The sequence below is a fragment of the Triticum urartu genome, chromosome 4A (genome assembly GCF_056163025.1).
Source record: "Triticum urartu cultivar PI428250 chromosome 4A, HENAU_Tu73, whole genome shotgun sequence".
NCBI lineage: Eukaryota > Viridiplantae > Streptophyta > Magnoliopsida > Poales > Poaceae > Triticum > Triticum urartu.
In genome coordinates, this window is record NC_141876.1 from 487,728,599 (window position 1) to 487,872,777 (window position 144,179).

Consider the following 144,179-nt stretch of genomic DNA (forward strand, 5'->3'; position numbering starts at 1 on the left):
AGCTCTTAGTGCATCCGTTGCATGGCAATCCCTACTCACTCACATTGATACCTATTGATGGGCATCTCCATAGCCCGTTGATACGCCTAGTTGATGTGAGACTTTCTTCTCCTTTTTGTCTTCTCCACAACCACCATTCTATCCCACCTATAGTGCTATGTCCATGCTCACGCTCATGTATTGCGTGAAAGTTGATAAGGTTTGAGAACGTCAAAAGTATGAAACAATTGCTTGGCTTGTCATCAGGGTTGTGCATGATTTGAATATTTTGTGTGGTGAAGATGGACCACAGCCAGACTATATAATTTTGTAGTGATAACTTTCTTTGGCCATGTTAATTTGAAAAGACATGATTGCTTTATTAGTAGGCTTGAAGTATTATTGCTTTTATGTCAAATGATAGACTATTGCTTTGAATCAGTCGTGTCTTAATATTCATGCCATGATTAGATATGTGATCAAGATTATGCTAGGTAGCATTCCACATCAAAAATTATCTTTTTTATCATTTACCTACTCGAGGACGAGTAGGAATTAAGCTTGGGGATGCTGATACGTATCCGTTGTATCTACAATTTTTGATTGTTCCATGCCAATATTCTACAACTTTCATATATTTTGGCAACTTTTTATACTATTTTTGGGACTAACATATTGATCCAGTGCCCAGTGCGAGTTCCTGTTTGTTGCATGTCTTTCGTTTCGCAGAATATCCATATCAAACGGAGTCCAAACGGGATAAAAACTGGCGGAGATTTTTTTTGGAATATATATGATTTTTGGGAAGAAAAATCCACGCGAGACGATGCCCGAGGGGGCCACGAGGCAAGGGGCGCGCCCTAGGGGGGCAGGCGTGCCCCTGACCCTCATGGCCACCCCGTAAGGCGGTTGATGCCCTTCTTTTGCCGCAAGAAAGCTAATATCCGGATAGAGATCGTGTCAAAATTTCAGCCAAATTGGAGTTATGGATCTCTGGGAATATAAGAAATGGTAAAAGGGTAGAATCTGAGAACGTAGAAACAGAGAGAGACAGAGAGACAAATCCAATCTCAGAGGGGCTTTCGCCCCTCCCACGTCATGGAGGCCAAGTACCAGAGGGGAAACCCTTCTCCCATCTAGGGAGGAGGTCAAGGAAGAAGAAGGAGGAGGGGGGCCCTCTCCCCCTCGCTTCCGGTGGCGCCGGAGTGCCACCGGGGGCCATCATCATCACCGCAATCTTCACCAACAGCTTCACCGCCATCATCACTAACTCTTCCCCCCTCTATGCAGCGGTGTAACCCCTCTCTTACCCATTGTAATCTCTACTTAAACATGGTGATCAACGCTATATATTATTTCCCAATGATGTATGGCTATCCTATGATGTTTGAGTAGATCCGTTTTGTCCTATGGGTTATTTGATGATCGTGATTGGTTTGAGTTGCATGTTTTATTATTGGTGCTGTCCTATGGTGCTCTCCGTGCCGCGCAAGAGTGAGGGATTCCCACTGTAGGGTGTTGCAATACGTTCATGATTCGCTTATAGTGGGTTGCGTGAGTGACTGAAACACAAACCCGAGTAAGGGAGTTGTTGCGTATGGGATAAAGAGGACTTGATGCTTTAATGCTATGGTTGGGTTTTACCTTAATGATCTTTAGTAGTTGCGCATGCTTGCTAGAGTTGCAATTATAAGTGCATATGATCCAAGTAGAGAAAGTATGTTAGCTTATGCCTCTCCCTCATATAAAATTGCAATAATGATTACCGGTCTAGTTATCGATTGCCTAGGGACAAATAACTTTCTCGTAACAAAAAGCTCTTTACGAAAACTAACTTAGTTGTGTATTTATCTAAACATCCCTTACTTTTTATTTACTTGCTCTTTATTATCTTGCAAACCTATCCAACAACACCTACAAAGTACTTCTAGTTTCATACTTGTTCTAGGTAAAGCGAACATCAAGCGTGCATAGAGTTGTATCGGTGGTCGATAGAACTTGAGGGAATATTTGTTCTGCCTTTAGCTCCTCGTTGGGTTCGACACTCTTAGTTATCGAAAACTGTTGCGATCCCCTATACTTGTGGGTTATCAATACCCTACGTCCTGCTTGATTGATCGTGATGCTATGAGTATTACAAGAGTTGATATACCACAAGATCGTAGAGGCTAAACCCTAGAAGCTAGCCTATGGTATGATTGTCTATTGTCCTACGGACTAAATGCTCCGGTTTATATAGACACCGGAGGGGGCTAGGGTTACACAAAGTCGGTTACAAGGGAGGAGATCTACATATCCGTATTCCTAGCTTGCCTTCCACGCCAAGGAGAGTCCCATCCGGACACGGGAGGAAGTCTTTAATCTTGTATCTTCATAGTCCAACAGTCCGGCCAAAGGATATAGTCCGGCTGTCCAGAGACCCCCTAATCCAGGACTCCCACAGTAGCCCCTGAACCAGGCTTCAATGACGATGAGTCCGGCGCGCAGATTCGTCTTCGGCATTGCAACGCGGGTTCCTCCTCCGAATACTCCATAGAAGATTTTGTACACAAGGATAGTGTCCGGCTCTGCAAAACAAGTTCCACATACAACCGTAGAGAGAATAATATTTCCAAAAATCTAATCTGCTGACACGTTTGACAGCACGACATCATGCCACGGCCCAGTCTTTATTCGAACCGTTTTTCTCAACTAGCATTGCACATATCGCGAGGCGGTTTTCCTGACATGTCTTGTTGAAGCAGGGATCGTGTCCCCCTTAATACGGGATTCTCATCAATACGGACGTGGGTAACTGAATCGTGCCTGTTGGTATGACTCCTCAATCTTAGGCAAGTCCCAAACGGCCACGAGGAGGACGCTTGATATTCACCCTCTTTATAAAGAGGCCAAGGCCTGTCCTTTTTTCCCTCTCGTGCTCAATCAAATCCTTCCCCTGCCTCGAGTTCCAACACCCAAGGCTCAGGTCAAGTGCTTCGGACCTTCAACCATGTCCGGATCCAACCTCCAAGGTTGGTGGATGCCTTCCTCTGTCACAGAGGAGGACATCAAGAAGCTGAGAGAGGCCAGATATCTGACCACTGAAATCTCGCACAGGCTGCCTGCCCGAGGGCAGGTCATCCCCACTCCCAAACCCAACGAGAGTGTTGTGTTCATCTCTCACTTCCTCCGAGGGCTAGGCCTCGCTCTGGATCCCTTTGTTAGGGGGCTCATGTTCTATTATGGGTTGGATTTCCATGATCTGGCCATGGATTCCCTCCTTCACATCTCGTCGTTCATCGTCGTGTGTGAGGCCTTCCTCCGCATTACCCCACACTTCGGCCTGTGGCTCAAGACTTTCAATGTGAAGCCGAAGATGATCGAGGGGCGTCACGCAGAGTGCGGAGGTGCCGTAATAAGCAAAAGCGCTGATGCTCCATGTCCAGAGGGTTCCTTCCCAGAGGTGTCTAGTTTATGGCAAGGGGAGTGGTTTTACATCACAGCTCCCCGGAGTACCAAGTGGGTAGCCGCCCCAGCCTTTCGCTCGGGCCCTCCACCACAACTGACGTCATGGATCTACAAGGGGCTGAAGTGGGGGCCAGTAAATGACGTGCCGATATTGCAGAGTTGCATCCAAGATCTCCTTGAGAGAGATGTCAGCCTGGTCATGGTAATGCAAGTCATGCTAGTTCGTCGAGTCCAGCCTTGCAAACGTCGACCCCTCCGTATGTGGGAATTCAACCCAGAAGGACCGCGAACTATTCAGCACTTCCTCGGCATGACGCTCGAAGAGATGTACAAATTGTTCTTCGGACCTGAAATAAAGTGTCCGGACACCACCGAGGATGCGGGTCTGAGCTATAATCATCCCGATACCCAAGTAAGTAATCCCATGGCCGAACACGATGTCTTTTTATTTATCATAACATCATTATGAAAAGTCGCTCTTTGACCAGGACTGGATAGCAAAGGCGAAGATGATCAGGTGTTCGTCCCCCCTTCTCGAAGGTTCAGCAAATCCAGTACTAGCCAGGATGCTCGAGCTGGCACCTTATTAGGCGCCCTCAGGGGAAGATAAAGGGGGGAATAAAGAGGCTGAAAGCGGGCCTCACTCACTATTCATCCAAATCAGGGGAATTAGCGCCTCCACGAAGGAGGATAACCAGGGAAAAGAATCTGACATTCCCTCTCCCCAAGGAAGGAAGAGGACCACCTCTGAAGACCCGGAAACAAAGGTTTCCAAACGGGGGAAGAAATCTTCGCCAGAGGGTCCTGCCACGGAGGGTACTCTTGCCGCACAGTGCCCGCAAAGGGATCATCCCTCGACCGAGCTGTAAGTAAACAAAAAGTACTTAATAGTGAAAATATCCTACCTTAATTCTGAAGACAATAACCGAAGCTTATATCTGGTAGTTCGGATCGTAGCCCTTCTCGACAGAGTTCGTCTTCGGGGGATCTTCTTCCGGAGATGATGGAGAGCGAAACACCTCCCCCCGCCACCCCGCCTCATGAGGCGGGTGACCCTGAAGTGTCATCGCGGAGGGTTTCTCCTGATCCTCCAAGGCCAGAGTGTAATCCTTTGGCCACCCGAAGTCCTCAGTATTCGGCTCCTAAATAGAGCAACAGAAAGAGTCTGGAACCGTACAGTGTGCGGTCGGACGCACTGAAGGATCTTCTGGAACAAGCGGCCATCTCAGAAGCGCATCGTACGCTAATGGGTACGGTGATTGAAAGGATTTCATCCGCCGAGAGCGGGTTGCATGAAGCTTTTGTGAGTCTGCTGAAAGGCTTTGAGGTACGTGAAATAGTGTATGTTTTTAACAGTACCACACATGTTAGGTGTGCCCTATGCAGATAGTAGCCCCTGAGACTCTGGTTGCCGTCAATAACGGTGGCAAACGAAAGATCATAGTCCTAGTCAATAATCAGGCCACCGTCATGTGCAGGTGGCTGAAGGTCCGGTGGCTAGCCGGACTGATGAGTTTGCCGAGCTAAAGCGGCAACTTGATGTGGCAGATGCCGACATCGTGCTTGTCAACAAGCGGCTTGACGAGGCACAGGGTATGTGATTTCTCCGGTGATCAACACATAGTAAGAGGAGCATGATGCCAGTATCTTTTAATATGTTGTGACTGCAGATGGAGCTGCCACCGTGGAGACCCTTCGGGCGAAACTTGCCCGAGCCAAGGAACAAGCCAGGAATAGTGATGCGACCGCTCTAAAGGCGGTCGAAGAGCTGAGGGCCGAACAGGCCGCGCATTGCCAAAGCAAGGAAAGAATAGCCAAGATGGTCGTTGAGTTAAAAGATGCCGCTGACCCTTACCATCTTCTTGAAAAAGAAAGCCGAGCGAAGGCGACGAACCTGGAGAAGGCCATGGTAGCAGCCAAGGAAGCCCGCTCCAAAGTCAGAGCGACGAAGGAGGAGCTGCGTCAAGCTGGAGATATCGCGGCTGGGAAGCCCTTTTTGTTGCGGACTAAGTTCGGAGATCCGAAGTATGCCCCTCTTGATCAACTATGGAGTTCTGCAGATGCATACATGGATTTGGCAGCAAGTGCTGCTGATGCAGCCGAGTACTTTAAGGATCAAAAAGATCGTGAAGTGGAAAAGCTGTTCTGGTCACAGTTCCATGCTCTAGTGCGTCCGCTGCTATTGAATGAGCGAATGGCCGAGTGGGCCAAGCTCCATAGGTTGTCTGGACTTGCCATGAGGTCTGTTGTGGATCATCTGTGGCCGGAAGGGCCAAGGCCGAATAGTTACTTTAGTTTAGTGCAAAAATTCCTTGGTGCTGTGCCACACATCGACGCTATGAAGAGGTCGGCGTGCATAGAGGGTGCGCGGATGGCACTTGCCCGTGTCAAGACATACTGGGGAGAGATGGAAGCCACCACTATTGCAACACAGGGTTCGGTCGTGGGCCGAGTAGCTGCCAAGCACTACTTTGAAGAAGTCCTTGAAGGCGCTCGTTCGATAGAGGCTCAGTGCTCGAAGAATATTATGTTCTAGTGACATGTATTCCCATTGTAAAAACAATGTTTTATTGAAATATAAAGGCTATGTTTATACTTTTTCCTGAAAGTATTATGACGCCTCTTGTGCGGCCGTTTATGTATATATGTATCTAACCTGAAAGTTTGCAGTCGTCGGCTTCAGCCCCCATGCATATAATGCGAGGGTGTTCGCAAAAAACGCGTATTCACACTTGATCCAACGTCTTGGTCCATGAAGGAGGTGGTAGCGCAGCGAACGAGGCAATCGGACTATATTGCTTTAACACTTTCACTTAGCCACAGGAGTTTGACGGTGGGACTACTATATAGCCCCTGGTACTTCCGCGCTCGTACAAATACGGGGCGCGTACGTACATGACCGGGAAATGGCCCTTCGTTAATGCGGAGGAATCCCGAAGATTCCGCTAAGTCATCGAGTGGTTGACCAGTCTCGCGCTTTATCATGACAGTCAGTTTTCAGCTTTCTCTACTGAGGTGCTCATCCGCATGAACCAGGGCACAATCGTAGTAGTTCTCCCAGTGCTACCTTAGCCGATATAGTGGAACGTAAGGTACCAAAACATGGGAGCCGGGCAAACCCAACATTTGACCAAAGACATGATTCGGAGCTGATGCATATAAGGCCAAACCCACGACGCCGAACACTCCCTAAGGTATTCGGTCTTTATAACATATGCCGGGCTGAACAATGCCCTTAATAATAAATCCCGAGTGTCTAGGTACGTGCAATATCCTGACGTGGTCACATGCCAATAACGTTAGCATCCTTCTCGGTTGTATTTAGTATCCGGTGGATGTGAACAACAAGAGACAGTAAAAAAGGTTTATGCAGGGTCTTAATCTGAAAAGAAACCTTTGAGCGGGTCCCTGCTGCACGTCTGCGCCTGTGTCTCCTTTGTGTCGTGTCCTGGACGGGTGTAGCACGATTGTCATCTGTAAAAGAGAAGAACTTAGGTGAAAGTTGTCGTGCCAGAAAATTGGTTATTATCAATAAACCATTAAAATTCAAGATAAGTCAAGTTGAGCCGAACTAGCCCTGATTACACGTGGGAAGCCCCTACTACCGTCTATGGGGGTTTAACCATCAAACCAATCTCATGTATATGTGGTGATGCGCCGAACTCGTCTAACCGTGTTCGTGGTCTTGATGACCTGTCATTTATTCTGGTTGGTGAGGCCGTCTAGTGTTTGGCTGTTAAAGCTGCCGCACATTCTTCCGCGCGTAGAGAACGCTCAATATTTCCACTAACTGTGATGGTGCCACGTGGACCGGGCATCTTAAGCTTGAGAGAAGCGTAATGCGGTACTGCATTAAAACGAGCGAAAGTCGCTCTTCCGAGTAGTGCTTGATAGCCACTTCGGAATGGAGCGATGTAGAAAGTTAACTTTTCGCTTCGGAAGTTGTCGGGAGAACCGAATACAACCTCTAGTACTAGAGAGCCCGTACAGCGGGCCTTTGGGCCTGGTATTACTCCCTTGAAGGTAGTATTACTGTGGCTTATTTTTGTCGGGTCTATCCCCATTTTGCGGACTGTGTCCTGATATATCAGATTTAGACCACTGCCGTCGTCCATAAGGACTCGTGTGAGATGGTATCCGTTTATTATTGGGTCTAACACCAAGGCAGCCAATTCTTCATGCCGGATGCTTGTTGCGTGATCCCCGCGATCAATAGTGATCGGGCAGGCCAACCAGGGGTTGAACTTAGGGGTGACGGGCTCTATGGCGCGTATATCTTGGAGTGCATGTTTGCTTCTCCTCTTCATCACATGGATCATGTTTACTGTTTTAACCTCTGGTGGGAATTTTTTCTGTCCTCCAGTGCTTTGCTGGCGAGGTTTGTCCTCGTCTTTGCTTGGTGTCTCCCCCCCTTGTGTTCGGCGTTTAGCTTACCGGCTTGCTTGAAGACCCAGCATTCTCTGTGGGTGTGATTTGCAGGTTTATCGGGGGTGCCATGAATCTAACATAGTTTGTCAAGAATCTTGTTTAGGCCAGACGGTCCATCTTTGCTGCCTTTGAAAGGCTTTTTCCGCTGACCTGGTCGAGAGCCCCTAAATCCGGCGTTTACCGTTGTATTATCTGGGCTATCTTCTTTATTTCGACGCTTGTTTTTATTGCGTCGTGGTTTTCCATTGCCGTCCCTGACTTCGGATGTGCTTGGGTCACTGGTGCTACTGCGGGCTAACCAGCTATCTTCGCCCGCGCAAAAGCGGGTCATGAGGCTTGTCAGGGCTGCCATTGTTCTCGGTTTTTATTGGCCGAGGTGTCTGGTGAGCCATTCGTCTCAGACATTGTGCTTGAAAGCTGCTAAGGCCTCGGTGTCCGGGCAGTCAACGATTTGGTTCTTCTTAGTGAGAAATCTGTTCCAAAGCTTTCGGGCTGACTCTCCGGGCTGCTGAATTATATGACTTAAATCGTCTGCATCCGGAGGTAGGACATAGGTCCCTTGAAAATTAGCCCGAAAAGCATCCTCGAGCTCCTCCCAACTTCCAATTGAGTTTTTGGGGAGGCTTTCCAACGAGTGCCGAACTGGTCCTTTAAGCTTGAGGGGCAAGTACTTGATGGCATGGAGATCGTCTCCGCGAGCCATATGGATATGGAGGATAAAGTCCTCAATCCAGACCCCAGGGTCTGTGGTCCCGTCGTACGCCTCTATGTTCACTGGTTTGAATCCTTCTGGAAATTCGTGGTCCAGCACCTCATCGGTGAAACATAGGGGGTGTGCGGCATCCCTGTATTTGGATGTACCATGGTGTTCGAACGGTTGTCGTATTCGGTTTTGATTTTGTGTCAGAGCGCGCTTCCTAGATCCATAGATGGATCTGGTCGTACCAGATTTTTGGCGCAAGTCCTCACGTATATCATGTGTTGACTTATGTGTGGCCTTGTTAGCCTCTCTATCACGGTCACAAGGTGGTTGATCCGGCCGGTTGGCCGTTTCATTTTTCCGATCTAAGGCTTCATCATCGAATTCAGGTAATAGCTTGCGCTTTGGATAGCTCTTTGTGTGGTAACTTCCACCATACTTTTCTTCATTGTCGAGCACTTCGTTCCACCTGCTGTTGAGCATATTTTGTGCGGCCTTAAGCCTTTGCTTCTGCTTCTTCAGACTCCTCGTTGTGGCAATAAGCCTTCTGCGGAGGTTCTCTCGCTCCAAGTGCGTTTCTGGGATGATGTGTCCATCTTCGTCCGGACTGTTTTCCTCCCCAGAGGGGGTTTGATGAGGTTTATCCTCGGCAACGCCGTGTTCGGACGTCGGATCCATACTATGTTCGCCATTTGCAGCTTCATCATGCTCTACCGCTGGGTCGATGTGGTCGTCGTTTCCTCTGGAGTTGACTGGAGTGTTATTTTCGTTTGCGTTGTTATCGCTGTTTTTGCTATGGTGGGACTTAGAGCGGCGCCGCTGACGTCGGCGCTTGGGTTGCTTCTTGGAGGGGCCATCCTCCGCTGTCTCTTCGCCATTGCCTTCTTTGGGTGTATCCACCATGTATATGTCATGTGATGAAGTGGCTGTCCGGCGCCCTGTGGGCACTGGTTCCTGTTCGTCTACTGCATCGTCATCCATGCCATCGATGTCTTCGGAGTCGAAATCGAGCATGTCGGTTAAATCGTCGACAGAGGCTACTAAGTGGGTGGTGGGTGGGCAGCGAATTTCTTTGTCGTCCGCATCCCATTCTAGCCGGACATACTTCGGCCAAGGTTCTCCTGACAAGGAGAGATACCTTAATGAATTTAGCACATCGCCGAAAGGCGAGTGCTGAAAGACATCCGCGGAGGTGAACTCTATGATCGGTGCCCAATCGGATTCGATAGGCACGGATGCAGGCGGCTCGAAGTCCGTGGCCTGGGACGAATCCAGTGGTTCAGCAACACGGCTCTTGTAAGGGGTGAAGTCAGTATCTGGCTCCATCGCCACTGAGAGTGTGGCCTCCATGGTGGGGTCTATCTCTCTGTCCTCGGATGGCGCGGTTTGCTCCGGATTGAAGGTCGGAGTAGTTGCAGATGCGATCTCCCGAACACTGTCCGACAACAGAGTTATGTCGTGCTCGTCGTGATTGTGTGGCACACCTGACATGGGCTCGAATCCGTCGAAGATCAAGTCTCCGTGGATGTCGGTAGTGTAGTTTAAGTTCCCGAACCTGACCTGATGGCCAGGGGCGTAGCTCTCGATCTGCTCCAGATGGCCAAGCGAGTTGGCCCGCAGTGTGAAGCCACCGAATATGGAGATCTATCCAGGGAGGAAAACCTCACCCTGGACCGCATCGTTACCGATGATCGAAGGAGCCATCAAGCCTTACGGTGACGGCACAGTGGAACTTTCAATGAAAGCACCAATGTCGGTATCAAAACCGGCGGATCTCGGGTAGGGGGTCCCGAACTGTGCGTCTAAGGCGGATGGTAACAGGAGACAGGGGACATGATGTTTACCCAGGTTCGGGCCCTCTCGATGGAGGTAATACCCTACGTCCTGCTTGATTGATCTTGATGATATGAGTATTACAAGAGTTGATCTACCACGAGATCGTAGAGGCTAAACCCTAGAAGCTAGCCTATGGTATGATTGTCTGTTGTCCTACGGACTAAACCCTCTGGTTTATATAGACACCGGAGGGGGCTAGGGTTACACAAAGTCGGTTACAAGGGAGGATATCTACATATCCGTATTGCCTAGCTTGCCTTCCACGCCAAGGAGAGTCCCATCCGGACACGGGACGAAGTCTTCAATCTTGTATCTTCATAGTCCAACAGTCTGGCCAAAGGATATAGTCCGGCTGTCCAGAGACCCCCTAATCCAGGACTCCCACACCGGACTAGGGGCTGTAAACACCTGATCGGGTGGAAGCGGATCCGTCACGTAATGCAGAAAAAATCGCAAGAGATTTTAGCCATCGAATAGCTGACCAGCTCTCGCCGCATCATGACAGTCAGTTTTCGGCTTTCTCTACTGAGGTGTTTATCTGAATGAACCAGAAACACAATCGCAGTAGTTCTCCCTTTACTACCCTAGCTGATAAAACGGAATGTAAGGTAGCAAGCACAGGAGCCGGGCAACCCAACTATTGACCAAAGACATGATTCGGAGCCGATGCATATAATGCAATATTCGGGGCGCTGAATTGTACTGTAAAAAGTGTTCGGACTTGTTCCCAACATATGGAGCACAAAGGAGCCCCTGGCGGGTTAAGTCGTACCAAAGTGTACGCGTGCAATTAAAAAAGGTTTAAATATAATGAAGGAGTAAGCTGGTGCCACATATGTTGGGCCGCAAATTGTTTCCATTATAATCTGATTGATACATCAAAACGTATTTGTACAAATAATGTGATAAGCAACAAGGCTATTTAACATGCCGAGAACAAGGGGAAGCTGCGTGCGGGTCCTTCAAACAGGCAAAGTGATCGTCAAAAAGATCATCTAAATGTTTCTGCCACACGTCTATACTGCTTGCCTCCTTGGTATGTTTATCCTTGAAAGGACCGATGATGAGGCCTTCGTGAGGGGCCTGTGGAAAAGAAACCTGAAAAAAAGAAAAAAAGGGAAGTATGAGTGCCCGGATACGGTCTAGCCGTATTGTGGACCATGATCGAGTTATGCCTCTGTCTTTGCCCATGGTATTTTTAGTGCATAGTTATTTATGCGCGGTACATACGCCGAAGTTCGGTCGGGACTGAGAGGGAGGCCGAATTGCTAGTCCAACTCCTGACGAGCTGGACTGTCATGCTGCGGAGTAATCCAGACTCGTTTAATAGTGTTCGGGGGCTTGGCCGTCGACTTGATGTTCTGCTTGATAAGGCCGCCCTGTACTTCCGCTGCCAGGGCCGTGGTGTGTTCCTCGGTATGGAGGGAGCGTTCCATGTTTCCGTTGACTGTTATGACACCGTGTGGCCCGGGCATCTTATGTTGGGGATCGTTGCAGAAATTTAAAATTTTCTACGCATCACCAAGATCAATATATGGAGAAACTAGCAACGAGAGAGAGAGAGGGGGTGCATCTTCATACCCTTGAAGATCGCGACACGGAAGCGTTACAAGAACGCGGATGAGGGAGTCGTACTCGTGGCGATTCAGATCGCGGTTGATTCCGATCCAAGTGCCGAACAACGGCGCCTCCGTGTTCAACACATGTGTAGCCTGATGACGTTTCCCACTCCTTGATCCAGCAAGGAGATAGGGAGAGGTTGGGCAAGACTCCGTCCAGCAGCAGCACGACGACGTGGTGGTGTTGGAGCAGCGTGGTACTCCGACAGGGCTTCGCCAAGCGTCGCGAGAGGAGGAGGAGGTGTTGGGGAGGGGGAGGGCTGCGCCTTGGATGTGGTGCGGCGGCCCTCTCACCTCCCATCTATTTATAGGGGCAAGGGAGAGGGGGGCCGCCCCCCTCCAGATGGATCTAGAGGGGGGCAGCAGCCAAGGGGGAGGCTTGCCCCCCAAGCCAAGGGGGCGCTCCTTTTAGGGTTTCCCCAAACCCTAGGCGCATGGGCCCTAGTGGGTTTGGCGCCCAGCCCACCTAGGGGCTGGTTCCCCTCCATATTCAGCCCATAGGGCCTTTCGGGGCAGGTGGACCCTCCCGGTGGACCCCCGGAACCCTTTCGGTGGTCCCGGTACAATACCGATAAGCCCCCGAACACTTCCGGCGACCGAATAAGGACTTCCCATATATAAATCTTTGTCTCCGGACCATTCCGGAACTCCTCGTTATGTCCGGGATCTCATTCGGGACTCCGAAAAACATTCGGTAACCACGTACAAACTTTCCCTATAACCCTAGCGTCATCGATCCTTAAGTGTGTAGACCCTACGGGTTCGGGAATCATGCAGACATGACCGAGACATCTCTCCAGCCAATAACCAACATCGGGATCTGGATACCCATGTTGTCTCCCACATGTTCCACGTTGATCTCATCGGATGAACCACGATGTCGAGGATTCAATCAATCTCGTCCACAATTCCCTTTGTCTACCGGTATAGCACTTGCCCGAGATTCGATCGTCGGTATACCGATACCTTGTTCAATCTCATTACGGAAAGTCTCTTTACTCTTTCTGTAACACATCATCCCGTGACCAACCCCTTAGTCACATTGAGCTCATTACGATGATTTCTTACCGAGTGGGCCCAGGGATACCTCTCCGTCATACAGAATGACAAATCCCAGTCTCGATTCGTGCCAACCCAACAGATACTTTCGGAGATACCCGTAGTGCACCTTTATAGCCACCCAGTTACGTTGTGACATTTGGCACACCCAAAGCATTCCTACGGTATCCGAGAGTTGCACAATCTCATGGTCTAAGGAAAAGATACTTGACATTAGAAAAGCTTTAGCAGACGAACTACACGATCTTGTGCTATGCTTAAGATTGGGTCTTGTCCATCACATCATTCTCCTAATGATGTGATCCCTTTATCAATGACATCCAATGTCCATGGTCAGGAAATCGTAACCATACATTGATCAACGAGCTAGTCAACTAGAGGCTCACTAGGGACATGTTGTGGTCTATGTATTCACACATGTATTACGATTTCCGGATAACACAATTATAGCATGAACAATAGACAATTATCATGAACAAGGAAATATAATAATAACCATTTATTATTGCCTCTAGGGCATATTTCCAACATCTTAAGTTTGAGATAGGCATAGTGTGGCACCGCCTTGAAGCGAGCAAATGCGGTTCATCCGAGCAGTGTGTGATAGCCACTGCGGAACGGGACGATGTCGAAGATCAAGCCTTCGCTTCAGTAGTTGTCCGATGATCCGAAGACGACTTCCAATGTGATTGAGCCCATGCAGCGGGCCTCTACACCTGGTATTACTCCTTTAAAGGTTGTTTTGGTGGGCTTGATCCTTGATGGATCGATGCCGATCTTGTGGACTGTGTTCTGATAAAGCAGGTTAAGGCTGTTGCCACCGTCCATGAGGACCCGCGTGAGGTGGAATCCATCAATGATTGGGTCGAGGACCAGTGCGGCTGAGCCACCGTGACGAATACTGGTCGGATGGTCCCTGCGATCGAAAGTGATCGGGCAAGATGACCATGGATTGGATTTTGGGGTGAGTGGCTCTATCGCATAAACGTCCCTGAGTGCGCGTTTGTGCTCCCTCTTGGGGATATGAGTGTCGTATATCATGTTCACTGTTTTGACTTGGGGGGGGGGGGGTTCTTCTGTCCCCCTATGTTCGGTTGACGGGGCTCCTCGTCATTGTCTTCACTTGGCGACCCCTTCTCCTTGTCCTCGGTATTTAGCTTATTGGCCTGTTTAAACACCCAACAACTTCTGTTGGTATGATTGGCAGGTTTATCGGGGGTGCCGTGGATCTGACATGGTCGATCGAGTATTCGGTCCAAGCTGGATGAGCCCGGATTGTTTCTTTGGAATGGCTTCTTCCACTGACCAGACTTGGAGCCACTGAATCCGGCGTTGACTGCCGTGTCATCGGTATTGTCACCATTGTTTCGACGCTTGTGCGTGTTGCATCGGGGCTTGCTGTTTCTATTTCTGGATTCGGAGGGGCCAGGTTCACTTGCAGTGTTGCTGCTACGGGCTAGCCAACTATCTTCACCCGCGCAAAAGTGGGTCATAAGTGACGTGAGGGCCGTCATGGACTTCGGCTTTTCTTGGCCAAGGTGTCGGGCGAGCCATTCATCGTGAATGCTATGCTTAAAGGCCGCTAGGGCTTCGGCATCCGGACAATCGATGACCTGGTTCTTTTTAGTTAGGAACCTAGTCCGGAATTTCCTGGCCGACTCTCCGGGTTGTTGAACTATGTGACTTAAGTCATCGGCGTCCGGAGGTCGGACGTATGTACCCCGGAAGTTGTCGTGGAAGGCGTCTGATGACCCACAAGTATAGGGGATCTATCATAGTCCTTTCGATAAGTAATAGTGTCGAACCCAACGACGAGCAGAAGGAAATGACAAGCGGTTTTCAGTAAGCTATTCTCTGCAAGCACTTAAATTATCGGTAACAGATAGTTTTGTGATAACGTAATTTGTAACGGCTAACAAGTAACAAAAGTAAATAAGGTGCAGCAAGATGGCACAATCCTTTTTGTAGCAAAGTAAAAGCCTGGAAAAACTCTTATATAAAGGAAAATGCTCCCGAGGACACATGGGAATTATCGTCAAGCTAGTTTTCATCACGCTCATATGATTCGCGTTCGTTACTTTGATAATTTGATATGTGGGTGGACCGCTGCTTGGGTACCGTCCTTCCTTGGACAAGCATCCCACTTATGATTAACCCCTATTGCAATCATCCGCAACTACAAAAGAAGTATTAAGGTAAACCTAACCATATCATGAAATGTATGGATCCAAATCAGCCCCTTACGAAGCAACGCATAAACTAGGGTTTAAGCTTCTATCACTCTAGCAACCCATCATCTACTTATTACTTCCCAATGCCTTCCTCTAGGCCCAAATAATGGTGAAGTGTCATGTATTCGACATTCAAATAACACCACTAGAGGAAAGACAACATACATCTCATCAAAATATCGAACGAATACCAAATTCACATGACTACTTATAGCAAGACTTCTCCCATGTCCTCAGGAACAAACGTAACTACTCACAAATCATATTTATGTTCATAATCAGAGGGGTATTAATATGCATAAAGGATTTGAACATATGATCTTCCACCAAATAAACCAACTAGCATCAACTACAAGGAGTAATCAACACTACTAGCAAGCCACAGGTACCAGTCTGAGGTTTTGGGACAAAGATTGGATACAAGAGATGAGCTAGGGTTTTAGAGGATATGGTGCTGGTGAAGATGTTGATGGAGATTGATCCCCTCCCGCTGAGAGGATCGATGGTGATGACGATGGTGATGATTTCCCCCTCCCGGAGGGATGTTTCCCCGGCAGAACAGCTCCGCCGGAGCCCTAGATTGGTTCCGCCAAGGTTCCGCCTCGTGGCGGCGGTGTTTCGTCCTGAAAGCTTGCTTATGATTTTTTCTCGAACGAAAGACTTCATATAGTAGAAGATGGGCACGGAGGCCTGCCAGGGGGCCCACGAGATAGGGGGCGCGCCCCCACCCTCGAGTTAATTCTTTCGCCAGTATTTTTTATATATTCCAAAACGTGCTCCCGTGAAGTTTCAGGACTTTTGGAGTTGTGCAGAATAGGTCTCTAATATTTGCTCCTTTTCCAGCCCAGAATTCCAGCTGCCGGCATTCTCCCTCTTCATTTAAACCTTGTAAAATAACAGAAAAAGGCATAAGTATCATGACATAATGTGTAGTAACAGCCCATAATGCAATAAATATCGATATAAAATCATGATGCAAAATGGACGTGTCAACTCCCCCAAGCTTAGACCTTGCTTGTCCTCAAGCGGAAGCCGATAACAAAAAATATGTCCACATGTTTAGAGATAGAGGTGCCGATAAAATAAAATACAGACATGAGGGCATCATGATCATTCTTATAACAGCAACATATATATACATTGTCATATGATTTCTCATGCCAAAGTAACAATTCATTCACAATTTCAAGTATGAATCAGAAACTTCATTGAAAGCTAACAAACTATAATCTCAGTCATTGAAGCAATTTCAATTTATCATAACATCGGAAAGAGTCAATATAAGAGCTTTTCAGCAAGTCCACATACTCAACTATCATTTAGTCTTTCACAATTGCTAACACTCAGGCAATACTTGTGGGTATGGAGTTTTAATCGGACACAGAGAAAGATAGGGGCTTATAGTGTTGCCTCCCAACCTTTTACCTCAAGGGTGATGTCAACAATAATAGTTCATGCTAACTTACATCCAATTGGATATATGTATCAGGATCTTTCCAACACAATGTGCTTTCCAAAGGCTAAAATGTAAAAAGGAAAGGTGAAGATCACCATGACTCGTGTATAAGGTGTAAGACAAAAGTAAAAAAAATGGCCCTTCACAGAGGGAAGCAGAGGTTGTCATGTGTTTTTGTGGTTAGATGCACAAGATCTTGATGCGAAAGAACGTCACTTTATATTGCCACTTGTGATATGGACCTTTATTATGTAGTCCGTCGCTTTTATTTCTTCCACATCACAAGATCGTATAAAGTTTATTTTCTCCACACTAATAAATCATACATATTTAGAGAGAAATTTTTATTGCATGCAACAATGACAACTTACTTGAAGGATCTTACTCAATCCATAGGTAGATATGGTGGACTCTCACGGCAAAGTTGGGTTTAAGGATGTTTGGAAGCACAAGTAGTATCTCTACTTGGTGCAAAGAATTTGGCTAGCATGAAGGGGAAAGGCAAGCTCAACATGTTGGATGATCCATGACAATATACTTTATTTCAGATATAAGAAAACATAACCCATTACGCTGTCTTCCTTGTCCCACATCAACTCTTTAGCGTGTCATATTTTAATGAGTGCTCACAATCATAAAAGATGTCCAAGATAGTATATTTATATGTGAAAACCTCTCTTTCTTTATTACTTCCTATTAATTGCAACGAAGACCAAAACTATGTTTGTCAACTCTCAACAACTTTTATTCATCATACTCTTTATATGTGAAGTCATTACTCTCCATAAGATCCATATGATCTCTCTATTTCCTTTTTTTATTCTTTCTCTTCTCTTTCTTTCTCTTCTCTTTTATTTTTATTCCCTCAAGATCATAGCAAGATAATCAAAGCCCTTGACTCGAAACTAATCTTTATTATATATAGCTCACGGACTCGATTACATAGAAGGATCATAAGGCAAAACTCAAAACTAGATCATATTAAAACTTTATTATACTAGATCAAAATATTACTAAAAGGATCGAACTAAGAAAAATGGTAAAGATAATAGTGTGATGGTGATACGATACCAGGGCACTCCCCCAAGCTTGGCAGTTGCCAAGGGGAGTGCTCATACCCATGTGTTTATATATCTTTCCTCGGGGGTGGTGATGGTGGAGTTGTTGATGATGTAGGCTTGTCGTCCGTCTTCCAAGGCATAGGCTCACCATCGTAAAAGGATGATCGAGTCTCCGGGATCCTCAAATCTGTAGCCAAACTCATCCTCTTGAATCTATATTCATACTCATAATTTTGGTTTTGCAGGTCATAGATCTGGGCTTGGAGGCACTCAATTTCTCGTGAAGCTTGAAGATGGCCTCCCCAATGTTCTTGGCATCCAGCTTGTGGTTGTTGGTGAACTCCGTGATCATTATATGATTGGCGTCGAGTCCATGTTCCACCATCTCCTGGCACTTGAAAACTAAATGCTCCATTGCCTCAAGACTTGTCTCCATGCTTCCGGTCCTCCTTGGTCCCTCAACATCACGGATGTGCAGCAACCCCTCACGCATCTCAATGGTTTGAGGATGTCACGGCACTTCCGCGAGGTAGGGGTTGATGACCTTCTCGAAGAACTTGTCCTTGGGGGCACTTGGAGACGTCATGGTGATCTAGATCTGTCAGAAAAACATCTCGAAACAAAAACAGAGGATATTTGTGTGGTACGGTAATCAAAACCTTCGGGAGATTATATAATGAATTTTTACCGACCAAAAGAAGTATCGTGCAAGAAAACGGAGTCCAGAGGGCACACGAGGTGCCCACAAGGCAGGGGGCACACCCTCCACCCTCGTGAACACCTCGTGTCCTTCCTGGACTACTTATTCTTTTCCTATTTTCTTAAATATTCCAAAACGGAGAAAAATTGCCATCAGAACTGTTTTGGAGTCAGTTTACTTTCCGTACCACATACCTCTTCCTTTTCGAAGTCTGAAATGTTTTGGAAAGTGTCATTTATGTATTCCTCCGGGGTTACGATTTCAATAACATTAGTTTCAACATTTATAGGATTACCTGAGATATAATGTTTGATTCTTTGACCGTTCACCACCCTCAGATTTGTGCCTTCGAAGTTGTTGATTTTTATGGCACCGGAACGATAGACCTCCTCGATAATGTAAGGACCTTCCCATTTAGAGAGGAGTTTGCCTACAAAAAATCTTAAATGAGAGTTGTATAGCAAAACATAATCACCTACATTAAACTCACGCTTTTGTATCCTTTTATCATGCCATCTTTTAACTTTTTCTTTAAACAGTTTGGCATTTTCATAAGCCTGGGTTCTCCATTCATCAAGTGAGCTAATGTCAAAAAGCCTCTTCTCATCGGCAAGTTTGAAATCATAATTGAGCTCTTTAATGGCCCAATATGCCTTATGTTCTAGTTCGGGAGGTAAGTGACATGCTTTTCCATAAACCATTTTATACAGAGACATACCCATAGGATTTTTATATGCAGTTCTATAAGCCCACAATGCATCATCAAGTTTCTTAGACCAATTCTTTCTAGATCTATTAATAGTCTTTTGCAAAATTAACTTAAGCTCTCTATTACTTAGTTCTACTTGACCACTACACTGTGGATGATATGGAGATGCAATTATATGATTAACATCATACTTAGCAAGCATTTTACGAAAAGCACCATGAATAAAATGTGAACCACCATCAGTCATTAAGTATCTAGGGACTCCAAAACTCGGAAAAATAACTTCTTTAAGCATCTTAATAGAGGTGTTATGATCAGCACTACTAGTTGGAATAGCTTCTACCTACTTAGTAACGTAATCAACAACAACTAAAATATGTGTATACCCATTAGAGGAAGGAAACGGTCCCATATAATCAAAGCCCCAAACATCAAATGGTTCAATAACAAGTGAATAATTCATAGGCATTTCTTGATGTCTACTAATATTAGCAATTCTTTGACATTCATCACAAGACAAGACAAACTTACGGGCATCCTTGAAGAGAGTAGGCCAATAAAAACCGGATTGAATACCTTATGTGCAGTTCTATCTCCAGCATGGTGTCCTCCATAAGCCTCGGAGTGACACTTGCGTAGGATCTGTTCCTGTTCATGCTCGGATACACAACGTCTAATAATACCATCTACTCCTTCTTTATAAAGGTGTGGGTCATCCTGGAAGTAATGTCTTAAATCATAGAAAAACTTTTTCCTTTGTTGGTATGTGAAACCAGGTGGTATAAATTTAGCAACAATGTAATTAGCATAATCATCATACCATGGAGCAGTACGAGAAGCATTTATGACAGCTAATTGTTCATCAGGAAAGCTATCATCAATAGGTAGTGGGTCATCAAGAACATTCTCTAACCTAGACAAGTTGTCTGCAACGGGGTTCTCAGCTCCCTTTTTATCAATAATACGCAAATCAAATTATTGTAGTAGGAGAACCCATCTAATAAGTCTAGGTCTATCATCTTTCTTTTCCATAAGATATTTAATAGTAGCATGATCAGTGTGAACAGTTACTTTAGAATCAACATTATAAGGTATGAACTTATCACAAGCAAATACAACCGCTAAAAATTCTTTTTCAGTAGTAGCATGATTTCTCTGGGCACTGTCTAGAGTTTTACTAGCATATTGGATAACATTTAATTCTTATCAACTCTTTTTCCTAGAACAGCCCCTACAGCATAATCACTAGCATCACACATAATTTCAAAGGGTATATTCCAATTAGGTGGCTGAACAATAGGTGCAGAAATCAAGGATTTCTTAAGTATTTCAAATGCTTCTACACAATCATCATCAAAGACAAATGGACCGTCTTTTTGTAAGAGATTAGTCAGAGGCCTAGAAATTTTAGAGAAGTCCTTAATGAACCTCCTATAAAAACTGGCATGACCAAGGAAACTTCTTATACCTTTAATGTCCTTAGGACACGACATCTTTTCAATAGCATCAACCTTAACTTTATAAGTTGGTGCTCTATTGGCAAGCTTAATTGTAACATCAATTTCCTCTATCTTAGCACGCGCAATATCATGCATAATTTCTTTGTATAAGGAATGATGTATTGCACTTGCACTAGCACCCATATCACATAAGCCATGATAGCAATGATCTCCTATTTTAACAGAAATAACAGGCATGCCTACAACAGGTCTATGCTTATTTTTAGTGTCAGGTCTAGCAATTCTAGCAGCTTCATCACAGAAGTAAATAACATGCCCATCGATATTATCGGCCAAGAGATCTTTAACCATAGCAATACTAGGTTCAACTTTAATTTGATAAGGGGGTGTAGGTGTTCTAGTATTACTCTTACGAACCACAGTTGAAGCTTTAGCATGATCCTTTATTCTAACAGGGAAAGGTGGTTTCTCAATATAAGCAGCAGGAACAACAGGATCAACATTATAAGTGATAGTCTTTTCTTCAACTTTAATAGGTGCAAGTACTTTTACTTCAATGGGAGGATTATATTTAAACCACTTCTACTTAGGGAAATCAACATGAGTAGCAAAGGATTCACAGAAAGAAGCTACTATCTCACAGTCAAGTCCATATTTAGTGCTACATTCACGGAAAACATCCATAAAAGATTTAACACAATCAAACTTAGGTGTTATACCTGACTCCTTACCTTCGTCGAGATCCCAATCTTCAGAGTTGCGTTTAATTCTTTCCAATAAATCCCATTTGAATTCAATAGTCTTCATCATAAAAGAACCAATACAAGAAGTATCGAGCATGGAGCGATTATTGAGAGAAAGCCGAGCATAAAAGTTTTGAATAATAATTTCTCTTGAGAGCTCATGATTGGGGCATGAATATAACATTGACTTAAGCCTCCCCCAAGCTTGAGCGATGCTTTCTCCTTCGCGAGGCTAAAAATTATATATAAAATTACGATCATGATGAACCAGATGCATAGGATAAAACTTCTGATGAAATTCCAATTTCAATCGGTTGTAGTTCCATGATCCCATATCATCACATAGCCTAAACCATGTCAATGCCTTTCCCTTCAAAGATAAAGGGAAGACCTTCTTCTTGATAACATCCTCGGGCATACCTGCAAGCTTAAATAATCCACAAACTTCATCCACATAGATTAGGTGCAAATCGGGATGTAATGTTCCATCACCTGTGAAAGGATTAGCTAGCAGTTTCTCTATCATACCCGAAGGAATTTCAAAGTAAACATTTTCAGTAGGTTCATTAGGTTGAGGAGCAACTCTTTGCTCTACTGTTCGGGGTGAAGATATCGTGAACAAGCCCCTCAAAGGATTATGTTCCATAGTAACAGGTGACAGTAAATTTCAGCATAGTATATAAATTTTTCCTTACCAAATTCCACCTACCAAAGGCGCTTCACTCACCGGCAACGGCACCAGAAAAGAGTCTTAATGACCGACAAGTATAGGGGTTCTATCGCCGTCCTTTCGATAAGTAAGAGTGTCGAACCCAACAAGGAGCAGAAGGAAATGACAAGCAGTTTTCAGTAAGGTATTCTCTGCAAGCACTAAAATTATCGGTAACAGATAGTTTTGTGATAAGGTAATTTGTAACGGGTAACAAGTAACAAAAGTAAATAAGGTGCAGCAAGATGGACCAATCCTTTTTGTAGCAAAGGACAAGCCTAGACAAACTCTTATATACAGGAAAACGCTCCCGAGGACACATGGGAATTATCGTCAAGCTAGTTTTCATCACGCTCATATGATTCGCGTTCGTTACTTTGATAATTTGATACATGGGTGGACCGGTGCTTGGGTACTGCCCTTCCTTGGACAAGCATTCCACTTATGATTAACCCCTATTGCAAACATCCGCAACTACAAAATAAGTATTAAGGTAAACCTAACCATATCATGAAACATATGGATCCAAATCAGCCCCTTACGAAGCAACGCATAAACTAGGGTTTAAGCTTATGTCACTCTAGCAACCCATCATCTACTTATTACTTCCCAATGCCTTCCTCTAGGCCCAAGCAATGGTGAAGTGTCATGTAGTCGACGTTCACATAACACCACTAGAGGAAAGACAACATACATCTCATCAAAATATCGAATGAATACCAAATTCACATGACTACTTATAGCAAGACTTCTCCCATGTCCTTAGGAACAAACGTAACTACTCACAAATCATATTCATGTTCATAATCAGAGGGGTATTAATATGCATAAAGGATCTGAACATATGATCTTCCACCAAATAAACCAACTAGCATCAACTACAAGTAGTAATCAACACTACTAGCAACCCACAGGTACCAATCTAAGGCCTTGGGACAAAGATTGGATACAAGAGATGAACTAGGGTTTGAGATGAGATGGTGCTAGTGAAGATGTTGATGGAGATTGACCCCCTCCCGATGAGAGGATCGATGGTGATGATTTCCCCCTCCCAGAGGGAAGTTTCTTGGCAGAACAGCTCCGCCGGAGCCCTAGATTGGTTCCGCCTCGTGGCGACGGTGTTTCGTCCCGAAAGCTTGCTTATGATTTTTTCTCGGACGAAAGACTTCATATAGCAGAATATGGGCACCGGAGGCATGCCAGGGGGCCCATGAGACAGGGGGCACGCCCCCACCCTCGTGGCCAGGGTGTGGGTCCCCTCTGGTTAATTCTTTCGCCAGTATTTTTTATATATTCCAAAACGTGCTCCCGTGAAGTTTCAGGACTTTTGGAGTTGTGCAGAATATGTCTCTAATATTTGCTCCTTTTCCAGCCCAGAATTCTAGCTGCCGGCATTCTCCCTCTTCATGTAAACCTTGTAAAATAAGAGAGAAAAGGTATAAGTATTGTGACATAATGTGTAGTAACAGCCCATGATGCAATAAATATCGATATAAAAGCATGATGCAAAATGGACATATCAATGTCTTCCAGGTCCTCCCAGCTGCCAATGGAGTTTTCTGGCAGGCTGTTTAACCAGTGCCGAGCTGGTCCCTTGAGTTTTAGCAGGGGGTATTTGATGGCGTGAAGATCATCGCCGCAGGCCATATGAATATGGAGGAGAAAGTCCTTAATCCATACTGCGGGATCCGTTGGTCCATCATATGATTCGATATTCACGGGTTTAAACCCTTCTGGGAATTCATGTTCCATTACTTCGTCAGTGAAGCAGAGGGGGTGTGCGGCGCCTCTATGGCGGGCCACGTCGCGACGTAGCTCGGATGGAGTCCGTCTGCGGTTTTTGGCCCATGCATGATTATGGCTGTCGTGCCTAGCTAGATAGCCGTCCTTGTGCGTCGGAGCACGCCCCCGTGATCCGTAGATCGATCTGGTCTGGCCTGCTTTGTTTTCCAAATCACGCCGCAGGTCGTAAGTATATTTCTGAGCTGTTGTGTCTCTACCTTTACGGCGAGGTAGTACGAGCTGGTATTCGGCTTGAGTTCTCATTTTGTCATGGCCACATGGTGGTCGGTCGGCTGCGTTATGCGCCGATGGTACGGGCACCAGCGCTTCGTCGTCGAATTGTGGTAGCAGCTTATGCTTCGGGTAACTCTTGGTTGGGCGCTCGAGGACGTATTCCTCGGCTGCCAGGACATTAGTCCACCTGTCGTTGAGCAGATCTTGGTCAGCTTGGAGCTGCTGCTGCTTCTTTTTCAGGCTCCTTGTAGTGGCTATTAGCCTGCGCCTAAAGCGTTCCTGCTCAAGGGGTTCCTCAGGTACGATAAAGTCTTCGTTGCCGCCTCCTCCGAGTCTTCATTTATAGCCTGGTCATCGGGGCTAATTTGCCCATATTCTCGATCGTCCTGTTTGGAGGTTGGCTCGACGGGGTCTTCTTGGTCTTCGGCATCGTCCGGAGTGTTGTTATCTCCGGTGCCAGTATTGTTGTCTTTTCCAAAGCGTGATTTAGAGCGGCGCCGCTGATGTCGTCGCTTTGCTTGAGTCTCAGGAGGTATATCCTCAACTGGATTTTTCTCGTTGTCGCTGTTACCCTCTTTGGGTGTGTCCACCATATACACGTCATACGAAGAGGTGGCCGTCCATCGTCTGGTAAACGATGTGTTTTGGGCCTGCTCTTCTCCGGCATCGTCGTCCATACCGTTAAAGTCTTCGGAGCCATAATCGAGCATGTCGGTTAAGTCCTCGACAGTGGCTATGAAGTGGGTGGTGGGTGGGACGTAAAATCCCCCGCTCTCAGCCCCTAGTCCGGGCTGGGTGTAGTTCGGAAGTTGCTCCTCTGTAATGATGGGGGATCGCATTAAGTCTAGAGCCTCGCTTAAAGGTGAGGTTCGGTCAGGGAGAAGAGAGTTCATGGAGTGCGACGAGAAGAGACACTACAAGAAATATGTCAACTAGTGACCTTCTGTCAGTGACCCTGGAAGAATTGGTCATAGATCTATGACCATTTCAGACCAATTGGTCAAAAGCTGTCCGGGGGCTCCAAACCCTAAACTATAACGACCATTTTGGTCAGAAAGGTCGCAATTTCCTTACATGAAATGGTCATAAAGCAGAATGCACTGGTCTGCTGCCTTATTTCTAGCTGATCATGACCAATATAGATGGTCATAACCTTGTAAATTGTGGTGGGTTGCTATGACTAGGCGCCACCTCATCAGTTTTGCCTATGTGTCATGTCCATGTGGCAGTTTTTGCCCTAGGCTGTGAAGCAACCTATATTTCTGTCATTCCCAAAATTCCCAAAATTCCCAAAAAATTCTCATAAATTCTTTGGGTCATATATTCGTCAAATATGTAAAAAAAAACCTTCCTTGCCTAGTTCAAAAATATTCATTTTCCTATTTTGTTCAGAACAACAGTTTGTGAAGGAAGTACCACTTTGGCATGTCCAAATAGTATCCATTTTCTACAGTTCTTTCCTATGCCCAAATAACCATCCTCCACCAAACGCCAGCTCAATCCATTCATTATTTTGAGCCTAGCTTCAACATTCGTATTTATGTCCAGTGTGGTACTTTGCAAAGCAAGTACCACCTAGGCTCCTCCTTTTGAGCTGAAAATTTGTGAAGACGGTCTTCTTAGTAACTGATCATCCTCAGCCAAAACTCACGCCCATTAGCCATGTACATTTCCCGTACCGTTAATCAAACACTTGGCTGCTAATTCATGTTTGAGCATCGATCGGTCTCCACGTGAGAATCTTATGTTGTAATTTTCTTCCTAGCACCTACCTAGGGAGTGCCCAACCCACTAGACATGCCTAGGCCGCCCAGAACACATGGCAACACCATGGCCACGCGGTGACCTCGCGGCGGGCATGCGAGTTTACGCGCTCTAGAGTTGGGGCCCTCGGCCACCGCCCAAACCTCAACGTATCGCCACCAAACCATGTATTTATGGTTAAATAGGTACTTATGTAACTAGAAATTATTTTTGGAAAAAATAAATAGCAAATTATGAGGCAGCCGCAGTTCAAATTTGACCCGCTTCCAACTGAATCGGCGGGAATTTGTCTTTTTCACCAGAGGTGGACCAAAACTTTTTACACCCAACCATTTTGTCAATTGTGCATTAAATATGTCCTAGTATTTTAGAAAATTGATTTGGTCCAATTTTGCAACAATTATTTAGGAGGTCCTTCACAAAAAACCTCCTTTTGGGCACTCGAAAAATGGAAAATGGTTTTTTCGTCCAAAGAAAATGAAAACTTCCTTAGGCAACATTGTTTGCCTTTCCAATATGCACCCTTGTGCACAATATGAGATTATTTGAACAAACTATGCCATGAATGTGGCCATAAGATTGATCATTTGGCTTGAAAGCCATTGATCTCCACACGTGATAGCTCGTTTCTGAGAACACTTTTTTAAAATAATTGCCGTAGTACAAGTTTATTATTTTTCCTGGGAACTTGGCCACATATAATGACACAATGCGAAGGTTTCCCAATTTTTTGATTTTTTTTTGAATTTTTTATGACTGTTTCAAAATGCGGTCAAAACGGCGGGAATGACCGTTCCTAGCTAGTGGTTGAATCTTGGATTTTTTTTGGTGTTTCTATGATTGAATAGATACTTATGTAGGTAGAAATGATTTTTGGAAAAAATAAATAGCAAACTACAAGGCAGCTACAGTTCAAATTTGACCCGCTTCCAGCTGAATCGACAGAAATTAGTCTTTTTCACGAGAGGTGGATCAAAACTTTTTACACCCAATCATTTTGTCAATTGTGCATTAAATATGTCCTAGTATTTTATAAAATTGATTTGGCCCAATTTTGCAATAATTATTTGGGAGGTCCTTCACAAAAAACCCTCCATTTGGGCACTCGAAAAATGGAAAATGGTTTTTTCGTCCAAAGAAAATGAAAACTTCCTTAGGCAATATTGTTTGGAATTCCAAGATGCACCCTTGTAAACAATATGAGATCATTTGAACAAACTATGCGATGAATGTGGCCATAAGATTGATCATTTGGCTTGAAAACCCTGAATCTTCACGCGTGATAGCTCATTTCCAAGAACACTTTTTAAAATAATTGTCGTATTACAAGTTTATTATTTTTCCTGAAAACTCGGTCACATATAATTACACAATGCGAAGGTTTCCCAATTTTTTGAATTTTGTTTTGAATTTTTTATGCCCGTTTCAAAATGCGGTCAAAACGGCGGACATGACCGTTCCTAGCTAGTGCTTGAATCTTGGAATTTTTTGGTGTTTCTCTTATTAAATAGATACTTATGTACCTAGAAATGATTTTTGGAAAAAATAAAGAGCAAACTATGAGGTAGCTGCAGTTCAAATTTAACCCGCTTCCTACTGAATTGGCGGGAATTTGTCTTTTTCACCAGAGGTGGATCAAAACTTTTGACACCCAACCATTTGGTCAATTGTGAATTAAATATGGCCTAGTATTTTAGAAAATGATTTGGTGCAATTTTGCAACAAATATATGGTAGATCCTTCACAAAAAGAACTCATTTCGAGCACTCGAAAAATGGAAAATGGATTTTCTGTGCAAAGAAAATGAAAAGTCCCTTCAGCAACATTGTTTGGAATTCCAATATGCACCCTTTGTGCACAATATGAGATCATTTGAACAAACTATGCCATGAATGTGAACATAAGATTGATCATTTGGCTTGAAAGCCATGAATCTTCACGCATGATAGCTCATTTCTAAGAACACTTTTTTAAAATAATTGTTGTATTACAAGTTTTTTATTTTTCCTATCAACTTGGTCACATATAATGACACAATGCGAAGGTTTTCCAATTTTTTGATTTTTTTTGAATTTTTTGTGCCCGTTTCAAAATGCGGTCAAAACGGCGGGAATGACCGTTACTAGCTAGTGGTTGAATCTTGGAATTTTTTGGTGTTTCTCTTGTTAAATAGATACTTTTATACCTAGAAATGATTTTTTGAAAAAATATAGAGCAAATTATGAGGCAGCTGTAGTTCAAATTAGACCCACTTCCAGCTGAATCGGCGGAAACTTGTCTTTTTCACCGGAGGTGGATCAAGACTTTTGACACCCAACCATTTGGTCAATTATGCATTAAATATGTCCTAGTATTTTAGAAAATTGATTTGGTACAATTTTGCAACAATTATTTGGTAGGTCCTTCACAAAAAAAACTCATTTTGGGCACTCGGAAAATGAAAAATGATTTTTTCGTCCAAAGAAAATGAAAACTTTCTTAGGAAACATTGTTTGCCATTCCAATATGCACCCTTGTGCACAATATGAGATCATTTTAACATATTCTCGTTCAAATTTTCCCCGCTTCCCACTGAATGGGTGAAATTTGTTTTTTTATAAGAGGTGGATCAAAAGCTTTTGACATGTAACTATTTGGTCAATTTTACATAAAATGTGGTCTAATATTTTTGAAAAATGGAGTTGTGCTATTTTGGAACAAATATTTGGTAGCTTCTTCACAGAAAAAACCATTTTATGCACTCGAAAAATGGAAAATCATCTTTTTGTGCAAAGAAAATGAAAGCCGTCGAGCTATGGCATCGTTTGCCATTCTAAGATGCACACTTATGGAAAAACGAGATCATTTTGACAAACTATGACATTGTTATGTTTACAAATTCAAATTTTTAAGATTCAAGTGCGAGATAGCCGGCCAATGAGACGCGAGGAACTGCTTTCACGCGGATCACCAAATTGGACGCAATCTGAGCCATCCATCACACATCCATCCAACAGTGGAGCTACTCCCAAGAATCAAAAACCCTAATCCACCCACCCACCCTTCCCTCGATCCCCAGATCCTCACCCGCCGCCACCCCCACTCACCCACTCCCTCGCTCCCCTCGGTCCCCCAGATCCATCCTCTCCTCTCCCGCAACCCCAAACCCGGCCACGCCGCCGATCGCCACTCCCCCAAACCGAGCCCCAGCCCCGCCGGCGACCTCCTCCCCCACTCCTCGACTGCCCGACAACATCCTCTACTTCATACCTGCCGGCCGACTAACCAACCTTCTCCTCCTCCTCGTCTCCCCACGATTCAATTTGGATCCCCCTCCGGTGAACCAGCCGCCGGCGACCGCCTCCACTCCGCTGCCGGCGCCACCTCCCCTCCCTTCACTGGCTGGAGATCCACTCGAGCTCCCCTCCTCCAATCCCGCCGCCGTCGCCGTCGCCGACCCCCAACCCCACCCCCACCGGCTACCGTCTCCACCAACTCCATCACCACCGGCGACCTCCCTCCCTCCCCAGATGGATGGATGGATGGACGAGGACGACGGCAGCGGCGCCGGGTCCGCATCCACCATCTCTCGGTGGGGGCCGGAGCCTCCTGATGCGGTGGCCTTGTCTCCGACCAAGGCCGGTTCTTCCTCGATCTTCCATGACGTGCATCTCCTCTCCGGCCATGGTGGGTGAGCGTGAATCCCTCCTCCCTTGTCTTGTCTGTTTCCTCCCTCCCTCTGATTCCTTTTGTCTGTCTGTGTGTGATTTGTTTTGTGTCCGATCTGATCTGTAGAAGCTGCTGTTGCTGCTGCAGGTGGAACCAGAAGAAGCAATCCCCCCTGACGGACGTGGCTGCAGCACATCTCAAGTGGTGAGCGCCTCCCCATCTCAAGTGGTGTTCTACCCGCCCCCCTGCACATCTGATTATATTTGATTTGATTGATGTGCACATAAACACACGCGATTCTTCCGGACACAACTTGGTGATGTTGATTGCTTTGGTTTGGTTCAGTTTGACACAATCCGAATGTATCTGATTGCTATCGTGTTGTTCGTTGCTTGCTTGAGCAGAGCAAAATCATCCTGTTGAGAGCTCGTTGATTGCTATCCTACTGATCCGCCGCCTCTTCGGTAACAAAACCGTAAGTCCTCGACCATCTTCCTTTCTTCGGGGTGCCTGCTAGCTGCCTAGATCGTGTCTGAATTCCAGCGTGTGTGCAGGTGGAGATGGTGGTTCTGGAGGGGCACAGCGTCGCGGAGGCGCTGGCCAGGTACGCAGCAGAGTCCGGTGTCCACAACCTGGTGCTCGGATCCGCAACCTTGAGCTACTTCCGGAGGTATATACTGTATTTTCGTCTTCAGAAAAGGCCAGGATTTCACTTTTGAGAACCCAACGAATCTGGATAGTTGTTGTTACTTGCTGCGCTTTTCCCCAAAAGAGGAACCAGAAATGTAAGTTAGTGTAGGAAGCAGAAAGGGGTGAGTCCCTTTTGTGGATCGTGACTTGCCTCACTCTCATGTTACACATTTGGCATCAGAAAGGTTGATAGATGCATCCACTGATCCACGTACATACACACTTAGTTTCTGTTTATAGAGACTGAACTATGTTCGGAAGAAAATACTATAGGATAGTTTGTAAAGTGTGTGTTCTTAAGATTTGTAGGAGCAACTACAGTCCTGTTCATGCTGATTGGTCCCTGTTATGCACCTGCTTGATTGTCAGCATATGCATCTGGTTTTGTTTTATATTTGAATTTTGTGCCCTATTTAGTTAGTCCTAATGGTCTCATCTCTTAGGAAGATTCTAGCTAACTGAAAGGGCCTTCCTTAATTATTCTCTTTTACAAGGTTGAGAAAAGCTCAAAATGATACTAACACATACGTACATTCTCATTCTTACCTCTGCTCTCATTAAATATTTGCCATGTATTTAATGTGTGTGTGTGTGTGGAGTAAAGTTGTGGTTTGTGCTTCTCCTTTGTAACATGATGAAACAAGCACCTGTAGCGTCTGAGTTAGTGGGTGTTTTTCTACATGGTAAAGCTTCTTTGCCATGTATTTCATTAGGATGTGAACAATCTACTACATGCTCACAAAACTATTGACTTCAATTTTTTGTTTCTTTGCTGTCAATGTTTGCCAAGCTATTTAAATGACAATGACAAACTGAAATCATGAATACTCATATAGAAACTATATGGTAATAACTATACACGTTATCGTCGAGTTTGCTGTGTGATTATAGAATGACATGGTTGGCTAATTAAGCCCTATCCGTGTATCTTTTAGAATTTGCTTCATTGGTAGCACATTCAGATATATTAATTAATTTTTTGCATGTTGGAGAATTTAGACGACGATAACAAATTGTAATCACGAATACTTGTATAGAAACTTGCACGACCATCTTGTTTAATTTTGTGATATTCCTCCATACTAGGAGCTAATCAGCTGCACTGATATTCAGCTTTCATTGGCAGTTTTAATTTCACTGAAATCATCTTTTCTTTTCTATGCTCATGTTCAAGCCTGGTAGTATTTTTTTCCAAATGGTCTGTTTACTTGATTTATTTGTTGTTAGATTTTGCTCCATCAGCTTTCCTGATGTCCTTCTACATATATATGTTGGTTGTAATCTTCTTGAAGAATGCAAGTACTTGATATTCCATTATGTTCTTGTAGGTGAATGGAACTCCGTTGAGGACTTCTACCCATGTTGAAGAGCAGCTAGATTTTGTACTGGCAGAGCGGTCTATTTGTAGATCCCAATATTTATGATTGTGTGGATCTGGGTGAAGTTTGAAGTTCCTGGGTATGCAAGATTCGATGGTTAAACTGGCTGATGTGATGTGAATGAGTGTATGGAAACTGGTTGTTGTGATGTGAATGAGTGTATGTAGTTTCACGTGTTCTGTTTTGTATAGCATATTGTAATAAACTTCTTTTAGCTGTTATTTGAAGATTTTCATATGCTTTCTCTCTTTTGTCTGTTTGATATATACATATATATTGCTTATTAATAAGCTGTGAAAAATCTGACATTTGGGACCCATCTGTAAACTGGAGCTGGGAAAAAAGCTGGAAATAAAAAATAAATTTACTGCAAAATGTTGTGCGCTAGAAAATAAAAAGGCCAAATATAGGCCAGGTCCATGTAGCTAACTGAAATTAACATAATATACATATATTAAAAGGGCTTGCCTAAAAAATAATACATGGGCTGAATTACTGTGTCAGACCCATGTAGCTAATAAAAGCACAGGAAAAAAACATTAAAAAGGCTGAATTGTTGGGCTAGGCCCAGGTAGAAAATCGAATTGGGCCGGGCTGATTCTTGTGCCACATTAGATTGCCACGTCAGATGCCTACGTGGCCTGGGGAGGCTGCTAGTGACCAAAACAAAACAATAGGCATATTTTGGTCGTAAACGTCTACGACCTTCTCACAGAAAAGGTCGCTAATTTCAGTTTATGACCGCCACCTTTTGAACTTCTGTTTTTGGTCACAAAAAGGTCACAAATGAAAAACAATGACCTTTCAGTGACCAATAGTCAAGGTCACAAGTTGACATATTTCTTGTAGTGAGAACTCTTTGGCCGATCTCACACGATGATGACTTCGAGGGTTTGGGGCCAGTGTTCGGAGAGGAGTCTGGCTTCATGATGATTGTCGGTGATGCTGCTTCCTCCGGCTCTCCCATACTAGGCTTAATAGCCGCAGAGAGTCCAGCGGGCTTGGGAATCCCGTCTTCGGACCTGGAGACGCGCTCCAGATATAAGGCCAGAGCGGAGGTAGGGGTCGTGAACCCGTAGAAGATCAAGTCTCCTCGGATATCAGCGACATAATCCAGATTTCCAAAACTAATCTGGTGACCTGGGGCATAGCTGTCGATCTACTCTAGATGGCCAAGCGAAGCCGCCGAACACAAAGATCTGGCCGGGGGGAAAGACCTCCCTCAGGGAAGCTTTGTTGTAGATGACTGATGGAGCCATCGAACCTTCTGGCGATGACACGGCGGAACTCTCAATGAAAGCACCAATGTCAGTATCAAAACCGGCAGATCTCGAGTAGGGGGTCCCGAACTGTGCGTCTAAGGATTGATGGTAACAGGAGACAAGGGACACAATGTTTTACCTAGGTTCGGGCCCTCTCGATGGAGGTAATACCCTACGTCCTGCTTGATTGACTTTAATGAGTATAGGGGTTACAAGAGTTGATCTACCACGAGATCGTAATGGCTAAACCGTAATTGTCTAGCCTATATGATTATGATTGCCTCTATGGACTAAACCCTCCGGTTTATATAGATAGCGGAGGGGGCTAGGGTTGTACAGAGTCGGTTTACAGAGAAATTAATATCCACATCCGCTCGCTAAGCTTGCCTTCCACGCCAAGGATAGTCCCATCCGGACACGGGAGGAAGTCTTCTATCTTGTATCTCCATGGCCCATTAGTCCGGCCCACGTCACATAGCCCGGACGCCCGAGGACCCCTTAATTTAGGACTCCCTCACCAGCGGCCACCACGACGAGGAGGGAGTAGTCCACCCTCGGGGATGAGGGTTTGTACCAGTAGCTATGTGTTTAATATCTCTCTCTCTCTCTCTCTCTCTCGTGTTCTTGAGATGTCAAGATCTTGATGTATCGCGGGCTTCTTTAATATAGTTGGATCATATGGTGTTTTCCCCTCTCTATCTTGTTGTGATGAATTGAGTTTTTCCCTTTGAGATTTTGTTGTTATCGGATTGAATAGTTTTATGGATTTGAGAACACTTGATATATGTCTTGCAATTGAATACTCGTGGTGTCAATGGGGTATCGTATTGATTCACTTGATATATGTTTTGGCACAATACTCGTGGATTCCCGAGGTGACATTGGGGTAATCTATGCATAAGGGTTGATGCACGTTCTTGTCTTTGTTTCTCCAGTAGAAATCTTGGGGCACTCTTTGAAATTCTTTGTGTTGTATTGAATATTATGAATCTATATTTGCTTTGGTGTTATTTTAGTACGAACTCTTGGTTAGATCGATCGGAAAGAATAGCTTCGTGTTATTTTAGTACGAACTCTAGGATAGATTGATCCGAAAGAATACCTTTGACGTGGTTTCATACCCTACAAATAATTTTGTCTTATGTTCTCCGCTAGATAGGAACTTTGGAGTGATTCTTCGTTGCACATTGAGGGACGGTTATATGATCCAATTATATTAGCACTGTTGAGATATTGCACTAGTGAAAGTACGGACCCTAGGCCTTGTTTTTAAGCATTGCAAAACCGTTTTTGTGCCCGTTTACTATTTGCTACCTTGCTGTTTTTATTTATTCAGATTATAAAAATATATTTCTACCATCCGCATTACACTTTTATCACCATCTCTTTGCCGAACTAGTGCACCTATACAATTTTCCATTGTATTAGGTGTGTTGGGAACACAAGAGATTTCTTGTATTTGGTTGCAGGGTTATTTTAGAGAGACCATTTTCATCCTATGCCTCCCACGGATTGATAAACCTTAGGTCATACACTTGAGGGAAAATTGCTACTGTCCTACAGAACTCTGCGCCTGGAGGCCCAACACAAGTCTACAAGAATAAAGTTGCGTAGTGGACATCAAGCTCTTTTCTGGCGCCGTTTCCGGGGAGGTGTGTGCATGAAGGTATATCTTTAGATCTTGCAATTGAATCTTTTAGTTTCTTGTTTTACCACTAGTTTGGTTTGTAAAAGAAAACTACAAAAAATGGGATTGAAGTTGCATCATATTGTTCATCTTTATAATGTCTTCCATGAGAATGATAGAAAGGAAAATTGTGCTCAATTGATAGAAGAAGAATTCTATAAAATGTTTGACAAAAAATCTTTGAATGATGAGCATGATTGCAATGTTGTTGGTATGAATTCTTTGAATATCCATGATGCTACTGAAAATTATTATAAGGGAGGAACTTATGCTTGTGGGAATTGCAATAATATCAAGTTTCCTCTCTATGTGTTGAAAGTTTTGAAGTTATGCTTGTTTTTTCTTCCTATGCTAGTTGATTCTTGTTCCCATAAGTTGTTTGCTCACAAAATCCCTATGCATAGGAAGTGGGTTAGACTTAAATGTGCTAGTCATATGCTTCATGATGCTCTCTTTGTGTTTCAATTCTTATCTTTTATGTGAGCATCATTGAAATCATCATGCCTAGCTAAAAGGCATTAAAGAAAAGCGCTTGTTGGGAGACAACCCAACACTTTTACCTACTGTTTTTGTGTGTTCGAATGATTAGGCTACTGTATTAATCATGTTTTATATTTTTTGTTTCAATAAAGTGCCAAGTAAAGCCTTTGGGATGGTCTATGGTTATAAACAGAAGCTTTTGCACTCAGGAAAACAATTCTTGTTTTTAGTAGAAGCGTGATAAAATATAGATTATTTCTGCAGAAGATTAATAGAGAAATTTTCCAGCTTTTCCTATTTTTTCAGAATTTTTGGAGTAGTAGAAGTATGGTTGGAGTACAGATTACTACAGACTGTTCTGTTTTTGACAGATTCTGTTTTCAATGCATAGTTTGCTTGTTTTCTAGTTTCCATGGCTTATATTGCTCAATATAAATTTTGTGATACGGTAAAGTAGGAATTGTGTGGAAACAATTATTAATCTTGTCTTTTACAGTACCAAAGTGAAATGGTTTGCTCTTTATCATACTAACCTATCTCGCGGAGTTCCGTTAAGTTTTGTGTGATTGAAGTTTTCAAGTTTTGGGTGAGATGTCGATATGAGGAGAATAAGGAGTGACAAGAACCTAAGCTTGGGGATTCCCAGGGCACCCCAAAGTAATATTTAAGTAAGATCCAAGAAACTAAGCTTGGGGATGCCCCGAAAGGCATCCCCTCTTTCGTCTCCAATATTATCGGTATCCTCACTTGGAGCTATGTTTTCATTCGTCACATGATATGTGTTTTGCTTGGAGTGTCATTTTATTTGGTTAGAATTTTCTTTCTGTTATTTAGAATAATGTTTTTCATCTTTTATTTCAATAAAAATGTCAAGTATAGCCTTTGCCATGCTTATCTTGCAAGTATATGAGTTGCTGTTTCAAAACAGCAAGTTTATCGATGTTGTAAAAATTCCCTAGAGAATTCAGAATATGATAAAATGTTGAAACTTTCTGCAAAATAAGATTTGATAATTTTTCTACAATGTGGTAAATTTTCATAACTTTTGGATTTAGGGAAGTATTGATACTCTTGCATTCTTTACAGGCTGTACTAGTTTGGCAGATTGTTGTTATGTTTGCATATGTTTGCTTGTTTAATGATTCTATATGAGGATAGGAGTATTAAATATGCTGAGGCATTTCGTATGCGATGTTGAATAATAATTTTAGTGATTTTCTACAGTAAATAATGATAAGGTTTTTGCATTGGTTTATACTAACTTATCTCACGAGTTCTTGTTGAGTTTTGTGTGGATGAAGCTTTTGAGATTTAAGAAAACCGTGAAATGAGAAGAATTAAGGAGAGACAAAAGCTCAAGCTTGGGGATGCCCAAGGAATCCCAAGATAATATTTCAAGAATTATCAAGCATCTAAGCTTGGGGATGCCCCAGTAGGCATCCCACCTTTCTTCATCAACAATTATCGGTTAGTATCGGTTGAGCCTAAGTTTTTGCTTCTTCACATGAGTTGTGCTATTCTTAGAATGTCATTTTATTTTCATTTTTCTTGATGTTTTAATAAAATACTTAGATCTGAAAGTTTTTAAATAAAATAGATTCCTCAAATAGTTGCCAGGGAGGCTAGGTAAGCGGCATTCACATCCCGTCAACGAAGCTCTTTTCTATGGAATTGCTCTAGTGCTTCACTTATATATTTTTTAGCACAGTGTGCTTTAGTATTTTTGAAGAAATTCTCTCTTGCTTCACTTAAATTAATTTGAGAGAAAAAATATTATGCTCATGATCTTCATTTATATATTTTTGGAGTAGCTTATCATTTACTCTTGTGTTTCACTTATATCCTATGAGTAAATTGTTGAATAAATTGAATGTCATGAAGTTGAAGTCATATCATGCCAAGTGGTTGGGGTGGGCATAAAAACCGATGAACGGAACACCGAACCGAAGCCGAAATCAAGAAAACCAAATTTTCGGTTTTTGTCACTTGTATAAATAATTTTGGTTTTTACTTCTAATAACCGAATTACGTTCAGTCAGTTCGGTTGTTAGTCCAGTTAGTCGAAATACTACCGAACAACCTAGCGCAGAACTACATGGAACTCGCTCCCAAGTAAAACAAACGTCTCTCTCCAGTTTTCTGGATGCACCGGGTGGAACTCCTCCCACCATGTTAAGTGTTCAAGCCTGCCAAGGCAGACAGCCCACTAGACTGTGTGTAAGACATCACTTCTGTGGACCATGGGCCTTTGTGCATGGAGGTTAGCTCTCGTGTATGAGCGTGCGAGCAGCCAACCAGCGAAATTTTAGTCCCACCTCGCCTGGCTAAGGAGAGAAGGCAGTTTTTCCTAGCTATATAAGAAGGTGCAGCCGCTATACTATGACTAGTTGGTGATGCATGGTCCATTCGGTAAAACCAAAAACCGTACCGAATTAATTGGTTAACCAAATTTTCATTTAGCTCTTTTGAGTTGTCAATTTCGGTTGTTAGTTTAGCAAACCGAATTTAAAAATAAACCGATTGGTAGAAACCGAAATTTTGGTCTATACCAAATGCCCACCCCTACCTAGTGGTAGCTTCACATTGGGTTTAGAAAGTGAAATATTTTGAGGCTTAACAATCACAATATTGGTCATACAAGCAGTCCACGAATAATTAGTATAAGGAAGAGAACTTTTACATATAAATACACTATCATGGAAATCTTTTGTGATTGTGAGCCCCCATCAAAATATTATATGCCAAAATTGTTGACGTTGGACAAGGAAGACAATGTAATGGTTTATGTTTGTTCATATTCACATAGAAGTTATATTGTCATAGATCCTTCAACATGTGGTGCTTGCCCCCCATCTTTGCTAGCCAAAAATTCTGCACCAAGTAGAGATACTACTTGTGCATCCAAAAACCCTTGAACCCAAATCTTATTTTTCAAGAGTCCACCATACCTACCTATGGATCGAACAAGATCCTTCAAGTAAGTTGTCATCGGTAAAATAAGGCAATAAAAATTTCTTCTAAAAGTGTGAGATCATTTAGTGTAAGAGAAAATTGAGCATTGTACGAACTTGTGATGGTGAAGAATAAAAGCGTCAGACTGCATAATAAAGGTTGCCATCACAAGGGGCAATATAACATGACGTTCTTTTGCACTAAGGGGTTGAGCATACAAACAAATAAGCGCATGGCAACCTCTGCTTCCCTCTGCGAAGAGCCTCTCTTTTACTTCTATGTATTTACTTTTATGCAAAGAGTCAAAGTTCTTCTCTCTATTCCTCTTTATTTTTCTCTTTTGGCAATCATCATGTGATGAGGAAAGATCTAGGTGCATATATCCAGTTGGATATGGGTAGCATGAGTTATTATTGTTGACATCACCCTTGAGGTGAATACGTTGGGAGGCAAAACAATAAGCCCCTATCTTTCTATGTGCCCGGTTGAAATGTTTTGCTCATGTGTACGCGGTGAGTGTTAGCAATCATGGAGGACTATATGATGGTTGAGTATGTGGAGCTCTTAGAGCAACTCTAGTAGACCCTGCAAAAACTTGACCCGCAAAACACGTTTGCGGTTTCACGAAGATCGCGTTTGCAGGTCGAAAACTAGCGCGGCTAAACAAAAACCGTATCTAAAATTGCATAATTTCAAAAAACACTGCGCAGGAGAAATTTCACCTTGTTGACGCGAGTAGTTCATCACATACTACATAGATTTTACAGGACCAACACACTACAAACATAGTTCATACTACATACTACGTTAATACTAGTACTAGAGGGGGTCGGATCTGACGGCGGCGAGGTCGCGGCAATGGATGACGCCGTGGAAGAGAAGGACGCTCAGTCCTCCTCGCCGGAGCTGCACAGGTCAACGTACTTCACCCTCTGCTCATCGCGGATGCGGCGCCACTCCTCGTCCTTCTCCTTGGTGGTGAGGTTGGCGGCGACCACGTGCCGCCACTGGAGGTCTTCGAGCTCCTCGGCGTGGCGCCGGCGCTCCGCCTCCTTGCGCACGCTTCGCTCGGCGATGGCGGCCACAACGGCGTCGACGTCGGCGACATAGTCTTCCGGCCCGACGACTCCGCGGCGGCTGAGCGGAGCGGGCTCCTCCTTGACGGGGATGAAGTCGAACTCATCCGGCTCCTCCTCGTCCTCCAACCACTCCCTCTTCATGGGGAGAAGGCCCGCGCCGGAGGAGGATGAGCTCCCGGCGTATGAAGGTATCACGGAGGAGAAGGACGCGCGCCAGCGGTTGTACTCCTCCGTCTCACTCCGCCGGAAGCTCGCCGGCGGCGACAGGTCGCGGTTGGTCCACTTCTGGGCCATGCGCTTCCTCACGTCGTACGACCGGACACGCCGCTCGCACTCCGGGTCGCTTCCGCCACTGGATCTGCTGTCGGAGCCGCGTCTGGAGCTCCACATGCGGCCCCACATGGCGGCTGGAGGCGCGGAGGTGGTCGCCGGCGGCGAGAAATGTGGAGAAGGGGATGGGGAATCGCGTGGCTCGGCGGCGGCGGGGGATAGGGTTTCGACCCGCAAACAAGCCACGGAACCGTAGATATAGCGGTCAGGGCATGCGGTTTGCGGGCCGCAGCAAATTTTTTTGCGGGTCGGGTGAGTATGCGGGTTTTGTTCTGGCCAGAAAATTTGGCCGAGCCCACATACTCGCCGGAATTTTGCGGGTATGCGTGTTTTGCGGGGTCCGCTAGAGTTGCTCTTACTTAGACTCTGTTGAATAAGTTGAATTATAATTGCTTGGTGACTCAGAACAAAGGTTTTTGAGTTTCAAGAGAATTCATTTTTGAACCTTAACATGTGAATTGGTTGCTACTTTAACATGAGAAGTTTTATAAGAAAGAATTGTTGTTATGATGCTAGGAAAAGTGACTGAAACTGTCATTGATCAAACTTGTGCACTTTGCTAGCATTCACACTTCATAAATTATTTCTTTTATCATTTACCTACTCAAGGATGAGTAGGAATTAAGCTTGGGGATGCTGATACGTCTCCAACGTATCTATAATTTATGAAGTATTCATGCTGTTATATTATCATTCTTTGATGTTCTACAATCATTTTATAGCAACTTTATATCATTTTTTGGGACTAACCTATTGACCCAGTGCCCAGTGCCACTTGTTGTTTTTTGCTTGTTTTTTACATAGCAGGAAATCAATATCAAATGGATTCCAAACACTGCGAAACTTTTTGGAGATTTTTTATGGACCAGAACACCCAGGATGGCCACAGCAGCACCTAGGGGGTGCCCCGAGGGGGCACAACCCACCAGGGCGCGCTTGGGGGCCCAAGAGCGCCCAGGTGGGCTATGCCCACCTCGGTGGCCTCCCGCACCCCCTCTTTACCCTATAAATTCCCAAAAATTCCAGAAACCCTCAGGGTTAACCTAGATCAGAAGTTCCGCCACCGCAAGGTTCTGTAGCCACCGAAAGCCAATCTAGACCCCATTCCGGCACCCTGTCGGAGGGGGAAATCATCTCCGGTGGCCATCTTCATCATCCTGGCGGCCACCACGATGAGGAGGGAGTAGTACACCCTCGGTGCTGAGGGTTTGTACCAGTAGTTATGTGTTTAATCTCTCTCTCATGTTCTTGAGATGTCACAATCTTGATGTATCACGGGCTTTGTTAATATAGTCGGATCATATGGTGTTTTCCCCTCTCTATCTTGTTGTGATGAATTGAGTTTTTCCCTTTGAGATTTCGTTGTTATTGGATTGAATACTTTTATGTATTTGAGAACACTTGATGTATGTCTTGCAATTGAATACTCGTGGTGACAATGGGGTATCATATTGATTCACTTGATATATGTTTTTGCACTCAACTCACAGATTCATGAGGTGACATTGGGGTAATCTATGCATAGGGGTTGATGCACGTTCTTGTCTTTGTTTCTCCGGTAGAAATCTTGGGGCACTCTTTGAAGTTCTTTGTGTTGGATTGAATATTATGATTCTGAATTTGCTTTGGTGTTATTTTAGTACGAACTCTTGGTTAGATCGATCAGAAAGAATAGCTTTGTGTTATTTTAGTATGAACTCTAGGATAGATTTTTTAAGAATCAAACTCTAGGATAGATTGATCGGAAAGAATAGCTTTGAAGTGGTTTCATACCCTACAAACAATTTTGTCTTATGTTCTCCGCTAGATAGGAACTTCGGAGTGATTCTTCGTTGCACGTTGAGGGACGGTTATATGATCCAATTATATTAGCACTGTTGGGAGATTGCACTAGTGAAAGTACGGACCCTAGCCCTTGTTTTTAAGCATTGCAATACCATTTTTGTGCCTGTTTAGTATTTGCTACCTTGCTGTTTGTATCTATTTAGATTATAAAAATATATTTCTACCATTCGTATTACACTTTTATCACCATATCTTCGCCGAACTAGTGCACCTATACAATTTGCCATTGTATTAGGTGTGTTGGGGACACAAGAGATTTATTGTATTTGGTTGCAAGGTTGTTTGAGAGAGACCATCTTCATCCTACGCCTCCCACGGATTGATAAACCTTAGGTCATCCACTTGAGAGAAAATTGCTACTGTCCTACAAAACTCTGCGCTTGGAGGCCCAACACGAGTCTACAAGAATAAAGTTGCGTAGTAGACATCAACTATATGTAAACCCTAATACTCCTGGTGTCTACAAAAACCAGGGGACTTAGTCCGTAGAGGCTAGAGAACAATCACCATCGTACTAGTTAGGGTTTAGTCATCCGATCTCGTGGTAGATCAACTTTGTAATCCCCATATACATAAGAAATATAATCAAGAAAGACGTAGGGTATTACCTCTTAGAGAGGGATCTAACCTGGGTAAATATCGTGTCCCACATCCCTCGTTCCCTATCGACCCAACATCCACAATTCGGGACCCCCTACCCGAGATCCACTGGTTTTGACACCGACAATCGGGGTTGTTTATGATAAATACTTTGTGTTAAGAAGATGGAGCATGATAATGCTATATGATTTTGTAGGGATATCGTTCATACTTTGAAAGACATGATTGTTTATTGGTATATCTTAGTATTATTGTTTTTATGTCAAACTATAACTATTGCTTTGAGTCATTTGGATCTTAATATTCATGCCACAAAAGAGAGATGATGAACATGTTAGGTAGCATTCCACATTAAAAATTATGTTTTTATCATTTAACTACTCGAGGACGAGTGGGAATTAATCTTGGGGATGCTTGATACGTCTCCAGCATATCTATATTTTTTAATTGTTACATGATATTATAGTATCAATCTTGGATGCTTTATATGCATGTATATGCCATTGTATATCATTTTCTGGGACTAGCCTATTAACTTAGTGCCAAGTGCCAGTTGTTGTTTTTTCTGCCTATTTTTGGTTTTCCAAAATATCAGTACCAAATGAAGTCCAAATGCCACGAAACATTTTGAAGATATTTTTCTAGACATAAGAGACCATGGAAGCTTCCGGAGAGGGCAGAAGATAAAGGAGGGGCCCACGAGGCACCTGGGCGTGCCCAGGGGGTAGGCACGCCCAGGTGGCTTGTGGGGCCCATGAGCATCTGTTTGACCTAATTCCACCTCAATAAATTCACTAAAATTGGGAAACCAACAGAGAGCCATACAAAATACTTTTTCCGCCGCCGCAAGCTTGTGTTCTTGAGAGATCCCATCTGAAGGCCTTTTCCGGTACTTCGTCGGAGGGGGAATCCACCACGAAGGAGCTCTACATCAACCAAGTATAGGGGATCTTAATGTGTGAGTAGTTTACCATAGACCTACGGGTCTAGAGTTAGTAGCTAGATGGCTTATTCTCTCTCTTTGATCTTCAATGCAATGTTCTGCTCGATGTTCTTGGAGTTCTATTCGATGTAATCACTTTTTGCAGTGGGTTTGTTGCGATCCGATGATTTGTGAGTTTATGATCAGATTACCCATGAATATTATTTGAGTCTTCTCTGAACTCTTTTATGCATGATTATTATAGCTTTGTATTTCTCTCTGATCTATTGATTTGGTTTGGCCAATTAGATTTATATTTCTTGCAATGGGAGAGGTGCTTTGTGATGGGTTCAATTCTACGGTGAGCTATATCCCAATGACAAAAGGGAGAAGACGCTTATTTGTATTGTTACCATTAAGGATAAAAAGATGGGCTTTATTCATGGGTGAGTTTACTTTGTGTACATAAATTCATCTTGCTTAAGGCGTTATTCCGTCCATTGTGAACTTAATACTCTAGATGCATGTTGGATAGCGGTCCATGTGAGGAGTAATAGTAGTAGATGCAGGCAGGAGCAGGTCTACTTGTCTCGAACGTGATGCATGATAACCCACAAGTATAGGGGATCATTTGTAGCCTTCTTCGATAAATAAGAGTGTCAAACACAACGAGGAGCTAAAGGTATAACAAATATTCCCTCAAGTTCTATCGACCACCGATACAACTCTACGCATGCTTGACGTTTGCTTTACCTAGAACAAGTATGAAACTAGAAGTACTTTGTAGGTGTGATAGGATAGGTTTGCAAGATAATAAAGAGCATGTAAATAAAATCTAGGGGCTGTTTAGATAAAGAAACAACTAAGTTAGTTTTAGTAGAGAGCTTTTGTCAACAAGAAAGTTATTTGTCCCTAGGCAATCAATAACAAGTACCGGTAATCATTCTTGCAATTTTATATGAGGGAGAGGCATGAGCTAACATACTTTCTCTACTTGGATCATATGCACTTATGATTGGAACTCTAGCAAGCATCCGCAACTACTAAAGATCATTAAGTTCGTGAAACCCAACCATAGCATTAAGTATCAAGTCCTCTTTATTCTCATACGTCATACCGCACCTACTCGGGTTTAAGTTTTTGTCACTCTCGCAACCCACCATAAGCAAACCATCAACATATTGCAACAACCTACAGCAGGGCCCCCTCATGTTTGCACGAGACGGAGGGCACCGTAGGACGACACCATAAATAAAATATACAATCATACCCACCAAGATCACGATTAACCCACAGGACAAAACGGATCTACTCAAACATCATAGGATAACCATAGATCATTGGGAGATAATATATGGAGTTGAGCACCATGTTTAAGTAGAGATTACAATGGGGGGAAGAGGTGTTACTATTGGGGAACGTAGTAATTTCAAAAAAAAAATCCTACGCACATATAGGATCATGGTGATGCATAGCAACGAGAGGGGAGAGTGTGTCTACCTACCCTCGTAGACCGAATGCGGAAGAGTTAGTTCAACGCGGTTGATGTAGTCGTACGTCTTCACGATCCGACCGATCCAAGTACCGAATGTACGACACCTCCGAGTTCTGCACACATTCAACTCGATGATGTCCCGCAAGCTCCGATCCAGCAATGCTTCATAGGAGAGTTTCGTCAGCACGACGGCGTGGTGACGGTGATGATGATGCTACTGACGCAGGGCTTCGCCTAAGCACCGCTACGATATGATCGAGGTGGATTATGATGGAGGGGGGCACCGCACACGGCTAAGAGATCAATGATCAATTGTTGTGTCTATGGGGTGCCCCCTGCCCCCGTATATAAAGGAGCAAGGGGGAGGAGGCGGCCGGCCAGGGAGAGGCACGCCAAGGGGAGTCCTACTCCCACCGGGAGTAGGATTCCCCCTTTTCCAACTTGGAGTAGGAGAGGGAAGGAAGAGGAAGGAGGGAGGAAGGAAAAGAGGGGGTCGGCCCCCCTCCTGTCGGCGTTCTGGGAACGGGGGTCCCCAGACTTGCCTGCCTGCAGCCTGCGGCGTGGCTTAAAAGGGGGCCCGGCATGGCCCATCTTCATCAACACAGACCCAAGACCCTCGCGAGGGGCCAAGCCTCGCGGGGCAGACGACACGGAGCTTCCTCAGGCACGGCCTCATCAGGCTGGCTCGCGAGGAGGCGGAGAGATCAAGGCGGGGTACCTCACAAGGTGCCCGTGACGCAGGCCATGACGACCAAGGGCGCCAGGCGGGTGCAAGCCCGCGTAGTGTCCTCCTTTCCTCTTTGGTGCAAAGGGGGGCAAGCGCAGCCGTGGAGTACCGAGGCATCAGGCAAAGGTTGCCATTTTGGTGCAACGAGACCAGGACCAGGAAGACTGCAAGATGGAGGTCATCGTGGAGCCCAAGACGGCGTCACCACCAGAGCTTTGTGCAGGCGAAGACTACTTTTGTCAGGGTAGCTAGTACTAGCTGTCCCCCTTCAAATTAGCCCGCCATTGTTGGCTCCCTTCCCGCTCGATATTTGGTAAGAGGACCAGGGCCTCTATAAATAGGACCAGCCACCCACAGAAGAGAGGGGTTCGGAGGGGTTCGGAGGGGTTAAGAGGAGAGGTTCGATAGGAGGTTGAATCGGAGAAAGACAATCAGAGAGAGAGAGAGAAGGGTGGCTGAACTCCTCCCAGCAGTTAATTGCCCCAGCCAAGAACAGACCCTCGCGAGGCTGTTCTTCCTTGTATCATTCATCATCATCAGCCCAAGGGGCAATCCACCACACCACACACTGGAGTAGGGTATTACACCACAACGGTGGCCCGAACCAGTATAAACCCTGTGTCTCTTGTGTTGTTCTTTCCATAGCTTAGATCTTAGCGAGGCGGAGGGGTGAAGGTAGGTAGGAAGCGAGATCTCCATGCGCACCCCAGTGTTCGAACCTCAAGGGTCTGCCGGAACCCGAAATCCGACATTTGGCGCGCCAGGTAGGGGTGCACCGGAGTTTTCTCTTCCGCCACCGCCACGGCCTGCCTCGCGATGAGTAGCGCGTCGCCCGCTCCGGCCGGTGGCGCCAGGGGGCTCCGAGCCCTGGCCCCAGCCCTGCAACGGGTATGGTGGCTGGACGAGTTCAAGCCAACGACGCCGCCGCGCTACGGCGGCGCGACAGATCCGCTGGGCTTCTTGCTGGCGAGCGAGGAGGCCCTCCTCGAAGCTGGAGGTGACGATAGGGTCATGGCCAACTGGCTCCCCATGGCCCCCACCGGCGCTCCGCGCACATGGCTGCTCCACCTGTCGGCAGCCTCCGTGGCCTCTTGGGAAGAGCCCCGCGGCCTCTTCCCCGCCCATCGCGCTACACCAACACCCCCGGTCGTCTCGGCCCTCCTGGGCGGCTCGCAGGCGCTGCCTACAAGTCACCACGTCAAGCCGTTCATCCGCCCGGTCAGTGTCGCTTCCACGCGGCAGGGGGCTCTCCCGGACCGGGCGGCGCCAAAGGCCCGCCTGACCTTCAGCTCGGAGGACCACCCTCCCAACTCTGCCTGCTCGGGTGCGCTTCCCATGCTGTGCACCCCCACCATCTGCCAGGTGGCCGTCACCAGAACACTCATCGATGGCGGTGCGGGCCTCAGCATGCTCTCAGTCGAGGCCTTCGACCTCCTCCGCATACCCCTGGAACGGCTGCAACCCAGCCAACCCTTCTCAGGCGTTGGGGGCGGATCATCCAGCTCCTTGGGACAGATCCGGCTCCCATTAACCTTCGGCACCTACAACAACTTCCGTACGGAGCTGGTCGACTTCGACATCGCCCCCATCGGCCTCCCCTACAACGCCATCCTCGGCTACCCAGCGCTGGCCCAATTCATGGCCGCGACGCACCCGGCGTACAACCTCATGAAGATGCCCGGGAGCAGCGGTGCCCTCACCGTGCACGGGGACACCGGAGACGCGCTGCGGGTGCTCAAGCCCGCCTTCAAGACGGCGGCGTCGGCATGGCCCGCCGACTTGGAGACCCCCGAGCCCAAGGGGGCTGCACCCGCCAAGAAGAAACAGTTGTTCACCCAGGACAAGGCAGAAACCAAGCAGATACCCATCAATGAGGACGGGTCCACCAACGCCACTTTCACCATAGGCGCCAACCTCGAACCCGAGCAGGAGGAGGCCTGGTCGGGTTCTTGCGCGCAAACAAGAAGGTATTTGCTTGGGAGCCTGACCAGTTGGCAGGGATCCCTAGGAGAGTAATCGAGCATCACCTCAATGTGTGCCCCAATGTGCGCCCTATGAAGCAGAAGGCCAGGCGGCAGTCCACAGAAAAGCAGGCCTTCATCGTCCAAGAGACCCGCAAAATAGAAGCCGCTGGGGTCATTCGCGAGGTCCGATACCCGGATTGGTTGGCCAACCCTGTCGTTGTGCCAAAGAAGGGAGGGAAGGAGCGCATGTGTGTCGACTTCACCAACCTCAACAAAGCATACCCGCAAGATCCGTTCCCGCTTCCCCGCATCGACCAGATCGTCGATTCCACCGCGGAATGCGACCTGCTATGCTTCTTGGATGCCTTTTCTGGGTATCACCAGATCAAGATGGCGGTGGAAGACATCGAAAAGATAGCCTTCCTAACCCCGTGTGGGGTGTACTGCTACACGTGCATGCCATTCGGGCTGCGTAACGCAGGGGCGACCTTTCAGCGGCTGATGCACATCACCTTGGGCCCGCAACTCGGGAAGAATGTTGAAGCTTACGTCGATGACATCGTGGTAAAGTCTCGGGAGGCCAGGACCCTGATACAAGACATGGAGGAAACCTTCGCGAGCCTCAACGCAGTGAACCTACGGCTCAACCCAGAGAAGTGTGTGTTCGGAGTCCCCTCGGGCAAGCTCTTGGGTTTCCTCGTGTCCCACCGAGGCATCGAGGCTAACCCGGAAAAGGTCAAGGCGGTGGAAGACATGAGCCCGACAAAGACCCTCAGAGAAATGCAGAAGCTCACCGGGCGCGTGACCGCGCTAGGGCGCTTCATCTCCAAGTTGGGGGAACGAGCGCTGCCCTTCTTCCAGCTAATGAAGAAAAAGGGGCCCTTTGAGTGGACTGAAGAGGCCGACAAGGCGTTCCAGGATCTCAAGAGATACCTGACCAGCCCACCGGTCATGGTGGCTCCGCGCCCTCAAGAGCCCCTGGTGCTTTACCTCACCGCCACTCCGTACTCCGCCAGCGCAGCCCTGGTGGCGGTTAGAGAGGAACGTCGAATCAAAACCGCAGCAGCAGCCCGGGACAAGGCAAAGCATGAACAAGGAAGACCCGCAGAAACCGCCACCGCGGCTGAGGAGGATCAGCTGCCGCAGAGGAGTGCACCGGAGGCGGAAGAGGCTCCTCCCCCAGATGGCCAGCCTCAGGAGGCCTCGTCGCCTCAAGAGGCGCCATGATCTCCGAAGGGAGCCGCCAGCACTGATGCGCCCAACCTCGTAGAGCACCCGGTGTACTTCGTCAGCACGGTGTTCCGGCATGCGAGGGCACGGTACCCCATGCCTCAGAAACTCCTCCTCGCGCTACTGGTGGCCTCGCGCAAGCTGCGGCACTATTTTCAGGGTCACCCCATCAAGGTTGTCTCATCATACCCCCTACAGAGAGTGCTCAGGAGCCCTAACTCAGCTGGAAGGGTCGCTGAGTGGAACATAGAACTGCTAGCGTTTCAGCTCGAATTCAGCACGACCAGAGTCATCAAGGGAGCAGCGTTGGCGGATTTTGTGGCAGAATGGATGGAGGCGCCAGGCCTCAAGGCCGACGAGGATCGGTCCCTATCCCCAGGAAGCGAGGCGCCAGAAGGCTGGGTCATGTACTTCGATGGGGCGTTCTCCAGGCATGGCGCTGGGGCTGGGGTGATGCTTATATCGCCCACTCAGGACAAGCTCTATTACGCTGTGCAGCTCTGTTTCCAGCAAGGTGAAAAGATCTCCAACAACATAGCGGAGTATGAAGGTTTAATAGCAGGCTTGAAGGCTGCAGCTGCCCTGGGGGTGAAACGCCTCACCATCAAGGGCGATTCGTAGCTCCTTGTCAATTTCTCCAACAAGGTGTACGAGCCGAATGATGAGCACATGGAAGCCTACCTTGCGGAGGTCCACAGGATGGAGAAGCAGTTCTGGGGGTTGGACTTGCAGCATGTGCCCCGTGGCACCAATCAGGAGGCCGACGACATCGCCAAACGGGCGTCTAGACGGTTACCTCAAGAGCCTGGCGTTTTCGAGGAGCGGCTCTTCAAGCCCTCAGCCCTGCTGTCATTATCAAACACGGCTCAGCCCCGGGAGGAACTCCCCCAGCCACCTGCCTCAGGAGCTCCGGCCTATGGCCCGGCCTTAGGAGCACGCCTGCTCCCGACGATGGAACCTCAGGAGGGATGTTGGATCACGGAGCTCCGGAGTTACTTAACACAAGGGACCCTGCCGGAGAAGGAGGAGGAAGCGGAGCGAGTGGCACGCCTGGCCACGGCATACTGCATCAAGGATGGAGAGCTCTACCGGAAGCGACCAAACGATGTATCCCTGCGCTGCATCTCCAGGGAGCAAGGGAAGGAACTGCTGGAAGATATACACGGCGGAGACTGTGGACATCATTCATCATCACGGATCCTCATCGGCAAGGCGTTCCGCAGTGGGTTTTATTGGCCCACCACGCTCAATGACGCCATCGAACTAGTGAAAGCTTGTGAGGCCTGCCAGTTCCACGCCAAACAGATCCATCAGCCAGCAGGAGGCCTGCAGACTATACCCCTTTCGTGGCCATTCGCAGTCTGGGGGCTGGACATCTTGGGCCCATTTCCTCGGGCGCCAGGGGGCTACCGCTACCTCTACGTTGCCGTGGACAAGTTCACCAAGTGAGCTGAAGTAGAGGCTGTCCGCACCATTCCTGCGGGTTCCGCGGTCAAGTTCATCAAGGGCATCATGAGCCGGTTCGGGGTGCCGAACCGTATCATCACGGACAATGGTTCGCAGTTCACCAGTAACCTCTTCAAAACATACCGTGCTAACCTTGGAACGCAGATATGCTACGCTTCGGTGGCGCACCCCCGAAGCAACGGCCAGGCCGAGCGAGCCAACGCGAAGGTCCTGAGGGGCCTCAAGACCAGGACGTTCAAGAAGAAGCTGGAGGCCTGCGGCAGAGGCCTGCGTTCGACGAGGCGCAGCAGGACGCCATGCGGAGGATGGACCTCGTGCTGGGGGAGGAACGTCGCCGAGAAGCCGCGCTATGAGCGGCGAGGTACCAACAAGCACTGCGGCGATATCACTGCCGCAACATCCGCCCCAGAACTCTCGAGGTAGGAGACCTCGTGCTCAGGCGGGTTCTCTCCAGGGAGGGGCTGCACAAGCTCTCTCCCATGTGGGAGGGCCCGTTCAAAGTTGTTCATGTTTCCAGGCCCGGCTCCGCGCGCTTGGAGACTCAGGAGGGGGTGCCAGTCTAGAACGCATGGAACATCCAGCACCTCTGGAGGTTCTACCCCTAAAAAGGCCCGGAGCCTGTGAAGAAGGCGAATGCCTGTGAAGCCATCGCGTTTTGGAAAAGGCCCGGAGCCTGTGAAGAAGGCGAATGCCTGTGAAGCCATCGCGTTTTGGAAAAGGCCTGGAGCCTGTGAAGAAGGCGAATGCCTGTGAAGCCATCGCGTTTTGGAAAAGGCCCGGAGCCTGTGAAGAAGGCGAATGCCTGTGAAGCCATCACGTTTTGGAAAAGGCCCGGAGCCTGTGAAGAAGGCGAATGCCTGTGAAGCTGTCGCATTTTGGAAAAGGCCCAGAGCCTGTGAAGAAGGCGAACGCCTGTGAAGTTGTCGCATTTTGGAAAAGGCCCGGAGCCTGTGAAGAAGGCCAATGCCTGTGAAGCTCGCCACCCGTGACACTCTCACGTAATAATGAGTTGGGGCTGTACACGCCCCGGAGTCTCAGGAGCGCCGGCCTCAGGCCCTGGGGCTCCCTCCCACGCCAAGTGGAAGCACTTAGCTCCGCGCTAGTGAGAAGACGTCGAAGACTAGATTAGGTGCCGGACGCGGCTTTTCATTTGCTTTCCGCAGTTGGCTTGCTCCTTCTCATTCGAAGTTTTATTGAAGTTGTTGCCGTCTTTGGCTTGCGGTTCTTCGACTTTTCGCTCTCCCACCTTGATTTCTCTTTTGCAAGGCCTCGCGAGGGAGGGGGACAGCTGAGCACCCTCGCGAGTGTTCCTATCCTAGTCATTCAAAGGTTTCGCGACTTGGGTCCATTACAGGAGAACCCCTCCAGTCCGTGCCCCACGGGCACCGCGACACGAACACAGGGCCTGGGTCGGTCGCCCCCCACGGCTGGGGCCGGGAACTACCCACGCGCGGGCATGTAGCCGGAAGGCACGATAGCGGAAGCAAATGATGATTAACGGCAATAACCCAAACACGCCCCCACGGGGCTCCACACTACTATCTTTTTGCATAGGAAAAAGGAAAAGAAAGAACAAATCAGGCGCAACTCGCCTCACACCGGCCTGCAGGGAGGACTCGAGCCGCCCATAGGGCTCAGGCACACTCCCTCTCGCGCTTCACCGGGGCGCGACGGCGGGCAGGCATGCCACCACCTCCCAAGCAGATACGACGGCGTGGAGGTTGACCGCGGCCACCGCTGGAGGAGCCGCCGCTTGAAGAAGAACCGGAGAAGCTTGAGGAACCCTGAGCGCCGCCAGTCACCCGAGCGCTGTCCTCTCCATCGTCGTCGGAGCTGGGTTCCCGGCCGCGGTCGTCGTCCTCAGGGCAGCACCCCCGCGCGGCGACCATCCTCCCCAAACACCCTCACATAGAGGGTGGCATCACCGTCAAACTTGAAGTGCAGGTTGCATCGACGCCTCAGGCCGCGCGCACGGGCAAACGTCTGCCAACCGCGGGCCAAGGCCAGGCTCCCAGCTGCGGAGAACTCGAGTGAAGCCCATGAGGCCTGGCTGTAGCAGCCGTCAGCCTGGAGCCAGAGGCCGCCCGGGGCGCCGGCCGGGAGCTCGCCGAGGAGGAAGCGAGGAAGTGGAAGCCGGGTGCTAGTCGGCTCCGCCGACCACACAACAAACTCCGGCAGCACCTCTGCAGCGCGAAAGCGTGGCCTAGGGGGACACGCGACCGAAGCACACCCCCTAGCCGCAGCAGTCTGACTGTCACCATGCTGGGAATCGTTTCCGCGGCCGCGGGGAGCTGCCGTGGAGACCACAGGATGCTTGCGAGGGCGCCCTCGGCCGCGCTTGGGCGGGGAAGAGGCAGGCTCTACCCGGTGAGACTTCCCCTTCTCTGCGGCCGAGAACCTCCTCGATGGGGCCATGAAGAAGAAGGAGAAGCAAGGGAGAATGAACTGGAAGGGCGCGCGCCAATCCGTACTTATAGCCGGCGAAGGCCAACCGTCGGCCCCCACTATCACAGGTAATCATGACCCGCTTTGCATGCATGGACTTGTCCAATCCGTGCAGTTGCCGAGGCGCCATGGGGAAGTGGAGACGCCCACGTCCAATCAACCGCCACGCGGCGCCCAAGACCGCAGGCTGTTAGGGCCCCCGGCGCTTCGCTCTTGCCCTTCCGCCTCCCTGCACGGCCAAGTCCGGGTGCGCCTTGGGCCCGGGGGCTACTGTCGGCGTTCTGGGAACGGGGGTCCCCAGACTTGCCCGCCTGCGGCCTACGGCATGGCTTAAAAGGGGGCCCGGCATGGCCCATCTTCATCAACACAGACCCAAGACCGTCGCGAGGGGCCAAGCCTCGCAGGGCGGACGACACGGAGCTTCCTCAGGCACGACCTCATCAGGCTGGCTCGCGAGGAGGCGGAGAGATCAAGGCGGGGTACCTCACGAGGTGCCCGTGACGCAGGCCATGACGACCAAGGGCGCCAGGCGGGTTCCAGCCCGCGCAGTGTCCTCCTTTCCTCTTTGGTGCAAAGGGGGGCAACCGCAGCCGCGGAGTACCGAGGCATCAGGCAAAGGTTGCCATTTCGGTGCAACGAGACCAGGACCAGGAAGACTGCAAGACGGAGGTCATCGTGGAGCCCAAGACGGCGTCACCACCAGAGCTTTGTGCAGGCGAAGACTACTTTTGTCAGGGTAGCTAGTACTAGCTGTCCCCCTTCAAATTAGCCCGACATTGTTGGCTCCCTTCCCGCTCGATATTTGGGAAGAGGACCAGGGCCTCTATAAATAGGACCAGCCACCCACAGAAGAGAGGGGTTCAGAGGGGTTAAGAGGAGAGGTTCGATAGGAGGTTGAATCGGAGAAAGACAATCAGAGAGAGAGAGAAGGGTGGCTGAACTCCTCCCAGCAGTTCATCGCCCCAGCCAAGAACAGACCCTCACGAGGCTGTTCTTCCTTGTATCATTCATCATCATCAGCCCAAGAGGCAATCCACACCACACACTGGAGTAGGGTATTACACCACAACGGTGGCCTGAAGTAGTATAAACCCTGTGTCTCTTGTGTTGTTCTTTCCATAGCTTAGATCTTAGCGAGGTGGAGGGGTGCAGGTAGGTAGGAAGCGAGATCTCCGCGCACCCCAGTGTTCGAACCTCAAGGGTCTGCCGGAACCCGAAATCCGACACCTCCCAATTCAGATTGGACTTGGGGGGGCGCGCCACCTCCCTTGCTCCTTTCCTATCCTTTCCACTAAAGCCCAATAAGGCCCATATACCTCCCGGGAGGTTCCGATAACCTGCCGGTGCTTCGGTATATTCCCGATCTCACGCGGAACCATTCTGGTATCCAAATATAGTCGTCCAATATATCAATCTTTACGTCTCGACCATTTCAAGACTCCTCGTCATGTTCGTGATCATATCCGGGACTCTGAACTACCTTCGGTACATCAAAACACAACAAATCATAATACCGATCGTCACCGGACTTTAAGCGTGCAGACCCTACGGGTTCAAGAACTATGTAGACATGACCGAGATACGTCTCCGGTCAATAACCAATAGCGGAACCTGGATGCTCATATTGGTTCCTACATATTCTGCGAAGATCTTTATTGGTCAAACCGCATAACAACATACGTTGTTCCCTTTGTCATCGGTATGTTAGTTGCCCGAGATTCGATCATCGGTATCTCAATACCTAGTTCAATCTTGTTACCGGCAAGTCTCTTTACTCGTTCTGTAATACATCATCCCGCAACTAACTCATTAGTTACAATGCTTGCAAGGCTTATAATGATGTGCATTACCGAGTGGGCCCAGAGATACCTCTCCGACAATCGGAGTGACAATTCCTAATCTCGAAATACGCCAACTCAACAAGTACCTTCGGAGACACCTGTAGAGCACCTTTATAATCACCCAGTTACATTGTGACGTTTGGTAACACACAAAGTGTTCCTCCGGTAAACGGGAGTTGCATAATCTCATAGTCATAGGAACATGTATAAGTCATGAGGAAAGCAATACCAACATACTAAACGATCAAGTGCTAAGCTAACGGAATGGGTCAAGTCAATCACATCATTCTCCTAAAGATGTGATCCCGTTAATCAAATGACAACTCATGTCTATGGTTAGGAAAGACAACCATCTTTGATAAATGATCTAGTCAAGTAGAGGCATACTAGTGACACTCTGTTTGTCTATGTATTCACACATGTATCATGTTTTCGGTTAATACAATTCTAGCATGAATAATAAACATTTATCATGATATAAGGAAATAAATAATAACTTTATTATTGCCTCTAGGGCATATTTCCTTCAGTCTCCCACTTGCACTAGAGTCAATAATCCAGATTACACAGTAATGATTCTAACCCCCATGGAGCCTTGGTGCTGATCATGTTTTGCTCGTGGAAGGGGCTTAGTCAACGGGTCTGCAACATTCAAATATGTATGTATCTTGCAAATCTCTATGTTTCCCACCTGGACTTGATCCCGGATGGAGTTGAAGCGTCTCTTGATCTGCTTGGTTCTCTTGTGAAATCTGGATTCCTTTGCCAAGGCAATTGCACCAGTATTGTCACAAAAGATTTTCATTGGACCCGATGCACTAGGTACGACACCTAGATCGAATATGAACTCCTTCATCCAGACTCCTTCATTCGCTGCTTCTGAAGCAACAATGTACTTCGCTTCACATGTAGATCCTGCCATGTCGCTCTGTTTAGAATTGCTCCAACTGACAGCTCCACCGTTCAATATAAACACGTATCCGGTTTGCGATTTAGAATCGTCCGGATCAGTGTCAAAGCTTGCATCAACGTAACCATTTACGATGAGCTCTTTGTCACCTCTATAAACGAGAAACATATCCTTAGTCCTTTTCAGGTATTTTAGGAACATATCAACGTAACTATCAAAACGTTTATTCCAACTCCGAGAGGCTTGCACCAGTCCATAAATGGATCGCTGGAGCTTGCACACTTTGTTAGCATCTTTTGGATCGATAAAACCTTCAGGTTGCATCATATACAACTCTTCTTCCAGAAATCCATTCAGGAATGCAGTCTTTACATCCATTTGCCAAATTTCATAATCATAAAATGCGACAATAGCTAACATGATTCGGACAGACTTAAGCATCGCTACTAGTGAGAAGGTCTCATTGTAGTCAACTCCTTGAACTTGTCGAAAACCTTTCGCAACAAGTTGAGCTTTGTAGACATTAATATTACCATCAACGTTTGTCTTCTTCTTGAAGATCCATTTATTTTCGATGGCTTGCCGATCATCGGGCAAGTCAACCAAAGTCCACACTTTGTTCTCATACATGGATCCCATCTCAGATTTCATGGCCTCAAGCCATTTTGTGGAATCTGGGGTCATCATCGCTTCGTCATAGTTCGTAGGTTCATCATGGTCTAGTAACATGACCTCCAAAACAGGATTACCGTACAACTCTGGTGCGGATCTTACTCTGGTTGACCTACGAGGTTCGATAGTCACTTGATCTGAAGTTTCAAGATCATCATCATTAGCTTCCTCACTAATTGGTGTAGGTTTCACAGGAACCAGTTTCTGTGATGAACTACTTTCCAATAAGGGAGCAGGTACAGTTAGCTCATCAAGTTCTACTTTCCTCCCACTCACTTCTTTCGAGAGAAACTCTTTCTCTAGAAAGAATCCATTCTTAGCAATGAATGTCTTCCCTTCGGATCTGTGATAGAAGGTGTACCCAACAGTTTCCTTTGGGTATCCTATGAAGATACATTTCTCCGATTAGGGTTTGAGTTTATCAGGTTGAAGCTTTTTCACATAAGCATCGCAGCCCCAAACTTTAAGAAACGACAACTTTGGTTTCTTGCCAAACCATAGTTCATAAGGCGTTGTCTCAACGGATTTTGATGGTGCCCTATTTAACGTGAATGCAACCGTCTCTAAAGCATAACCCCAAAACGATAGCGGTAAATCAGTAAGAGACATCATAGATCGCACCATATCTAGTAAAGTACGATTACGACTTTCGGACACACCATTACGCTGTGGTGTTCCGGGTGGCGTGAGTTGTGAAACTATTCCGCATTGTTTCAAATGTAGACCAAACTCGTAACTCAAATATTCTCCTCCATGATCAGATCATAGAAACTTTATTTTCTTGTTACGGTGATTTTCCACTTCACTCCGAAATTCTTTGAACTTTTCAAATGTTTCAGACTTATGTTTCATTAAGTAGATATACCCACACCTGCTCAAATCATCTGTGAAGGTGAGAGAATAATGATACCCGCTGCGAGCCTCAATATTCATCGGACCACATACATCAGTCAGTATGTATGATTTCCAACAAATATGTTGTAACACCCCGGATGTAATTTACCCAATATGTACTCCAACTCTTGCCGTTTCCGGCCTTAAGTTATTTTATTTTCTCGGGTTCGGGTATTTGCCTCCGTGTGTGGTTGTCGTTGTCATGCATCTCATATCATGTCATCATGTGCATTGCATTTGCATACGTGTTCATCTCATGCATTCGAGCATTTTCCCCGTTGTCCGTTTTACATTCCGGCGCTTCGTTCTCCTCCGGTGGTCAATTCTACCTTTCTTTCGTGTGTGGGGATTAAACATTTCCGGATTGTATCGAGACTAGCCAAGCGGCCTTGGTTTACTACCGGTAGACCGCCTGTCAAGTTTTGTACCATTTGGACTTCGTTTGATGCTCCAACGTTTAACTGAGGGACCGAAAAGTCCTCATGTGTGTTGCAGCCCAACACCACTCCATTTTGGCCCAAAACCCACCAAAACCTTCTCCATCATCTAGAGCGTTCGATCACGATCGCGTGGCCGAAAACCACACCTCATTTGGACTTTCCTAGCTCCTCCTATGCCTATCTAAAGATCCCCCCCGAAAATCTCCTTCTCCTCCCCCCTAACCCTAAAAATATCTCCTCCGCCGCCGCCGGACACGTCCGACGGAGCCGGACGTTGTCCGCCGCCCGCATCCAACCGCGACTTGCCACGTGGCGGCCACGTGCCCACATCGCCGCCGGCCCGGGCAGGCCCTCCAAGGCCATCGGGGGGCGCCGCCCTTCGCCCGCCGATCCGCTCCGCCCGCTGCCCGGCTCCCTCGCCGCGCCGCCATGAGACCGCGCCAGCCGCAGCCCTAGTCGCCGGCCGGAGCGAGCCCGCCGCGCTTCCTCGTTGGTCCGGCTCCGGCGCCCCGCCGCCCGACGCGGCCGGGCCTCGCCGCCGCCCGACTGCCGCCTCCTCGCCTCCCCTCGTCGGCCCCGGCAACTCCGGCGAGTCCCTCCTCCTCCGGCCGCCACGTTCTTTGTCCCCGGCCAACCTCGTGCACCGCGCGTGAACAGTGCCGCGGGATCTCAGATCCGGATTCAAAAAACCCTAGGGTTGACTTCGTTATTTTTCCAAGTCTGCCGTTTATTTTGCATATTTCATCATGTTGTATCTCCGCATTCGTAGCTCCGTTTTGGGCATATAGCATATCAAAATGTTCGTCTCAGAGAGCACATCATTTCATCTCATTGCATCATTTTCATTTGAATTCATCTTGATGCCCGAAATGCTGTTAGAAGAGTGCTATTTGAGATAATTGTCAGATCTGCTGCTCCAATTAGATATTTGTCATTTTTGCCATGATTAATGTGTGCATGATATGCCCATGAGCTCTTCATGTGTTTTGTTATATGTTTTGCCATCTTTCCAGAGGTGCAACCCATGTATTTTTGTGATGTGTGTGGTGACTAGCACAAGCTTGCAAAGTGGAGCATTCGTTAATGCTGATTTCAGGGACTTAGCATTTCCACTAAGTCCTTGACCTGTTTATCTCATATGGCCATATGTTCATGTTGTTTCCTAGTGATCCGTGCCTCTTTTGAGGATGATCAGTAAGGATGTTTTGTTAATCTTGTAGTGCTCTATCCATCCATGTCTTTGTTTGCAATTATGGAGCACCCTAGCTTTAATCAATCGAGCTCTACTTTTGTCATTTCGTGAATCTGGGCAGATTGTCTACTTGTTAGCGATTTTGCCGAGGATGTTGTAGTTGATCCGTGCATGCTATGTTATTGTTCTTGCCATGTATAGCTTGTATTTTGTGTATTATTGATGGATGTATGCTTAGCTTGTCATGACTTGCTCTGTAGTGAGTGCATCGAGCTCGTAAACATGCCTACTTGATATCTGTTTTCAGCGTGCTCCAGTTTTCACTAAGTCCGAGAACTGATTATGTTTTTGCCATGTTCACATGCTTGCATATGTATTTTCTGATCCCTTTTGGCTCAAGGTCACTAAGGGACTTTTGTTAAGCTCTATGAGTAGCTCCATGCCATGCTTTACTTTGCCAAGTTCAGGTCCTGTAGCATATAGTTTTCTTGATCCAAAGTGTGCTACCTGATCTGAAATTCCAGACAAGTGTTAATTTCACTAAGTCTGAAATCTGTTTACCAAATGCATTTTTGCCATGCTTGTTTGAACCTGTTACTGGATGATTTGGACATAGCTCAGTGCTAGTCTTTTGTTAAGCATCATGAATGGATTCCTGCCACGTATTTTGATGCCATGTTTTAGTCTCCTAGCATGTTCATCTTGTTGCATTTAGATGGCTACTTGCTGTAAAATCGCAGAACGTGGCCATATTTGAATTGCTTGCCATTTCCAAACCGTAGCTCCGATTCCGGTGTTCTTTATATCATTTTCAAGCGATTTCATCTCATCTTTCCAGTGGCACACTTGGATTTCCAAGTTGGGGCCAGGTTCATGCATTCCTTGCCAAATCTTGCATATGCATCACATATTGCATCCCGCATAGCATACCATCTTTGCATCATGTTGTTTGAGTTTGCATATGGTTGATTGTGTCCTTGTTGCTTGTTTGTCTTGTTTGGGTAGAGCCAGGAGACGAGTTCGCTAACAAGGAGCCCGTTGAGTTTGCTTTCGAGGATCCAGTCAACTCTGACAACTTTGCAGGCAAGATGATCATACCCTCGAAATCACTACTATCTTTGCTTTGCTAGATGCTCGCTCTTTTGCTATGCCTATGCTACGATACCTACCACTTGCTTATCATGCCTCCCAAATTGCCATGTCAAACCTCTAACCCACCATGCCCTAGCAAACCGTTGATTGGCTATGTTACCGCTTTGCTCAGCCCCTCTTATAGCGTTGCTAGTTGCAGGTGAAGATTGGAGACCGTTCCTTGTTGGAACATTATTTACTTGTTGGGATATCATTATATTGCCTTGTTATCTTAATGCATCTATATACTTGGTAAAGGGTGGAAGGCTCGGCCTCTCGCCTAGTGTTTTGTTCCACTCTTGCCGCCCTAGTTTCCGTCATATCGGTGTTATGTTCCCGGATTTTGCGTTCCTTACGCGGTTGGCTTATAATGGGAACCCCTTGATAGTTCACCTTGATTAAAGCTTTTCCAGCAATGCCCAACCTTGGTTTTACCAATTGCCACCTAGCCTCTTTTTCCCTTGGGTTTCCGGAGCCCGAGGGTCATCTTATTTAAACCCCCCCGGGCCAGTGTTCCTCTGAGTGTTGGTCCAACCGAGCGATGTCCGGGGCTACCAGGGGCAACTCTGGGCTGGCCTACCCAACGTCTGGCTCATCTGAGTGTGCCCTGAGAACGAGATATGTGCAGCTCCTATCGGGATTTGTCGGCACATTCGGGCGGTGTTGCTGGTTTTGTTTTAACTTGTCGAAGTGTCTTGAAGAACCGGGATACCGAGTCTCATCGGAACGTCTTGGGAGGAGGTCTATTCCTTCGTTGACCGTGAGAGCTTGTCATGGGCTAAGTTGGGACTCCCCTGCAGGGATTTGAACTTAATGTCCGGTTGTAGATAACTTGAACTTTAACTTAATTTAAAATGAATCAACGGTGTGAGTTACCGTGATGGTCTCTTCTCGGCGGGGTCCGGGAAGTGAACACGGTGTTGGAGTAATGCTTGCGCTGGTTGTCCTCTAGTTTCTCCCTCGCGCTTTGCCTCCTCTTCTCGCTCTCTTTTGCAAACAGGATAGCCACCATATATGCTAGTCGCTTGCTGCAGCTCCACATATTTTCCTTACCTTACCTATTAAGCTTAAATAGTCTTGATCGCGAGGGTGCGAGATTGCTGAGTCCCTGTGGCTCACAGATTACTTCCAAACCAGATGCAGGGCCTGATGATTCCGCTCCAGATGGTGCCCTCAAGCTCAAGTGGGAGTTCGACGAGGACTCTCAACGATACTACGTGTCTTTCCCTGATGATCAGTAGTGGTGCCTTGTTGGGGTGATTGGGACCGTGTCGCATGTTGGGTTATCTTTTATTTTGGCGCCGTAGTCGGGCCATGAGTGTTTGAATGTTGTAATGCTATTTATGTACTTGATTGACGTGGCGAGTGTAAGCCAACTATGTTATCTCCCCTTTATTATTTATATTACATGGGATGTTGTGAAGATTGCCTAACTTGCGACATTGCTTTCAATGCGGTTATGTCTCTAAGTCGTGCTTCGACACGTGGGAGCTATAGCCGCATTGAGGGCGTTACAAGTTGGTATCAGAGCCTTTCCCGACCTTAGGAGCCCCATTGCTTGATCGTTTTTAGCAGCCGATTTGTGTCTAGAAAAATGTTTTGAGTCATTTAGGAATTATATATCGGAGAGTTTAGGAATTCTTTTTACTTCCCAGTCTCCTCATCGCTCTGGTAAGGCATCCTGACGTAGAGTTTTGACTCTTCTCTTCTCAAATTTCACTAAATTTTTTTTTAGGATAACGCGGGTATCTTGGAATCGTTCTGATGGTTTTGTGACGAGAACATTGTCTTGGTGCCTCCTGTCAGGGGTTTTGTGGCAGTGTCCCGGGGAGTTGAGCTCCGAGGTGTTGTCGTCATAATTTTATCGTTGCAGTTCTGGAATACCTGAGTTTAGTTCGCCGACATCGAAAATCTCTTTTATGCAGTTCGTTGGTGAGATAACCTCGACGCCACCCAGTACTGGGGCAGGAGTTTGGGAGTATCACCATAACTGGTATAACGGATGCTTTTCAAAGGTTGAGGTAGATGGTTTCTGAAGTTTTTCTCGGTTATGTGTTGAAGGATGGATACAGCTGGATGTAGGATTTGCTAGATTTGGTTGAGATATTATGCTTCCCCTGTATCCCCAACACCTGATTGCATAACCGGAAAGGTTCGGGAGTTTCATAGGTGGGAATTCTTGTAGCTCTAGTTCTTCTTCCACAGATATTTGGTTTGAGATTGGGATTTCTTACCGAGTATTCGTTCTTGATCCGTACCTTGTTGATTTATCCCTCTACCTAAATTCGAAGTGGCTTCTCAATTTATGGATATGTGACCATTTCAAGAGGAATGCATTCGTTCATTTTGTTCGGATGTGAAGACTATATGTTGCAATTTTCATTCCGTTGGATTTAGCTTCAATAATTATCTGTCAATGTGCTAACGGTGGTCAACCTCTTCAGGATGGCTCCTGCTAAGAGCACCAATCAGAATCAGAATTAGGATCCGCCACCACCTCCACCTCCTCCGGAGGCATGGCAAGCTGTGATGGCCGCAACCAATGCAAACACACAGTTGATCATGCAAATTCTTCAAGAGCGCAATCAAGCGAACCAAGGCAACCAAGGCAACAATCAGAATCACTTTGCTACAGTCAACCAGTTCCTTGCTAACGGGCCAAAGACTTTCAGTAATTGTGTTGAGGCAACTGATGCTGACGATTGGCTCATGGATTTGTGCAAGCATTTCGAGTGCAGTAACGTCAGGCCTGAGGACTTCGTCAAGTTCGCTTCCTTCCAACTCAAAGATCAAGCTGTAGAATGGTTCCAGCAGTACAAGGATTCCAGAGGTGGACGTGCGATTACCTGGGATGAATTCCGTCAAGACTTCAAAGCTCATCATATCCCTCAGAGCGTGGTTGAAAGCAAGCGTGAGGAATTCCGCAACCTGAAGCAAGGCTCTTTGTCTGTCTATGACTACAACAAGTTGTTCCAGAAGCTCGCCCGCTTTGCCAAGCAGGACATCCCTGATGAGAAGAGCATGATATACCAGTTCAGGGGTGGTCTCAGAGAAGAAATTCAGCTAGCTCTTGTTCTCTTTGAGCCCTTGAGGTACGATGAGTTCTACAACATGGCATTGAAGCAAGAGGCCGCTCAACTGAGGTGTGATGCTTCCAAGAAGCGAGTCAGAGATGATACTCCTTCTTCCTCTACTCAAGTGGCCAAGCAGCGGAAGTATTGGCTTCCTCCTCCTCCGTTCCGTCAGCCGTATCAGCAGAAGAGCAAAGGTGGCAGTGGATCTTCCCACCCACCCAACCCTGGCTTTCAGAACAAGACTTCATCTCAAGCTCCAAGATCGAGTGCTCCGTACCACCGTCCGCTTTCAGAGGTCACGTGCAACAAGTGCCAACAGAAGGGTCACTATGCCAACAAATGCTTCAATCAGAGGTGTCTTCCTCCTCCTCCTCCTGTGAGATCGGCAAGTACAGCTATGGTCAAGCATAACGCCAAGTCCGCCAAGTTCAACTTGATGAATGCAGCTCAGGTAGAGGACTCGTCATATGTCATCATGGGTAACCTTCCTGTTAACGATATTCCTGCCAAAGTTCTTTTTGACACTGGTGCATCGCATTGTTTCATCTCGAGACCATTTGTTTCTAAGCATGAATTGCCTTTACAAGATTTGCCTAGACAATTATTTGTTGTTTCTCCGGGTAAATTCATGAATGCAAGCGCTATGGCCCCGGATGTTACTATCACATTGGGCGATTACAAGTTTCTCTCTTCTCCGATGGTTCTTGGTAACTCGGATATTGATCTTATTCTCGGAATGGATTGGCTTTCTAAGCACAAGGCGCATCTTGATTGTGCAGCCAGGAAGATTCAATTGACTCATTCGTCTAAGGATGTAATTGTCTTTGCCACTCGTGATGATACCATCCGTCTGCTTTCTCTCAATGAGAAGGGTGAACTGGATACTATCTCGCAAATTCCAGACGTTTGCGAATATCAAGACGTCTTTCCAGAAGAGCTTCCAAGAATGCCTCCGGACCGGCCAGTTGAATTCATCATCGATCTTGAGCCTGGCACGGAACCAGTGTGCAAGCGTCCTTACAAGCTCGGACCTGAAGAGTTGAAGGAGCTGAAGAAGCAACTCGATATTCAAGAGAGAATGGGTCTCATCCGGCCTAGTTCTTCTCCGTGGGGTTGTGGTGTTCTTTTTGTGAAGAAGAAGGATGGAACGGACCGACTTTGTGTTGATTACCGTCCATTGAACAAGAAGACCATCAAGAACAAATACCCACTTCCCAACATCAATGAGCTGTTCGAACAACTCAAAGGTGCCCAAGCTTTCTCCAAGCTTGATCTCCGTATCGGTTATCATCAGATTCGAATCCGTGAGCAAGATATTCCCAAGACGGCTTTCAGGACAAGCTATGGTTCTTATGAATACACTGTCATGTCTTTTGGCCTCGTCAACGCTCCTCCGACGTTCTCTCGCATGATGAATTTCATCTTCAACGCCTACACCAATGACTTCGTTTTGGTCTATCTCGACAACATTCTGGTTTTCTCGAAGAACAAGGTAGATCATGCCAAGCCCTTGCGTTTGGTACTCGATAAGCTGAGGGAACACAAGTTCTACGCCAAGTTCTCCAAGTGCGAATTTTGGCTCGATGAGGTTCTTTATCTTGGTCATATCATCTCTTCCAAGGGCATTGCGGTGAATCCTGAGAAGGTCTCTGCAATTGTGAATTGGGAACCTCCTCAGAACGTGAAGCAACTCCGTAGCTTCCTCGGTCTCGCAAGCTACTGTCGAAGATTCTTTGAAAACTTTTCTAAGATCGCGAAGCCTCTCTCAAATCTTCTCCAGAAGCACGTCAAGTACGTTTGGTCTCCGGAGTGTGACATTGCTTTCAACACTTTGAAAGAGAAATTGATCACTGCTCCAGTTCTGACTCCGCCTGATGAATCCAAGCCGTACGAGGTCTTTTGTGATGCCTCTCTCTAAGGTCTCGGTGCAGTATTGATGCAAGAGAAGAAAGTTGTTGCTTATACCTCTCGCCAGTTGAAGCCCAATGAGAAGAACTCCCCCACTCATGATCTTGAGTTGGCGGCAGTTGTGCATGCTCTTTTGACTTGGAGACATCTCTTATTGGGAAGAAAAGTGGACATTTTCACTGATCACAAGAGTCTCAAGTACATCTTCACTCAGCCTAATCTCAACCTCAGGCAAACTCGATGGGTCGAAATGATTCAAGAGTATAATGCGAGTATCGAGTATATTCCAGGCAAGGCTAATGTGATTGCTGACGCTTTGAGCAGAAAGGCTTATTGCAACAGTCTGATTCTCAAGCCTTATCAGCCCGAGCTTTGTGAAGCTTTCCGCAAACTTAATCTGCAAGTTGTTCCTCAAGGTTTCCTCGCCAACCTTCAAGTCTCTCCTACCTTGGAAGACCAGATTCGCCAAGCCCAACTTCTTGATGCTATGGTGAAAAAGGTGAAGATTGGGATTGCCAAGAGTCAACCCAAGTACAAGTGCTACCGCCTTGATGACAAGGATACTCTATTCTTCGAGGATCGTATTATTGTGCCCAAAGGTGACCTTCGTAAAGTGATCATGAACGAGGCTCACAATTCTCTCCTCTCCATCCACCCTGGGAGCATGAAGATGTATCAGGAGCTCAAGCAGGCTTATTGGTGGACTCGAATGAAGCGCGAGATTGCTCAGTTCGTGAATGAGTGTGATGTCTGCAGAAGAGTGAAGGCAGAACACCAAAGGCCAGCGGGTCTCCTCCAACCTCTTGCCAGTCCAAAATGGAAGTTTGACCACATTGAGATGGACTTCGTGATTGGGTTTCCAAAGTCCAAACGTGGAAATGATGCTATATTCGTTGTCATCGACAAACTCACTAAAGTGGCTCACTTTCTGCCTATCAAAGAGTCAATCATTGCAGCTCAATTGGCGGAACTCTATACCTCTCGGATTGTCTCTCTGCACGGTATTCCACAAGTGATCTCTTCAGTCCGTGGCAGCATCTTTACCTCCAAGTTTTGGGATTCTTTTCAGAAGGCCATGGGCACCAACATCCGCTTCAGTACAACTTTCCATCCTCAAACTAGCGGTCAAGTCGAGCGTGTCAATCAGATTCTTGAAGATATGCTCAGGGCTTGTGTGATCTCCTTCGGCATGAAGTGGGAGGATTGTCTTCCTTATGCTGAATTCTCCTACAACAACAGTTTTCAAGCAAGTTCGGGCAAGGCCCCATTTGAAATTCTGTATGGCAGGAAGTGCCATACCCCTCTCAACTGGTCTGAAACCAGTGAACGTCATCTTCTCGGAAATGAATTAATCATAGAGGCAGAGGAAATATGCAAAGTCATTCGAGATAACCTTAAAGCAGCCCAATCCCGCCAGAAGAGCTACTATGATAGTAAGCACCGTGATTTGGCTTTCGAGATCGGAGATCATGTTTACCTCCGCGTCTCTCCTATGAAAGGTACTCGCCGCTTCGTATCAAAGGGAAGCTTGCCCCCAGATACGTGGGACCTTTCAAGATTGTCAGCAAGAGAGGCGACCTCGCCTATCAACTCGAGCTTCCTTCAAACTTTGCAAATGTTCATGACGTGTTCCATGTCTCTCAGCTTCGAAAGTGCTTCAAGACTCCTGACCGCACCGTCAACTTCGAGGATATTGAGCTCCAAGAAGATCTCTCTTATCGTGAGCACCCAGTTGCTATTCTTGAAGAGACTGAACGCAAGACTCGCAACAAGTCAATCAAATTCCTCAAAGTCAAGTGGTCACACCATTCCGACCGTGAAGCTACCTGGGAACGCGAGGATCACCTCCGTTCTCAATACCCGGCGTTCTTTCAGTCCTAGATCTCGGGACGAGATCCTTTCGTAGTGGTGGAGTGTTGTAACACCCCGGATGTAATTTACCCAATATCTACTCCAACTCTTGCCGTCTCTGGCCTTAAGTTATTTTATTTTCTCGGGTTCGGGTCTTTGCCTCCGTGTGTTGTTGTCGTTGTCATCATGTGCATTGCATTTGCATACGTGTTCATCTCATGCATTCGAACATTTTCCCCGTTTTCCGTTTTGCATTCCGGCGCTTCGTTCTCCTCCGGTGGTCAATTCTACCTTTCTTTCGTGTGTGGGGATTAAACATTTCCGGATTGGACCGAGACTTGCCAAGCAGCCTTGGTTTACTACTGGTAGACCGCCTGTCAAGTTTCGTACCATTTGGACTTCGTTTGATGCTCCAACGGTTAACCGAGGGACCGAAAAGGCCTCATTTGTGTTGAAGCCCAACACCCCTCCATTTTGGCCCAAAAACCCACCAAAACCTTCTCCATCATCTAGAGCGTTCGATCACGATCACGTGGCCGAAAACCGCACCTCATTTGGACTCTCCTAGCTCCTCCTATGCATATTTAAAGATCCCCCTCGAAAATCTCCTTCTTCTCCCCCTAACCCTAAAAATATCTCCTCCGCCGCCTGGCTCCCTCGCCGCGCCGCCGTGAGACCGCGCCGGCCGCAGCCCTCGTTGCCGGCCGGAGCGAGCCCGCCGCGCCTCCTCGTCGGTCCGGCTCCGGCGCCCCGCCGCCCGACGCGGCCGGGCCTCGCCGCCACCCGACTGCCGCCTCCTCGCCTCCCCGCGTCGGCCCCGGCAACTCCGGCGAGTCCCTCCTCCTCCGGCCGCCGCGTTCTTCATCCCTGGCTAACCTCGTGCACCGCGCGTGAACAGTGCCGCAGGATCTCAGATCCGGATTCGAAAAATCCTAGGGTTGACTTCGTTATTTTTCCAAGTCTGTCGTTTATTTTGCATATTTCATCATGTTGTATCTCCGCATCCATAGCTCCGTTTTGCGCATATAGCATATCAAAATGTTCGTCTCAGAGAGCACATCATTTAATCTCATTGCATTATTTTCATTTGAGTTCATCTTGATGCCCGAAATTCTGTTAGAAGAGTGCTATTTGAGATAATTGTCAGATCTGCTACTCCAATAAGATATTTGTCATTTTTGCCATGATTAATGTGTGCATGATATGCCCATGAGCTCTTCATGTGTTTTGTTATATGTTTTGCCATCTTTCCAGAGGTGCAACCCATGTATTTTTGTGATGTGTGTGGTTACTAGCACAAGCTTGCAAAATGGAGCATTCGTTAATGCTGATTTCAGGGACTTAGCATTTCCACTAAGTCCTTAACCTGTTTATCTCATATGGCCATATGTTCATGTTGTTTCCTAGTGATCCGTGCCTCTTTTGAGGATGATCATTAAGGATGTTTTGTTAATCTTGTAGTGCTCTATCCATCCATGTCTTTGTTTGCAATTATGGAGCACCCTAGATTGAGTCAATCGAGCTCTACTTTTGTCATTTCGTGAATTTGTGCAGATTGTCTACTTGTTAGTAATTTTGCCGAGGATGTTGTAGTTGATCCGTGCATGCTATGTTATTGTTCTTGCCATGTATAGCTTGTATTTTGTGTATTCTTGATGGATGTATGCTTAGCTTGTCATGACTTGCTCTGTAGTGAGTGCATCGAGCTCGTAAACATGCCTACTTGATATCTGTTTTCAGCATGCTCCAGTTTTCACAAAGTCTGAGAACTGATTATGTTTTTGCCATGTTCACATGCGTGCATATGTATTTTCTGACCCCTTTTGGCTCAAGGTCACTAAGGGAATTTTGTTAAGCTCTTTGAGTAACTCCATGCCATGCTTTACTTTGCCATGTTCAGGTCCTGTAGCATATAGTTTTCCTGCTCCAAAGTGTGCTACCTGATCTGAAATTCCAGACAAGTGTTAATTTCACTAAGTCTGAAATCTGTTTACCAAATGCATTTTTGCCATGCTTGTTTGAACCTGTTACTGGATGATTTGGACGTAGCTCAGTGCTAGTCTTTTGTTAAGCATCATGAATGGATTCCTGCCACGTATTTTGATGCCATGTTTGAGTGCTGTAGAATGTTCATCTTGTTGCATTTAGATGGCTACTTGCTGTAAAATCGCAGAACGTGGCCATATTTGAATTGCTTGCCATTTCCAAACCGTAGCTCCGATTCCGGTGTTCTTTATATCGTTTTCAAGCGATTTCATCTCATCTTTCCAGTGGCACACTTGGATTTCCATGTTGGGGCCAGGTTCATGCATTCCTTGCCAAATCTTGCATATGCATCACATATTGCATCCCGCATAGCATACCATCTTTGCATCATTTTGTTTGAGTTTGCACGTGGTTGATTGTGTCCTTGTTGCTTGTTTGTCTTGTTTGGGTAGAGCCGGGAGACGAGTTCGCTAACGAGGAGCCCGTTGAGTTTGCTTTCGAGGATCCAGTCAACTCTGACAACTTTGCAGGCAAGATGATCATACCCTCGAAATCACTACTATCTTTGCTTTGCTAGATGCTCGCTCTTTTGCTATGCCTATGCTACGATACCTACCACTTGCTTATCATGCCTCCCAAATTGCCATGTCAAACCTCTAACCCACCATGTCCTAGCAAACCGTTGATTGGCTATGTTACCGCTTTGCTCAGCCCCTCTTATAGCGTTGCTAGTTGCAGGTGAAGATTGGAGACCGCTCCTTGTTGGAACAATATTTAATTGTTGGGATATCATTATATTGCCTTGTTATCTTAATGCATCTATATACTTGGTAAAGGGTGGAAGGCTCGGCCTCTCGCCTAGTGTTTTGTTTGACTCTTGCCGCCCTAGTTTCCGTCATATCGGTGTTATGTTCCCGGATTTTGCGTTCCTTACGCGGTTGGGTTATAATGGGAACCCCTTGATAGTTCGCCTTGATTAAAGCTTTTCCATCAATGTCCAACCTTGGTGTTACCATTTGCCACCTAGCCTCTTTTTCCCTTGGGTTTCCGGAGCCCAAGGGTCATCTTATTTAAACCCCCCCGGGCCAGTGCTCCTCTGAGTGTTGGTCCAAATGAGCGATGTCCGGGGCTACCAGGGGCAACTCTGGGCTGGCCTACCTGACGTCTGGCTCATCTGAGTGTGCCCTGAGAACGAGATATGTGCAGCTCCTATCGGGATTTGTCGGCACATTCGGGCGGTGTTGCTGGTTTTGTTTTAACTTGTCGAAGTGTCTTGAAGAACCGGGATACCGAGTCTGATCGGAACGTCTCGGGAGGAGGTCTATTCCTTCGTTGACCGTGAGAGCTTGTCATGGGCTAAGTTGGGACTCCCCTGCAGGGATTTCAACTTTCGAAAGCCGTGCCCGCGGTTATGGGCAGATGGGAATTTGTTAATGTCCGGTTGTAGATAACTTGAACTTTAACTTAATTTAAAATGAATCAACAGTGTGAGTTACCGTGATGGTCTCTTCTCGGCGGGGTCCGGGAAGTGAACACGGTGTTGGAGTAATGCTTGTGCGGGTTGTCCTCTAGTTTCTCGCTCGCGCTTTGCCTCCTCTTCTCGCTCTCTTTTGCGAACAGGATAGCCACCATATATGCTAGTCGCTTGCTGCAGCTCCACATATTTTCCTTGCCTTACCTATTAAGCTTAAATAGTCTTGATCGCGAGGGTGCGAGATTGCTGAGTCCCTGTGGCTCAGAGATTACTTCCAAACCAGATGCAGGGCCTGATGATTCCACTCCAGATGGCACGCTCGAGCTCAAGTGGGAGTTCGACGAGGACTCTCAATGATACTACGTGTCTTTCCCTGATGATCAGTAGTGGTGCCCAGTTGGGGTGATCGGGACCGTGTCTCATGTTGGGTTATCTTTTATTTTGGCCCCGTAGTCGGGCCATGAGTGTTTGAATGTTGTAATGCTATTTATGTACTTGATTGACGTGGCGAGTGTAAGGCAACTATGTTATCTCCCCTTTATTATTTATATTACATGGGATGTTGTGAAGATTGCCTAACTTGCGACATTGCTTTCAATGCGGTTATGTCTCTAAGTCGTGCCTCGACACGTGGGAGCTATAGCCGCATCGAGGGCGTTACATATGTTGCTCGCTCCATAGTTCCGGAGAACGGCGTTTTAGTCATCTTGCCCATTAGGCATGGTTCGCAAGTACCAAGTGATTCATAATCAAGTGATTCCAAAAGTCCATTAGCATGGAGTTTCTTCATGCGCTTTATACCAATATGACCCAAACGGCAATGCCACAAATAAGTTGCACTATCATTATCAACTCTGCATCTTTTGGCTTCAACATTATGAATATGTGTATCACTACTATCGAGATCCAACAAAAATAGACCACTCTTCAAGGGTGCATGACCATAAAAGATATTACTCATATAAATAGAACAACCATTATTCTCAGATTTAAATGAATAACCGTCTCGCATCAAACAAGATCCAAATATAACGTTCATGCTTAACGCTGGCACCAAATAACAATTATTCAGGTCTAAAACTAATCCCGAAGGTAGATGTAGAGGTAGCGTGCCGACGGCGATCACATCGACTTTGGAACCATTTCCCACGCGCATCGTCACCTCGTCCTTAGCCAGTCTTCGCTTAATCCGTAGTCCCTGTTTTGAGTTGCAAATATTAGCAACAGAACCAGTATCAAATACCCAGGTGCTACTGCGAGCTCTGGTAAGGTACACATCAATAACATGTATATCACATATACCTTTGTTCACCTTGCCATCCTTCTTATCCGCCAAATACTTGGGGCAGTTCCGCTTCCAGTGACCAGTCTGTTTGCAGTAGAAGCACTCATTCTCAGGCTTAGGTCCATACTTGGGTTTCTTCTCCTGAGAAGCAACTTGTTTCTTGTTCTTCTTGAAGTTCCACTTCTTCCCTTTACCCTTTTTCTTGAAACTGGTGGTCTTGTTGACCATCAACACTTGATGCCCCTTCTTGATTTCTACCTCCGCTGCCTTTAGCATTGCGAAGAGCTCGGGAATTGTCTTGTTCATCCCTTGCATATTATAGTTCATCACGAAGCTCTTGTAGCCTGGTGGCCGTGATTGAAGAACTCTGTCAATGACACTATCAACAGGAAGATTAACTCCCAGTTGAGTCAAGTGATTATGATACCCAGACATTTTGAGTATATGTTCACTAACAGAACTATTCTCCTCCATCTTGCAGCTATAGAACTTATTGGAGACTTCATATCTCTCAATCCGGGCATTCGCTTGAAATATTAACTTCAACTCCTGGAACATCTCATATGCTCCATGACGTTCAAAACGTCGTTGAAGTCTCGGTTCTAAGCCGTAAAGCATGGCACACTGAACTATCGAGTAGTCATCACCTTTACTCTGCCAGACGTTCTTAAAGTCATCAGCAGCATCTGCAGCAGGCCTGGCACCCAGCGGTGCTTCCAGGACGAAATTCTTCTGCGCATCAATGAGGATAATCCTCAAGTTACGGACTCAGTCCGTGTAATTGCTACCATCATCTTTCAACTTTGCTTTCTCAAGGAACGCATTAAAATTCAACGAAACAACAGCACAAGCCATCTATCTACAATCAACATAGACAAGCAAAAATACTATCAGGTACTAAGTTCATGATAAATTTAAGTTCAATTAATCATATTACTTAAGAACTCCCACTTAGATAGACATCCCTCTAATCATCTAAGTGATCACGTGATCCATATCAACTAAACCATAACCGATCATCACGTGAAATGGAGTAGTTTCCAATGTTGAACATCACTATGTTGATCTACTATATGATTCACGCTCGACCTTTTGGTCTCAGTGTTCCGAGGCCATATCTGCATATGCTAGGCTCGTCAAGTTTAACCTGAGTATTCTGCGTGTGCAAAACTGGCTTGCACTCGTTGTAGATGAACATAGAGCTTATCACACCCGATCATCACGTGGTGTCTCGGCACGACGAACTTTGGCAACGGTGCATACTCAGGGAGAACACTTTTACCTTGAAATTTAGTGAGAGATCATCTTATAATGCTATAGTCAAACAAAGCAGAATAAGATGCATAAAGGATAAACATCACATGCAATCAATATAAGTGATATGATATGGCCATCATCATCCTGTGCTTGTGATCTCCATCTTCGAAGCACCGTCATGATCACCATCGTCACCGGCGCGACACCTTGATCTCCATCGTAGCATCGTTGTCGTCTCGCCAATATTGCTTCTACGACTATCGCTACCACTTAGTGATAAAGTAAAGCAATTACAGGGTGATTGCATTGCATACAATAAAGCGACAACCATATGGCTCCTGTCAGTTGTCGATAACTCGGTTACAAAACATGATCACCTCATACAACAAAATATAGCATCATGTCTTGACCATATCATGTCACAACATGCCCTGCAAAAACAAGTTAGACGTCCTCTACTTTGTTGTTGCAAATTTTATGTGGCTGCTACCGTTCTTACCTACCGTTCTTACCTACGCATCAAAAGCACAACGATAGTTCGTCAAGTTAGTGTTGTTTTAACCTTCTCGAGGACCGGGCGTAGCCACACTCGGTTCAACTAAAGTTGGAGAAACTGACACCCGCCAGCCACCTATGTGCAAAGCACGTCGGTAGAACCAGTCTCGCGTAAGCGTACGCGTAATGTCGGTCCGGGTCGCTTCATCCAACAATACCGCCAAACCAAAGTATGACATGCTGGTAAGCAGTATGACTTGTATCGCCCACAACTCACTTGTGTTCTACTCGTGCACATAACATCTGCGCATAAAACATGGCTCTGATGCCATTGTTGGGGAACGTAGTAATTTCAAAAAAATTCCTACGCACATACAGGATCATGGTGATGCATAGAAACGAGAGGGGAGAGTGTGTCTACGTACCCTCGTAGACCGAATGTAGAAGCGTTAGCACAACGCGGTTGATGTAGTCGTACGTCTTCATGATCCGACCGATCCAAGTACCGAACGTACGGCACCTCCGAGTTATGCACACGTTCAACTCGATGACGTCCCGCGAGCTCCAATCCAGCAAAGCTTCACAGGAGAGTTTCGTCAGCACGACGGCGTGGTGACGGTGATGATGATGCTACCGACGCAGGGCTTCGCCTAAGCACCGCTATGATATGATCGAGGTGGATTATGGTGCAGGGGGGCACAACACACGGCTAAGAGATCAATGATCAATTTTTGTGTCTATGGGGTGCCCCCTGCCCCCGTATATAAAGGAGCAAGGGGAGGAGGCGGCCGGCCAAGGAGAGGCGCGCCAAGGGGAGTCCTACTCCCGCCGGGAGTAGGATTCCCCCTTTTCCAACTTGGAGTAGGAGAGGGAAGGAAGAGGAATGATGGAGGAAGGAAAAGGGGGGCCGGCCCCCCTCCCAATTCGGATTGGGCTTGGGGGGCGTGCCACCTCCCTTGCTCCTTTCCTCTCCTTTCCACTGCTACCTCTTGAGCACTGCGTTGGATTTCCCCGAAGAGGAAGGGATGATGCAGCAAAGTAGCGTAAGTATTTCCCTCAGTTTTTAAGAACCAAGGTATCAATCCAGTAGGAGGCTACGCTCGGGTCCCTCGTACCTACACAAAAACAATCACTCAACGCAACCAACGCGCTTAGGGGTTGTCAATCCCTTCACGGTCACTTATGAAAGTGAGATCTGATAGAGATGATAAATAATATTTTTTTGGTATTTTTGGTATAGAGATGCAAAGTAAATAAAGTAAAAGCAAAGTAAAAGCAAAGCAATAGTAAAGTGATGGAGATTGATATGATGAGAAAGAGATCCGGGGGCCATAGGTTTCACTAGTGGCTTCTCTCAAGAGCATAAGTATTCTACGGTAGGTGAACAAATTACTGTTGAGCAATTGACAGAATTGAGCATAGTTATGAGAATATCTAGGTATGATCATGTATATAGGCATCACGTCTGAGACAAGTAGACCGAAACGATTCTGCATCTACTAGTATTACCCCACTCATCGACCGCTATCCAGCATGCATCTAGAGTATTAAGTTAAAAACAGAGTAACGCCTTAAGCAAGATGACATGATGTAGAGGGATAGTTTGATGCAATATGATAAAAAAACATCTTGTTATCCTCGATGGCAACAATACAATACGTGCCTTGCTGCCCCTTCTATCACTGGGAAAGGACACCGCAAGATTGAACTCAAAGCTAAGCACTTCTCCCATGGCAAGAACAACCAATCTAGTAGGCCAAACCAAACTGATAATTCGAAGAGACTTGCAAAGATAACCAATCATACATAAAAGAATTCAGAGAAGATTCAAATATTATTCATAGATAGACTTGATCATAAACCCACAATTCATCGGTCTCAACAAACACACCGCAAAAAGAAGATTACATCGAATAGATCTCCACGAGAGAGGGGGAGAACATTGTATTGAGATCCAAAAAGAGAGAAGAAGCCATCTAGCTACTAGCTATGGACCCGTAGGTCTGAAGTAAACTACTCACACTTTATCGGAGGGGCTTGGATGATGATGTAGAAGCCCTCCGTGATCGATGCCCCCTTCGACGGAGTTCCGGAACAGGCCCCAAGATGGGATCTCGTGGATACAGAAAGTTGCGGCGGTGGAATTAGGTTTTTGGCTCTGTCCCCGATCGTTTGAGGGTACGTGGATATATATAGGAGGAAGAAGTACGTCGGTGGAGCTTCGAGGGGCTCACGAGGTAGGGGGCGCGCCCCCTACCCTCGTGAGCACCTCGTGGCTTTCTTGACGGAGGGTCCAAGTCTCCTGGATCTTATCTGATGAGAAAATCACGTTTCCGAAGGTTTCATTCCGATTGGACCGCGTTTGATATTCCTTTTCTTAGAAACCCTGAAACAGGCAAAAAAACAGGGCTCCGATTAATAGGTTAGTCCCAAAAATAATATAAAAGTGCAAATAAAGCCCAACAATGTCTAAAACAGTAGATAATATAGCATGGAGCAATCAAAAATTATAGATACGTTGGAGACGTATCAAGCATCCCCAAGCTTAATTCCTGCTCGTCCTCGAGTAGGTAAATGATAAACACAGAATTTTTGATGCGGAGTGCTACTTGGCATAATTTTAATGTAATTCTTCTTAATTGTGGTATGAATATTCAGATCCGAAAGATTCAAGAAAAAAGTTCATATTGACATAAAAATGATAATACTTCAAGCATACTAACTAAGCAATTATGTCTTCTCAAAATAACATGGCCAAAGAAAGTTCATCCCTACAAAATCATATAGTTTATTCATGTTTCATTTTCGTCACACAAGAATGCTATCATCATGCACAACCCCGATGACAAGCCAAGCAATTGTTTCATACTTTAGTAATCTCAAACCTATAAACTTTCACGCAATATATGAGCGCGAGCCATGGACATAGCACTATGGGTGGAATAGAATATAATGAAGGGGGGTTATGTGGAGAAGACAAAAAAGGAGAAAGTCTCACATCAACGAGGCTAATCAATGGGCTATGGAGATGCCCACCGATTGATGTTAATGCAAGGAGTAGGGATTGCCATGCAACGGATGCACTAGAGCTGTAAATGTATGAAAGCTCAACAAAAGAAACTAGTGGGTGTGCATCCAACTTGCTTGCTCATGAAGACCTAGGGCACTTGAGGAGGCCCATTGTTGGAATATACAAGCCAAGTTCTATAATGAAAAATTCCCACTAGTATATGAAAGAATAACATGAGAGACTCTCTACTATGAAGATCATGGTGCTACTTTGAAGCACAAGTGTGGTAAAAGGATAGTAACATTGTCCCTTCTCTCTTTTTCTCTCATTCTTTTTTTGGGCCTTCTCTTTTTTATGGCCTTTCTCTTTCTTTTTTTTGGGCCTTCTCCTTTTTTATGGCCTTTCTTTTTTATACCTCACTTGGGACAATGCTCTAATAATGATGATCATCACACTTCTATTTATTTACAACTCAATGATTACAACTCGATACTAGAACAAAGATGACTCTATGTGAATGCCTCCGGCGGTGTACCGGGATATGCAATGAACCAAGAGTGACATGTATGAAAGAATTATGAACGGTGGCTTTGCCATAAATACTATGTCAACTACATGATCATGCTAAGCAATATGACAATGATGAATGTGTCATGATGAACGGAATGATGGAAAGTTGCATGGCAATATATCTCGGAATGGCTATGGAAATGCCATAATAGGTAGGTATGGTTGTTGTTTTGAGGAAGATATAAGGAGGTTTATGTGTGAAAGAGCGTATCATATCACGGGGTTTGGATGCACCGGCGAAGTTTGCGCCAACTCTCAATGTGAGAAAGGGCAATGCACGGTACCGAAGAGGCTAGCAAGGGTGGAAGGGTGAGAATGTGTATAATCCATGGACTCAACATTAGTCATAAATAACTCACATACTTATTGCAAAAATCTACAAGTGATCAAAAACCTTGGCACTACACGCATGCTCCTAGGGGGATAGATTGGAAGGAAAAGACCATCGCTCGTCCCCGACCGCCACTCATAAGGAAGACAATCAAATAACACCTCATGTTTCAAATTTGTTGCATAACGTTTACCATACGTGCATGCTACGGGACTTGCAAACCTCAACACAAGTATTTCTCAATTTCACAACTACTCAACTAGCATGACTTTGATATTATTACCTCCATATCTCAAAACAATCATCAAGCATCAAACTTTTCTTAGTATTCAACACACTCATAAGAAAGTTTTATTATTAATCTTGCAGACCAAGCATATTAGGATTTTAAGAAAATTACCATGCTATTAAGACTCTCAAAATAATCTAAGTGAAGCATGAGAGAACAATAGTTTCTATAAAACAAATCCACCACCATGCTCTAAAATATATAAGTGAAGCACTAGAGCAAAATTATAAAGCTCAAAAGATATAAGTGAAGCACATAGAGTATTCTATCAAATTACAAATCATGTATGGCTCTCTCAAAAGGTGTGTACAGCAAGGATGATTGTGGTAAACTAATAATCAAATACTCAAATCATAAAAGACGCTCCAAGAAAAACACATATCATGTGGTGAATAAAAATATAGCTCCAAGTAAAGTTACCGATAGAAGTAGACGAAAGAGGGGATGCCTTCCGGGGCATCCCCAAGCTTTGGCTTTTATGTGTCCTTAGATTATCTTGGGAGTTCCATGGGCATCCCCAAGCTTAGGCTCTTTCCACTCCTTGTTCCATAATCCATCAAATCTTTACACAAAACTTGAAAACTTCACAACACGAAACTTAAAGTAGAAAACTCGTGAGCTCCGTTAGCGAAAGAAACAAAAGACCACTTCAAGGTACTGTAATGAACTCATTATTTATTTATATTGGTGTTATAACTACTTTATTCCAACTTCTCTATGGATTATAAACTATTTTACTAGCCATAGATTCATCAAAATAAGCAAACAACACACGAAAAACAGAATCTGTCAAAAACAGAACAGTCTGTAGTAATATGTAGGTAGCACAAGATCTGGAACCCCATAAATTCTAAAATAAATTTCTGGACGTGAGGAATTTATCTATTAATCATATGCAACAAGAATTAACTAAATATCACTTTCCAATTAAAAATGATAGCAGTTCTCGTGAGCGCTAAAGTTTCTGTTTTTTATAGCAAGTTCAACAAGACTTTCCCCAAGTCTTCCCAACGGTTCTACTTGGCACAAACACTAATTAAACACAAAAAACACAACCAAAACAGAGGCTAGATAATTTATTTATTACTAAACAGGAGCAAAAATCAAGGAATAAAAATAAAATTGGGTTGCCTCCCAACAAGCGCTATCGTTTAACGCCCCTAGCTAGGCATAACAAGCAAGAATAGATCTAGGTATTGCTATCTTTGGTAGGCAATCCGTAAGTGGCTCTCATAATATATTCATATGGTAATTTTATTTTCTTTCTAGGAAAGTGTTCCATGCCCTTTTTTAATGGAAATTGAAATCTAATATTCCCTTCCTTCATATCAATAATTGCACCAACCGTTCTAAGGAAAGGTCTACCAAGAATAATAGGGCAAGAAGGATTTCAATCTATATCAAGAACGATAAAATCTATGGGCACATAATTCCTATTTGAAACAATAAGAACATCATTAATTCTTCCCATAGGTTTCTTAATAGTGGAATCCGCAAGATGCAAGTTTAGAGAGCAATCATCAAAATCACACAAAGTTTTGGGAATAGTAGACACACTAGCACACAAAGCATAAAACTCATAATTTTTAATTTTAATTTTAATTTTAATAGTTGGTTCCTACTCATCATAAATTTTTCTAGGGATGGAAACTTCCAATTCATGTTTTTCTTCATAAGATTGCATCAAGGCATCAACGATATGTTTAGTATATGCTTTATTTTGACTATAAGCGTGAGGAGATTTTAGCACGGATTGCAACAAGGAAATACAATCAATCAAAGAGCAATTTTCATAGTTAAATTCCTTTAAATCCATAATAGTGGGTTTAGCAACATCTAGGGTTTTAATTTCTTCAATCCCACTTTTATCAAATTTAGCATCAAGATCAACAAATTCCGAATTCTTAGAACGCCTTCTAGGTAAAGGTGGATCATATTCAGTCCCATCATTATCAAGATTCATATTGCAAAACAAAGATTTAATAGGGGACACATCAATAACTTTTAGATCTTCATCATTATTTTCATAGGAATCTGGTTTAGCGGCCATCTTATTGACTAAGCTAGCTTGCTATCCGAAATTTCAGCAGTTAATTTTTCAAGATGGGCAATTTGGGATCTTATACCATCAAATTCTTTAGACATATCATCGAGCTCTTTATTCATATAATTCATGAAACTTTTTTGTTCCTTAAGCTCATGTCTAAAGAAATTATTATGCTCAAATTGCACAACCATAAACTTCTTGACGTTGTTTTCGATCTCCTCTAACCTTTTAAGGTGAAGATCACCAAATCTAGGTAGAGCCATCGCGACAAACAAGCAATCCAACACACGAGCAAACAAGAGCAAACGGGCAAAAAAGGCAAATAGAGAGGGAGGATAGAGAGAGAGAGGGCGAATAAAACGGCAAGGGTGAATTGGGGGGAGATGAAAACGAGAGGCAAATGGCAAATAATGTAATGCGGGAGATAGGGATTGTGATGGGTACTTGGTATGTTGACTTTTCCGCAGACTCCCCGGCAACGGCGCCAGAAATTCTTCTGGCTACCTCTTGAGCATTGCGTTGGATTTCCCCGAAGAGGAAGGGATGATGCAGCAAAGTAGCGTAAGTATTTCCCTCAGTTTTTGAGAACCAAGGTATCAATCCAGTAGGAGGCTACGCTCGGGTCCCTCGTACCTACACAAAAACAATAGCTCAACGCAACCAACGCGCTTAGGGGTTGTCAATCCCTTCACGGTCACTTACAAAAGTGAGATCTGATAGAGATGATAAATAATATTTTTTGGGTATTTTTGGTATAGAGATGCAAAGTAAATAAAGTAAAAGCAAAGTAAAAGCAAAGCAATAGCAAAGTGATGGAGATTGATATGATGAGAAAGAGACCCGGGGGCCATAGGTTTCACTAGTGGCTTCTCTCAAGAGCATAAGTATTCTACGGTGGGTGAACAAATTACTGTTGAGCAATTGACAGAATTGAGCATAGTTATGAGAATATCTAGGTATGATCATGTATATAGGCATCACGTCCGAGACAAGTAGACCGAAACGATTCTGCATCTACTACTATTACTCCACTCATCGACCGCTATCCAGCATGCATCTAGAGTATTAAGTTAAAAATAGAGTAACGCCTTAAGCAAGATGACATGATGAAGAGGGATAGTTTCATGCAATATGATAAGAACCCCATCTTGTTATCCTCGATGGCAACAATACAATACGTGCCTTGCTGCCCCTTCTCTCACTGGGAAAGGACACCGCAAGATTGAACCCAAAGCTAAGCACTTCTCCCATGGCAAGAACAACCAATCTAGTAGGCCAAACCAAACTGATAATTCAAAGAGACTTGCAAAGATAACCAATCGTACATAAAAGAATTCAGAGAAGATTCAAATATTATTCATAGATAGACTTGATCATAAACCCACAATTCATCGGTCTCAACAAACACACCGCAAAAAGAAGATTACATCGAATAGATCTCCACGAGAGAGGGGGAGAACATTGTATTGAGATCCAAAAAGAGAGAAGAAGCCATCTAGCTACTAGCTATGGACCCGTAGGTCTGAAGTAAACTACTCACACTTCATCGGAGGGACTTGGATGATGATGTAGAAGCCCTTCGTGATCGATGCCCCCTCTGGCGGAGCTCCGGAACAGGCCCCAAGATGGGATCTCGTGGATACAGAAAGTTGCGGCGGTGGAATTAGGTTTTTGGCTCCGTCCCTGATCGTTTGGGGGTACGTGGATATATATATAGGAAGAAGAAGTACGTCGGTGGAGCTTCAAGGGGCCCACAAGGCAGGGGGCGCGCCCTAGGGGAGCGCGCCCCCTACCCTCGTGAGCACCTCGTGGCTTTCTTGACGGAGGGTCCAAGTCTCCTGCATCTTATCTGATGAGAAAATCACATTTCCGAAGGTTTCATTCCGTTTGGACTCCATTCGATATTCCTTTTCTTCGAAACCCTGAAACAGGCAAAAAAAATAGCAATTCTGGGCTGGGCCTCCGGTTAATAGGTTAGTCCCAAAAATAATATAAAAGTGGAAAATAAAGCCCAATAATGTCTAAAACAATAGATAATATAGCATGGAGCAATCAAAAATTATAGATATGTTGGATACGTATCATCCACTAAAGCCCAATAAGGCACATATACCTCCCGGGGGGTTTCGATAACCTCCCGGTGCTCCGTTATATTCCTGATCTCACCCGGAACCATTCCGGTATCCAAATATAGTCGTCCAATATATCGATCTTTACATCTCGACCATTTCAAGACTCCTTGTCATGTCCGTGATCATATCCGGGACTCCGAACTACCTTTGGTACATCAAAACACAAAAACTCAGAATACCTATCGTTACCGAACTTTAAGCGTGCGGACCCTACGGGTTCAAGAACTATGTAGACATGACCGAGACACGTCTCCGGTCAATAACCAATAGCGGAACCTGGATGCTCATATTGGTTCCTACATATTCTACGAAGATCTTTATCGGTCAAACCGCATAACAACATACGTTGTTCCCTTTGTCATCGGTATGTTACTTGCCCGAGATTCGATCATTGGTATCTCAATACCTAGTTCAATCTTGTTACAGGCAAGACTATTTACTCGTTCCGTAATACATCAACCCGCAACTAACTCATTAGTTACAATGCTTGCAAGTCTTATAGTGATGTGCATTACCGAGTGGGCCTAGAGATACCTCTCCGACAATCGGAGTGACAAATCCTAATCTCGAAATACGCCAACTCAACAAGTACCTTCGGAGACACCTGTAGAGCACCTTTATAATCACCCAGTTACGTTGTGACGTTTGGTAGCACACAAAGTGTTCCTCCGGTAAACAGGAGTTGCATAATCTCATAGTCATAGGAACATGTATAAGTAATGAAGAAAGCAATAGCAACATACTAAACGATCAAGTGCTAAGCTAACGGAATGGGTCAAGTCAATCACATCATTCTCCTAATGATGTGATCCCGTTAATCAAATGACAACTCATGTCTATGGTTAGGAAACATAACCATCTTTGATAAATGAGCTAGTCAAGTAGAGGCATACTAGTGACACTCTGTTTGTCTATGTATTCACACACGTATCATGTTTCCGGTTAATACAATTCTAGCATGAATAATAAACATTTATCATGATATAAGGAAATAAATAATAACTTTATTATTGCCTCTTGGGCATATTTCCTTCAGTTACACCGCTGCATAGAGGGGGAGAAAGTTGGTGTTGACGGTAGCAAGATTGTTGATGTAGATCGCCGGCACGATCCTTGCCCCGGCGGCACTCCGGCGCCACCGGAAGCAAGGGGGAGAGCCCCCCTCCTTCTTCTTCTTACTTGGCCTCCCCCCTAGATGGGAGGAGAGTTCCCCCTCTGGTCATGGCCAACATGGCCGCGGAGGGGCGGGAGCCCCTCCGAGATTGGATCTCCCTCTCTGTTCTCTTCTGTTTCGCGTTCCCGAGATCTGGCCCTTCATGATTTCTTAAATTCCCGGAGATCCGTAACTCTGATTGCGCTGAAATTTTTACACGATTTTTTCCCATAAATTATCTTTCTCGCGCTAGAAGAAGGGCCCCAACCGACCTTCGAGAAGGGCACAAGACACCTGTGCACGTCAGGGGGTGCCTGGCGCGCCCTGGTGGGTTGTGGGCACTGTGGGCCCCCGTTTGCATTGATTCCACCTCCTAAAAATAAAATATATTCCAAAATAATTCTCCGTAAATATTTATCGCGGTTGGACTTCGTTTGATATGGATTTTCTACAAAACAAAAGCACGCAACAAACAGGAACTGGCACTGGGCACTGGGTAAGTAAGTTAGTCCAAATAAGTCATATAAAAAGTTGCCAAAAGTATGTAAAAGTTGAATAATATTGGCATGAAACAATCAAAAATTATAGATACAACGGAGACGTATCAATGCCTATATACATGATCACTGCCTTGGATATCGTCATAATTATTTGTTTTTCTATCAACCGCCCAACAGTAATTTGTTTACCCACCGTATACTATTTTCAAGAGAGAAGACTCTAGTGAAAACTATGAACCCCAGGTCTACTTTTTTATCATATATAAAAACAAAAATACCTTGTTGTAATTTTTATTTACTTTATTTTATTTTGTGTTTTATTTATCTATCTACCACACTACTAGGAAAAGGCCTACTAATGGCGCACCTAATTTGGCCATTAATGGCGCATTAGGGGTGCGCCATTAGTGCCACGCCATTAGTATATTTTACTAATGGCTCACCACTGGTGCGCCATTAGTATCTGGTATACTAATGGCGGACCTCAGATGCGCCATTAGTATATACAACAGTGCGCCATTAGTAGGCCTCCCAGGGGGCCATGTATACCCAGGTGCTTTAGAATACTAATGGCGCACAACAACAAGATGCGCCATTAGTAACTTCGGCATACTAATGGCGCACTGTTTAATGATGCGCCATTAGTATCCTTTGGCATACTAATGGCGCACTGTGATGTGATGCGCCATTAGTATGAATATTAGGGTTTTTTTTAATTTTCTGTTTTTGCACAGGTTACAAAATGTATAATTGGACAAAATATAGACAGCACACATCAACAACAGATTCATCGAATACAATAGAAGATTAGTCTCTGAATACAATTCATCATATTAGTCTCCGAATACAATTCATCATATTAGTCTCCGAATTGAAAAGACCGAACAAAGATAGAACATTATATTACAAGTCTCGAGACCACGAGTAGCGAGTTTGTCTTCACATTACAAGTCGATATCGATCATCTAAACTACCATCACATAGAAGAGAGCTGCGGTCATCACGATGAGCATCATCACGATGAAACTCATCTTCATCCGGTTCCTCCAACGCTCCCTCCCCTCTCCCGCTAGATAGTGGGCGTATCTAGATTCGGCCTCGGCCCTAGTGGTGTACCCTTTGTAACTGTTACCGCTGAATCGGTGAACCTGTCTCCGACACTCCTCCCAGTCGTTGTAGACTCCGGGAACCTTACCCTTGTACACGACATACGACGGCATCGCTATGCACTAGCCAAACGAAACGTTAGTACCAATTCACAGACAATACATACGCAATATATAAGTATGCAACAGAACGGATCGGAAGAAAAAAGCAAGACATTAATAGCATCGATTACATCTAAGTTGAACGACTCTCGAAACCAAAGAGACATACTACAAGTTCATTAAAGTTTAATTACAACATGAGCCAATCGATGTGTCAGAACTAGACACAGCATCACTGCTTTCGACTCAACTCAAGGGACCGGAGCGTGGATGAAGCCGCCGTCTATCGTGGGAGTCATGAAATAAAGGTCGTTGTCAGCCTGCATTTGTAGCATTGTGTCGATGTCACTGTTGGACGGTTGATTTCTGAGGTAGAACTGCCCCGAGGTACGAAGGACATCTTGATGGATGATTTCCGCAAACTTCGACTGGATGCGAAAGAATTCTTGTCTGATGTCCGCGTCCTGGATTGCCGACACGCTCGCGGCCCAATCTTTGAGTTTACTCGGTAGCAGAAGTTGATGATGGTCCCGTACGATCGCCCGCATGTGATGGATGGCGTAGTAGGCACCCTTCTGACCGCCAGGCGGCTGCTTGACGCAGCAGAACATTGTATTGTGGGAGAACACGTGCTTGCCGTACTTACGAATAGGCCTGGTGAAGGTGCCTCCAGATTTGGCGTAGCCGGGGAGAACATCATCAAGAACCTTCTTGACATTTGTGTAGTCTACGTTCGAATGACGGTCCGGGTCGAAATACGTGGCCATGGAATATTTGGGGCTTAGGAGGATGAGCGTGCAATGTGTGTCACTGCAGAAAACACGGAATGTTAAAAGAAAAACGATCGAAATCTAAGAATTCATATGTTACGGGGCGGTTGAGGGGAGGACTTACTCGGGAAAGTAAGGCACGAGGAAGTTATCCTTATCTTGGTTTGCCAGAATGACGCCTTCGAGGTAAGAACTCGCGACTTGCCGGTCCCCAGCGCTGCACAAGATCTTGGCACGCATGTAGAATGGGTCGACTATCACGATGTCCGGGGTCTTGTCGCGAATGATCCGCATCTCCATACTTAGCGAAAATAGCTGAACGAAGGTGTAGTGCAGCGGATGAAGGTTCAACATAGCGTGGATGTCATCAAACCGCAGGACGATCATACCCCCGATGGAGTTATCCACAAAGCCCTTGCCCTCTGGCACCTTGGCCGTGAAAACCGGGTATGCCACATCCTTCTCCAAAGAAAGAACACTGTCATGCAGACTCCGCATAGCACCGATTGCAGTATCGAGCATATTTCTCGGTAGCATCGGCCTACCCGCCACATGTAGCCTCCTCATTAAATCCTCAGGTGAAGGTGGCCTGTCCGGAGCACGGATTGTCGTCGGTGCCGGCTGGCCCGCACCCTTGTTAGTCTTTCTTTTGCATGCCTTCTTCTTCTCCTGTAGTGGGACCGAGTTCTGCTCACAGACCGCCTTCTTGAGTGTGTTGGGGCTGATAATATTTCGCACCTCGCCTATCTGAGGCTCGGTGAAGTCGGCAGCTGGAGGCGTCTCCTGAGAGCTGAACTGCAGACGACGCCTGTTGCAACTTGGCTTCTCCGCGGTACCAGCTAGATCGCGCACGTCTTTTGTTGGGTTGGGTTCTTCAGAAGGAGGCCCCATGAAGTCGCCACCGTACCCATGATCGGCAAAGTACTGATCGACGTTGCCAAATGTATCATCGTCGTCGTTGTTCTGATCCTGTGCCATATGCATGTTTGGATCCAGTGGCATAGGGATGTCCAGCACCGTTGCGGCGGTCTTGCCATGGGGCCGACTTGGCGCCTACACGTCTGGCGGTGTTGTCTTTGGGGTGGTGTCCCCCGCCCCCAAACGAATCTGGCTCTTCGGCCAAAGCAGGGGCCAGCTCAGGCAGGCGCTGAGGGTCATCACGTCATCATCGTCGGCCCCGACGGGTCGAATCGGAGGTAACAACTCGTCGTAGCCTGGCAGCACCCGAACCAGTTGAACCCTAAACAAGTTGGGTGGCATCTGGGTACCGTGGAACAAGGGGTTGCCCGGTTGAACGATTTTGCCCTTGGCGACATCGACCAACTCGTTGTTCATGAAGTGCAGGAGAGTGCACGGAACGTCGGCGGCGCCCTGCGAAAACATGTAGGGCATCAGGGATGCCCAGTCAAAGGCAAGGAGATGAAGTCCTCGGCCGAGAGAGGCTTAATTAGTTACCGTGATGATGGCGTCGAGCTCGGCTAATGTCGAGGCACCGCCAACGGCGGGCGTGCAGTTGATGGAGGGGCCGCTTGCTGCAGAGGTGCTGGCCGGCGTACACCCGGGTGCATTAAGCTCCCGTGCCGGCGTCGGAGACACCAATGCCGCCTCCGCCGGAGACACCAATGGCCCCGCCATCGCGTTCTGTGAGTTGCTGGCCGTGAAGCTAGGAATCGGGGGCGGCCCCTATTGGCCGCCCGCAATCCACGCACTCAACCCCTGGATCAAGGTAGGCACAATGGCGGTGATCGTCGCTCCGAGTTGTTGTTGCACTTGCTCTTGGACAATCTCCGGAATCCGCGCCACCTGTGCCTTGAGTTCTTGAACCTCGCGCGCCTGGCTTTCCGAGCTGGTCTTTTTCTCCTTTCGCCCACCAGTGTTATAGTATGACGACCATTTTGTCGACAAACCTTTGCCGGCCACACGACCAGCTGACGTCGGCTTACTGAGCTTATCCTTGTTCTTCATTACATTCAACGCCCTATTTAGAGTGGTGTCCCAAGGGTTGCTCTTAGTCGACCCCGCGCTACTGCTTTCAGTCGCCTGCGGAAGGAATGTGAACCATTTAGAAATTTGGCTTCATTAATTAGAATGCAACCATATGAAGCTAATTACGCGGGGGTGTATTCCTTACCAGAACAAGCTCAAGCGCCCTGGTCTTCGGATCCGTGGTAAGCTCCTTTGTTTTCGGGTCCTTCTTGTACCGGGCCCTGACAAAGTTCCTGGTCTGCTTGTCACCGTATTTATCGAAGAGGGGCGGTAGGCCTTGCTCGGCACGGTCCGTCTCCTCCTTGTCCCATATAGGCTCCGCCACTCTGTAACCGCCGGGACCGAGTATGTGTTCCCCTAAGTTCAGCTACCGCATTTCTTTCCCCCACTGACTTGATTCGGAGTTTGCGGTGCTCGAGCAATTGATCTTGAAGTCGTTGTAGTCATCTTCGGTGATCGAAGGATTTTTCTCCTTGATCTTCTCATAACTCTCACCTTTCTCGATCATTCTCTTCACATTGCTTTTCCAAGTAGACAGGGCCTTGCTCATCTTCGTGAGGGCAGCATTGTTCACTTTATTCCCTTTGAGGCTTGTGTTTTTAAATTCAGCGGGGAACTTGTATCGTTCGGGTAGCTTCATGAAGAGGAGGTTGCGCAAATTCCCTCGGTCAGGATGCCTCAGGTTCTCAGTGTTGATCAAGACGGTGCTCCGGAGAATGCACCCGAGCTGAAGCGAGTACCCCTTGACTATTCGTTCGGGCGCCGTTGGATTCCCGTCGGAGTCCACTTCAGTAACTTCCTCCTTGAGGCTGCGGAGCACGGTCGGGCGCCGGTCCTTCCGTTGCCTCTTCGGTTAGCTGCCATCTGTGCGTGCGCCGCCATCATCAGTGGTGGAATCCTCGGCGGCACCATCAGTGGTGGCATCAGTGGGGTCATCCTCGATGGCACCATCAGTGGTCTCAGGATCGGTGGGGAAGGCGGCGTCCTCATACAAGTGAGGTTGTTCCTCCATCTCCTGGGACAGCTCCCAGAATGCCTTGCCGCCCGAACCCCCGGCCTCATCGTTGTTGGCCATGTTTCTCTCTAAATAGGAACAAAGTTTGGTCAAAAAGTTGGTTATTGTCAAGGAACAAGATCATGGTCTCATCATTTAGGGTTTGTCGACACTGAGGCATCCTAAAAGCTAAGCTTTTATCATTGAGGGTTTTTCGACGCCGAGGCACCCTAAAAGCCTAAGCTTTCATCATTTCGGTTTTTATCGACACCGAGGCACCCTAAAAGCCATGCATTAGTCACAAGTACGCCGGGGCACTTGATCCTACTTAATTAACTACTAAGATACCCCGGCCCATGCATTAGTCACAAGTACCCCATATGTCCTATTTTTAGCAAAGTCATGCTAAAATTCACGGAAAATTTCAGCATGACCTTTGCTGAAAATAGGACATATGGAGTACCCGAATTTGCCGGAACGGAAGTTAATCGACATTCCAGCAAACTCAAGGGCCTCTCGGGTGGACAAGGCAAAAAAGGCCTCCATCACAACATGGAAAATACATTGGCATGTGAAGAGGTGAAACAATATATGCAGCTTGCTTTTGCTTTTCAGTGCCAAATTCTAGCTAGTACCAGCAAATTAACATCTAGCAGCAATCATTTTCAAATATATATACACTGGACATTAATATTAACCTAAGGAAAAATGAATAGTTAGGTTAATATTAACCCAAGATACATCAACTACTGCACTGTCCTGCCTAATAAAAACAGTCATGCCAGCATATAGTATATAAATCTGAATTTGTGTTTACAAGAAGAGTGCCCATTGCAATGTAAACCTGAGAACACAACTCACCTCAAGTGCAGGATATAGCAGACACCTACTTCTTCAGTCAAGTGCAGTAAAAGACCGTTTGCAAAACCTGTTTAGTCAGAGTTGAACATTACATAAGATGAGAACTCTACATAACTAATATTGGTATGACAGATAGAAAACTGAGAATGGATAAAAAAACTAAGCATGGCAGCAAGATGCTGATGCATCTTCTGTGTCGCCAACTTTCAAAACAGAACCAGAATTCTGTTGATAAATGGAAGCATGAAACTTCAATAACAGAATCTGTGCCAATTGTGGACCCATGTTGTACTGAAAAAGCTTTAAAACAGTTGTGATTAAACATTGTCAAATCTGGTTAATTCCCTTGCATAGTTGGTTGATGATTTAAGTTACGACGATCAACTGGTCAGCAGCAGTTGACTGACAGATGCACCAAATACAACAATTCCAATTGCAATCTCCAAACAAAAACTACCCCAAAAAAAGGTGGCAACATATGAGAACAATAATGGAGCTAAACTACACAGCACATGGCAAGTCCAACATATCAGACTGCCTTCAATTGTTGTTCAAGTGAAAGTGGCCATTGCTTCCTTCTTACTAAGGAGGATACATAACGTTTGTTTGCTTCTTCTGGTATTCCCCCATGGCCCAGTACTAAAGGAAGATGATAGAATAACTACACAATCTGTATAGTTCGTTATATGCTAGTGGCACTGAAAGCTTAACAAAAAAATCTGTATAGTTCGTTGTCAGGTATGGTTAATGCCTTAGGTAGTTGGTTGATGTTTATGTTCCGATGATCAACTGGTCAGCAGCGCACGCTAGACTGACAGATGCACCAATACGACAATCTGAACAGTGAGGAACGAACAAAAACTAACCCAAAAAGGCAGCCACAGATCGGAATAATACTTTCGTACTACTTCCAAACCAACTACCTCGAAACGACGTAAGCGCATGCGCGCGAGGGGGAGAGGGGAGAGGAGGAGGGGGAGCTCACGGGGGCCGTAGGGATAGGGCAGTGGGGCGCGGGGAGGATGTCGGGGACGACGACGACGCAGGGGAGGAGGCGACGAGGTCCGGGTGGTGGCGGTGCTCCGGCGACGGTGGTGTGGACGGGGCGGCGTCCGGGCCGCCAGCGACGAGGGCGGCGGGGCGATGGCGTCCAACGAGGTGGGGCGACGGGGAGAGCGGCGCCGACGTTGGGGCCTCAGGCGGCGGTGGTTGGAGACGGGCGACAGGGACGACGGGGCGCCGGCGATGGGCGCAGGGGCAGGGCGCCCCAATCCAGATCGCGTTTGGGAGGAGACGAGGACGACGGGGCGGCGTCGGGGCGGCGTCGAGGCGGCGGGGCAGCGGCGTCGGGAGAGGAGAGGGGAAGGGGATCGAGGGCGAGGGCGAGGGAGAGAGAGGGGATAGGTTTGGGCCGGGGAGGAAATATGGATGGGGGCGGCACAATACTAATGGCGCACCACCCCCCGGTGCGCCATAAGTACATCCATACTAATGGCGCACCTCACCCTGGTGCGCCATTAGTATTTTTTTTTGATTTCTGCTCGAGCCAACAGGTTATCTTCCACCTGACCTGATCCACACCAAGTTCCCTCTACTAGCTCGACTGGTCAGTAGCCAGTTCTCACACCAGGAGGTCCTGGGTTCGATTCCTAGGCTCCACAATTTTTTTATGCATTTAAAATGCTGTTTGATACTTATTTGTGTTTAAATATGTTCAAACTTGTTTAAATCATAACAGTAATATTTTTTTATAAGACAGTAATATTTTTTTAAAAAAATATCATCAAACAGTAATGCCGGTGGAGCGGGGGAGGGTGCGCGGGGTGCGGGGGGTCGGCGGCGGCGGTTGAGTAGGGGAGGGGTGCGGGGGGTCGGCGGCGGCGGTTGAGTAGGGGAATCGAGGGTGCGGGGGGTCGGCGGTGGCGGCCGGTGGACCGGGGGGTGCTCGGCGGCGAGGGGGACCGGATCTGGTGAGGTGGGATAGCGATCGAGATGGAGGGGGATCGAGATCGAGTGTCCATGAAATTTAAAAATATTCATGATAGCTCAAAAAGTTCCCATGAAATACAATCGAGAAATGAAGGCTACGATTTAAATACAATCGATCTTAGCTAGCTATCTGTTCACAATCTTCTTGCCCTTCTTTTTCGCAAATGGAGTTCTTCTGTGGAACGGACGTCCTTTAGGTAGGGTGGTCCTGCTTCTTCTTGTGGTGTATGCTGCTACTTCATCATCGTCGTCATGTTCGATCCTCGGGTCGCCGTACTTGTCGAAGTCTTGCTCATTGGCTACTCCATCCATTCCGATGATCTTCCTTTTGCCTCTCCTCACGACAACACGACTGGGCTTTGACGGGTCGGTAATGAAGAAGCATTGTTCCACTTGGGAAGCCAGTACCCATGGCTCATTTTTCGCGGTGACATTTGCGCCCGCGGTCTTGGATTTGGCTTCGGGTATAACCATGGTGGTGAAATACCGGTCTTCTTTTAGGACGCTCTTGGCCCATCTGACACGAAACGTCGGGACCTTCTCTCCAGCGTAGCTCAGCTCCCAGATCTCCTCGATCCTTCCGTAGTATCTGTCCTTGTCGTTACCGGTGTAGGATTCCATCGTTACCCCGGAGTTCTGATAACCATCGCTCTTCATGTCCTTGGCCTCGGTGTAGAATGTGTAGCCGTTGATATCGTACGCCTCATAGGTCATCAGGTTGTGCTCGGCGCCCTGTGACAAGGCGAATATGAGTTGTTCTTCCGCGGAAGAATCCTCATGTAAAGGGTACGACAGAAGCTTCTGCTTGAACCAACGCGTGAAACATGAGTTGTGCTCTTTGAGTATATCTCCGTCTGTCCTCTGCTGGCCTCGGTCATTCTACGTCTTCTTAATAAAGGTTTTGTGATCTACCACCCAAGGATCGACCACGTCTATGTGTTGTAGCGCGACTAGGTTTGCTCTTTCAAAGTCGGCGAGTCGACCCTCGAAGTCGACATGCATTTCGCGGCGACCCTCACGGTGACCCCATCCAGTGAGCCTGCCGAGGTGCCTGTTGACGGGCAGACCAACGGGGTTCTCGATGCCTAGATAATTCGTGCAGTAGGAGATGCACTCTTCGGTCAGAAAGCCCCTGGCTATGCTTCCCTCTGGACGTGACATGTTGCGAACGTATCCTTTGATGACACCATTCATCCTTTCGAACGGCATCATGCTGTGCAGGAACGTCGGCCCGAGTTGGATGATATCCTCCACTATATGGACCAGTAGATGCACCATAACGTCGAAGAATGCGGGCGGGAAGTACATCTCAAGCTCGCATAGTATCACCACGATCTCTTCCTGTAGCCTTCTGAGTTGCCTCACGCCAATCGACTTCCGAGAGATGACGTCGAAAAAGTTGCATAGGCCAAATAGCGTTTCACGGACGTGCGCGTCCATGATCCCACGGATTGCAACTGGAAGTATCTGCGTCATCAGCACGTGACAGTCGTGAGACTTCATCCCGCTGAACTTCTGCTTCGCTGGGTCTAGGTATCTGCTTATCTTCCCCACGTAACCGTAAGGAAGTTTTACTCCTAGGAGACAGGTGAAAAACTGCTCGATCTCCTCCTGACTTAGAGTGAAGCACGCGGGAGGGTAGTCATTTCCGGTCTTCTTGGCCTTTTTGCCTTTGCGACGACTTTCTGTGTCCTGCTTCGCCTCATCATCATCATCATCATCATCATCATCATATATAGCGTGAAGCTCCTGCCTGATGCCCATTGATTTCAAGTCTGCCCTTGCTTTCGGCCCATCTTTGGTCCTCTCTGGCATGTTGAGCAGGGTACCAAGCAGACTCCCGCACACGTTCTTCGTGATATGCATGACATCAAGGCTGTGAGGCACACGGTGGATCTTCCAGTACGGCAAGTCCCAGAAAACAGACCTCGTTTTCCATACCTTCAGCAGCGGCTCTGGCGCCTTTCGCTTCTTTCCCGGCTCTGGCGCCTTTTGCTTCTTTCTCGGCAGTGAGCAGTCTTTCCAATTTTTCAACAGCTTGTCTATTTCCTCGCCGCTCCTCGTACACGAGCGTTTTCGGGGTTCGGTTTCACCATCGAACAGATCCTTGCGTTTCCTCCACGGGTCATCGTCGCGAAGCCACCTTCGATGTCCCATGAACACGGTTTTCGAAGACCCGAGATCTCTATCTAGCTGGCGATACGTTGTGTCATCCATGCACCTCACGCATCCAGAAAATCCGTGGACTACCTGCCCCGCCAGATATCCGTAACCGAGATAGTCGTGCACCGTCGTGAGCAGTGCGGCTCTCATAGGGAAATATTCTTTCTCTGCGGCGTCCCACGTATTGGCTGACGTTTTCCACAGTGTGTCTAGATCCTCCTTCAGCAGCCCCAGATACAGATTGATGTCGTTCCCTGGTTGTTTCGGCCCTTCAATTAGCATACTCATGTGAATGTACTTCCTCTTCATGCACAACCAGGGGGGAAGGTTGTACATCCACACAAACACAGGCCAGGTGCTATGTGTGCTTCTCTGGCTGCCAAACGGATTGACTCCATCGGTGCTCGCGCCCAGCACGATGTTCCTTGGATCCTTCCCAAATTCTGGGTATTCGAAGTTCAACGCTTGCCACTGGCTCGCATCCTTAGGGTGACTCAGCATCTTGTCTTTTTATCTATCTCCGGATCATTTGCGTCATCTTCGCGCTTCTTCTCCTCCCTATCCGCATGCCAACGCAGGAGCTTTGCTACCTTAGGGTCCACGAAATACCGCTGCAGACGAGGAGTGATCGGAAAGTACCACACCACTTTTCGAGGAGCTTTCTTCCTCTTCTTGTATTGAGTGACGCCGCACACCGGACATATGGTAGACTCCGCGTGCTCGTCCCGATAAATGATGCAATTGTTCATGCACACATGGTATTTCACGTGCAGTAAATCCAGAGGACACACGATTTTCTTCGCCTCCTCCAAACTGGTCGAGCACTTGTTCCCCTTGGGAAGACGTTCGTGCCAGAATGACATGTTCTCGTCGAAGCATGCATCGGTCATTTTGTGTTTTACCTTCATCTCTAGAGCCATGAGCGTTACTTTCAGGCGGGTATCCTCGGGCCTGCATCCTTCATACAATGGAGTAACCGCGTCTAACTCAAGTTGATCCATCTTGGCTTTCTCTCGGGCGGCAGCTCTTGCGTTATCCGTCTGCTTGAGAAGAAGCTCTTGAATATGAGGGTCCTGCACCCAGCCCATCGATGGTCCAGCGTCGTCTGCTCCGCCGGCATCATCATCTTCATGATCATGCCCGTCGTCTGCTCCGGCATCTTCCTCATCATCATGTCCTGCATCTTCTACATGATGACTGTGTACAGCATCACCGTCATGATCATCTCCTGGGGATTCTTCGTCTTCTCGCCCGCCCGAGCCGCGGTGGTTGTCTTGCTGCCCTTCCTCATTTCTTGCCCGGCCCCCATGGACGACTTCGTAGTCATCTTCATCACCTTGCCACCGATAGCCATCCATGAAACCACGCAAGAGCACGTGGTCCCGCACCTGCCCGGAATCCGGGTCCGCAATAAGGCTCTTCAGCTTGCATCTTCGACACGGACATCTTATCTCCGTCTCGTTCTTTTGAAGCATCTCGGCCTTCGCGGACCTCAAAAACCTATTCACGATGCCTTCGGTCATCGTGCGGACCATGGTCGCCTGCGGGGTAGAGCAAAACGATATTTTAGAACCAAGAAAAAATTTGGCATGACTTTCCCTAAAAATAGGACCAAAAAGAATGCTTAATGCCAAAATTCTCGCCGAAACGGAAATGAATCAACATTCCGGCAAAATATTGGCAACTATCGCATTTCAAATACTGGTACACCTCCAAACACAAACACATATGCAACACAACAAACATATGCAACACCACGAACATACATAGATCTAGCTAGGCCATAAAAAGTGCATGTGCACATTGTTGTAGGGAGAACAACATAAATATAGCTTCCCCCCTTACTTACCTATCAAAACAAGGTAATTTAACCACTTAAATTGAATGAATCTATGGTGGAAATGAGGTGAAAAAGAGGAGGCACCCGAGACAAGGAGGAGGAGAGAATGAAGTGGGGAGAAAGTGAGTGTGGGTAGGAGAGGCTGTCCAAAATATCTTGTTGCTGCCCACTTACTAATGGCGCACCAACTCCAAATGCGCCATTAGTAATCTAGGTTACTAATGGCGCACCTTCTGGTGGTGCGCCATTAGTAGTTTTGCAAAAAAAACATACTAATGGCGCACTATTCCACAGTGCGCCATTACTAGTTTAAACTAGTAATGGCGCACGGTGGAACAGTGCGCCATTAGTAGTTTTGCAAAAAAGGAATAAAAAATATAATAAAAAAACAACATTAGTGGCGCACTTTCCGACAGGTGCGCCATTACTAGTTACAACTAGTAATGGCGCACTGTGTCTGGATGCGCCATTAGTATGTTTGGACAGGCGCACTAGTTCAAAAAAAAATTGATACTAATGGCGCACCCTGGGCCAGGTGCGCCATTAGTAGTTTCAACTCTAATGGCGTATCAGAAGGTGGTGCCATTAGTATATACTAATGGTGCACCGCTTGTCTGGTGCGCCATTAGTGTCAATCCCATCTATAGCCCTTTTTCTAGTAGTGCCACTACGAGATTTAATCCTTGCAATTAACCGCCGAGGGATTGACAACCCCTTGTTCGCATTGGGTGCAAGTATTTGTTATTTTCTGTGTAGGTACTGCTAACGAATACTGCCGAATCAAAATAAGACGTTGGTGGTAAGCAGTATGACTATCACCGCCCACAACTCTTTGTGTTCTACTCGTGCATATCATCTACGCATAGCCCTGGCTCATGATGCCACTGTTGGGAATCATTGCATGGAAAACAAAAAAATTCTACGCACACGCAATGATCTATCCATGGAGATGTATAGAAACGAGAGGGAGAGTGTGTCTACGTACCTTCGTAGACCGTAAGAAGAAGTGTTTCACAATGCGGTTGATGTAGTCGAACTTCTTTGTGCTTCAACCGATCAAGTACCAAACGCACGGCACCTCCGTGTTCTGCACACGTTCAGCTCGGTGACGTACCTCGCCTTCTTGATCCAGCAAGATGTCGAGGTAGTAGATGAGTTCCATCATCACGAAGGCGTGGTGACGGTGATGGTGAAGTGATCTCCGCAGGGCTTCGCCTAAGCACTATGAAAATATGAGCGGGGGTGTAAACGATGGAGGAGGCGCCTCACACGGCTAGGCAATTGTCTGGTGTGTACTAGGCGCCCCCTCCTCATATATATAGGTGGGAGGGAGAGGGGAGAGGCCAAGGGGCGCCACAAGTAGGTCCAAATCCTACTGGGGCTCCTGCCCTTGGCCGCGCCTCCTGCCATGTTTGTCGAAGGGGGAAGGAAATAGGGGGGAGAGGGAAGGAAGTGGGAATCCTAATCCACACTTACCTTTCCCTTCTCCCCTTTCCTTCTCCTCCTTAGGCCGGCCCATATGGGGCGCACCAGCCCCTTGTGGCTATTGTGTTTCCCCTCTTGGCCCATAAGGCCCATATATTTTGATGGGGGTGTCCGGAACCCCTTCCGGTGACCCGATAAGTACCCGGTACCCCCCGAAACACTTTCAGTGTCCGAATACTATCATCCTATATATCAATCTTTACCTCTCAGCCATTTCGAGACTCCTCGTCATGTCCTTGATCTCATCCAGGACTCTGAACAACATTCGGTCACCAAATCACATAACTCATATTATATCATGTCATCATCGAATGTTAAGCGTGCGGACCCTACGGGTTCAAGAACTATGTAGACATGACCGAGACACCTCTCCGGTCAATAACCAATAGCGGAACCTGGATACCCGTATTGGCTCCTACATATTTCTACGAAGATCTTTATCGATCGAACCGTTATGACAACATACATAATTCCCTTTGTCCATCGGTATGTTACTTGTCCGAGATTCGATCGTCGGTATCTTCATACCTAGTTCAATCTCGTTACCGGCATGTCTCTTTACTCGTTCCTTAATTCATCACCTCATGACTAACTCCTTAGTCATTTGCTTGCAAGCTTATGATGTGTATTACCGAGAGGGCCCAGAGATACCTCTCTGATACTCGGAGTGACAAATCCTAATCTCGATTTATGCCAACTCAACAAACACCTTCGGAGATACCTGTAGAGCATCTTTATAATCACCCAGTTACATTGTGACATTTGATAGCACACAAGGCATTCCTCCGGTATCTGGGAGTTGCATAATCTCATAGTCGAAGGAATATGTATTTGACATGAAGAAAGCAATAGCAATAAAACTGAATGATCATAATGCTAAGCTAACAGTTGGGTCTTGTCCATCACATCATTCTCCTAATGATGTGATCCTGTTATCAAGTGAAAACTCATGTCTATGGTTAGGAAACCTTAACCATCTGTGATCAACGAGCTAGTCAAGTAGAGGCTTACTAGGGACACGGTGTTTGTTTATGTATTCACACATTTATTTATGTTTCCGATCAATACAATTCTAGCATGAATAATAAACCTTTATCATGAATAAGTAAATATAAAATAACAACTTTATTATTTCCTATAGGGCATATTTCCTTCATTTTCTTGGGAAAATTTCACTCATGTAGCCATCGTTTGACTATTGCATAATTGACACATGCACCAACCACATAGCCTTTTTCCTCTTCTAGAACTGGGATTTTAGATATGTGAGAGTTGTCCATTCTATGATGATCAAATGAAAATGGGAATGGGCGACTAACTCAATTGATTTTATTTAGTCTCTAGTTTAGTCTGATTATGAATGAAAATTTTGATAATGGAACTGTATTTTGATTTAGTAATAATAAATAGGGTCAAATATGCTTTGCATCTGAATGGTTACTTGCAAAACTAGTTCATACCTAGTCTGGAAAGTATTGATTTCCTTATCCATTACCTATTATGGTGATTGATATTTTTATGATGCATGCTGCTTGCAGATTTGGTTCTTTTTTTTTTGCTTTATGCTTTGAAGGAAAAACAAAAAAACGAATTCAACCAGCTTGCAAGGCGAGTACTCACTCTTGCAAAATATCACGTTCAACCACATGGGAATTCCATGATAATGACTCATAACTCTCTTTCTTTGTACAAAATTGCTTAGTTGTATTAGAAAATAAGAGATAATTAGTTGTCTCTTTACTCTATGCATACAATGCTAAATTAGAGTGCCTCTTGAAACTCATTTAAATACATGCTGATATGTAGTATTTTTATGAAATTAGACTATTGTCTTAATAAAAATTAATCATCACATCTGCTATTTTATTGGTCAAGATGTGCATTGCACGTGCACACTTACTAGTAGGAGTAATGTGTAGCTCGTTTGCTTTCCTACTGAAGTTTGGTGTTTTGCGAGTGAATAAAAGGGTAGCACTTGGATCGAGATCATCCTATGTTCTTCGCCTCTTGCTTTGGCTACTGTCCATGGTGATGGTTTTGGGGGGTAGGGAGGAAGGACTAGTTGGTTCATACGCCAAGATTGTGGCCTTTCTTAGATCAAGTTTCCCTTGCTGATGATTCGGTTCTTGTCCCTCGCCGGCCTAGTTTACTCTCCCTGCTCCCCCAATAATAATCCCTACTTGTTTGATCCTTGGTCATTGGTTTTAGATCCCAAAATATCCTTCTCCGACGTTCTTTCACCAGTTCTTCAATACTTTCCCATCGATTGTCTAAGCTGATGGGTTTGAGGGAGGCGCATATGCTCATGTTCTTCTTTTGGTGCCACCTTGTTCTCTCTCTCTTTTGATGTTTTTTCTTCCTTTCTCATGCACCAGATGCAAACCTGCTCTATTCAAAGCTCATGCTGAGAGTTCATCATGTTCCATCTTCAATCTCCATCATTGATGCCCGTTGTACAATCTTTGGATCCGGCAGAGCCGTAGCTTTGAGTTCTAGTGGAGTCGTTTTCCCGAGGCCCTCCGTTGATGCCCAATGCGCTTCTTCCTCTGATCTTCTTGACAGATTTCAAGGAGGCAACCGCCCCTAACAATTTTTCTCGCTCACTGGTGGCGGATGAGGATGGTGGTTCGCCTAGAGCGACTCTCACCTTGGTCTATGGCAGGATTGACTCTAGGGCGTGTGGCAACCTGTTTGATTCAATAGGGCGCGAATGTCTAGTCCAATTGGAGTCGGGTGTCGGTGTCAAAACCGGCGGATCTCGGGTAGGGGGTCCCGAACTGTGCGTCTATGGTTGATGGTAACAGGAGACAGGGAACACGAAGTTTTACCCAGGTTCGGGCCCTCTTGATGGAGGTGAGGGAGTCCTGGATTAGGGGGTGTTCGGGTAGCCGGACTATACCTTCAGCCGGACTCCAGGACTATGAAGATACAAGATTGAAGACTTTGTCCCGTGTCCGGTGGGACTTTCCTTGGCGTGGAAGGCAAGCTTGGCGATGCGGATATTCAAGATCTCCTACCATTGTAACCGACTTTGTGTAACCCTAACCCTCTCCGGTGTCTATATAAACCGGAGGGTTTTAGTCCGTAGGACAACTTCATCATACAACAATCATACCATAGGCTAGCTTCTAGGGTTTAGCCTCCTTGATCTCGTGGTAGATCTACTCTTGTACTATCCATATCATCAATATTAATCAAGCAGGACGTAGGGTTTTACCTCCATCAAGAGGGCCCGAACCTGGGTAAAACATCGTGTTCCTTGCCTCCTGTTACCATCCGGCCTAGACGCACAGTTCGGGACCCCCTACCCGAGATCCGCCGGTTTTGACACCGACATTGGTGCTTTCATTGAGAGTTCCTCTGTGTCGTCGCTTTTAGGCCTGATGGCTCCTTTGATCATCAACAACGACGCAGTCCAGGGTGAGACTTTTCTGCCAGGACAGATCTTCGTCTTCGGCGGCTTCGCACTGCGGGCCAATTCACTTGGCCACCTTGAGCAGATCGAAAGCTACGCCCCTGGCCATCAGGTCAGGTTTGGAAGCCTAAACTACACGGCTGACGTCCGCGGGGACTTGATCTTCGACGGATTCGAGCCACAGCCAAGCGCGCCGCACTGTCTCGATGGGCATGATATAGCTCTGCCGCCGAACAGCGCCTTGGAGGCCGCACGCACATCGGTTCCGACCATTGATTCGGAGCCTACTGTGCCGATCGAGGATCAGCGGTTGGACGCTGCCTCAGGGGCTGCGATCTCAGAGGTGATCGAGCCGAACTCCAGCCCCGCACTCCGCATGGCCCGTGACTCCGAGGAGCCAGATTCCTTTTCGAACTCCGAGCCCCCCGCGCCCCTGCCGATCGAATCCGATTGGGCACCGATAATGGAGTTCACCGCCGCAGACATCTTTCAGCACTCGCCCTTCGGCGACATCCTGAATTCGCTAAAGTCTCTCTCTTTATCAGGAGAGCCCTGGCCGGACTACGGTCAGCAAGGATGGGATTCGGATGATGAGGAAATTCAAAACCCACTCACCACTCACTTCGTAGCCACTGTCGATGACTTAACTGACATGCTCGACTTTGACTCCGAAGACATCGACGGTATGGACGATGATGCAGGAGACAACCAAGAACCAACTCCTATAGGGCATTGGACAGCCACCTCATCTCATGATGTGTACATGGTGGATACCCCTAAAGGAAGCAACAACGAGGAAAACTGGGATGGAAAGAGTGATCGATCTCTCGAAAAACAATCAAAGCGTCGGCGTAAACACTGACCCAAGCCCTGCCTCGATAAAGACCCAGCCGCAGAGCAGGATGAGCCGGTAGACGACGAGCATGCCTTAGAGCAACCGTCCCAACAGGACAACCCGGATAGAGAAACCGAACATCCCTCCCCCGGCGAAAATGGCATTCCGGACGACCCTACGCCGGACAAGCCCACGAAGCAGAAGAACCTCCACAAACGGCTCGTTGCAACCGCACGCAGCCTGAAAAAGCAGAAGCGGAAGCTAAAAACTGCGGAAGATGCACTCAGGATCAGATGGAGTAAAGTAATCAATACCGCAGACAAATACGGCGACAGTCGCCGCACTAAAAGCTATCCGAAGAGAAAGCTACTGCCTGAATTCGACGGGGAGGCCTTAGAGCCCTCGCATTCCAAAAGTGAGAAAGCCACATGGTCGGATAGACGACCCCATGGCCAGCATAAAGCGGCAAGCAGCGCCGCACTTAAGCCGGCATGCGACCCACTTAAGGATTCGCATCATGGCCCAGCCAGGTCCATTTACGGGCCAAGAAAGCAAGCTCTCGTAAGCAATGCAGTAAAGCCATTATCAGAATCCGGCACACCCAAATACATGGGTGCCGCACACCCCCTATGTTTCACCGATGAGGTCCTGGATTATGAATTTCCAGCGGGATTCAAACCCGTAAACATAGAGGCATATGATGGAACAACAGACCCTGGAGTCTGGATCAAGGATTATATCCTCCACATACATATGGCTAGAGGAGATGACCTCCACGCCATAAAATACTTACCCCTCAAGCTTAAAGGGCCAGCCCGGCATTGGCTCAAAAGCCTTCCTGAAAACACAATCGGAAGTTGGGAAGAGCTCGAGGACGCTTTCCAAGCAAATTTTCAAGGGACCTATGTCCGCCCTCCGGATGCAGACGATCTTAGTCACATAACTCAACAGCCCGGAGAGTCAGCTCGGCAATTCTGGAATAGATTTCTTACTAAAAAGAATCAGATAGTCGACTGTCCGGACGCTGAAGCCTTAGCGGCTTTCAGGCATAATGTCCGAGACGAATGGCTCGCCAGACACCTCGGCCAAGAAAAGCCAAAAACAATGGCCGCAGTAACAAGCCTCATGACCCGCTTTTGCGCAGGAGAGGACAGCTGGTTGGCAAGATGCAGCACCAGTGACCCAAGTACATCCGAAACTAGGGATGGAAACGAAAAACCGCGACGCAATAAGGACCATCGCCGGACTAAGGAAAAAAGTCCGAAGAGGACGGCAGTCAACGCCGGATTCAAAAGCTCACGACAGAATCAGAAAAAGCCGCCCCTCCAAGATAACAGGGATGACCTATCCAACCTAAACAAAATCTTGGATAGGATATGTCAAATACACAGCACTCCCGGAAAGCCTGCTAACCATACCCACAGAGATTGTTGGGTTTTCAAACAATCCGGCAGACTCAACGCCGAACACAAGGGGCTCGACACACCAAGCGAAGACGAGGACGAACCCCAAAAGCAGAGTACCAGGAAGCAAGAATTTCCCACAAGAAGTAAAAACAGTAAACTTACTCCACATAACAAAATGTGCGGCGCCCATAAAGGTACGCGCCCCACGGCCTATCCCAAAGGAATCCTGCCACTGGTTGTCAAAACCAATCATCTTCGATCATCTGGATTATTCTAGAAGTGTCAAGAACCCAGGCTGGAGTGCCCTGGTACTCGATCCAATAATTGGCGGACTCCAGTTTTCAAATGTCCTTATGGACGGTGGCAGCGGACTCAACCTGATATATCAGGACTCAATCCGCCACATGGGGATCGACCCAAAAAGAATTCGCCACAGCAAAACCTCCTTTCAAGAGGTAACGCCAGGTCCGGACACCCATTGCATGGGTTTTCTCCGGCTCGAGGTTATTTTCGGCTCTGCCGATAACTTCCGTCGCGAAAAGCTGACTTTCCACATCGTCCCATTCTCAAGTCGCTATCAAGCACTACTGGGACGCGAAGCTTTCGCCCGCTTTAACGCAATACCGCATTATGCATCTCTTACGCTTAAGATGCCCGGTCCACGCGGCATCATCTCCTTAAAGGGGAAGTAGTGAGAACACCTCCCCAAATGGAGGATTGTGCGGCCGCTTTAACAGCCCCACAATACAATGGCTTCACCAGCCAGAACATCGGAACAGGTCATTAAGACCACGGACATGGATAGATGAGTCCGGCACAAAAGTATCGTTGATAAAGGCTTAGTGGCCATATACTCCTGCACTAGTGGCTTCACACATATAAAATAAGAGACAATAAAGCTCAATTTTTCATATTTTACTTTACACTTTGTTTATTTCATATAACTTTTGTTCGGCACGCCCCTTTTTCAACTTAGTTGCTCTCTTTTTACAGATGAACGTCGTGCTGCGCCCGTCCAGGATACGGCACAACGGAGACACAGGCGCAGACGTGCAGTAGGGACCCATTCCAAGGATTCTTTTCAGATTAAGACCCTGCGTAAACCTTTTTTACTGTCTCTTGTTGATACACATCCCCTGTTTCTATGACCAAGGAGGAGGCTGGCGTCTTGGCATGTGGCCACGTCAGAATTCTTGCGCGTACCTAGACACTAGGGGCTTATACCTCAGAGCGTTGCCTCGCCCGCTCTCATAAAGACCGAATACCTTAGGGAGTGTTCGGCGTCGCGAGTTTGGCCTTATATGCATCAGCTCCGAGTCATGATTTTGGTCATATGTTGGGTTGCCCGGCTCCTGTGTTCGGCCACCTTACGTTTCGCTCTATCGGCTAAGGCGGCACCAGGAAAACTACTGCGATTGTGCCCTGGTTCGGCCAGGCGAGAACCTCAGTAGAGAAAGCCGAAAACCGACTGTCATGATATGGCGTGAGACTGGTCAACCACTCGATGACTCTCCGGAATCTGTAGGATTCCTCCGCATGAACGAAGGGCCGTTTCCCGGCCAGGCACATACACGCCCCGAATTCGGGCGAGCGCAGTCGCCACCAGGGGCTACCTAAATAGTCCCATTGTCAAGATCCTATGGCTCAGTGAAAGTGTTAAAGCATTATAGTCCGGTTGCCTAGCTCGCTGCGCTATCACCTCCTTTGTAGGACCAAGACGTTGGATTAAGTGTGAAAATGCGCCTTCTGCGAGCACCCCCGCACTATGTGCGTGGGGGCTGAAGCCAACGACCGCAATCTTTTAGATTTTGTACATATATCTTAAAACAGCCGCACAGGAGGTGTTCCAAATACTTGAAGGCACAAGTATAAAAGGCTACTACAATTCATCAAAATATTGCTTTATAATTACATATGCTATCAGAACATAGCATCCTTCGAGCACTGCATCTCTATTACACGAGCGCCTTCAAGGACTTCCTGAAAGTAGTGCTCGGAGGGTACTCGGCTTTTGTACGAATCTCGGGATGCAACAACGGTGGTCTCCATCTCTGCCCAGTATGTCTTGACACGGGCAAGAGCCATCTGTGCGCCCTCTATGCATGCTGACCTCTTCATCGCATTGATACGTGGCACCGCATCAAGGAATTGCTGCACCAAGCTGAAATAACTCTACGGCTCCGATCTCCCCGGCCACAGATGACCCATGACGTACTTCATGGCGAGTCCAGACAATCTATTCAGTTCGGCCCATTGAGCCAGACGATCGTCTAGTTCTAGTGGACGCTTTGGATTCTGGAACTGCGACCAGAAAAGCCTTTCCGCTTCGCGATCTTCTTGATCTCGAAAGTATTCGGTCGCAGCAGCAGCACTCGCTGCCAAATCCAGATAGGTGTCCTCCGCACTCCACATCCGGTCCAACGGAGCAAACTTCGGATCGCAAAACTTCCTCCGCAGCATAAAGGGCTTTCCAGCCGCAATCTGTCCGGCCTGACGCAGCTCCTCCTTCGCAGCTCTCATCGCAGAGCGAGCATCCTTGGCATCAGCAACGGCCTTCTCTAAGTCCGTCTGTCTCGCCCGGTCTTCTTTCTCAAGAAACGTGCAACGGTCAGCAGCACTTTTTAACTTCACGGCCATCTCCTTCTTGCTTCGACAGTGAGCAGCCTGTTCGGCTCTCAGCTCTTCAAGGGCCTTCTCGGCAGCCGCATCACTTTTCCTGGTTTGTTCCTTAGCTCGGGCAAGTTCCGCCCGAAGACTCTCCATGGCGGCCGCACCATCTGCGTCAAGCACACACATTGTAAGATACTGGCATAAAGCTCCTCTTACCAGATGCCGCCCGAGGAATTGCATACCTTGAGCCTCATCAAGCCGCTCGTTGACGAGCGCGATGTCGGCATCTGCCACGTCAAGTTGCCGCTTTAGTTCGGCAAAATCGTCAGTTCGGCTCGATTCCGGACACTTCGCCACCTGTATACAAAGGCGACATTTTAGATCTAGGATTATGATCCTCTGCGCGCCGTCAATTTTGACAACGCACAGAGTCTCAGGGGCTACAATCTACACAGGGCGCATCTTGTTTATGCGCAACTGACAAAGAAGTACATTATCAAACGTACCTCAAAACCCGTCAGCAAACTTCTGAAGGCCTCATGCAATCCGCTTTCCGCAGACGAAATCCTTCCAATCACCGTACCCATCAATGCACGGTGCTCCCCTGAGATAGAAGCTCGCCCCAACAGAATCATCAGCTCCTCCGACCGCGCATCGGAAGGTGCCGGACTCGTCCTATGACCTCCATCGAAGGCCGGACGCGGAGAACCTTGGGGGGACATATGGCTACCTTCCACCCCTGCCGGATTCGGAGAAACCCTCCGCGACGACACCTCAGGGTCACCCTCCTCGCCAGGCGGTACGGCAGGGGGAGGCGTTCCACTCTCCATCATCTCCAGAAGAAGATCCCCCGAATACGAGCTCTGCTGAGAAGGGCTGAGGTCCGAGCTACAAAGTAAAATTTCGGTCAATCTTCTCAGATAAAAAGCAAGGATTTCTCTCATCCCTCTAAAGGAAAATCTTTCTCTACTTACGGCTCGCTGGAGGGCTGATCCCTTTGAGGGCGTAGTTCGGCCGAGGATCTCCCCGGCGTCGGACCCTCTGACGAGGACTTTTCCCCCCGCTTTGAGGCCATGGTCTCCGGGTCGTCAGAGGCGGCCCTCTTCTTCCCCTTAGGAGAGGAATTGTCGGTTCTTCCCTTCGGAGCAGCCTCCTTCGAGGAGGCCATAGTTTCCTTGTCCTCCCCCTCGCTTCCCTCCAAAGGCACGATCTTCAACATCCTGACTAGCACGGGATCCGGCCTGGTCTCAGGAAGGGGAGCCGGACACCTGATCAGCTTTGCCTTCGCTATCCACTCCTGTTTAAAAGGACAGCTCTTTTAGGGGAGAATTTACGACAATTTTACGGATAGCGAGTCCGGGCACAAGGTTACTTACTTGAGTATCCAGGCGATTGCAGCTTAAATCTGCGTCCTTGGTCAAATCCGGACACATTGCTTGTGATCCGAAGAACATTTTATACATCTCCACGGGCGTTGCACCCATAAAATGCTAGAGAGCTCGTGGTCCCTCCGGATTAAACTCCCACAGACGAAGGGAGCGACGTTTGCCGGGCAGTGTTCGGCGAATCAGCATGACCTGCGTCACCTTGACCAGGTTGAGGTCTCTTTCTAAGAGATCCCTAATGCGGCCCTGCAACAAGGGCACGTCTTTGGATAACCCCCAATCTAATCCTTTGTTGACCCATGACGCTAGCCGTGGTGGGGGACCCGAGCGAAAGGCAGGAGGTGCCACCCACTTGGCGCTCCTGGGAGCGGTGATATAGAACCACTCTCGTTGCCACAAGCCGAGCTCCTCTTGAAAGGAGCCCTCGGGCCATGGAGCATCAGCATTCTTACTTATGACAGCGCCTCCGCACACTGCGTGCCGTCCCTCGATCATCTTCGGCACCACTCCAAAAGTCTTGAGCCATAATCCGAAGTGAGGAGTAACACGGAGGAACGCTTCGCACACAACGATGAATGAGGAAATGTGGAGGATGGACTCCGGAGCTAAGTCATGAAATTCCAGACCATAATAGAACATCAGCCCCCTCACGAAGGGATCCATCGGGAAGCCTAACCCCCGAAGGAAGTGAGACTTGAACACTACGCTCTCATCGGGCTGGGACTGGGAATGGCCTGCCTTTGAGCGGGCAACCTATGCAAAATTTCGGCGGTCAAGAACTTAGCCTCTCTCAACTTTAGCACGTCCTCCTCCGTGACGGAGGAGGGCATCCATCGGCCTTGAAGGTCGGAACCGGACATTGTCGAAGGTCCGAAGTGCCTGGAATCTGGAGCCTAGGGTGTTGGAACTCGAGGCGACGGGCGAACTTGTTTTGAGATTGGAGAAAAGGAGTAAGGCCTTGGTCTCTTTATAAGAGGTTGAATACCAGGAGCCCTCCCCGTGACCGTTTGGGACTCGCCTTTAATCGAGAACACATGCTAACGGGCACGATTGGGTTACCCACGTCCGTATTGATGAGAATCCTGTAAATAAAGGGGACACGATCTCTGCTTTGACAAGACGTGCCAAGGAAACCGCCTCGCAAAACACGCTGAGGTGGAAAAGTGAAAACGATTCGAATAAAGGCTTGGCCGTAGTGTGATGTCATGCTGCGGAATATGTCAATAGATTAGATTTGTGTTAATATTATTCTCTCTGTGGCAATACGTGGAAACTTATTTTGCAGAGCCGGACACTACTCTTGGTGTTTACAAACTTTTATGAAGAATTTGGAGGAGGAACCCGCCTTGCAATGCCGAAGACCATCTACGCGCCGGACTTGTCGTCATTGAAGCCTGGTTCAGGGGCTACTGAGGGAGTCCTGGATTAGGGGGTGTTCGGGTAGCCGGACTATACCTTCAGCCGGACTCCAGGACTATGAAGATACAAGATTGAAGACTTCGTCCCGTGTCCGGATGGGACTTTCCTTAGCGTGGAAGGCAAGCTTGGCGATGCAGATATTCAAGATCTCCTACCATTGTAACCGACTTTGTGTAACCCTAACCCTCTCCGGTGTCTATATAAACCGGAGGGTTTTAGTCCGTAGGACAACTTCATCATACAACAATCATACCATATGCTAGCTTCTAGGGTTTAGCCTCCTTGATCTCGTGGTAGATCTACTCTTGTACTACCCATATCATCAATATTAATCAAGCAGGATGTAGGGTTTTACCTCCATCAAGAGGGCCCGAACCTGGGAAAAACATCGTGTTCCTTGCCCCCTGTTACCATCCGGCCTAGACGCACAGTTCGGGACCCCCTACCCGAGATCTGCCGGTTTTGACACCGACAGGAGGTAATACCCTACGTCCTGCTTGATTGATATTTATGAATATGAGTATTACAAGAGTAGGTCTACCACGAGATCATAATGGCTAAACCCTAGAAGTCTATCTCGTATGACTAAGGTATTGAGTATATCCTTTCCGGACTACACCCTCCGGTTTATATAGACACCGGGGGGATCTAGGGTTACATAGAGTCGGTTACATAAGAGGTAATCTTCATAGTTGTTCACCAAGCTTGCCTTCCATGTCAAGGAGAGTCTCATCCAGACATGGGTACAGTCTTCGGCCTTCATATCTTCATAGCCCATCAGTCCGGCCCATAGATAACAGGTTGGACGCCCGAGGACCCCTTAGTCCAGGACTCCCTCAGTAGCCCCCGAACCAGTCTTCAATAGCAAGGTGTTCGGCACACATATTGTCTTCGGTATTGCAAGGCGGGTTCCTCCTTTAATGATTTCCAAGTAGTGTATTCGGCCATAGATTCGATGTCTCCGCTCGGCTTCTACGCGCTTAATGTCCTCGTTTTCCACGTGTCGAGCGAATGTGGACAGTCGGGGTACTTTTTGCAAATATCACCCCAATCCTGCAAGGAAGAGCACCTATTTAAAGAGATTGGATCTCAGATCCTTTCGGCACGAAGTGGAGAAAATCCTCAGAGACCGCCAGGCAAGACCATTCCAACATGGCCAACAATCCCAGCTCCTCTTCCTATTCCAACCTAGAGAGAGGCGAGTGGGAGAGGTGCTATGTGTCCCATAGTCGACTGGCAAAGCTGCAAACGCAAGGATTTCTTCCTCCAGCAGATCTGGTCCCTGTTCTAGCAGGGTTGGCCTCCTTCAACGGCAAGGCCTAGGCAGAGGATCTTCCCAATCCGTCTGCGGGAGAACGGGTGTGCTTCGTCCCCTATCTGCTGGGGGAGTGGGGTTTCCAATTCACCCATTCCTCCGAGGGCTGCTAGAGTACTATGGCCTCTAGTTGCACAATTTTACCCCTGGCTCCATCCTCCACATTGCGGGTTATGTCGCCCAATGCGGACTATTCCTGGGTTGCGAGGCCCATTTTGATTTATGGAGAAGACTGTTCTGCCTCGTCCCTTGCAATCTAGGTGGATCAATTTTTGAAGTGGGAGGAGCCGAAGTGTGGCGCATCGCTGGGACCGGATACCTGTCTGACACGCCGAAGAACGCTCTTGAAGAGTGGCCTTCCGAATGGTTCTATATTGACGAAGTCGCTCTTCCTGACCCCGTCCGCATAGGTCTCCCCGAGTTTTCAAACACTTCGCTGAAGAAGCGCCATAGCTGGCGTCCTTGGAGCCTCAAGGAAGAGGATAGCGCGGAGATTAGTTTGCTACTGGGCAAGATTAAAAACCTTGTCCAGTCCGGATTGTCAATAGTCGAGGTGATGGCGATTTCTATAACGTGGGGGGTCCAGCCACTCCAATACCGAGGACTACCCATGTGGCATTATAACGGAGAAGACGACGCCTCATGTTATGGCCGAAAGGGCCCGAAGACCCCCACTGCTCTAGCCAAGATTCTGGCCGAGCTATATAAAGGGGATAAGGAGGAGTTCAGCCGTCTCCAACATCGAGACAGACTTTCCATGTACAATCCTCCCATCTGGGTAAGGTTCGGCCCCGCTTATTTTATCATGTCCCTGGATCATTCGTTGACAGGCAGCATCTTATCTGTTCCTAACAGGAATGGCGAAAGGCTGTCGAGGGGATCTATGACCCTGCCCCTCGGCCGGAGAATCACAACCGGGATCTTGACCCCGGATATGAAGAAGATCTAGACATATTCGTGGAGCTTGAGGAGGGGACATTCTATCAGATGAGCTATTGCGATACATATGTACCCATTATCGTCGATTACCCCGGCCTCCTTCCAGCTTCACACGTAAGTAATCCAAAGACACCTTCTCCAAAAGAGACTTCTCCTTCCTTCACACCCACCGCACCATCATGTGCTCAAAAGGGGAAGGGTTTGGCGTGCCGTACCGCCCTAGGGGTATCTCCGAAGAGAACATCCTCCACACCAGGCGAGCCTCCCAAGAGGAAAGCAAACAAAGACACGACCGGTCCTTCATCAAAGAGGTATGAATTCGCCAACGTGCACCTGGGCAGTCACGTCCAACCGTGACCCTCCCGTTTTCCCTGTGTCAGGAAAAAGGTGCGCCGGACTATACCCGAAGGTTCGAGCGGCCGTACTTTCCACAGCCAGGATTCAAATCCTGCCGTGAAGACAGGGGCTTATGCGGGGGCGACGCCAGATTGTCCTCCAGCCGAGGACTCGGATGATGTATCCGTCACCAACTCGGAAGTGGAGAGTTCCATGAATCATCGGCACCGCCGGGCCATTTTACAAGACCCTGGTTTTTCCAGAAGAGTCGTTTAACGCCTTCAGTTTGGCCAATGCATACATCCGAGCTGCTCGAGATGGTCTTAACAAGGCCACAAGGTAGCATTTGAAAGATGTGCAGGTAAATTTTTTTTGTCTGACTATGATAACCATATGCCAGTAGCCCCCGAGACTTAAAGGAGTTGAAACAACTAATTTAAGGATCAATGTACAACCAGGTACTTACGGAGAAGAACACCCTGTTAGCTCAGGAATTAGAAAAGTGTCAGCGCTGGCTGCTTGCTGCCAATGCCGAACTGGAGAAATACAAGGCATCTCCCAGTAATATTTCCCTCTGTCGAGAATTCATAATAATACACTGATAGTGTGAATTTGGGTGCTTGTCTTTGTGTTGGGTTGTTAGACCAATTACAAGAGCAGCTGGATGCCACTCGAAGCAAAGAACATAGAGCCAAAAGGCTACTAGCAACGGGCAAGCGTGTATTGACAAAAGTCGTTCAAGAGAAAAAGAAACTCCAGGATTCGAACACCAAACTGGGCGAAGAACTGAGAGATGTGCGAGCTCAGCTAGCGGACTCTTTGAAGGAGAACAAGAAGCTACGAGGTGGCATATTCAGTACGTGGCCGCTTTCATCTTATAACAGTTTGGAGGTAACAGTAGCTGATATAGCTATAATTGCAGGTATATTGACGAACCGCCCCGAAGAGGAGGTGTTCGGATCATCAAGTGATCTTCTGCAAGGGTTGTTGCAGTTGCACGAGCAAGCTCGGCAGGCGATGTGGGCTGTAGCCAAGGCCTTATGGCCATCCGACTCCCCTCCAGGAAGTATGGAGAAGCTGGTAGAGCTGTTCAAGGGAGCGCGACAACGTATCCGACTGTGGAAGATATCGGCCTGCTGAGAGGGTGCACGAGAGGCCTGGGCCATGGTGAAGACGCGATATACCAAGTTGGATCCTAATCACATGGCTCATGTCGGACCGCTAGGGCCGAATGGGGAAGAAATACCCATTATTTTAGTATATGACCAAGTAGAGGTGGCCGCCAAATGTTCCCAACAGGATTGTAAATTAGACCGCCTTTTAGACGGTATAGAGGAGGAAGTGTTTGAGTCATGAGTGACTATGTACTTTCCTTCTAGCTGGGTAATAAAGACAATTGTCATCGCCAACCTTTTCGCTTCAACCTCTGGACCCGAAGGTGCGGAGTGTTTCCGAATACCCTAGCGGCAGAATATACCGAGGTATGCGTGGAAACCAGGCATAGGGGTCATAATTGCTCGAACAGACAATGTGTATCCGGCTAGTTATGTTATATTACATTATGTAAGAAACATCTTCCAGAGAGAGTAGTTCTGTTAAGGGTTCCTTTCCCTAGGTGTGCATGCATTTAATGTGCATGTCCGAACTGTGATTGAAAAACTCTTAGAGTAAGTAACATCTCGGGTTCACAATGGAGTGAATGCAGAAACACCTTTAATTCGCCGACCGAATATTCCCTTAAGAACGCTAGCTTTTGGCTTCACCCAGTCTAAGGTACATATCCGGATGACCCAACAGTAACAATCGCAGAGGTGCTCCCTTTATGCCCTAGCTGAACTAACGGGAACATAGGGCATAAGCACCGGAGCCAGGCAACCCAGCTTGGCCAAAACTTAAGTCATATCGATGCATATAATGGCGAAGAAAAGGTACATATGGAAAAAATGCATATGTGCTGAGCTTGGTGCTTGAAGAATAGTCGCAAGCTTCTGTACGAGAAGCCCACAGGTATAATGAACGTACATATGTAGAGATTTACGGATTAGGTAGGGATGGTCTAGTGATGACCCACAAGTATAGGGGATCTATCGTAGTCCTTTCGATAAGTAAGAGTGTCGAACCCAACGAGGAGCAGAAGGAAATGATAAACGGTTTTCAGCAAGGTATTCTCTGCAAGTACTGAAATAAGTGGTAACAGATAGTTTTGTAACGAGATAATTTGTAACGAGCAACAAGTAACAAACGTAAATAAAGTGCAGCAAGGTGGCCCAATCCTTTTTGTAGCAAAGGACAAGCCTGGACAAACTCTTATATAAGGAAAACCGCTCCCAAGGACACATGGGAATATCGTCAAGCTAGTTTTCATCATGTTCATATGATTCACGTTCGGTACTTTGATAATTTGATATGTGGGTGGACCGGTGCTTGGGTGCTATTATTACTTGAACAAGCATCCCACTTATGATTAACCTCTATTGCAAGCATCCGCAACTACAACAAAAGTACTAAGGTAAACCTAACCATATCATGAAACATATGCATCCAAATCAGCCCCTTCCGAAGCAACGCATAAACTAGGGTTTAAGCTTCTGTCACTCTAGCAACCCATCATCTACTTATTACTTCCCAATGCCTTCCTCTAGGCCCAAATAATGGTGAAGTGTTATGTAGTTGACGTTCACATAACACCACTAGAGGCTAGACAACATACATCTCATCAAAATATCGAACGAATACCAAATTCACATGACTACTAATAGCAAGACTTCTCCCTTGTCCTCAGGAACAAACGTAACTACTCACAAAGCATAAACATGTTCATAATCAGAGGGGTATTAATATGCATAAAGGATCTGAACATATGATCTTCCACCAATTAAACCAACTAGCATCAACTACAAGGAGTAATTAACACTACTAGCAACCTACTAGCACCAATCCCGGACTTGGAGACAAGAATTGGATACAAGAGATGAACTAGGGTTTTGAGATGAGATGGTGCTGATGAAGATGTTGATGGAGATTGCCCTCTCCCGATGAGAGGAGCGTTGGTGATGACGATGGCAATGATTTCCCCCTCCGGGAGGGAAGTTTCCCTGGCAGAACAGCTCTGCCGGAACTCTAGATTGGATCCGCCAAGGTTCCGCCTCGTGGCGGCGGAGTATCATCCCGAAAGGTTGCTTCTTATTTTTTTTCTCGACGAAAGACTTCATATAGGAGAAGATGGTCATCGGAGAGCCACCAGGGGGCCCATGAGGCAGGGGGGTGCGCCCTAGGGGGGCCCACCCACATGAGAAGGGTGTGGGCCCCCTGGTCTTCATCTTTGGCAAGGATTTTTCATTATTTATTATAAGGTGTTCCGTGGAGTTCCAGGACTTTTGGAGTTGTGCAGAATAGGTCTCTAATATTTGCTCCTTTTCCAGCCCAGAATTCCAGCTGCCGGCATTCTCCCTCCTTATGTAAACCTTGTAAAATAAGAGAGAATAGCCATAAGTATTGTGACATAATGTGAAATAACAGCCCATAATGCAATAAATATTGATATAAAAGCATGATGAAAAATGGACGTATCAACTCCCCCAAGCTTAGACCTCGCTTGTCCTCAAGCGAAAAGCCGAAATCGAAAAATATGTCCACATGTTTAGAGATGAAGGTGTCGATAAAAATAAAATACGGACATGAGGGCATCATGATCATTCTTATAACAGCAACTTATATAATTTTTGTCATATGATCTCTAATGCTAGAGTAATAATTCAATCACAATATCAAGTATGAATCGTAAACTTCATTGAAAACTAACAAACTACAATCTCGGTCATTGAAGCAATTGCAATTTATCATAACATAGGAAAGAGTCAATGTATAAGAGCTTTTCAGCAAGTCTACACACTCAAATATCATATAATCTTTCACAATTGCTGACACTCACGCAATACTTATGGGTGTGGAGTTTTAATCGGACACAGAGAAAGATAGGGGCTTATAGTCTTGCCTCCCAATGTTTTACCTCAAGGGTAATGTCAATAGTAATAGTTCATGAAAATTCACATCCAATTAGCCATATATACCAGGATCTTTCCAACATACTGTGCTTGCCAAAGGATAAAGTGTAAAAAGGAAGGGTGAAAATCACCATGACTCTTGTATAAGGTAGAAGATAATGATAAAAGATAGGCCCTTCGCAGAGGGAAGCAGAGGTTGCCATGCGCTTTTATGGTTGGATGCACAAAATCTTAATGCGAAAGAACGTCACTTTATATTACCCCTTGTGATATGAACCTTTATTATGCAGTCCGTCGCTTTTATTACTTCCACATCACAAGATCGTATAAAGCTTATTTCTCCCACACCAATCAATCATACATATTTAGAGAGCAATTTTTATTGCTTTGCACCGATGACAACTTACTTGAAGGATCTTATTCAATCCATAGGTAGATATGGTGGACTCTCATGGCAAAACTGGTTTAAGGATATTTGGAAGCACAAGTAGTATCTCTACTTGGTGCAATGAATTTGGCTAGCATGAGGGGGAAAGGCAAGCTCAACATGTTGGAAGATCCAAGACAATATAATTTATCTTAGATGTAAGAAAACATAACCCATTATGTTGTCTTCCTTGTCCAATGTCAACTCTTTAGCATGTCATATTTTAATGAGTGCTCACAATCATAAAAGATGTCCAAGATAGTATATCTATATGTGAAGACCTCTCTTTCTTTATTACTTCCTATTAATTGCAACGATGACCAAAACTATGCTTGTCAACTCTCAGCAACTTTTATTCATCATACTTTTTCTATGTGAGCTCATTACTCTCCATGATATCCATATGATCTCTTTGTTTCTTTTTATTTCTTTCTCTTTTCTTTTATTCACTTAGGATCATGGCAAAACAATGAAGCCCTTAACTCAACACTAATCTTTATTATATTACATAGAAGGATAATAAAGCAAAACTCACAACTAGATCATGCCACAAACTTTATTCTACTAGATTAAAATACTACTAATAAGATCGAACTAAGAAAAACGGTAAAGACAAAAGTGACGGTGATACGATACCGGGGCACTCCCCCAAGCTTGGCAGTTGCCAAGTGGAGTGCCCATACCCAGATACTCAATTCTTCTTTGTTGGAGGAGACGGTGGAGGTGTTGTTGATGATGCGGGCTTGTCATCCATCTTCTAAGGCATAGGTTCACCATCATAGAAAGATGATCGAGTCTCCGGAATCCTCGAATCTGCAGCCAAACTCATTCTTTTAAATCTATATTCATACTCATAGTTTTGGTTTTGCAGGTCATAGATTTGGGCTTGGAGGTGCTCGATCTTCTCATATAGCTTGAAGATGGCCTCCTCGGTGTTCTTGGCATCCGGCTTGTAGTTGTTAGTGAACTCCGCGAGCATCATGTGGCTAGCGTTGATTCCACGCTCCACTATCCCCTGGCACTTGAAAACTTGTTGCTCCATTGCTTCGAGCCTCATCTCCACGCTTCTGATTCCCTTTGGTCCCTCAGCATTGCGGATGTGCAGCAACCCATCACGCATCTCAATGGTTTGAGGGTGTCGCAGCACCTCCGCGAGGTAAGGGTTGATGACCTTCTCGAAGAACTTGTCCTTGGAAGCACTTGGGGACGTCATGATAATCTAGATCTGTCAGAAAAACAGCTCAAAACAAAAACAGGAGATTTTTGCGTGATACGGGAGTCAAAACCCCCGGGAGATTACATAATGAATTTTTAATGACCAAAATACATATCGTGCAAGAAAACGGAGTCTGGAAGGCACACGAGGAGCTCACGAGGTAGGGGGCGCGCCCTCCACCCTTGTGTCCTTCCCGAACTACTACTTAATTTTCTATTTTTCTAAATATTCCAAAACGGGGAAATATTGCGTTAAAAATTGTTTTGGAGTCGGTTTACTTACCGTACCACATATCTATTCCTTTTCGGAGTCTGAAACGTTCTGGAAAGTGTCCCTTATGTATTCCTCCGGGGTTACGGTTTCAATAATATTGGTTTCAACATTTATGGGATTACCTGAGATTAATGTTTGATTCTTTTGACCGTTTACCACCTTCGGATTTGTGCCTTCGAAGTTGTTGATTTTTATGGCACCGGAACGATAGACCTCCTCAATAACATAGGGGCCTTCCCATTTAGAGAGAAGTTTCCCTGCAAAAAAATCTTAAACGAGAGTTGTATAGCAATACATAATCACCTACATTAAACTCACGCTTTTGTATCCTTTTGTCATGCCATCTTTTAACCTTTTCTTTAAACAACTTGGCATTTTCATAAGCTTGGGTTCTCCATTCATCAAGTGAGCTAATATCAAATAACCTCTTTTCACCGGCAAGTTTGAAATCATAACTGAGCTCTTTAATAGCCCAATATGCCTTATGTTCTAGTTTGAGAGGTAAGTGACATGCTTTTCCATATACCATTTTATACGGAGACATACCCATAGGATTTTTATATGAAGTTCTATAGGCCCATGATGCATCATCAAGTTTCTTGGACCAATTCTTTCTAGACCTATTGACAGTCTTTTGCAAAATTAATTTGAGTTCTCTATTACTCAATTCTACTTGACCACTAGACTGTGGGTGATACGGAGATGCAATTCTATGATTGACGTCATATTTAGCAAGCATTTTACGGAAAGCACCATGAATAAAATGTGAACCACCATCAGTCATTAAATATCTAGGGACTCCAAACCTCAGAAAAATAACTTCTTTAAGCATTTTAATAGAAGTGTTATGATCAGCACTACTAGTTGGAATAGCTTCTACCCACTTAGTAACATAATCAATAGCAACTAAAATATGTATATATCCATTAGAGGTAGGAAAAGGTCCCATATAATCAAAGCCCCAAACATCAAACGGTTCAATAACAAGTGAATAATTCATAGGCATTTCTTGACGTCTACTAATATTACCAATTCTTTGACATTCATCACAAGAAAGGACAAACTTACGAGCATCCTTGAAGAGAGTAGGCCAATAAAAACCGGATTGCAATACCTTATGTGCAGTTCTATCTCCCGCGTGGTGTCCTCCATAAGTTTCGGAGTGGCACTTGTGTAGGATCTGTTCCTGTTCATGCTCAGGTACACAACGTCTAATAACACCATCTACTCCTTCTTTATAAAGATGTGGGTCATCCCAAAAGTAATGTCTCAAATCATAGAAGAATTTTTTTGTTTTGTTGGTATGTGAAGCTAGGTGGTATAAATTTAGCAACTATGTAATTAGCATAATCAGCATACCAAGGGGTACTACGAGAAGTACTTATGACATTTAATTGTTCATCAGGAAAGCTATCATCAATAGGTAGTAGGTCATCAAGAACATTCTCTAACCTAGATAAGTTGTCTGCAACGGGGTTCTCAGCTCCTTTTCTATCAACAATATGCAAATCAAATTCTTGTAGCAAGAGAACCCATCTAATAAGTCTAGGTTTAGCATCTTTCTTTTCCATAAGATATTTAATAGCAGCATGATCAATGTGGATAGTTACTTTAGAATCAACAATATAAGGTCTGAACTTATCACAAGCAAATACAACTGCTAAAAGTTCTTTTTCAGTAGTAGCATAATTTCTTTGAGCATTGTCTAGAGTCTTACTAGCATAATGGATAACATTTAATTTCTTATCAACTCTTTGCCCTAGAACAACACCTACAGCATAATCCCTAGCATCACACATAATTTCAAAGGGTAAATTCCAATCAGGTGGCTGAACAATAGGTGCAGAGACTAATGCTTTCCTAAGTATTTCAAATGCTTCTACACAGTCATCATCAAAGACAAATGGTATATCTTTTTGTAATAAATTAGTCAGAGGGCAAGAAATTTTCGAGAAGTCCTTGATGAACCTCCTATAAAATCTGGCGTGACCAAGGAAACTTCTTATACCTTTGATGTCCTTGGGACATGGCATCTTTTCAATAGCATCAACCTTGGCTTTATCAACTTCAATACCTCTTTCAGAAACTTTATGCCCCAAGACAATACCCTCATTAACCATAAAGTGGCACATTTCCCAATTCAAGACAAGATTAGTTTCTTCACATCTCTGCAAAACTCGATCAAGATTGCTCAAGCAATCATCAAAAGAAGATCCATAGACGGAAAAGTCGTCCATGAAAACCTCACAAATCTTTTCACGAAAGTTAGAGAATATAGCCATCATGCATCTTTGAAAGGTAGCAGGTGCATTACATAAACCAAAAGGCATCCGTCTATAAGCAAAAGTACCAAAAGGGCATGTAAAAGTAGTCTTTGATTGATCTTTAGCCGACATAGGTATTTGAGAGAAACCAGAATAACCATCTAGAAAGCAGTAATGTGTATGTTTGCATAATCTTTCTAGCATTTGATCGATAAAAGGTAAGGGGTAATGATCTTTCTTAGTAGCCTTATTTAATTTGCGGAAATCAATTACCATCCTATAACCGGTAATAATTCTTTATGGAATCAATTCATCTTTATCATTAGGAACAACAGTAATACCTCCCTTCTTGGGGACACAATGAACAAGACTTACCCACTGACTATCAGCAACGGGATAAATTATACCTGCCTCCAGAAGCTTTAATATTTCTTTTCTTACCACTTCTTTCATTTTAGGATTCAGACGTCGTTGAGGATCATGAACTGGTTTGGCATCTGCTTCCAAATTTATTTTATGTTGACATAGAGTGGGACTAATGCCCTTAAGATCATCAAGAGTATATCCAATAGCAGCACGGTGCATCTTCGGAGTTTTCAATAATCTTTCTTCTTCATTCTCTGAAAGGTTAGCACTAATAATAACAGGATATATCTTCTTTTCATCAAGATAAGCATATTTAAGATTATCAGGCAATGGTTTAAGCTCAAACACGGGATCACCCTTAGGTGGAGGAGGATCCCCTAGGATTTCAACAGGCAAATTGTGTTTTAGCATAGGTTCTTGTTTAAAGAATACTTCATCTATTCCCCTTCTTTCATTCATAAACATATCATTCTCATGGTCTAGCAAATATTGTTCTAAAGGATCATTAGGAGGTACAGCAATAGAAGCAAGACCAATAATTTCATCCTTACTAGGCAATTCTTCTTCACGGTGTTGTTTACTAAATTTAGAGAAATTAAACTCATGAGTCATATCATCCAAGCCAATAGTAATAACATTCTTTTCGCAGTCTATCCTAGCATTAACTGTATTCAAGAAGGGTCTACCAAATATAATGGGACAAAAGCTATCTTGTGGAGAACTAAGAACAAGAAAATCAGCAGGATATTTAGTTTTCCCGCACAAGACTTCAACATCTCTAACAATTCCCATTGCTGAAATAGTATCTCTATTAGCAAGTTTAATTGTGACATCAATATCTTCTAACTCAGCAGGTGCAATTTCATGCTTGATTTCTTTATACAAGTCATAAGGTATAACACTAGCACTAGCACCCATATCACATAAGCCATGATAACAATGATCTCCTATTTTAACAAAAATAACAGGCACGCCTACCATAGGTCTATGTTTATCTTTAGCACAAGGTTTAGCAATTCTAGCAGTTTCACCGCAGAACTGAATAACATGCCCATCAATATTATCAGACAAGAGCTCTTTAACAATAGCAATATTAGGTTCAACTTTAACTTGCTCAGGAGGTGTATATGTTTTAATATTGCTTTTACGAACCACAGTTGAAGCTTTAGCATGATCCTTTATCCTAATAGGGAAAGGTGGTTTCTCAACATAACAAGTAGGAACAATAGGATCATTATAAGTGACAGTCTTTTCTTCAACTTTAATAGGTGCAGCTACTTTTACTTCTATGGGAGGATGATATTTAAACCACTTCTCCTTAGGGAGATCAACATAAGTAGCAAAAGATTCACAGAAAGAAGCTACTATCTCAGAATCAAGTCCATATTTAGTGCTAAACTTACGGAAAATATCGGTATTCATAAAAGATTTAACACAATCAAACTTAGGTGTCATACCTGACTCCTTACCATTGTCGAGGTCCCAATCTTCAGAGTTGCGTTTAATTCTATCCAATAAATCCCATCTAAATCCAATAGTCTTCATCATAAAAGAGCCAGCACAAGAAGTATCAAGCATGGTGCGATTGTTATCAGAAAGCCGAGCATAAATTTTTTGAAGAATTGTTTCTCTTGGAAGCTCATGATTGGGGCATGAATATAGCATTGATTTAAGCCTCCCCCAAGCTTGAGCAATGCTTTCTCCTTCGCGAGGCCAAAAATTATATATATAATTGTGATCACGACGAACAAGATGCATAGGGTAATACTTTTGATGAAATTCCAATTTCAATCTTCTATAGTTCCATGATCCCATATCATCACATAGCCTATACCATGTCAATGCGTCTCCCTTCAAAGATAAAGGGAAGACCTTCTTCTTAGCAACATCATCGGGAATACCTGCAAGCTTAAATAATCCACAAACTTCATCCACATATATTAGGTGTTCATCAGGATGCTTTGTTCCATCTCCTGTAAAAGGATTAGCTAGCAGTTTTTCTATTATACTCGAAGGATACTCATAACACTACAAAAAAAGACACATCCGTGACATTTTGGCCGAATGAATTTTTTTTCTGTCAAACATATGACACTTATATGACGATAATTGTGACAAAACCCGGTATCATCATAGATGTGGTGGGCTCCTACTTCTATGACAAAAAATCATGACAGAAAATGGGCTTTTTGTCCTGGGCAGGCCGGAGACGCAGCTGCATGACATTCTTTGGGCCGTCCATGATGGAAAAAACCATGGTAGAAGCGAGGGCGAGGAAAATTTCGGGGAGTTCCCGGTTACGGTGGGAGGTCAGGGGCCGAGCGATGCGCGTTTCTCTCATACACGTACGTGCGTGTGTGCGAGGCATTGGCTCTAACTGAACTCGAGCGAGGCGTTGGGCTCTAACTGAACCCGAGCGATTGCACTGCAGTCTACGCGTTACTGAACCCGAGTGATCGATCGATGGCTGTTAACTGAACCGATCGAGCGATTCATTCGCTACTGCTGCTAACTGAAGCCGATCGATGCTGCCTCTGGATGAACAGTGAGTGTTGCGGGAGGGGTTTGGATGAACAGTTCCCGGTGGGGGTGGATGAACAGGACCCCGTGGTGTTGCCTCTGGATGAACAGGACCCCGATCAATCGAGCCGGTTGGGGCTGGATGAACAGGACCCCGTGGAGGGCTGGATGAACAGGACCACCCCGTGGAGGGCAGGATGAACAATAGACGGTGGAGGGCAGGATGAACAGTAGCCCATGGAGGGGTGGTTGAACAGGAGCCCGTGGAGAGGGCTGGTTGAACAGTAGCCGGTGGAGTAGTGCGCGGTGGAGGCTGGATGAACAGGAGCCCATGGATGAACAGTCGCAGGTGGAGGCTGGAGGAGGTCGACGGTGGATGAACGGTAGCTCGTGGAGGCTGGAGGAGGTCGACGGTGGAGATGAACAGTATCCCGTGGAGTCCCGTTTTGCGGTATGCCACACCCCTCCCGATGAACAGGACCCCCGTTTCGACCGTAGCGCTCCAACACAAGTCCGTTTCATCCGTTTTGCGGTACGCCACACCCCTCCCGATGAACAGGACCCCCGTTTTGACCGTAGGAGGTCCGTTTCCTCCGTTGTGCGGTACGCCAGGCCTCATTTCCATCGCATGTTCCGTCCAAGCCCTCCTGATGAACACGACCACGCATTCCGTTCCGACCCAACCGGTTGGCTCCCACGCGTTCCGTTGCCTCCCCATGAACACGAGCATTCCGTTGCCTCCCCATGAACATGACGCATTCCGTTGCCTTCCCATGAACATGACGACGACGCTGTTTCTCCGTTCCGACCCAGCCATGTCAACGAGCCCTCGCCGTACGTATGCGCGAGTAGGCGTTCGAGACCCCGCCCGTATGTACACATACGTGGCCGTATTTTCTTTCTTGCACCCTGGCCGCCTCTACTACGACACGTGCACACATCTACATCCACCAGTATATATGTACGTACACGTTCGCGACCAGAATGACAACGCTACGTACGCTTCGACCAGGTTGGTCCCGACTTTCAGGCACTTCCTTGCGTGCGAAGATGTAGCTAGTGGGTCCCAGCAGTCAGGGGGGCGAAATACGGTGGCCCGTCCGGTGGGTCCCCGCTGTTAGGTGGAGGAATAATTATTTTGCACGTAATAAGGAGGCACTTCCATGCTGCGGCTGTGGACCCAGCTGTCAGCCTCTCCACATACAGTCCATGTCCGATGGAAGTCGTTCCTTGACCATGTTGACCACGCCATGCCGAGAGCACCAGGGCAGTGGACGACGGCAAGGCCTAGGAAGGGGACGACGCGGAGCCGGGGAAGACGCGGCAGTGGATGCCCACGCGTAGAGGAGTACGAGGGCACTGGTTCACTGCGGTGTGAGGCTGCCGTCGCCGCACAGTAACAGGGGGTGTGGGTGAGTAGAGGGATGGCCTGGCCAGCGGTGGGAGTAGTAGGGTGCGGTGAGGCCTCCGCCGCATCGCAGCAGGCCACAGGAGGCAGGAGCACAAGGCACGACCGGCGCTGGTTTGGGCGGCTGGAGCAAGAAGACCAGAGGTTGAAGAAGCACTACGGCCGTTGGATGGACATCACACGGTCACTGGAGCTAGAATCGTGCATATTAACTAAGTTGACAAAACCCTCCATCCCTGTCAACTTAGTAGGCCCACAAGTCAGCCTGCCACTATACTGGGTCCCAGCTAACAGGGGGAGTATTCATTTTTTGTGCATAATAAGGAGGCACTTCCTTGCATGCGAAGATATAGCTGGTGGGTCCGAGCTGTCAGTGGCGGTAACATTTTTTTGCAAAATATAGAGGCCCTTTCGGTGGGTCCCTGATGTCAGGTGGAGGAATCATTATTTTGCGCGTAATAAGGAGGCATTTCCTTGCGTGCGGCCGTGGACCCAGCTGTCGGCCTCTCCACGTACAGTCCACTTCAGATGCATGTCGGTCGTTGACCACGTTGACCAGGCCGCGCCGAGAGCACCAGGGCGGTGGACGACAGCGAGGCCTAGGAAGGGAACGACACGGAGGCAGGGAAGACTCGACAGTTGTTTCCCACGTGGAGGGGAGTACGACCGTATGAGGGTTTACTAGTTCGTCTGCCGTCGCCGGAGAATAACAGCAGGTTTGGGTGAGTAGAGGGATGACTAGGCCTGCGATGGGAGTACGGTGGGGCGGTGAGGCCTGCACGGCAGCATAGCCGGCCGCGGGGAGGAGGGAGCAGGCAGTCCCGCCAGCGCTTGTTTGAGCGGCTGGAGCAGGAAGAGCAGAGATTGAAGAAGCACGATGGCCGTTGGATGGACATCCAACAGTCACTGCTTGTGCGTCCACCTCTTTTTAGGAAAGCCTCAAATCTGTGGAAAACAGCATACAACCCATCTGCCATTATTTCTAATAATTTTCAGCCCATTTGATAATTCTTAAGGTTCTTTTTGGAGCCCATATTCTTTTTGTTAGCATTACAGCCCAAATTGTGGTCACGGTTAAAAAATTATACGAAATTTTGCATATTTCGGTGCGGTCCGAACTGTTTTTAATCCTGAAATTTTGACTCACATTCAAACTGATTTTAAAAATAAATGTGTATCAATATAAAATCCAACAAATTCTCCACACATAAAAATTAATGTAATTTAAAATCTTGAAATGAAAAAAAAGATATTTGAAACTAATTGCCGGTTTGATGTGTTTTAAAAATGTACAGCCCATTTCTCATTACTGATGGGCCATTTTCTCGGCCAGCCGAATGAAAGCTCTCCTCGTCTTGAAAGATTTGCAGCCCAACAGGCCTGACAAAGCGACTTACTTGGCAAATCACAAAAAAACTGGGCTGTGGCTGTGGACCCAGCTGTCAGCCTCTCCACGTACAGTACTCTTCCGATGGAAGTTGTTCCTTGACCACGTTGACCACGCTGCGCGGAGAGCACCACGGCGGTGGACGACGGCGAGGCCTAGGAAGGGGACGACGTGGAGCCGGGGTGTAACGCCCTCGATGCGGCTATATCTCCCACGTGTGGAAGCACGACTTAGAGGCATAACCGCATTGAAAGCAATGTCGCAAGTGAGGTAATCTTCACACAACCCATGTAATACATAAGGGAAAGAGATACATAGTTGGCTTACAATCGCCACTTCACACAATACATGAATAAAGCATTACATCAACCAGATACAATCAGGGTCCGACTATGGAACCAAAATAAAAGAAGACTACCCCAAATGCTACACAGATCCCCGATCGACCCCAACTGGGCTCCACTACTGATCGACTAGGACGGAACAACACAAAGGACAAGATCTTCAAGGAGCTCCTCCTTAAGCTTGGTTGCGTCACCTGCTCGATAACATCGGCACCTACAAACTGGTTTTGGAAGTATCTGTGAGCCACGGGGACTCAGCAATCTCGCACCCTCATGATCAAGACTATTTAAGCTTATGGGTAAGGTAAAGGTATGAGGTGGAGCTGCAGCAAGCGACTAGCATATTTGGTGGCTAACATATACGCAAATGAGAGCGAGAAGAGAAGGCAAAAGCACAGTCGAGAAACTATGATCAAGAAGTGATCCTAGAACAACCTACGTCAAACATAACTCCAACACCGTGTTCACTTCCCGAACTCCGCCGAGAAGAGACCATCACGGTTACACACGCGGTTAATGTGTTTTAATTAAGGTCAACTTCAGGTTTTCTACAACCGGACATTAACAAATTCCCATCTGCCCATAACTGCAGGCATGGCTTTTGAAAGTTCAAATCCCTGCAGGGGTGTCCCAACTTAGCCCATCACAAGCTCTCACGGTCAATGAAGGATATTCCTTCTAGCGGGAAGACCCGATCAGACTCGGAATCCCGGTTACAAGACATTTCGACAATGGTAAAACAAGACCAGCAAAGCCACCCAGATGTGCCGACAAATCCCGATAGGAGCTGTACATATCTCGTTCTTAGGGCACACCGGATGAGCCAAACGTCGGGTAAGCCAGCCCAGAGTTGCCCCTGGTAGCCTCGGACATCGCTCAGTTGGACCAACACTTAGAGAAGCACTGGCCGGGGGGGTTAAAATAAGATGACCCTTGAGCCGGCCGACTCAAGGGAAAGAAAATGCTAGGTGGCAAATGGTAAAACCAATGTTGGGCCTTGCTGGAGGAGTTTTATTCAAGGCGAACTGTCAAGGGGTTCCCATTATAACCCAACCATGTAAGGAACGCAAAATCCGGGAACATAACACCGATATGACAGAAACTAGGGCGGCAAGAGTGGAACAAAACACCAGGCATAAGGCCGAGCCTTCCACCCTTTACCAAGTATATAGATGCATTAATTAAATAAGATATATTGTGATATCCCAACAAGTAAACATGTTCCAACAAGGAACAACATCTCCATGTTCCAACAAGGAACAAACTTCAATCTTCACCTGCAACTAACAACACTATAAGAGGGGCTGAGCAAAGCGGTAACATAGCCAAACAACGGTTTGCTAGGACAAGGTGGGTTAGAGGCTTGGTTCAACAATATGGGAGGCATGATAAGCAAGTGGTAGGTATCGCAGCATAGGCATAGCAAAAGGGCGAGCATCTAGCAAGCAAAGATAGAAGTGATTTCGAGGGTATGGTCATCTTGCCTGAGATCCCGCAAGGAAGAAGAACGAGTCCATGAAGAAGACAAACGGACGTAGACGAACGGATCCTCACAAACGCGACGTTATCGAAACTAACCCAAAGGAGCAACACCGGAAAGAAGCAAACAACATAGTAAACAACCATCACATAAACATGTCATGATGCACAATCAAGTATGATGCATGTCCGGTTTAATGAAACATGGCATGGCAAAGTGCAACAAACAACACTACAAATTAAGTGGAGCTCAATATGCCACGGAGTTGCATATTGAAGAAAACACCACATGACTTATTTAGTTCTCTCTCGTTAGGTACTCAACAATATTAAATGTTGTTAAGCATGGCAATAGATGAGGCATAACAAAACTACACCATCTAAACAATTTAAATAGGGCCGGGTATAACAAATAACGAATCCGGTAAATCCCCATATGCATTAGTAATTTATTGCAACAACAATTTAAACATTTTAATTGTTGTTATCATGATGCGGATGACTTGAACAAGTTTATGCAATTTTTATTAAAAGTTGACAAGAGCATTAAGAAGCATTTGTCACCGTGGTGGAAAGGAAAGGGGTGCCATGGCAACGATAACAAAACGGAGCCATGGCAGCGTTCCGGTTCCGCTAACTCGATTGAGATACCGATGCAAAGGAGAAGTGTGCGGATGCGTGCGAAAGATGGTGGGGCACTCCCAGATACCGGGTGTCCCACGGATGGATGGCATGGCAACGAGGAGGACTGAGCAAGTGACAACTCGGACACGGTGCAAACACGGGCGTCTCATACATCACACAACATGCATTCGTTCACAGGCGGTCGTCTCGGCGGTTATACCTTTGAAGCATGCATTATCGGAGTGGTTCGAGTCGGTGTAGAGGAAGTAGACGTTCTCGGACGTCGAGGGAAGTAGTGGTTCACGCGACGGTAGTCGAAGTAGTCGTCCTATCGTTCATCGGCAATGGTAGTGATTCACGGCGATGGTAGTCGTTCATGTTCTTAGTCGCATAATTTTTCGTAGATGTTTGGGGTCACGGCGAGGTACTCGGCGTTTCGGTGCGGTGTAGGGGTACATGTCGATGGTCATCATGGTACTTGGTGTTTCGCACTTGCCGATCTCGTCAACCCGAAGGGGTACTTGGCGCTCGACGGACGTCGTGGTACTTGGGGTAGTGGTACTTGACGCATCGTCATGGTACTTGGCAAAATTCTTCGAGAAGATACTTGACGGTCCGGGTATGGTTCTTGGCTTCTCGTAGCCGATCTTGATGGTCCCAAACAAAGCAACACCAGGGGCCTCGGGGGACAGCGAGGACGAACAAAAACCCACGAAGAAGCAGGGGTGCAGAGGCATTTGAAGACGGACTTGGCATTCCTGGTTCAGTGGTGGTGCTCGCGAGTGCAAGGCGGCCGATGAGGAACAACAACAAGGCAGCAGCAACGACAACCTTGGCGGCATGAGTAGCCGGAGACGGTAGTGATGAGCAGGAGCTCGAGGGCAAGAGGAAGACAGAGATGGCTCGGAGCAGCGGCCTGCATGTGGTCACCGACGTGGGCGCCATGGCCGGAGACGGCACTTGACGGTGGCAGCATGACAAATCACCAGGCAGCAACCATGGCGACATGGGGCCTCAGGTGCCATCAGGAAGGCAAACTCGGGGCGCTCAAAGGGCGCGCGGCAAGGCGATGATGAGGAGGCACACGGGGTGGAGGGGAGGCAGTACCTCGCCGGAGCCAGCAGGGCATGGCGACAGTGCGGGTGTGGAGCTGGTCGTGGGGAAAAGAGAGGCCGATGCAGGGACTCCTCCGTGCGGCGACGAGCGAGAGGAGGGAGGAGCTCAGGGAGAATAATGGCGGCTCCTGGCTCTAGCGGGGGAGGAGAAGGGGCCTACCGGAGGGAGATCGGGCGCGGGCGTCGCTCCTCTCTGGAGCATCGCGTGTTTGGTGGAGGCGCTAAGGAAACGAACGGGAGGAGGGAACGAGAGAAGGGGATCGAAGAGATGGGTCTCCTGGCGGCGAAGGGAGAGGGAAATTGGGAGAGATCGGGCTAGGGGTGCTAGGGTTAGGAGGGGAGTGGGCTGCGGCTGGGCCTAGGTGGGCCAATGCAGTGGGGACGAGAAGGCCAGGGCCTTGGGCCTGCGCTGGAGTTGGCCTAGGAAGGTCGGTGGCTGGATGGGCCTATAGGCCACTAGTGGGAGGTGGCTGCTGGGCTGCGAGAGGCCTTGGCCAAAAGGGTTGGTAGCTGGGCTCCCTCTCTCCTTTCTTCTCTAGTCTTATAGAAAAAAAATAAAGGAGAAAAAGAGAGAAGAGCAACGGTTAGGGAAAGAATTTGGCATAGGGTTTGGAGAAGGTTGGGAAGGAAATTATGAAAGGCATATAATTTAAACTGCAAGTGTGTTTGAGGGTGGTTCCACACTAATGGAATATTTCAATATAGCTCCCTAAAATAGTAGGAGACTTTTATATGTTATAAAGAGAATTTCACCTTGTGAACTCCCTCGATTTAAATGGACCGAAGATCCATACAAATTATTTAGTGGGTTTTAAACGGGTTGCATGATGACATGATGATATGATGCAAGGCACATGATGCAAAGGGGAAAGCAAACAAGCAAAACAAAACACATGACGAAACCCAAAATCCATGGATGGCATCTGAATCTCCGGTCTTGGGGCCTCACAACACTCCACCACTATGAGAGGATCTCGTCCCGAGATCTAGAATGGCACCGGAGGGAAAACGAAAAAGGAAGATAGGAGGTAAAACTAAGTTGCTTCTTTGACAAACGAGTGATACCAAAGAACCTTGAGAGGTTTAACAAATTGAAAGAAAGAATGCAACGAAGATGAACAAAGTCGAAAACACTCCGTTAGAAAAGAGGAACAAGGAACATTGCGAAAAAAACCTTGAGGTTGAAGGACAAGATATATGTTGAAACCACTCCGGTTAAAACAAGATAGAGAAGGATTAAGAATGGTATAATTTGGACAGCACTCCGACTGTAAATGGAAGGAATTGAACATGAATTTTACAAGATGAGGGGATACTTGAATGAAAACACGACAGTCTAGTTGGAAAAGGATTAGCAAAGGACAGAATATGGTCTTGACAAACCGAGATGAGGAGTGAAAAGAGCAACATCGCTAGACCTTTGGGAGAAAAAATAGAATATAGATAATTGCGATAAAAGAATGTAGCAGAAATGCCAACTTCTTCTACAAAAGAGCTTTAAAAAGGTATCCTTAGGAGAAGGGTCGAACGGAGTTGTTGGAAAACCAACAACGAAAAGAGTAAGCTTGTTGTGGGCTTATGGAAAACATCCCAAAACTGAGTTGAAATTCTGCCACTAACGGAAATGATAGATTGGATTGGTATCAACAAGGAGACGAGAAGCTTATATCACCGGGAGGATAGAAGAAGAACTTGGATCATTTATAAGCACCATTAATAGCAACAATCCTTAGGGAAGGTTTTAGGTGAAAAATAACCCAAGAAAACTCCAATGACGAGATTGATGGAGTTAAAATAACTCATTCTTAACAACATGTGAATCATGAAACATGAACTCAAATTATCAAGAATGACATAATACCACCTCCAATGATACGGAAGGGAGAATTGCACTTCGTACTGCACAAAGAAGAATACTTGAGCTCCTTAGAAAAGAATGTTGATGAACACTTCGAGAAGGAAATGAATCCTTGATGAACCATCATGTAGAAACTTTGTGAGAACTCCGGTAACAAAAGGATAATGAGAAGAAAGGCAAGTTGAAAACACAAGGTGAACCCTTGTAATGATTTAAATGGAGCTTCGTGACAAGATAAAGTGGAAACTTGGAACTCCGAAAAAGAAAGATGAGCAAAAGAAACCAAGAATTTTGATGAACCTCCGGAATAAGGAATTAAATCAATTGGATGAAACAAGAATAAGAATTACATTATGCTTATCTGTCGGCGTTCTGGGAACGGGGGTCCCCAGACTTGCCTGCCTGCGGCCTGCGCCGTGGCTCAAAGGGGGGCCCAGCACGGCCCATCTTCACCAACACAAACCCAACACCCTCGCGAGGGGCCAAGCCTCGCGAGGTGGACGATGCGAAGCTTCCTCAGGCACGGCCTCGTCAGGCTGGCTCACGAGGAGGCGGAGAGATCAAGGCAGGGCACCTCACGAGGAGCCCATGACGCAAGCCATGACAACTCAGGGCGCCAAGCGGGTGCCAGCCCGCGCAGCGTCCTCCTTTCCTATTTGGTGCAAAGGGGGCAAGCGCAGCCGCGGAGTACCGAGGCATCAAGCAAAGGTTGCCATTTCGGTGCAACGAGACCAAGACCAGGAGGACTACGAGATGGAGGTCACCGTGGAGCCCAAGACGGCGTCATCACCAGAGCTTTGTGCAGGCGAAGACCGCTTTTGTCAGGATAGCTGATACTTGTTGTCCCCCTTCAAATTAGCCCGCCATTGTTGGCTCCCTTCCTGCTCAATATTTGGGAAGAGGACCAGGGCCTCTATAAATAGGACCAGCCACCCATACAGCAGGGGAGGAGGTCGGACAGGGGAGGTCAGAGAGAGAGAGAGAGAAAGGTGGTTGAACCCCTCCCAGCAGTTCATCGCCTCAGCCAAGAACAGACCCTCGCGAGGCTGTTCTTCCTTGTATTGTTCATCATCACCAGCCCAAGAGGCAATCCACACACCACACATTGGAGTAGGGTATTACACCACAACGGTGGACCGAACCAGTATAAACCCTGTGTCTCTTGTGTTGTTCTTTCCTTAGTTTAGATCCTAGCACGGCGGAGGGGTGCAGGAAGGTAGGAGGCGAAAGCTCCGCGCGCACCCCAGTGTTCGAACCTCAAGGGTCTGCCGGAACCCAAAATCCGACATTTGGCGCGCCAGGTAGGGGTGCGCCGGAATTCGTCTTCCACCGCCCCGTTCTCCTCCGACTGTCATGCCCATGTCTGACGCTCGTCGGGCCCGCGCCGAGCGCCGGGCCGCACTCGCTTCCCGCGTCGCCCAGACGGCCCCAGTCGGAGGGCATCCGCGTTGTTCCCCGCCACCTGCCGACAACGCCGCCACCGGCACGGCGGGGGACGAGCGGCAAGCATCGTCTCAGCATCCATCCGTGCGCCAAGACGGCCGCACCGCAACTTCCTCACTCGCCCCAGCTGGTTCTTCGTCCCGCGCGCTCCGCGCGCCCATGGGGCCCCGCAACCTCTCCCCCGACTATCGCGCTACACCGACACCCCTAGTCATCGCGGCCCTCTTGGGCGGCTCGCAGGCGCCGCCTACAAGTTACCACGTCAAGCCGTTCATTCGCCGGGTCAGCGTCGTTTCCACGCGGCAGGGGGCTCCCCTGGATCGGGCGGCGCCCGAGACCGGCCTGAGCTTCAGCTCGGAGGGCCACCCCTCCAACTCGGCCTGCTCGGGCACGCTCCCCATGTTGTGCACCCCCACCATCTGCCAAGTGGCCGTCACCAGAAGTCTCATCGATGGCGGGGCAGGCCTCAGCGTGCTCTCAGTCGAGGCCTTCAACCTCCTCTGCATACCCCTGGAACGGCTACAGCCCAGCCGGCCCTTCTCAGGCGTTGGGGGCAGGTCGTCCGGCTCCTTGGGACAGATCCGGCTCCCAGTGACCTTCGGCACCTACGACAACTTCCGCACGGAGCTGGTCGACGTCGACATCGCCCCCATCGGCCTTCCCTACAACTCCATCCTCGGCTACCCGGCGCTGGCCCAGTTCATGGCCACGACGCACCCGGCGTACAACCTCATGAAGATGCCCGGGAGCAGCGGTGTCCTCACCATGCACGGGGACACTGGGGACACTCTACGGGTGCTCAAGCTCGTCTTCAAGACAGCGGCGTCGGCACAGCCCGCCGCCTTGGAGGCCCCCGAGCCCAAGGAGGCTGCGCCCGCCAAGAAGAAATAGTTGTTCACCCAAGACAAGGCAGAAACCAAGCAGATACCCGTCGATGAGGACGGGTCCACCAACGCCACTTTCACCATAGGCGCCCACCTCAAACCCGAGAAGGAGGAGGCCTTGGTTGGGTTCCTGCGCGCGAACAAGAAGGTAATCGAGCATCACCTCAATGTATGCCCCAACATGCACCCTGTGAAGCAGAAGGCCAGGAGGCAGTCCACAGAAAAGCAAGCCTTCATCGTCCAAGAGACCCGCAAATTGGAGGCCGCTGGGGTCATTCGCGAGGACCGATACCCAGATTGGTTGGCCAACCCTGTCGTTGTGCCAAAGAAGGGAGGGAAGGAACGCATGTGTGTCGACTTCACCAACCTCAACAAAGCGTGCCCGCAAGATCCGTTCCTGCTCCCCCGCATCGACCAGATCGTCGACTCCACTGCGGAATGCGACCTGCTATGCTTCCTGGATGCCTTCTCTGGGTATCACCAGATCAAGATGACGGTTGAAGACATCGAGAAGACAGCCTTCCTAACCCCGTGTGGGGTGTACTACTACACCTGCATGCCATTCGGGCTGCGTAACACAGGGGCGACGTTTCAGCGGCTGATGCATATCACCTTGGGCCCGCAGCTCGGAAAGAATGTTGAAGCTTACGTCGATGACATCGTGGTAAAATCTCGGGAGGACAGGACCTTGATACAAGACCTGGAGGAAACCTTCGCGAGCCTCAACGCAGTGAACCTACGGCTCAACCCAGAGAAATGTGTGTTCGGGGTCCCCTCGGGCAAGCTCCTGGGTTTCCTCGTGTCTCACCGAGGCATCGAGGCTAACCCGGAGAAGGTCAAGGTAGTGGAAGACATGAGCCCGCCAAAAACCCTCAGAGAAATGCAGAAGCTCACGGGGCGCGTGACCGCGCTAGGGCGCTTCATCTCCAAGTTGGGGGAGGGAGCGCTACCCTTCTTCCAGCTAATGAAGAAAAAGGGGCCCTTCGAGTGGACTGAAGAGGCCGACAAGGCATTCCAGGATCTCAGGAAATACCTGACCAGCCCACCGGTCATGGTGGCTCCGCGCCCTCAGGAGCCCCTGGTGCTTTACCTCACAGCCACTCCCTACTCCGCCAGCGCAGCCCTGGTGGCGGTCAGAGAGGAGCGTCGAATCGAAACCACGGCAGCAGCCCGGGACAAGGCGGAGCTGGTACGAGGAAGGCCCACAGAAGCCGCCGCGGTAGCTGATGAGGACCAACCGCCGCAGAGGGGCGCACCAGAGGCAGGAGAGCCCCTCTCCCAGATGGCCAGTCTCAGGAGGCCTCATTGTCTTGAGCGGCGCCATGGTCTCCAAAGGGAGCCGCCAGCACTGACGCACTCCACCTCGTTAAGCACCCAGTGTACTTCGTCAGCACAGTGTTGCAGGATGCAAGGGCGCGGTACCCTATGCCCCAGAAACTCCTCCTCGTGCTACGGATGGCCTCGCGCAAGCTGCGGCACTATTTTCAGGGTCACCCCATCAAGGTCGTCTCGTCATACCCCCTGGAGAGGGTGCTCAGGAGCCCCAATTCAGCTGGGAGAGTCGCTGAGTGGAACATAGAGCTGCAAGCATTTCAGCTCGAATTCAGCACGACCAGAGTCATCAAGGGAGCAGCGTTAGCAGATTTTGTGGCAGAATGGACGGAGGCACCAGGCCTCAAGGCCGACGAGGATCGGTCCCTGTCCCCGGGAAGCGAGGCGCCAGAAGGCTGGGTCATGTACTTCGATGGGGCGTTCTCCAGACACGGCACAGGGGCTGGGGCGGTGCTTATATCGCCCACCCAGGACAAACTCTATTACACCGTGCAGCTTTGTTTCCAGCAGGGCGAAAAGGTCTCCAACAACATAGCGGAGTATGAAGGTTTAATAGCGGGCTTGAAGGCCGCAGCTGCCCTGGGGTGAAACGCCTCACCATCAAGGGCGATTCGCAGCTCCTTGTCAATTTCTCCAACAAGGTGTACGAGCCGAAGGATGAGCACATGGAGGCCTACCTTGCAGAGGTCCGCAGGATGGAGAAGCAGTTCTGGGGGTTGGAGTTGCAGCATGTGCCCCGTGGCACCAATCAAGAGGCCGATGACATCGCCAAACGCGTGTCCAGGCGGTTACCTCAGGAGCCTGGCATTTTCGAGGAACGGCTCTTCAAGCCTTCAGCCTTGCCGTCACTATCAAACACGGCTCAGCCCCGGGAGGAGCTCCCCCAGCCACCTACCTCCGGAGCTCCGGCCTGTGGCCCGGCCTCAGGAGCACGCCTGCTCCTGGCGATGGAACCTCAGGAGGGATGTTGGATCACGGAGCTCTGAAGCTACTTGACGCAAGGCACCCTGCCAGAGAAGGAGGAGGAAGCAGAGCGAGTGGCACGCCAGGCCACGGCATACTGCATCAGAGATGGAGAGCTCTACCGGAAGCGAACAAACGATGTATCCCTGCACTGCATCTCCAGGGAGCAAGGGAAGGAACTACTGGAAGATATATACGGTGGGGACTGCGAACATCATTCGTCGTCACGGACCCTCGTCAGCAAGGCGTTCCGCAGTGGGTTTTATTGGCCCACCGCGCTCAATGATGCCGTTGAACTAGTGAAAGCTTGTGAGGCCTGCCAGTTCCATGCCAAGCAGATCCATCAGGCGGCAGGGGGCTTGCAGACTATCCCCCTTTCGTGGCCATCCGCAGTCTGGGGGCTCGACATCTTGGGTCCGTTTCCTCGGGCGCCAGGGGGCTACCGCTACCTTTACGTTGCTGTAGACAAGTTCACCAAGTGGGCTGAAGTGGAGGCTATCTGCACCATTCCTGCGGGTTCCGCGTTCAAGTCCATCAAGGGCATCGTGAGCCGGTTCGGGTGCCGAATCGCATCATCACGGACAACGGTTCGCAGTTCACCAGTAACCTCTTCAAAACATACCGTGCTAACCTTGGAAGGCAGATATGCTACGCTTCAGTGGCGCACCCCCGAAGCAACAGCCAGGCCGAGCGAGCCAATGCGGAGGTCCTGAGGGGCCTCAACACCAGGACGTTCAAGAAGAAGCTGGAGGCCTGCGGCAGAGGTTGGTACGACAAGCTTCAGTCCGTGTTGTGGTCCATCCGCACAACCGCGACCAAGACGACTGGGGAGACCCCGTTCTTCCTGGTCTACGGAGCCGAAGCAGTCCTCCCTCACGAGGTCAGACGTCGCTCCGCGCGGGTCCTAGCGTTCAACGAGGCGCAACAGGATGCCATGCGGGGGACGGACCTCGTGCTGGGGGAGGAACGTCGCCGAGAAGCCGCGCTACGAGCGGCGAGGTACCAATAAGCGCTGCGGCGATATCACTACCGCAACATCCGCCCTAGGACACTCAAGGTAGGAGACCTTGTGCTCAGGCGGGTCCTCTCCAGGGAAGGGCTGCACAAGCTCTCTCCCATGTGGGAGGGCCCGTTCAAGGTTGTTCATGTTTCCAGGCCCGGCTCAGCGCGCTTGGAGACTCAGGAGGGAGTGCTGGTCCAGAACGCATGGAACATCCAGCACCTCCGGAGGTTCTACCCCTAAAAAGGCCCGGAGCCTGTGAAGCAAGGCGAGTGCCTGTGAAGCTATCGTGCTTTGGAAAAGGCCCGGAGCCTGTGAAGCAAGGCGAGTGCCTGTGAAGCTATCGCGTTGGGAAAAGGCCCGGAGCCTGTGAAGCAAGGCGAATGCCTGTGAAGCTATCGTGTTTGGGAAAAGGCCCGGAGCCTGTGAAGCAAGGCGAATGCCTGTGAAGCTATCGCGTTTCGAAAAAGGCCCGGAGCCTGTGAAGCAAGGCGAACGCCTGTGAAGCTCGCCGCCCGTGACACTCTCACGTAATAATGAGTTGGGGTTGTACACGCCCCGGAGTCCCAGGAGCGCCGGCCTCAGGCCCTGGGGCTCCCTCCCATGCCCAGTGGCAGCACTTAGCTCCGCGCTGGTGAGAAGACGTCGAAGACTAGACTAGGTGCCGGACGCGGCTTTTCATTTTCTTTCCGCAGTTGGCTTGTTCTTCCCCATTTGAAGTTTTATTGAAGTTATTGCCGTCTTTGGCTCGCGGTTCTTCGGCTTTTCGCGCTCCTGCCTCGATTTCTCTTGTGCAAGGCCTCGCGAGGGGGAGAGCCGAGCGCCCTCGCGAGTGTTCCTATCCTAGTCACTCAAAGGGTTCGCGACCTGGGCCCCTTGCAGGAGCACCCCTCCAGTCCATGCTACTCGGGCACCGCGACGCAAACACAGGGCCTGGGTCAGTCGCCCCCACGGCTGGGGCCGGGAACCATCCACGCGCGGGCACATAGTCAGAAGGTACGATGAAGAAAGCAAAACGATAATTAACCATCCATCCATACACGCCCCCGCGGGGCACCACACTGCTGTCCTTCTTTATGCAGGAAAAGGGAAGAGAAAAAAAACAAATCTGGTGCGGCTCGCCTCGCACCGGCCCGCAGGGAAGCCCGAGCTGCCTCCGGAGCTCAGGCGGTCTCCCTCTCGCACTTCACCATGGCGCGACGGTGGGCGGACGCGCCACCCCCCCCCCCCCCCCAAGCAGATACGACGACGTGGGGGCTGGCTGCGGCCACCACTAGGAGAGTCGCCGCCTGAAGAAGAACCGGAGAAGCTTGAGGAACCCTAAGCGCCGCCAGCCCCGTGAGCATCGTCCTCTCCATCATCGCCGGAGCCGGGTTCCCAGCCACGGTCTTCGCCCTCGGGGCAACACCCTGCGCGGCGACCATCTTCCCCAAACACCCTCACATAGAGGGTGGCATCGCCGTCGAACCTGAAGTATAGGGTGCACCGACGGCCCAGGCCGCGCGCGCGGGCAAACGTCTGCCAACCGCGGGCCAGGGCCAGGCTCCCGGCTGCGGAGACCTCCAGTGAAACCCATGAGGCCCGGCTGCAGCAGCCGTCGGCCTGAAGCCAGAGGCCGCCCGGGGCGCCGCCCGGGAGCTCGCCGAGGAGGAAGCGAGGAAGTGGGAGTCGGGTGCTAGTCGGCTCCGCCGACCACACGACGAACTCCGGTAGCACCTCTGCAGCGTGAAAGCTCGGCCTAGGGGGACGCGTAGCCGGAGCGCACCCCCCGGTCGCAGCAATCCGCCCGCCACCGCGCTGGGAAGCATCTCCGCGGCCACGGGAAGCTGCCGTGGTGGCCACAGGATGTTTGCGGGGGCGCCCTCGGCCGCGCTTGGGCAGGGGAGAGGCATGCTCTGCCTGGCAAGCCTTCCCCTTCTCCGCGGACGAAAACCTCCTCGACGGGGCCATGAAGAAGAAGGAGAAGCAAGGGGAGATGAACCGGAAGGGCGCACGCCGTCCCGTACTTATAGCCGGCGGAGGCCAATCGCCGACCTCCACGATCGCAGGTAATCATGACCCGTTTTGCATGCAGGGACTTTTCCAGTTAGTGCAGTTGCCGAGGCACCATGGGGAAGTGGAGACGCCCATGTCCAATCAACCGCCACGCGGCGCCCAAGGCCGCAGGCTGTTAGGGCCCGCGGCGCTTCGCTCTTGCCCTTCCGCCTCCCTGCACGGCCAAGTCCGGGCGCGCCTTGGGCCCGGGGGCTACTGTCGGCGTTCTAGGAACGGGGGTCCCCAGACTTGCCTGCCTGCGGCCTGCGGCGTGGCTCAAAGGGGGGCCCAGCACGGCCCATCTTCACCAACACAAACCCAAGACCCTCGCGAGGGGCCAAGCCTCGCGAGGCAAACGACGCGAAGCTTCCTCAGGCACGGCCTCGTCAGGCTGGCTCACGAGGAGGCGGAGAGATCAAGGCGGGGTACCTCACGAGGAGACCGTGATGCAAGCCATGACGACTCAGGGCGCCAGGCGGGTGCCAGCCCGCACAGCGTCCTCCTTTCCTCTTTGGTGCAAAGGGGGCAAGCGCAGCCGCGAAGTACCGAGGCATCAGGCAAAGGTTGCCATTTCGATGCAACGAGACTAAGACCAGGAGGACTACGAGAGGGAGGTCACCGTGGAGCCCAACACGGCGTCATCACCAGAGCTTTGTGCAGGCGAATACCGCTTTTGTCAGGATGGCTGATACTTGTTGTCCCCCTTCAAATTAGCCCGCCATTGTTGGCTCCCTTCCCGCTCAATATTTGGGAAGAGGACCAGGGCCTCTATAAATAGGACCAGCCACCCATACAGCAGGGGAGGAGGTCGGACAGGGGAGTTCAGAGAGAGAGAGAGAGAAAGGTGGTTGAACCCCTCCCAGCAGTTCATCGCCTCAGCCAAGAACAGACCCTCACGAGGCTGTTCTTCCTTGTATTGTTCATCATCACCAGCCCAAGAGGCAATCCACACACCACACACTGGAGTAGGGTATTACACCACAACGGTGGCCCGAACCAGTATAAACCCTGTGTCTCTTGTGTTGTTCTTTCCTTAGTTTAGATCCTAGCACGGCGGAGGGGTGCAGGAAGGTAGGAGGCGAAAGCTCCACGCGCACCCCAGTGTTCGAACCTCAAGGGTCTGCCGGAACCCAAAATCCGACATTATCCTTCACCAATTTAAATTGATGACAATCGACGGATTTGGCATATTACTTATTCTCGTAGAAAAGATTAAGAGAGATATAACATCAGACTTGGGAAGGTCTTCAACGAAACACCGGTAGGATTGAAACAACGAATGAATCTGTATGATAACGAAAGAGAAGCACTCTTGAACGAACCACCGTAAGAATTGAAAAAGAACGAATAAAACATGAAGAAACACCGGGAAGGATTAGCAAATAAACGAAGATGCTTGATAGAATTTAGATCCATGAGAACGAAGAGATTATGAGCTGATTAGAGAATCCTTGATTTAAGCACCGGTATGATTTTGGAGAATGATGACTGAAAGCTGAGAATGAATATTTTGAATTGATGGACTCCAGATAGGTGAGAGGAATTCTCACAATCAAAACAATTATGAGAGGATGGCCTTGAACTAGAACCACCAATCTCTGAGAGAACGGATAAGATATGGAGGTAAAACTCTTCTCTGGTCTTCAAACGCAGAGAATGATGATGAGAAACAACACCATAAATTATTTAGAGGCTCCGGAAGCATCAAAGTGAAGATATTGAGCCAACGATGAAAAGAAGTTAACCGATCTTGGAGAAAAACATAAGACTGATGATAATTCATTCTTACGTCAAACTTCAAAAGAATTTAGGGTAGCTCCGAGAAAATAAGAAGAGTCAGGTAAGATCCTGGGAAAAAACCTGTGGGTTAGGGCCCAGTCAAAAGAAACACTGTTGAACGATTACTTGAAAAGGAGATTGCACCGGTTGAATTAAATGACTTGAATAAGATAAGACCTCGAAATAGGTTGAACGGGTCTTGAATGACAAGACGAGCCTTCTGAGGTATCTTCAGGGCACCGGAACAATTGAATAATGAGAAGTGGATGATTATGAGGTGCAACAGCATGAGAAAACATTGCAACGAGGAAAGGATATGATCAACAAAGCTTGAATTAGTTCCACCGGAGAAGAAAAAGAATGAGGAATGACGAACTTGAAGCTTCGTTAGAATCTTCGTGAGAACCACCGGGTAAGAATGGAGAGACTTCCATCAATAAAATGGATAGTTGATTAAGAAATCTGAGTCCTCGAAGAAAAAGGGTGGGTGGGTGGGAAAAACAAAGTCAACTTGGAACGGATGAAGACAACACCGTTGAGAAGAACTAGTAATAGATCCTGTGGATGTAGAGATGATCGGATTCACTTGAAGAGAAAAACACCAATGAGAAGGATTGACATGACAATCTCGATTATCATGAAGGATTAGTATTCTCATCGGAGTATGAGAACACCGGTTCAGAAAGGTATGGAATCAACACTTTGACATTGAAGCAACTCGAATACCACACTCAAAACAAAACAAGGATAGGCTTACAGAATAAGCCGGAACAAACATATGATAGAGATTTCATCCGAAGTTTTCATGGTGGGGCCTACACGGGCTCGACCGTACAGCACCATCATGTACAAGGCAGTGCACATGACATACGAAGCGTCCCCGAGTCGGCATAGCCAAGGACTCTTTAAGACACAACAAGACCACTGTAAAACCAACCGTGAATAGGCGGACCACTAGACGTCGAACCCCAATTTCATATCATACATCTGCCGAAAAGATATCCTAAGAGCTACTTGAATTCCCACTTATAAACTCCCAAAAATTTCCGGTTATGCAATCAGGTGTTGGGGATACAGGGGAAGCATAATATCTCACCCAAAACTAACAAATCCTACATCCAGCTGTATCCATCCTTCAACACATAACCAAGAAATCTTCGGAAATCGTCTACCTCAACCTTCGAAAAGCATCCGTTATACGAGTTATGGCAATACTCCCGAACTCCCGCCCCAGTATTAGGTGGCATCGAGGTTATCTCACCAACAACTGCATAAAAGAGATTTTCGATGTTGGCGAAACTAATCTCAGGTATTCTAGAACTGCAACGATAAAATTGTGACGACAACACCTCGGAGCTCAACTCCCCGGGACACTGCCACAACCCCTAAATGACAGGAGGCACCAAGAACAATGTTCTCGTCACAAAACCATTGGAACGATTCCAAGATACCCGCGTGATCCTAAAAAATTTTAAGTGAAATTTGAGAAGAGAAGAGTCAAAACTCTACGTCAGGATGCCTCACCAGAGCGACGAAGGGACTGAGGAGTAAAAGAAGTCCTAACTCTCCGATATATATAATCCTAAATGACTCAAAACATTTCTAGACTCAATAACGCCAGTGATTCGATCAAGCAGGGGGCTCCTAAGTCAGGGAAGGCTCTGATTACCAACTTGTAACGCCCTCGATGCGGCTATATCTCCCACGTGTCGAAGCACGACTTAGAGGCATAACCGCATTGAAAGCAATGTCGCAAGTGAGGTAATCTTCATACAACCCATGTAATACATAAGGGAAAGAGATACATAGTTGGCTTACAATCGCCACTTCACACAATACATGAATAAAGCATTACCTCAACCCGATACAATCAGGGTCCGACTACGGAACCAAAATAAAAGAAGACTACCCCAAATGCTACACAGATCCCCGATCGACCCCAACTGGGCTCCACTATTGATCGACTAGGACGGAACAACACAAAGGACAAGATCTTCAATGAGCTCCTCCTTAAGCTTGGTTGCATCACCTGCTCGATAACATCGGCACCTGCAAACTGGTTTTGGAAGTATCTGTGAGCCACGGGGACTCAGCAATCTCGCACCCTCGCGATCAAGACTATTTAAGCTTATGGGTAAGGTAAAGGTATGAGGTGGAGCTCCAGCAAGAGACTAGCATATTTGGTGGCTAACATATACGCAAATGAGAGCGAGAAGAGAAGGCAAAACCACGGCCGAGAAACTATGATCAAGAAGTGATCCTAGAACAACCTACGTCAAACATAACTCCAACACCGTGTTCACTTCCCAGACTCCGCTGAGAAGATACCATCACAGTTACACACGCGGTTGATGTGTTTTAATTAAGGTCAACTTCAGGTTTTCTACTGTTGGGGAACGTAGCAGAAATTCAAAATTTTCTACGCATCACCAAGATCAATCTATGGAGTAATCTAGCAACGAGGGAAGGAGAGTGCATCTACATACCCTTGTAGATCGCTAAGCGGAAGCGTTCAAGTGAACGAGGTTGATGGAGTCGTACTCATCGTGATCCAAATCACCGATGATCCTAGTGCCGAACGGATGGCACCTCCGTGTTCAACACACGTACAGCCCGGTACACTACTGGCGAAGACAATTCAGACTATGTTCATGATAATTGAGTTCATCTAATGAACTCCCACTCAGATAGACATCCCTCTAGTCATCTAAGTGAAACATGATCCGAGTCAACTAGGCCGTGTCCGATCATCACGTGAGACGGACTAGTCAACATCGGTGAACATCTTCATGTTGATCGTATCTTCTATACGACTCATGCTCGACCTTTCGGTCTTCCGTGTTCCGAGGCCATGTCTGTACATGCTAGGCTCGTCAAGTCAACCTAAGTGTTTTTGCTGTGTAAATCTGGCTTACACCCGTTGTATTCGAACGTTAGAATCTATCACACCCGATCATCACGTGGTGCTTCGAAACAATGAACCTTCGCAACGGTGCACAGTTAGGGGGGACACTTTTCTTGAAATTTCAGTGAGGGATCATCTTATTTAAGCTATCGTCGTTCTAAGCAAATAAGATGTAAAACATGATAAACATCACATGCAATCAAATGGTGACATGATATGGCCAATATCATTTTGCTCCTTTTGATCTCCATCTTCGGGGCTCCATGATCATCGTTGTCACCGGCATGACACCATGATCTCCATCATCATGATCTCCATCATCGTGTTTTCTTGAAGTTGTCTTGTCATCTATTACTTCTACTACTATGGCTAACGCTTTAGCAATAAAGTAAAGTAATTACATGATGTTTATGTTGACACGCAGGTCATAAATAAATAAAGACAACTCTTATGGCTCCTGCCGGTTGTCATACTCATCGACATGCCAAGTCGTGATTCCTATTACAAGAACATGATCAATCTCATACATCACATATATCATTCATCACATCCTTTTGGCCATATCACATCACAAGGCATAAGCTGCAAAAACAAGTTAGACGTCCTCTAATTGTTGTTGCAAGTTTTTACGTGGCTGCTATAGGTTTCTAGCAAGAACATTTCTTACCTACACAAAAACCACAACGTGATATGCCAATTTCTATTTACCCTTCATAAGGACCCTTTTCATCGAATCCGATCCGACTAAAGTGGGAGAGACAGACACCCGCTAGCCACCTTATGCAACTAGTGCATGTCAGTCGGTGGAACCAGTCTCACGTAAGAGTACGTGTAAGGTCGGTCCGGGCCGCTTCATCCCACGATGCCGCCGAATCAAGATAAGACTAGTAACGGCAAGTAAATTGACAAAATCGACGCCCACAACTACTTTGTGTTCTACTCGTGCATAGAAACTACGCATAGACCTAGCTCATGATGCCACTGTTGGGGAACGTAGCAGAAATTCAAAATTTTCTACGCATCACCAAGATCAATCTATGGAGTAATCTAGCAACGAGGGAAGGAGAGTGCATCTACATACCCTTGTAGATCGCTAAGCGGAAGCATTCAAGTGAACGGGGTTGATGGAGTCGTACTCGTCCTGATCCAAATCACCGATGATCCTAGTGCCGAACGGACGGCACCTCCGTGTTCAACACACATACAGCCCGGTGACGTCTCCTATGCCTTGATCCAGCAAGGGGAGAAGGAGAGGTTGGGGAAGACTCCATCCAGCAGCAGCACGACGGCGTGGTGGTGGTGGAGGAGCGCGGGACTCCAGCAGGGCTTCGCCAAGCACTACGAGAGACGAGGAGGGAGAGGGGTAGGGCTGCGCCAACAGGGAGAGAATTCGTGTGTTGGGCAGCCCCCATACCTCAAGTATATATAGGGGGAGGGGAGGGGCTGCGCCCCCACCTAGGGTTCCCTCCCTAGGGGTGGCGGCAGCCCCTAGATCCCATCTGGGAGGCGGCCACAAGGGGGAGAGGGGGAGGCGCACCTAGGGTGGCCTTAGGGCCCACCTGCCCTAGGGTTTGCCCCCTTGCCCTCTTGGAGGCGCCTTGGGCCTTAGTGGGAGGCACCCCAGCCCACCTAGGGGCTGGTCCCTTCACACTATTGGCCCATGTAGGCCTCCGGGGCTGGTGGCCCTACCTGGTGGACCCCCGGACCCTTCCGGTGGTCCCCGTACACTACCGGTGATGCCCGGAACAATTCCGGTGGCCAAAACCATACTTCCTATATATCAATCTTTACCTCCGGACCATTCCGGAACTCCTCGTGACGTCTGGAATCTCATCCGGGACTCCGAACAACATTCGGTAACCGCATACATACCTTCCCTATAACCCTAGCGTCATCGAACCTTAAGTGTGTAGACCCTACGGGTTCGGGAACCATGCAGACATGACCGAGACAACTCTCCGGCCAATAACCAACAGCGGGATCTGGATACCCATGTTGGTCCCACATGTTCCACGATGATCTCATCGGATGAACCACGATGTCAAGGATTCAATCAATCCCGTATACAATTCCCTTTGTCCATCGGTATGATACTTGCCCGAGATTCGATCGTCGGTATCCCGATACCTTGTTCAATCTCGTTACCGGCAAGTCTCTTTAGTCGTTCCGTAACACATCATCCCGTGATCAACTCCTTGGTCACATTGTGCACATTATGATGATGTCCTATCGAGTGGGCCCAGAGATACCTCTCCGTTACACGGAGTGACAAATCCCAGTCTCGATTCGTGCCAACCCAGCAGATACTTTCGGAGATACCTGTAGTGTACCTTTATAGCCACCCAGTTACGTTGTGACGTTTGGCACACCCAAAGCACTCCTACGGTATCCGGGAGTTGCACAATCTCATGGTCTAAGGAAATGATACTTGACATCAGAAAAGCTTTAGCATACGAACTACACGATCTTTTGTGCTAGGCTTAGGATTGGGTCTTGTCCATCACATCATTCTCCTAGTGATGTGATCCCGTTATCAACGACATCCAATGTCCATGGTCAGGAAACCGTAACCATCTATTGATCAACGAGCTAGTCAACTAGAGGCTTACTAGGGACATGGTGTTGTCTATGTATCCACACATGTATCTGAGTTTCCTATCAATACAATTCTAGCATGGATAATAAACGATTATCATGAACAAGGAAATATAATAATAACCAATTTATTATTGCCTCTAGGGCATATTTCCAACATCTACAACCGGACATTAACAAATTCCCATCTTCCCATAACCACGGGCATGGCTTTCGAAAGTTCAAATCCCTGCAGGGGTGTCCCAACTTAGCCCATCACAAGCTCTCACGGTCAACGAAGGATATTCCTTCTAGCGAGAAGACCCAATCAGACTCGGAATCCTGGTTACAAGACATTTCGATAATGGTAAAACAAGACCAGCAAAGCCACCCAGATGTGCCGACAAATCCCGATAGGATCTGCACATATCTCGTTCTCAGGGCACACCGGATGAGCCAGACG